The sequence below is a fragment of the Monodelphis domestica genome, chromosome 3 (genome assembly GCF_027887165.1).
Source record: "Monodelphis domestica isolate mMonDom1 chromosome 3, mMonDom1.pri, whole genome shotgun sequence".
In the NCBI taxonomy this organism is placed as follows: Eukaryota; Metazoa; Chordata; class Mammalia; order Didelphimorphia; family Didelphidae; genus Monodelphis; species Monodelphis domestica.
In genome coordinates this window covers 177,490,193-177,634,371 of record NC_077229.1, presented here as the reverse complement: position 1 = coordinate 177,634,371, position 144,179 = coordinate 177,490,193, and the positions used below count along the sequence as shown (strand labels likewise).

The following is a 144,179-nucleotide window of genomic DNA, read 5'->3' as shown; positions in this document are numbered from 1 at the left end:
GGATCAGTTCACAACTCCACCAGCAATGAATTAATGTCCCCACTTTGCCACATCCCCTCCAGCATTCATTACTCTCCTTTGCTATCATGTTAGCCAATCTGCTAGATGTGAGGTGATACCTCAGAGTTGTTTTGATTTGCATCTCTCTGATTATAAGAGATGTAGAGCACGTTTTCATGTGCTTGTTAATAGTTTTGATTTCTTTGGCTGAGAACTGTCTTTTCATGTCCCTTGCCCATTTATCAATTGGAGAATGGCTTGATTTTTTGTACAATTGATTTAGCTCTTTGTAAATTTGAGTAATTAAACCTTTGTCAGAGGTTTTTATGAAGATTGCTTCCCAATTTGTTGTTTTCCTTCTGATTTTAGTTATATTGGTTTTGTTTGTTCAAAAGCTTTTTAATTTGATGTAGTCGAAATTATTTATTTTACATTTTGTGACTCTTTCTATGTCTTGCTTGGTTTTAAAGTCTTTCCCTTCCCAAAGGTCTGACATGTTTACTATTCTGTGTTTACCTAATTTACTTATAGTTTCCTTCTTTATGTTCATGTCAATCACCCATTTTGAATTTATCTTGGTGTTGGGTGTGAGGTGTTGATCTATTCCTAATCTCTCCCACACTGTCTTCCAGTTTTCCCAGCAGTTTTTATTGAATAGTGGATTTTTGACCCAAAAGCTGGGATCTTTGGGTTTATCATATATTGTCTTGCTGAGGTCTCTTGTCCCAAGTCTATTCCACTGATCCTCCTTTCTGTCTCTTAGCCAGTACCAAATTGTTTTGATGACTGCTGCTTTGTAATATAGTTTGAGATCTGGTACTGCAAGGCCCCCTTCCTTTGCATTTTTTTTCATTATTTCCCTGGATATCCTTGATCCTTTGTTATTCCAAATGAACTTTGTTATGGTTTTTTCTAAATCAGTAATTTTTTGGAAGTTCTATGGGTATGGCACTAAATAGCTTCATTTCTTCTTAAGGAAAAAATCAATTTTTTGACCTTTGAGTATTTGCCTCCTGTTGTACTCATTCCTTCTTTAGGGTTTTTGGGTTCTGATAGTAAAGACAGTGCCATCAAAGAGTTGGTTCCCAGCAAGACCAGAGATGGTGTGCATGTCAGAAATAGCAAGAGCAAAGCCCTTGAGGCCTTGGAAGCCCTGGGGAGCAGTAGTGGGCAGCCACCAGCAGCCAGTGACTAAATGTAAAAATATCTTAGTGTTCAGGCCAGAACAGCCCAGGCCCAGAGGCCTGAGACACCAAAAGGGGCCCTGAAACCAGGAACCCTGACCCTCAGAATCCAGGGGGCCTAATCCTGGGAAGTGGAGGTCAGCACAAGAGCCCAGGTAACACAGTCTGAGAAAAAAATAGGACAACTACCCCAAAGAAAAGCCCAACTGGTTCTGAACCTGGCACAAAACTCTAATTTAGGAACTCAAGGTGGAGAGATGAGAAAAATCAAAGGAAATACAGTTTAGCATCAAAAAATTATAGTAAATCTTTCTGACATTTTTGTTATTCCAGGATAGAAGAAGTCACAATAGTTTCCCATTGGGTTTTTTGATCATCTTTTGGTCTAGTATGAATGTGAAGGTTTTGCTAGAGTAATTATGTGGGAGTTGCCCAGGGGGCCTATGAACTTGTTTTGGGGAAAATGATGTATTTATTTTCATTTATTTGTCATATGTTTATTTTTAACTTCTAACTGAAATTTGGCATTTCCTTCAATTAATAATTTTTAAAAACCTACTAGTCTGAAAAAAGGTCAATAGACTTTACCAGATTTCCATAGGGGTCCATGACACCAAAAAAGGTTAAGAATCTCTTCCATCTCTGCTCTGACAACCCACAATGCTAATGAACTCTGAAAAATACTAATGAGGCAAAATGTCCAGAACATTGAAGGTCATGGTTCTGTTTCAGTCTTTTGTTATTATTTTTTTTAGATAGTTACTTTCTTTTAAAAACAAACAAACCCTTACCTTTTGTCTTAGAATTGATATCAAATATTAGTTTCAAGGAAGAAGAGTGGCAAGGGCTAGGCAATTGGAGTTAAGTGACTTGCCCAGAATCTCACAGCTTGGAAGTACCTGAGGTCAGAATTGAACTTGGGTCCTACCTCCTGACTCCAGGCCTACTCTCTATTTTAGCTACTCTCTTGTCATACCTTATCTAGAAGGCTGAATCCAGTGCTGGGTGCTAAATTTTGGGAAGAACATTGACAAACTAGAGAATCCCCAGCCAGCTGAGTGTGAACAGAACAAGGAAGGCCTCGACAACATGCCACATGAGGATCAGATGATGGAGAAACTTCTGGAGAAGTTCAGCATGGAGAAGGGATTTTGAAAAATAATATTTTATCTTTTCTTAATTAAATGTAAAATCAATGTTTTCATATTCATTCATTTTTTTTAATTTGAGTTCCAAATTTTCTCCCTTCTTCCCACTCACCCTCCCTTCACTCCTACTCATCCTTCTCTTTTCCCTTAGATAGTAAGCAAATTAAAAAAAAAAAAGAAAGTGAAATATATAGTATGTTTTTGGTTTGCAATCAGGAACCCAGGAACAGTTGGGGAAACTGGGGAAACTCATCATGATTCTTTGGGATTGGCTTTGATCACTATATTGCCGAGAATAACTAGGTAATTCACAATTATTCATCAAAAAATATTGCTGTCACTGTGTACAATGTTCTTCTGGTTCTGCTCACTTCATTTTGCATCAGTTCATGTAAGCCTTTCTACATTTCCCCAAAATTATCTTCCTTGTCATTTCTTTTAGCACAATAATATTCCATCACTATAATATACCACAACTTGTTCAGTCATTCACCAATTGATTTCTAATTCTTTGCTACCCCAAAAAGAGCTGCTATAAATATATATATATATATATATATATATATATATATATATATATATATATATAAATACAAATAGGTTCTTTTCCTTTAAAAAGTTTCTTTTTAAATTTCTTTGCGATACAAATCTAGTAAAGATATTGCTGGATCAAAGGGTATATACAGTTTTAGAGTCCTTTGAGCATAGTTCCAAATTGTTCTCCAGAAGAACTATGTTTTTTGAGGGAAGAAATGCTATACTGCTGGCAGGCATTCCACCTTTGAGTTTGTAAGCATAGAAAATAATATGACTTTCTGGGCCAGCCAGATCTATGTGGATACAATAAATGCAAGTTTCCTTAACTTGACTTCTATCCCTGTGCTTAATCTGTGTTTACTTGTGGAGTGAAAAGTGCTGCTTATTTTGTTATCCGAAGTTTTTTCTAGATAGAAGTAAGTGCAAAAGGTTTTGTTTGGTAGTAGCTATGAACTTTATCTTACCTCCATCATTTTTGTGGGTTTTAACAGCCACAATCAGTAACATGAAATCTGAATGATAATCAGACTTATTCTTACTACACACCATTTCCTGGATTCCTAGATTTGATGCCTCTTTGGGACATTTAAAGCCCTTCCTAACTTTGTCCTTTCCTACCTTTCCAGTCTTCGTATACTTTATATCCCTCTAAACACTCTTTGATCCAGCTAAGCTGGCTTACTTGTTCCTCACAAAGAAAGCTTCATCTCCCAACTCTATGCAATTATAATCATTATTATTCATTACAATACATGCATATTGTGCTTTTCATAACCCTTTAAGTTTTGTCTCATTTGCACTGTTTTTTCTTTTGCCTGGAATGCTCTTCCTTCTCACCTTGTTTTGGCCAGATGACTGGTCATCCACCATTACCACATGTCGTCAAATTATTAAAAGGATAGATTTGATTAGTCTTCATTTAAAGACATTTGGAAGCTTATCTATAGAAAATAAAATAAAATTTAATTGGAAAAAAGGAAAAACTTATCCACAGTCCTGGAGTAAGAACTAGATGTTCAGAACCCAACTCTCACAATTCGTTTAGGGGTCTCTTTACTCTAGGTCAGTGATGGAGAACCTTTTAGATACCAAGTGCCAGGCCCTATCTCCAGACCAAATGCCCATCCTTTCCCCCCAGAGACCAAATGTTGTTCCTCTCCCCCCTTACCCCAAGCAGGGGAGGGAGAAAGATCTCCCATTGGGCTGCTGGGCAAGAGGAATGTCCTCAGTGCATGTGGAGAGAGGGAGTGGAGTGGCCCTAGTGCTCTGCTCCCCTCCAGCTCTGCTGCCTATGAGCCACCCACCTCACCCTCTGTGCTCTCCCATTGACTGCTGGGCAGAGGGCCAGGGGAGGTGAAAAAATGTCCTCAGGCATGGTGTGGTGGTGGGGCAGCTCCACCCAAGTTCCTCTGGCTTTCTAGTAATGAACTCTGGGGTAGGTAGGGGCGGGAGGGTAGCTGTGTGCCCACAGAGAGCATTCTACGTGCCATGGGTTCGCCATCACTGATCTAGGTCAACCTTATTGAATTTCCTTGTGACCACAGGGTCTCTGCTCTCCTCCAACCAATAAAGGATAAAGAGGGAAGATGGAGAGAAGTAATAGAGACTAGAAGAAGATTATATGATTACTTCAGTGGAATTATGAGTCCCAACCCCCAAACTCAGGATACCGTTTCCCAATTCTACAGTCCGATGCCTAGAAAAGAGTTTAAACCTCACTTATCCCAGTTATTTGTACTCAGGTGGCCAGTGATGAATGGACTTAGCCTTAGTCCCTTGAGTCAATACAATCTCAAGTATAGTTTTAATACCTTTTAAGGTAAAACTAGCCTCACTCATGTGTTGGTAGTGGCTTAGGTTCCTCTCACCACAACTAATGAGAGTGACCCAAAATTCCCATGTACATGCTCAGTTTTCAGTGTCAATTTTGGCCAAGCATTATGATTAATCAGTCAGTCAGTAAGCATTTATTAAGCACCCACTATGGGCTGGCCATAGTGCTAAGGGCTGGGAATACAAATTATTAAACACTTTCTATGTGCTAAGCCTAGAGATACAAATACAAAATTAATGGTCCCTGCCTTCAAGGAACTAATAAACAAATAGGGAGGATTCAATAAAACATAGGGATTGGTGGTCAAAGACAGGCAACTACAAAGACCTATTGTAGAAGGGGGAATTTGAGCCTCCCTGTTTTGCTTTTTTCCCCTCATATCTGGACACCTACTCACCAGTCACCTTGGGTGGATCTTCAGCCTTCATTTGCTGATTCCACATTAAATAGGCCTTTTACTCTGCCATTTACTAATTAGCTAATTATGCTAGGCACTAGGGGTTGAACAAAGATTCCCTGACTAGTCCTTTATGTTTAAACTGAGGGGACCAATCACACTTCTTAGCCTAGGAGATTGAGTCTGTGGAATGGACATCACAACTGATCCATCCTTTAGCCAAAGAATTCTCTCGTAGTTAGACATATTGAGAGGTTTAGCCCAGTAGAGGATCATATTAACCCAAACATGTTCAATTTGATGGGAGTTTGAAAGCACTGAAGAGGGGATTTGTTCTCTCCTGTGGCTAATTAAGTTAAATTTAGGGAAAACAAGGCATTATCTCTCTGGTGTATTTTATTTCCAATCTGCTTTTTTTAAGGTTTTTGTACTGATTTCTTGTTCTTTTGACATTTGGTAATAAAAAATACATTGATCTCTAAGTAGGCATACATTGCATTTACCTAAAAAACATATAAGTTTCGTTCTTCTTCATTAACTCCTTTAAAAACAAAAGACGAGGCAGGGTAGTGTTATTATGGAAGGAGGACTTGATCTGGAGTCTGATCTTGATTCATTGAAGCCCTCATTTTGACCAGTTTGGTGGGGTGGGGGTACAGTAGATAGAGTGTTGAGTTTGGAATCAAGAAGACTTGAATTCAAATTCAGCCACTTAATAGCCATACTATCCTGGCCAAGTTACTTAACCCTTTTTGCCTCAAAAAAAAAAAATCAAGCTATATTGTCCAGTGTTGTCTGATGTGGGGTAAACTCCTCTAAAGGACTTTATGGCAGGAAGGGACCTTTAAAAAATATGAAATGACTTGGCCAAAGTCACCTAGATTGTACAAGAGCCTTTCTCACTAGTTAGAGGTAAGATTAGAACTCCTACAATATCATGTCATCACAGGTCATTGAGTTTTGATGTTAGGATGAATGAGATACTCTAAAGTCATTAGACAGTAAACAAAAAGAGGTTACTTTGCTCCAACACAGCAGGGATATGCAATAAGGTTATAGTGGCCCTTAGATTCTTTGTATGTAGATACCCTCATCTCCAGTATATTTAGGAGGGCACAGAATAGAACTTGTTGTCCTTCAAAAGTTAATTTAAATTAGAGGGGCCCCAACTTCCCATAGATGTCACCCTTAGGTGACTAGGAAGTTGCATCAAGAGAGAGGGGCCATTTAAATCCCAAGTACAGCTTTGTTGCTTTTAGGAAAAACAAATTCTTATTTTAGGAAAACAAGAGATCTCTGGTCTTATCCTATTACCCCATCAAATGGCAAGCCATTCAGTTCATGTAGCAATTCACACTGTAACCAAGTTTAAAAAAAAAAAAGGCAAAGCAAGGGATTTCAAGAGATTAAAACATTTCCTTGGACTTAAACCAGTCCATAACATTACAGGATAATGTAACAGTGGAATGAACTGTATTCCTTGAAGTCTGAAATCATCCCATCACAGGCCCAGTTCCAGGTGTCTGTGACCACAGTTGTTTAATCTGTGACCATTCTTAAGAATGAAAGGAATTTAAAACCTTGCTCAAGGTTTTTAAACATGCTGAGAAAAACTTTAATCTGTGCTTCTCTGGGAAAACCCATGAGAGGTCAAAGAGAACATGTTGCCAAATGAGTTACGGCTCAGTTAATTCAGGACCTTAAACTTTTCTTGATACCTTACAAAATGAATAATCACTGTTTGGCTGTCTGAACCCATTTTATTGTGCAACACACCTTGGACCTCTGAACCCAGGTGGAGGAAATTGAATAAACTGACATAAAATTTTTTAATCTGAATTGCTTTCAGTCTGGTGAACATCTCACAAATGTCCTGATTTTCCTGGATCATGGTAGACAATTAATAGAACCCTGTATATCCATCTCAAGCTTATTTTCCATCCCCTAGAATCTATGGCCTAGATGATCTCAAGGACTTTCTTCAAGACCAAAGCCAGGCACTCTCCTGGCTTTCAAAGTTTCCCCTTAACACCTTGGGCCTCATTTTTGTCATTTACAAAATGGAAGGGCTAGATTAGACAGGCTCTGTGATTCTAAATCAAAATTTAAAAATAACACTAATAGTGATCAAACACTCTGTGAGTGTTTATAATATAACTCTTTGAGATATGCATGTATGAGGGACAAAAACATTCTCAAACTCTGAAGTGATAAAAAGCATCCCTTTTGAATGGGGAAAGTTTTCAGGAAAACCCGAATTTGGCCTACACATTGGCCTCTAGGGCACTTCCTTTGCCATCAGGGAAGCAACCCAAGGTTCAAAGTACTCTGAAGCTTCATATACTCCAAACTTATCACCCCCCCAAAATGTGTTTATGTTTACTTGTTATCCAGTTATAACAATGACTTATTATTAACAATTGGTTCAAAACAAAGATATTTAATGAACTAATATAATAAGAAAAGTTGCTTCTCTCCCAATAAACCACTCATCCCAATAAACCAGGTACACATTCTTCAAAAAAAGTATACAATAAAAGGCAGCTGGGTGGTTCAGGAAATTGAGAGCCAGGCCAAGAGACTGGAGGTCCTCAGTTCAAATCTGGCCTCAGAGAGTTCTCAGCTGTGTGACCCTGGACAAGTCACATAACCCCCATTGTCTGGTCCTTACCGTTCTTTTGCCTTGGAACCAATACACAGTATTGATTCTAAGATGGGAGGTAAGGGTTTAGTATATAGATAGATAGATGTAGATAGATAGGTAGATGATAGATATCTAGACAGATAAATGGATAGATAGATAGATAAGTAGGTAGGTAGATCAATGGATGGATGGATAGATGGATAGTGTGAATCTTAAAAATTACTCAGACTATACGTTAGAAGATTTGGTTTAGCTATTCCCTTATTGTAACAATGGAGATACTTGGTCTAACAAGAATCAGGAATGTATTGGGAACTTTAAAATTACTCCACCCTACTCAGACAGTGCCTTAGGGGAAGATAGTTGTAAGCTCCTGATTGAACAATGAAAGTTCCTAACTCATCCCTTATAGTAAAGCTAGAACCTTAAGATAGGTCTGTTTTTAGATCTAATACAAAAAGGTGTTAAGTACCTGTAAAGTTTAAATTAATCATAAAAAGGTCAAGTAACTTACAAAAGGAAAGCTTAACAAAGAGATGTGAAGTTCTCAGAAGATATAATCTAACCAGAGAAGGTGAGAACCAAAGAAGGTTAAGAACTAAGAATGGGCAGTCCTGGAAAAAAGCGTCTACTGTGATTGGTAGACGTGAAAATTTAGGGGAAATGACATAAGAGAAAATTTCTTTAAAAGGAAGGGGTAAAAAGTCAGGAGGCAATTGAGTTCGGAGTGGAGTTAGATTCTGAACTCAATTCAGAAAACTGAGTTCTGAGTTCAGTGGAGGACTAGAACCCAGCTTGGAGATGGTCTGGTGGTGAGTAATAAGACTGACTCCTCTTTCCCTTAGCATGGAGGCCACTTTGGCCAAGGCCTTTAACTATTGCTTGGCTCTTCCTGAGGCAGAGCAATTTAAATTAATTCTCTCTCTCTCTCTCTCTCTCTCTCTCTCTCTCTCTCTCACTCTCTCTCTCTCTCTCTCTCTCCCCTTCCCTTAAATTCTTCTCTTTTTATTAATTAAAATCTCCATAAATCCCCAGCTGACTTGGGTATTTTCATATTTGGGAATTTCCCATGTCAACCACTTATTTAGATTTTAAGTCAAAACACTAAAATTATCCTTACAGTTTTGGCATTTCCAATAGATAGATAGATAGATAGATAGATAGAGAGAGAGAGAGATAGAGAGATAGAGAGATAGAGAGATAGAGAGATAGATGGATGGATAGAGAGATAGAGAGATGGATGGATAGAGAGATAGAGAGATGGATGGATAGATAGACAGACAGACAGATATATGGATACATACCAACAGTGAGACAAAAGAGACAAAGTGGAAAATTACTTGGGGGGGAGGGGTTACACATGTCTCCTGTATGCACAGAGAGATTTGGATGACCAGAGTACATGCAAGGAAGGGCAACTTCCTTTTACCTCAAGTGTTGCCAAGCTACCAAAGTCTTTTGGTGCTGTTATCACACTGCTCATGTGACCTGCTCTGCAAGGATTTTTAAATGCTATGTTTTTTGGGGGGTTTTGGCAGGTGTGTGAGCATGGAATATGGTTTCAGAATGTCTGCTATGGTGTACTGCAATGTTGGTGAAGGTTGTTGAGTCCATGTGCCCAAACTGCAACTTTAAGATGCCTGTGAGTCGCTCCCCTCCTCCCTCAACCCCAGAGAGCATAGGGAGGAAGTATTTGCACTGGACAACTAGAAAGAGGGGCAGAACCTGAAAAAAAATGTCCTCAGGTGCTGGGAAGAGGGGGAACAGAGCAGCTCCTCCATGCCACCCTGGCAGAAGTACCAATACTTCACCTATGCTGGTGTAGTGGCCAAAAGGCTTCTCCCCAAGGTGCATTGACACTTCCTTGAGCTACTACACCCAATTAAGATGAAAACTCAGGCAGTGTCCCTAGGCTCAAATTGTCTGATTTTTTCAACTTAATTTGCTAGAAAAATCTACATTCTTGTAAACTACTATCTGATTTAAAGTTAGAAGGTTCTACTATCTGCTTAATTCTCTTAGGGCAAGTTTGTGTTCCCAGGCATATTTAATGGGTCTCTGCCAAAGAATCTGCACAGAGCTGTGAGGATTTGAGCCATTAGTTTGTCTTTTTTTCTCTTTTCTGGATTCCCCAGATCCTAGTCTTGCCATGCAAATGAACTTAAGTAAACACAAAAGACAAAGAGGACAAGGTCATTGTCTTCCTTCTGTCATCCTTGCCCTCATCATATATGTATGAGGACTGTATCACATCTTCCAAACTTTGAGGGACACTATACATATATTGCAAAACATCCCCAAACATCCTAAAATAAGTTTAAAAAAGAACTGAGAGGTAGATGCAATTGCTATTGGCCAATATGAACTGGAATATATATGTTGCCTTTTCCAATCTCCTTCAGCTCTAGATCTTTCCCTTCTGAGGTTACTTTCTAATTCCTTTTGTGGATTTCAAAACTATTCCACCCTAATTAGACCATTCTTTAGAAGATCTGATTTAGCTATTTCCTGATCAATAACAATAGAGATATTTGGAATAACAGAATCAGGTCTTGGAAACTACATTTATTCTCCCTTCTTAGTTTAACAAGATTAGGAAGGGCCTCATCAAACTCAAGATTTAATTATTTGAGAAAATGGCCTTCAACAGACATGTGCAAAAAAAGGACAGACCTCTGGGTGGTCCTAAGTCAAGCTTGAGTCACCATTGGCACATGTGAGATGCAGGAAGTGAGGTAGAAAAAAGCCTCTGGAGTTCTCGTGACTTCCTGTGGAGATGGCTAGAGTTCAGTTCGATCCTGGAGCTTGAGCTTGGAGGAGCCCTGCAGACAGCTTTCCTTCAGACTGGTCATGTGAGTGATAAGGACTGACCCTTTTCCCTGCCTTGGCTCTCCAAGGCCTTAACACCCGCTTTGGCTCAGCCTGAGCCAGAGTGGTTCTGAGTTAAACTCCTTTCCTTCTCTCCCCCTCTCTCTCTCCCTCTAATATTTTCTTCCTCCTGTTGTAATTAAATCACCAATAAAATCTGGCAGCTGACTTGGGTATTTTATTATTTGGGATTTCCCTTGGCGACCATTTAAATTTAGATTTTTTTCAGTCTCAACCATAATATTCACCCTTTACACTTTGAAAGGGGGTAGCTGGGTGGCTCATTGGATAGAGAGCTAAACCTGGAGGTCCTGGATTCAAATATAACTTCAAATACAACTGTAAAGATTAAAGTTTTGGGAAACTGATGCAGGTAGAAATTAGTTTCTCTCTGCAAGGAGTATTATTTTTATGAAATTTGTTAAAGGTCAAGGGTTAAAGAAAATACAAGCAAGAGAAACACATGCTAGATGGGCCATGAGGCCCACCCAAATTTCACTCACATCATGAGATGCGGCAAGCGTCTGTTTGCCAGCGAAGACAGGAAGAGAAGAGCTCCTGCCTTTGGTGGAGACCCTCTAAAAATGATTTTGCTCTCAACAGGTGAGAACCCAGTGAGATTACAAAGCACTCTGGGGAAGTGGAGCAAGGACTTCTAGGGATTGAAGTCCTGGATTCAAGTCTAATTTTACACTTCCTAGCTATATGATCCTGGACAAGTCATTTAACCCCATTGTCTAGCCCCCTGGAACCAATATTGATTCAAAGACTGAAGGTAAGGGTTATAAAAAAGAATTCCGTAGTATGTATTTTATATGTACTCATTAATTTACATAAGCAGGTGGCAAAAGTAGACAGAGTACTAGGCTTGAGGTCAGGAAAACTCATCTTCCTGAGATCAAATACAGCCTCTTTAAATATTACCCTTTTATACTGTCAACTAGAAAAAACACAGAACTATTAAATAGTCAAAATCACTCTTTAATCAAGGGAAAAGGGGTTAGGGCTACTAATACGACAACAGAGCTGCTTTCCAAGACTGCACAGAGTCAAGACACCCTGGTCACCAGCCCCTGGGAGTGCCACTGACTCAGGATGGAATAAAAGAACTTAGGGAACCTATATACCACTCTAGGTGACCTGGGGGGTTTAGGATTAGAGGGACAGTTGATTGACTTTACAATGGTAAGAAAGGAAAATGAAGAGTTCCAGACAGGAATAATAGTGAGGGGCTGATGCCCCACAATGGACACAAAAGGGAAAGACTCAGCCTAGGGCTGGGTCACCTTGGTCATGGACCTTAGCCTAGGGGGAAGAAACCATTGGGACAAAAGGGATGTTTAATATTGGATGGGATTAGCTGTTCCCACCCAGACTACCAGGAAGTTCGCTGTCTGATGAAGAGGGACCTTCCCTCAGGGGGAAACTCTCCTGTGACAAGGTCAAAACCTAGGGTTTCTATACTCAAACTAAATAAACTGGGGATCTCTAGATTTCCATGTTGACAATACATCAAAATTTTTTTTATCATTCATTTTTTAAAATTTTGAGTTCTAAATTCTCTCCTTCCTTTCTGCCTTTCCTTCACCCTTGAGAAGGCAAGCAATATGATTTTGATTGATTATATGCGAGAAACCATGTAAACCATGTTTCCATATTAGTCACATTATAAGCTTTTAATAAATATTTGATGATTGATTGGCAATATCCTTTTCCTCCCAAATTTAATGAAGAGCCATATGGCATACAGAATAGTAATAAAGACCATTAGCACTATTTGTACAACTATCTTGGGATAAATTTTTGTTGGAAGGAGCAGTGCTTTGTACACTACCATACTACCTTTCCAAGGCAAGGGTATTGATAGAACTGAACACCAAAGCTTTAAAAAAGTAAACCATTTTGCCTTGCAAATAATTGGATGGGTACATCATGGGCAAGTAAGTGTTTGGAGACTCTACCCAGGGCATTGCCATTAGCTTCAGAAATAGATCTAAAGTTTTGGGAGTATTTGGCCATTGCCTGTGGAATTTTACCAGTTCTAAACCAACCCAGGTTTTGGAAACTTATGCTATTTAAAGAAAGTTAAATTGTCTGTGTTCAGAGCTGATTCCTTTTTTTGTTAATGAGAAAGCTCTGGGTAGAGATGTAATTTCAGCAGAGAGATCAAGAGAACAGAGAAGGAAATGCTTGGAGGATGAAGGAAATGAACACATCCTTGTCAACTACAACATAACAAAAAAATCTGTTAGCTTAATTTTAAAGTAACATAAAAAGCCAATTTGTTGGGATGAGTTGTTTAAAAAAAAATAAACAGCAGCAAAACATAAAATTCACAGAATGATGAAACTCTGCTTTGAGTAGATACAATGACACAGAAACTTGGAATTGTCCCAGCTTAGGAAGTGTGCTCCTTTTCTACAGATAACAGTAATAATAATAACTAGCATTGAAAGTTTATAAAACACATCATATATATTATCTCTTATGATCCTCATAACAACCCTACTAGTGGAATTGTTTCTCGGTCTGAGAGGGGGAAGGGAAAAGGGGAGGGAAAGAAATGAATCATGTAAACATGGGAAAATATTTTAAAAAAATATTTTAAAAAATTACACCCTGCAAGGTGGGTGCTATTATGATCTTCATTTTACAGATGAGGACACTAAGGCTGAAAGAAGGTCTTGCCCAGGGTCACACAGAAAGTGTCTGAGGTGGTATTTGAACTTAAATTCAGTGTACCCTCTGTGCTCTCCAGAGAAATAGTTGATAGAGTGAAAAATAGCCACTAGAAAAAAAATGCATTCAGTCTAAAAAATTTGGTTAGAAACACTACACTTAAGGCATACAGAGTACTCCATCTCTTACCCCTAACAATTTTAATGCTAACACTGCTTTCTTTGGTTGTATTTTGAAACTAAAAGAGGTTTTTGTAATGCTGAACAATTTAACCAGAAAATATAATGCTTTGGAACTTGAAAAGTATTAGTCTTCTCCAACATAACTGCAATGGATTTCCTAATTTTCTTTGCATATGAGGGGCAACTAAGTGGCCCAGTGGAAAGAGAGCCAGATGGGAGTTGAGAGGCCTCGGACTCAAATCTGACCTCAGACATTTCCTACCTATGTGACCCTATGCAAGTCACTTAATCCCTATTGCCTAGGTCTTGTCCTTCTGATCTAAATTGTTACTAGGACAGAAAGCAAGGGTTTAAAAACACTCTTTGCATATGGAAGCTTTCTATTTCATTTGTGGGAAGGAGGGGTATCAAATGGGAGGGGGAGAAATAAAGGGAATGAAGGGAATGATAAAGGATATTCCCTCAAGCAAAAATTTGAGAACCTTGGCAGCCATATAGTCCAGTCCAAGTCATATTCAAAACAAAACTCCACTATACCATACCGATAAAGTGGTCTCCTAATCTCAACTCAGAGATCTCCAAGGAAGGAAAATCCTCTACCTCCCAAGTCATCTCCTGCCACTTCAGGATAGCTCTAGTTGTCAAAAGGTTTTTCTTGATATCCAGTCTAAATCTGCCTACCCATAGGCTTAAAAAAACATTTTTTTTAAACTCTTACTTTCTGTCTTGTTATCAATCCTAAGACAGAAGAATAGCAAGGGTTAGACAATTGGGGTTAAATGACTTGAACAGGGTCACCTAGCTAGGAACCATTTGCTTTTGATTCTACCCTCTGCAGCAAGTAGAATAAATCTAATCCCTCTTTCATTTGATAGCTTCCCAAGTACTTGAAAAAAATCAGTCCTTTCCATTCTCTCCCCTCCGTCCCCAGTCTGGTGTTTTCCAGAGTATTTCCAGGTCCTTTAGCCATGGTGGAAAGTCTATGGCATGCATGCTGGAGCATCCAGAGGGGGCTGCTCCTTTCTCCCTTTCCATAGGAGCCCAAGGACTTTTTTTGCATGTTCCACCTGACTTTAAATCTATGCTTATCTACCATGTCTATTTCAAGTGATTATTAATAAACTTTATGGAAAATAAGAACTTAAAGATATTAATTTAAATCTAACATGCCTAAACTGAGCACTTCCTCCATCTGCTCTCTGGGGTAATGTGTGGGGCTCACCGAAGGTGAAGTTTGGGCATGTGATCTTTAAAAGATTCGCCAATGCTGATCCAGACCATCTTGGTTGTCTTCTTCTGTTCTCCAGATCAATAATGTCTTTCTTAAACTGTTACGTCCAGAGCTGAACACAATAGTGAAAATATGGTATGACTAGGTCAGAAAGAGGCTTTCAACTCCTTTTCTGTGGAAATTGGGTCTCTCTTTGTACAATCTAAAACTCATGAGCATTTTTGACTGCCACATCATCCTGCTGAATCTTATCAATATTGTGTCCCTTTGAAGACACTAGGTGACTCAGTGGATTGAGTGCCATACTTAGAGATGGGAGGTCTTGGGTTCAAATCTGGCCTCCTCAGACACTTCATAGTTGTATGACCTTGGGCAAATCACTTAAGCCCCATTACCTATCCCTTACTGCTCTTCTGCCCTGGAACCAATACATAGTATTGATTGTCAGATAGAAGGTAAGAGTTTTTCATTTTCAAAATAAATATTGTAGTCCATTAAATGCCTCAGATCTTTATTTTTTAAAATAAATTTTTATTGATACCTTTTTTTTAATCACTAAATTTTTCTCCATATCCCTCTCTCCAAGAGCCAACTTATGCAACAAATAATATTTTTAAAGGGAAAAGAGTCTTAAAAAAAAAAACCCAGCAAAACCAATCAATACATCAAAAAAGACAGAAAATAGGGGCAGTTAGGTGACTCAGTGGATTGAGATCCAGGCCTAGAGATGAGAGGTCATGGGTTCAAATCTGACTTCAGATACTTCCTAGCTTTGTGACCCTGGACAAGTCACTTAACCCCCATTGCCTAGCTGTTACCACTCTTCTGCCTTGGAGCCAATACATAGTATTAAATCTAAGATGGAAGGAAAGGATTTAAAAAAAACCCAACAAAACAAAAAACAAAAACAGAAAGTAGATGTGTTGAGCCACACCCTTGTATCTCCCATCTATGCAAAGGAGTACTCCAAATCTTTTAAAAATGTTTTCCTTTTCTGTCCAATAGCCAATGTGATGGGTATGGGGTGGTACCTTAGAGTTGTTTTAATCTGCAGTTCTTGAATAGCCATTTAGAACTTTTTTTTGGCCTAACTATTGAGAACTTTAATTACTTTGTCTGAGAACTGCCTGTTCATATCATTTGACTATTAATCAATTGAGGAATGACTTGTATTCTTATATGGTTGACTCATTTGTCCATGAACCTGCGAAATGAGACCTTTTTTAGAGGGAGTTGTAAAGAATTTTTCTATCATTATAATTACTATGTATTACTTTTCATCCTTTTTCCACTATTTAGTTTCTGACCACCACATTGCCCACTTTTCTATCTGACCCACCCTTCCTTCTTTTATTCCCTTTCTTTCCTGTTTTACCATTGGTATAATAGCTTCCTATACCCAATTGGTGGTGTATATTGTTCCCTCACTGAGCCAATTCCAATGAGAGTAAGGTTCACATGCTCCTCTCCCCAATTCCCCCATCTTCCCCTCCGCTGTAAAAGCTCTTTAATGCCTCTTTTATGTACAATAATTTACTGCATTCTGTGTTTCCCTTCCCCCTTGTCTCAATGGATTCCTTTTTGCTCATGCCTTAATTTTATCTTATTTTTAGATATTATCCCATATTATTCAACTCATCCTTGCCCTCTGTCTCTATATACTCCTTCTAACCACTCTAATCATGAAAAAGTTCTTAGGAGTTAAAAGGATCATCTTCCCATGTAGGTTTGTATACAGTTTAACTTTATTGAATGTAATTTGTTTTATCTTTCCTGTTTACCTTTTTATGCTTCTCTTGAGTCTTCTTATTGAGAATCAAATTTTCTATTCAACTCTAATCTTTTTCATCAGGAATGTTGGAAAGTCCTATTTCACTGAAGGATTATGCTCAGTTTTGCTGAGTAAGTGATTCTTGATTGAAGTTCTAGCTTTTTTGTTCTCTGGAATCTCTTATTCTAGTCTCTCTGATCCTTTAATGTAGAAGCTGCTAAATCTTCTGTTTTCCTGACTATGGTTCCATAATATTTAAATTGTTTCTTTTTGGTTGCTTGTAATATTTCCTCCTTAACCTAGAAGTTCTGGAATTTGGTTATAATATTCCTGGGAGTTACCTTTTTGGGATCTCTTTTAGGACATGATCAGTGGACTCTTTCAATTTCTATTTTACCATCTGGTTCTAGAATATTGGCGAAGTTTTCCTCCATGGTTTTTTGAAAGATGACGATTAAGCTCTTTTTTTTTTTTAATCATAGCTTTCAGGTAGTCCATTAATTTTTAGATTACCTCTCCTGGATTTATTTTCCCGGTCAGTTGTTTTTCCAATGAGATACTTCACATTTTCTTCTATTTTTTCATTCCTTTGACTTTGATTATTTCTTGATGTCTCATGGAGTCATTAGTTTCCAATTATCTAATTCTAATTTTTAAGGCATGATTTTTTTGAGTGAGGTTTTATACCATATCCATTTGGTCAGTTCTACTTTTTAAGATGTTCTCTTCAGTGAATTTGTATGCCTGTTTTACTAATTGGTTTATTCTGTTTTTTTTAAGGTATTTTTATCAAGCCATTGACTCTTTTTTCATGATTTTTCTATATCACTCATTTCTTCTACCTCTCTTATTTGATTTAAAAAATTCTTTTTGAGTTCCTCTAATAATTCTTTCTGAGCTTGAAGCCAACTCATATTTTTTTTTTGAGGGTTTAGATGCAGCAGTATTAATTTTGCTGTCTTCTGAGTTTTTGTTTTGATCTTCCCTGTCACCAAAATAACTTTTTATGCTGTTTCTTTTTTTGTTGTTTGCTCATTTTCCAGCCAAAAAAGAAAATTTTATTTTAAATTAAAAAAAAAAAAAACAGTTAAAATAGGGCTTTGTAACTGTGGTGAAGGGAGCACTCTTCCAAGCTTCAGGTCCTTTGTGCAGTTGCATTCAGAACTCGCTCTGGAGATCCATCTGCTTTCAATTCTTCCAAAGTGGTATGATATGAGGAGAGGTGTGTTTAGTACTCTCCTAGCCTGTTCTCTGGTCTGTGAGTAACCACAAGTACTCTTTTCTGCCTTAGAATTGTGACCAGACCCCCTGTTCCCCTGTGACCACAAGTTCTGGTGCATGCTGGTGCCCTTTCTCACCCAACCTAAGACTGTCACCTGGATCTGACAAAGAGACCTTTGCCATCTTCTAAGCAGTTGTCTGAACCCACATTTCCATCTGTAGCTGAGAGCTCCAGAGGCCTTTGCTACTGATTCAGCTACCCCCAATGCCATTTGCTACAGTGGGACCTGCCTTGGCATGCTGATTTGCACTCCATTTCCATTCTGGTGCAATAGACCTTCCATGTTGGACTTCTAAGTTGGTTGGGCTGAAAATTTTTTTCACTCTGTCTTTTTTGTGGGCTGTGCTGTTTCAGAATTCATTTTGGGGTATCATATCAGATTTTTGGAGGGTAATTTGGTAGAGATCAGGTGGGTTTGTATATCTTCTCTACCATCTTATCTCTGTCCCTCTTTTTTTTTTAAACCCTACCTTTCGTCTTAGAGTTGATACTAAGTATTGGTTCCAAAACAAAAGAGTGGTAAGGGCTAGGCAACTGGTCTTAAGTGACTTGTTCAAGGTTACACAGTAAGGAATGTCTGAGGGTACATTTGAATTCAAGATCTCTCATCTCCATAGTTCTCTCTATTTCCTAAGCCACTTAGCTGTTCCTACCAGATTTTTTCCAAATAAATTGCTGCACAAGATGGCCTCTCTCATCATGTACTTATGATGTTGGTTTTTTGAATCCAAGTGTAAGACTTTACATTAATTCCTATTCAATTTAATTGTTTTAAGTTTCAGTTCAATGTTCTAGGTTACCATGATCATTTTGGCTCTTGATTCTCTTATGCAATATGTTCATTATCTGTCTCATATCTGTTTCTTCTACAAATTTGATAGTGTTACAATTAAAATTTAGTTTCTAGTAATAAAAGTATTATATTTTTATGAGGTTTATTAAAGATTAAGAAATAAAGAAAATACAAAATAAGAAAGCACATGGCTAGGAGGGCCGAAAGACCCATTCAGTTTCACTCACTACATCTTGGGAGACGCGTGTCCCTAGAAGTGGAAGCCGAGAGAGAGATCCAAACTAGGTGGAGAGTCAGTCTAATTACAATTTCTGTTCTAGGCCCAGGTGGGAATTCAGGTGAGGTTACAAAGCATTCTGGAAAATGGCCAAGGACTTCTGGGGTTCAAATCTCCATTTTTACAATAGTATAAACTATTTCATCAAGTAGTTTGCCAAAATTCAGATAAATAATATGAATAATATTCCCTGAATAATTAGTTTAGTAAATCTATTTTTTGAAAAAAGGGGAAATGGTGGTTCAGTGAAGACACTGGATCTAGAGTAAGGTTCAAAAGTGCCTCAAAGGGGAAGCTAGCTAGCACAGTGGATAGAGTGCCAGGTCTGGACATGGGTTCAGATTTGGCTTCAGACACTTCCTAGCTGTGAAACCTTGGGCAAGTCATTTAATCCCATTGACTAGCCCTTACCATTCTTCTGCCTTGGAATCAATACATAATATTGAGTCTAAGATGGAAGTTAAAGGACTTGTTTTATTGTTGTTATTGTTGTTTTTAAGTGTAATAGGGCCTTTGGAGTATGCCTACTGTAAACCTCAAAATTCCTTAGACTTATAAATGTTGGAAATTTCACCATTGGGATATTTCATACTTGGAAAATTTCTTACTGATAGTCTATTGGAATGGGAACCCCATTGGCATGGGAGGTTCCTTCTCTTCCCTTCTTAAGATTACTTTAGGACAGAAACCTTTTGCTGAACAATGGAAAGGACTTTGACCTATGCTTAAGCATAGAACAGGAATTTCTTTGAGTCATGATTGATTTTAGAATTGATACAATGGAGATACTTGGAATCAATCTCCACCCTATTCAGTCCTAACAGGATTGAGTAAGGGCTGCAGCCTAGATCAAAATTTAATTATTCCAATCTCTACCCTACTCAGGTTAACAGGATTTAGAAAGGGCTGTAGCAAAGGAGCAAAGATTTAATCATTTGAAAATATGACCTTCAACAGACATGTGCAAAGCCTCTGGGCGGTCCTGGGTTAAGCTAGAGCCTCCATTGGCACAGGAAAATTGATGGACAGTGATTGGTAGATGTGAGAACTGAGGGGAGGCAACTTGGATGGTTTCCTTAAAGATCAGGGGGGTCTGAAGACTCGTGGTGGTGGTGGTTGAGGAGTTGATCGGAGTGGTGGCAGTGTACTCTGAGAAGCTTGCTCTGAAGGAAGCTGAAGGTGGGGGCCTCTGAGACTGTTTCTCCATTTGGTCACGTGAGTAATAGGGACTGATCTCTTTTCTTTGCCCCAGCTATCTAAGGGCTTGGGCCTTTTGGCCCAGCCTAAACAGAAGGGGTATTTAAGCCCTATTCCCTTCTCTCCCTTTTTCTCTTTCTCTATCTCTAATTCCTTTCTTCCTCCTATTGTAATTAAACTCCATAAAAGATTGACTGCTGGCTTGAGTTTTCATTTAGGAATTACATAGCTGAATTCCTTGGTGACCTTAAATTAATATATATCAGTCTTTTAAAGTGATTCCCTTGTAACACTACTAAACGGAAACATTTTGTGTCCCCTACTAGGTATGTAGAAGTGTCCTCCTTTGATCAACTGCCTGATCAAAACAGGCTGCATCTTTAAACTGGTGACATTGTGAGGCAGTCCCTCTCTCTGCTCACCCTTTCTGCTTACTTACTGCCCTCTTATATGGAGGGTAAAAATCTCTGTTCACCCACAGCTGTAGTTTCATGAGAAGGGATGCACTTTCTTCTATTCTCCCTCTCCTTGACTCCTGCTCCAAGAAATGAGTCTGGAGGTGTTTATTTCTGTTCTGTGTCATTTATCCTTCTCAGTTCAAGGTACACTAAGTGATTCCCACCAGAACCTGGAATTTCAGTCATTGGGCCAGGATTCCAGGTGGGATGTTGCAACCAACCAGCCTAGTAGGAGAGTCTTGAAAAGTCTGGACATCTGGGACTCAAGCCCAATGTGGGTTTTGGACTTAGTTCTTGGTCTTTGGAAATATTGTTGAGGTGTATAGGAACTTTGCTAAGCTCTGATCATTTCTCTCCTTTTGTAAAAAATGGAGATTTGAACCCCGGACTTCAATCCCCAGAAGTCCTTGCTCTAGTTCCCAAAATGCCTTCTAATCTTACTGAGATTTCCACCTGGGTGAGATCAAAATTTCTATTTAACTGGCTGTAAAAGCCTACTGAGCTCTCGTCCTACTCCCGATTCCAAGCAGACGCATCTCTCATGATGTAAGTGAAATTGAATGGGCCTTTCAGCTCTCCTAGGCAAGTGCTTTCTTACTTGTATTTTCTTTAATTCTTAATCTTTAATAAACCTCATAAAATATAATACTTCTAAAAGAGAAACTAATTTTTAAATGCCATAGTTTGGCATAACCATTTCAGGAAAACAAAATACCCTCAATCTTCTGTAACTTAGTTCAGCCTTTAATAGCTAGTGCCTAGTTTGTTTGTTTTTTAAGCCACGTTTCTCCAAGATGCTTTTTTAGAAAACCATCTTAATCAGCTCTGGCCTGCAGCCATCCGCTTTGGATTTTCTTGAGCCTTTCCCACCGGCTGGCTCAGCTCAGCTCCTGTTCCCAGCATCCGGACCTGTTTGACTCAGATCTCGCTCACCTGGTGACCCGCTCGCCCACCCCAGAAAACGCTAGCCTTAGAGCAGACCGCTTCTGCGCCCCAGCAATTGCTGCCCCGCCCTCCCGGCCACTGCCTGACTGTTTCTGCGCCCAAGACCCAGACAGCTCATCACCGAGGCTGCTGGTAGCAGACCCAATTTCTTCAGGATCAAAAACCAGCTGGTAAAAAACTGGGGTAATTTTCCCTTAGGCTAAGATTAGCCTCAATGTGGACTAGGGGCAGGGGAATCATAGGAAGGGAGAAAGAAAGGGAAAGAAGGAAGAGACTTTTCCAAACAGGAACTTATAAGCAATGGGCTATTTAAAAGGATATCTTTTGACTATTCTGGTAATTTCATTTATTTCACCTGCATGCCAGGGAAAAAATTCAGCTTCCTGCAACTCTTTAGCTGACTTTGAAATTCCTAAAATCCACTCTTACTATGGGGAGGAAACTCAGCAGCTCAATGAATTGAGAGCCAGGCCTAGAGACGGGAGGTCCTGGGTTGGAATCTGGCCTCAGACAGTTGCTGGTGGTGTGGCCCTGAGCGGGTCACTTAAACACCATTACCTAGCCCATACCAATCTTCTGCCTTCTGACAATAGGCATCTAAATGGATAAAAACCCAAGGAACTTTAAAGAGACTAGAGGTTATATTTTTAGGCTTTTCAGACTCCAATGTTTTATAAAAATCTCTGTATTCTATTGCATTTTACTGATTGCTTTGTTTAAATTTTAACTTTGTGATTTTAAGTTCATATATTACTACATACCATGCTATTCTGTTACACTGAACCATTTTAATGTACTGAGTTTTAACTACTGTTATATTCTGTTGCTTTCCCCCTATAACCATACTGAACAAACATTGAGTAAGCCCATATTAAAAAAGCAAAACAAAACAGCTTTTCTATTTTGACTTTGTAAATTGTCACATGGAGGATAGATGGACTCCATCAGAAACATTGCTATAACAAACTTTGGAAAAATTAATGTGCTAAATATCTCAATTGATTTTAAGGGTTCTTTAGACATGATTTTTAGAATTTTTTTCTTAATCTCTGGTCATTTTTGCCTGCCCCTACCACGAGGTAAGGCCCATTTTAACAGCTGAAGTGAAATACGTTTTATAACCTCCAACCTTCCTGCATTTCTAAAAATGTGAATGGAAGTTGGGCAGTTAATCTCAGGGCATTTGTACCCCTAAAAAGCCTCCAAAAAAGGAGCATCTCTCATTTATACTCTTCAGCTCATTTTACTTCCACCAGAATGATATCTATATTTCTTGATGATGTTCTAAACCCAAAAAGAGTTTTACTTTGTTTAAAAATGTATTTGCCAAGGTTGAAAGATTTCCTACGTTTGTAAAAATTGTGACAAATATCCATCAATTCATAGGCTTTTAAAAACACCATACAGCAACTTATGTGAAATATGATAGTGTGTTTGTTTGTTATTGTAATTAATTGGGCTATTGAGAATTTTGGGGATATTGATAACTACACATTTGTACTACTGCTCAATTCATTTGCTTTCACTCACAGTGGATCATGGCCAGGTATGAAGAGGAAATGGATCTCATTTTTGGTGAAAAAGCCTTGCATTCTATATTTTCTTAGCTGACATAGCGTGTCAATGATTATAAGCTACAGTTTTATTTTTAAAACTCTTTTATTACATTTTTCTTGCATGTGCAATATACTATTTCAGTTTTTTTCTCTCCTTTTTATATTTGAAGCACATGTCACCAGCATTAAGACTTTGATAGTCTATATTTTCATCCAGTAATTTTTTTTATTTGGATTTTTCTGATGTCCTTTTAATTTATCTCGGCAATTGATTCATATACCTCATAACTCAGCCATGCATCCCTAAGTGAGCCTGTATTTTTCAATCACCCTTTTAACGGGGAAATGTAAAAATATTATTTTAAATTGCAAAGTTTAAATTCCTTTAAAGAAAATTTTTAGGTAAAGAAAGACTCTACTGCTCTGAATCCAGAAACTGAACTGTTTGTAGAAGACACCATGAAGATGCCTCCAGACCACAAGCTGCACAAGAAGATCAAAATGAACTTTGGCTGTGGTTGATTGAACATTTATTTATTTGTATCTATACTTTCATGCCAAAGGGGACTGCCCCCTAACTGGCTTTTTGTCAATGTGTCCAGCAATTATTGGTTTTGTTTTTTTTCCCTCTTATCCTCAAATTATTGTAATCTTTAGGTTGATTATGTTTTCATGATCCTTTTGGGGGAAAAAAATTTTTTTTTTCAACGAAGATCGTACAGAGAAATGTAAAAATGGAGATTTGAACCCTGGACTTCAATCCCCAGAAGTCCTTGCTCTAGTTCCCGAGATGCCTTCTAATCTCACTGAGATTTCCACTTGGGCGAGATCAAAATTTCTATTTAACTGGCTGTAAAAGCCTACTGAGCTCTTGTCCTACTTCCGCTTCCAAGCAGACGTGTCTCTCATGATGTAAGTGAAATTGAATGGGCCTTTCAGCCCTCCTAGGCACATTCTTTCTTACTTGTATTTTCTTTCATTCTTAATCTTTAATAAACTTCATAAAATATAATACTTCTAGCAGAAAAACTAATTTTTAACTACCACACTTTTCTGGAAGATAGAGGTGGTTGGGGCAGGGAGGAATGGGAGCAGGAACCATTTGGAAAGAATCTATATGCCCCAAACATCCATAAGGATGCCAGGGCATCCTGGGGAAGGGTGAAGTCCAACTTACCTAGTCTTTCAGTCAGTGAAGGCCACAGAAATCAGTGTTACACAAGAAACTGAATTTTTAAGATTTTCCCTTTGAAAATTATTCCATAAAAGGGTATTAGGTAAATGGAAAGAATGACAATTTTTTAAAACCTTAAAACTGAATTCTATTTAATTATAATTACCAAGATTGAACCTGGAGAAGAGAAAAATTGAGTATATCCATTCCCTTCCTTCTTCATCATCACAGCACCAGCTGCTACCAAGTGGGAAGTAATTCACCAGAGTGGTAGCACCCTGGAGGCCACTAGTTTTGCTTCCAACCCAACCCTCACAGCTATCATTTGGAAAAGCAACACCTGTGGAGAAGGGAATGGCCATCTCAATCAATAACCAAGCAACTGCCACCAATGGGGCAGGCAAGTCAGCCCAGCTACAGCAGTAAGTCACCCTCAGGGAGAAATGGGAGGAGACATTTCCAGGCAAGTCAAATCACCATCATCACCTTGACCCAAAAAGAGATAACTAGACTCTGAACCCAAGAACCTGGGGAATAGCTGTGATTGAAGTCCAATCCCTATAGCCACTGGGGAAGCATGCTCTATAGAGATGTGCCCTGACAATCTGTGAATTCTGCAGCCACACAAACAAAGTTCTTGTCACCAGTCTTTGTCACTATCAGATAGTTCAATAATAGAAATATATTGTTTTATTAACAGAAATGACATTAAAGAAGAGGCATTATCACCTTTCCACCTGACCTGGATCTGAAATCACTCTCTGTTATCTCTCCCTTTAGAATGTGAACTTGTAGAGATCAAGGATTGTCTTATTTTGGGGGTAATTATATCCCCAACATTTAGCATCATGTAAGTGATCAATAAATGCTTTATTGTTCATTTTTTTTAGAAATGAGAGTCTCTGGATGTGGAACATCCCTTATACTATCAAATTTGTTGGATAGGGGGCAGCTGGGTAGCTCAGCCAGGCCTAGAGATGGGAGGTCCTAGGTTCAAATCTGGCCTCAGACACTTCCTAGCTGTGTGACCCTGGACAAGTCACTTGACCCCTATTGCCTAGCCCTTACCACTCTTCTGTCCTGGAGTCAATACATAGTACATAGTATTCACTCCAAGACATAGATAATACATAGTCAATACTATGTATTGACTCCAAGACAGAAGGTAAGGGTTTTTTTAAAAAAAGTGTTGGATAGTTTTGTTGGACTTTTATTTTCTTTTTCTTTTTTGTTCTTTGTCACAAGGAAATGCTCATTGGGTTGGAGAGGAGAAAATGATGTACTTGGGAACGAAAGTGATATAAAAGCAAAAGATATAAATATGCCATTTAAAATGGACAAGTAAAGATGATACTTTTTGGATATAAGAAAAGAAGTTATAAACTCAAATGTATTAGACAGTTGAAGTAAAATGATTGACTTAGTTAACAAAAAGTGGAGTAAAGAATGATTAGGATTCTTTTGCATGAATTGAGATGCTAATGAATTGCTGGTGGAGTTGTGAATTAATCTAGCCACTCTGGAAGGCAATTTGGAATTATAAGCAAAGGGTTTTAAAAGAATGCATACCCTTTGATCCAGCCATAGCACTGCTGGGTTTGTACCCCAAAGAGATAATAAGGGAAAAGACATGTACAAAAATATTCATAGCCTTGTTCTTTGTGGTAGCAAAAAATTGGAAAATGAGAGGGTGTCCATCAATTGGGGAATGGCTGAACAAATTATGGTGTCTGATGGTGATGGAGTACTATTGTACTGTAAGGATTGATGATCTAGAGATCATGAACTGGGAGAACCTCAATGAACTGATGCAAAGTGAAATGAGCAGAACCATAAGAACATTGTATACAGAAAGTAAAACATGGAAAAATCCAATGTAAAAGACCTTGTTACTAGTAGCAATGTGATAGGCCAGTACATTCCTGAAGGACCTTGGGTAAAAGAATGCTGTCCACATTGAAAGAAAGAACTATGGGAGTAGAAGTGCAAAAGCAAAACTTATGACATCACTTATCACATGTATATATGGGTATGTGATTTGGGGTATAGGCTTTTAAAAAATCGCTCTATAGCAAAAATGAATAATATGGAAATAGGTATCAAGTGACAGCATTTGTACAACCCAGTGGAATTATTTGTTGGCTCTGAGAGTGGGGAGAGAAGAGGGGATGGAAAGAAAATGAATCATGTAAACATGGAAAAATATTCTAAAATATATATATATATATATATATATATATTTAAAAAGGATTCTTCTGCATGAATAGGGTATTCTTAGTTTACATACTCCTTTAAAATTAATTGCGAAACAGATTAGTTTTAAAAAGAAACCAGGGAGGTTGAGTGAATCAGATATGGTAGGGCTGGGACTTTATAAATTAAAGATAACCCTCCTGAGTTCACTTCTGGCATCAACTGAGTATATAACTGGGGCCTGGGTGGTTTAACTGTTAGAGGAGGTCCAGCTGGTAAAGAGATAAAGTTTGAGTGTAGTGGGGGCCAGCCCAAGGCTTTCTGTAGCCCAAGGCTCTCTGCTATCTGACTCTGCAGCCAGTCTTCCCTCCCTTCTCATGTCTACTGTCTCTCAGACCCAGTTTTAGCTCTTTTTTGGCCATCTTTCTTGGTTTGAAGAGACCACGTATATATGTGACACAATTTAGAGGGCTTTTTCTATTGTTTCCAAGGATACTGTTTAGATTATACTACTAATGTTGCTTTTACTTTTCCAGTTTCAGAATCAATTGCTGAATCCCTTAGTTCAGTAGCCAGCCAAACTTCTAGGCATGTGTTGACTGGTTGGCTCCTTGAGGGTAGGGATTATGTTACATTCTTCTGTCCTCATAGCACCTAACACAATTATTGGCCCATAGGTAATCAAATAGAGGCAGTGAGAGGTAGTGGAGAGAGAACTGGCCCGAGTCAAGAAGACTTAGGATCAAGTCTCACCTTTGGCACATACTAAGTAATTCTGGAAAAGTTTCAGTCTCTCAGGGTTCCTACTCAACTTTTAAAGACCATAACTTGTTGAACAGTTGTTCATCTGCACTGCTAGAGAGACTTATCCCTGTAGAAGTTATCCAAACCAATCACCATACATAGGTCACTAGAAAAAAAAAAGGTACTTAATAAATACAAATGGAATAAAGCCAGTTTGAAATGAATTTGAACTCACCTGGAGTCTGATGTAAGGAGGAAAATAAACAAAAAGCCCAAGCAAAATCACCACATAAAAGAAAGGAGGGCTTGGTTTCTAAAAACATTAAAGTGAGAAAACCTATATAGTTTTAACCTTGACTTTTTGCTTCTGTTTCAGTTCCCATGTTTGTCCTCCTCCTCCCCACCTCCTTTTGTGTGGCGCCTCCCCCTCCTCATTTGATTGTAAATTCCTTGAGGACAAGAACAATCTTTCTTTTTATTAATTATACCCTGAGAAATTTAGCACAGTGCCTGACACATAATAGAAACTTAATAAGTATTTATTGGATCAATTGGATTGGATTTAGAATTTAACATTTTGATATCCATCTGTCACCCCAAGAGAAACAGTGTTAAAGAGATGGTGTATTGATCCATGTTGTTTAGACACTCGAAATGGCTGTCATCCTACTACTGCCTCATTTCTCAGATGGGTTTTTTAAAAAATTTAAATTAAGAATATTTTTCCATGGTTACATGATTCGTGTTCTTTCCCTCCCCTTCTACCTTCCCCCTCCTGGAGCCAATGAGCAATTCCACTGGGTTTTACATGTATCATTGTTTAAAACCTATTTGCATATTATTAATATTTGTAATAGAGTGATCATTTAGAGTCTACATCCCCAATCATATCCCTATCGAACCATGGGATCAATCATGTTTTTCTTCTGCATTTCTGCTCCCACAGTTCTTTATCTGGATGTGGATAGTGTTCTTTCTCGTTAAGTTCCTCTGGATTGTCCTGGATCACTGCATTGCTGCTAGTAGAGAAGTCCCTTACATTCTATTGGGCCACAGTGTATCTGTCTCTGTGTACAATGTTCTCCTGTGTATAATTGAAAATCTGTTACCCTAAAAAAGAACCACATTTCCCAGGAACCCTCTGACTTCCTGTCATTAAGTATTTCCTGTAGACAAGGGATATTAGGCAGTGACATTGAAGGTTCCATCTCTCTTTGGCCTCCTGTCAGCATGGTGACGGTGGTGAATGGGGATTTTTGAAATGGGCTAATCAGCCATGGGCACGTGGTCTTTATTTTGTATCTTCTTTATTTCTAATGGTCATTAATAAATCTCCTAAAAAATAATTTTTTATTATTTGAGATTTGATTTTAATTTTTACACCTGTTTCTGCTCCTTTCACTCTGCATCAGTTCCTGGAGGTCTTTCCAGTCCTCAGATTGGGTTTGTTTATTTTTTTAAATTTTATTTAATTAGTCAATTTATAACATTTTTCCTTGGTTACAAGAATCATATTCTTTTCCTCCTCTCCCCCTACCCCTTCCCATAGCTGACATGCAATTCCACTGGGTTTTACATGTATCCTTGATCAAAACCTATTTCCATGTTGTTGATGTTTTCTCTAGGGTGATTGTTTAGAATCTACATCCCCAATCATATCCCCATTAACCCGTGTGATCAAGCAGTTGTTGTTTTTTCTGTGTTTCTACTCCCACAGATTTTCCTCTGAAGGTCGATGGTGTTCTTTCTCAGAAATCCCTCTGAATTGTTCTCAATCACTGCATTGCTACTAATGGAGAAGTCCATTACATTAGATTATACCTCAGTGTTTCCGTCTCTGTATATAATGTTCTCCTGGTTCTGTTCCTTTACCTCTGCATCGCTTCCTGGAGGTTATCCCAGTTCACATGGAATTCCTCCAGTTCATCATTCCTTGAAGCACAATAGTATTCCATCACCTACAGATACCACAATTTGTTCAGCCCCAATCACATGGCATCCCCTCCTTTTCTAATTTTTTTGTCATCACAAAGAATGCGGCTATGAATATCTCAGATTGGTTTTTAAGGTATAAATGCTCCTTCACTCTGGGAAGTAGTATTAAAGAATATATTTCTTTTTATTTTTTTGTTGGTTCCAAACCTTCCACCAATATTTCTGCAAAAGTACCTCATAGTCAGATCTATCTATATACTTTTCTAGAGATGTTTCCTTACTCAATTGCCATAGTGACTTAATGAACTGACTTTTAAAGAGCAGGCTGGGGCATGATATATAATGTTCATCATCTTTGTTTCCTTTTTATTTAGGGAACTTATTTATGAGCTGGCTTAATTTTTCTTAGTTATCTAATACCGATTATTAGATCCTGGGCTTTTAGAAACTATTCCCTTACACTTTTTTTTTCTTTAAACCCTTCCTTCCATCTTAAAATAAATACTATTATATTGGTTCCAAGTCAGAAGAGTGATGAGGGCTAAGTAATGGAGGTTAAATGATTTGCTCAGGGTCACACAACTAGGAAGTGTCTGAGGTCACATCTGAACTCAGGACCTCCCACCTCTAGGTCTGGCTCTCAATCCACTGAGCTTCCTAGCCACCCTCTTTTATACACTTTTATTTATTTATTTTATTTTTAAAAGAGTTTAAAATTTATTTATTTTTAAAATATTTTCCCATGATTTCCCATGATTCATATTCTTTCCCTCCCCTCTATCATCCGATCTCCCAGAGCTGACAAGCAATTCCTCTGAATTATACATATATTATCACTCACGACCTATTTCCATATTATTGATTTTTGTAATAATCTTTTAAAACCTAAACCCCAAATTATATACCGGTACATATAAGTGATTAATCATATGTTTTCTCCTGTGTTTCTACTCCCATAGTTCTTTCTCTGGATATGAATAGTGTTATTTCTCATAAGTCCCTCAGGATTGTCCTGGATCATTGCATTGCTAGTAGTAACAAAGTCTATTACATCTGATGGTCCCACAATGTTTCAGTGACTGTGTACAATGTTCTCCTGGTTCTGCTCATTTCATAAATAAATCAGTTCATGCAGGTCCAATTTTTATAGAAATCAAGCAGTTCATCATTCCATATAGCACAATAGTATGCTATCACCATCTTATGCCACAATTTGTTCATCCATTCCCGAACTAAGGGGCATCCCCTTATTTTCCAATTTTTTGCCACCACAAAAATGCAACTATCAATATTTTTGTACAAACCGATCCTTTCCCATTATTTAAAATCTCTTTAGGATACAAACCCAGTAGTGGAATTGCTGGATCAAAGGGAAGGCAGTCTTTTACAGTCCTGGTTCCCGAGACTGATTCCCTACCTGGCATTTGGAGAGATTGGTTCTAGAGATTCCTTTCCTGGCTTGAAGAAGACTTTCCCTGGATCCTGCATTGGCTTGCTGGGTGAATAGCTGAGATTCCAGCTTTGGCTTTGGAGGAGGCTACATTGGTGGAACCCTGGCTAAAGATACCACTAGGACTTGGGACTGAGGATTACCTGGAAATCCACATAGAGAGAGAATCTTGGGGAAGCCCTGCTGGGGCTGAGCCTGACTTCTCAGAAGAAAGGCTGGTAGGCTTATTAGAATCTGTCTCTTTATCTACATTTTTCCACTTTTATTATTTCTACCTTTTTGTAAATAAAGCTGCTAAAAGTCATTTTGACTTAAGCTGTTATATTTTTAAATTGGTGACCACAATATTACTTTATAACTATCATAGTTAGCATAAAACCTAAATTTAAGCTCTTAAAACCCTTTGGGCATAATTCCAAATTCCCTTTCAGAATGGTTGTATCAATTCACAACTCTGCCAGCAATGCATTAGTGATCCAGTTTTACCTATCATAAATATACTTTTAAAAACAAACTTAACCTCTTTTTCTGTCTCTCCTTCTGACTTTCCTTTTCAGTTAATGGTCTCACACTTTTCATGTCATTCAAACTAGAAATTTTATTGTCACTTTTGTTTGCACCCTTTCTCTCTTCCAACTTAAAAGTCATCAGATCCCATAAACTCTCCCTTCACTCTAATTAAAGCACTTATTACCTACTAATATTAATGATTTGATTGGTGGTTAGATCTCTAGCCCCTTCCCCCTTTAACCTGTTCAAAATTCTCACTGGATCAGATATAGAGCACAGGACTAGAAGTAGGCTAAAACATTATGGGTACCTTTATCTACTGCCTTGCTCTCCTTTCTCTTTCCAGTTTCCTTTTATGTGTTGTCTTCCTCCACTAGAATATAAACTCCTTGAGGGCAGGGACTGCAGTTTTTTCTGCTTGTATTTGTATCTGAGTGCCTGGCAGGGAATCACCAGCCACCTGGTCATCCAGGCTCACAACCACATTGTCATCCTCACCCACACAAATCCATGGCCAAATCTTTTCTGCTTTCATAACCTTTCTCATTGACACCTCTTCTCTAGTTACACTGCCACCATACCAGCACAGGTGAGTCATCACCTTTAGCCTGGGCTATTTAAATAACTTTCTAACCAGTTTCCCTGCCTCAAGCTTCACCCTCATCCCATATGCCCTCTACTTAGCTGCCAAAGTGATTTTTCTAATGCCTAGATCTAACCTCTCCCTGTTCATTGTGTGCCAGGAACATCTTATTACCTCCAGAATTACATAGTCAGTCTTTTGTTTGGCAGTCAAAGCTTTTCATAGTCTGGCCTCTTCCTACCTTTCCATTCTCCTCAAGCTTTACTCCCCCTCCGTTTATTCCAGATACAAGGTCAAACCTGGGGTCTTCACCTTCAAACCAAGTAAACTGAGGATCACCAAATCTTTCTAGGCTATGAGTTTGGGGTTTCTAGATTCCATGTTGACATAGAGTAACCTTAGAATCCAGGAATGAATGAATGAGTGAATGAAAAACATGTATTATGCCATTACTAGGTGCTGTGCACAGAACTAGTCTGGTAGGGGGGATACTAAGACCAAAGAGATGCAATCCTTGCCCTCACGGCACTTACACATTCCAGGGGAGTCATGGTAGCCAAGGAAGATTGTTTTGGTTTAGGAAGTGAAAAAAGTAATGGAGGAATGGGGTGGAAGAGACCTGGAGTTATTTCTGAGTGGGGATGGCTAATTCCATCAGATGCCTCTTTTTTTTTTTTGCTTAAGAAGCTTCTCCCATTATATCAACATTCCTGGATTGAGGATCAAACTGGAACCTTGGGCTTATGAGACTGCTGGGCTACCTACTGTGCTATATAATAACTCAAGGTCTGTTAGTCTGAGAGGCAGTGAAGTAGGACTTTCCCTCAGGGAGGAACTCTCATGTGACAAGGTCAAACCTGGGGTCTTCAACTTCAAACCAAGTAAACTGGGGATCACCAAATCTTTCTAGGCTACAAGTTTGGGGTCTCTGGATTCCATGTTGACACTCTATAGAATGATACTCTTTCCCCACCCTTTGCACACATAAAGTCTGTCCTTTGATTTGCTGCTGTGTTTTGAAGATTCTCAGAACCTGCTCTAATCTGCCACAGTGGATATGTGCCTGGACAAAACATCCATAAACCAACACAGTGCTGAGAATCGGTCCCCAGATGTGTCCAGCAACCCTGAGCTCTCACTGACTCATCCCCTGTCAGTTTCCACGCAGGTCCATCCCCCCTTAATTACTTACTATCTCTCTGGGACTGAAAGTCTAATCACATGGAGCTTATCACTAACTTTCTTTCTGCACTGGGTTCTCTGCTCTCTAGGCTCCCCACCCCACCAGGGGCTAGTTTTCCTATCAAAGTCCAACCCACCAATGACTAGCCAGGGGAAAATGTACTGACTGTTTCTTTACCGCCTCAGGAGGTAATCAACAACTACAAACAGAGGAGAGTTCTTTGATTTAGGCACACAGCCATTACTTTATCAAAGTCTATTGAGATAAGTATTTTTCCACTTTCAGTGGCTACCTTATATACTAATACTGGAGACAGTGGATCAAAGAGGATGAACAGTTCCATTGTTGACTTGTGTTTTGCTTTTTTAAAAGAGCTGTTCCAATTGACAACGTGGAATCTAATAGAACCCCAAGTTTGTGGTGGCCTGAGGTCTGAAGAACTCATGCTTGAACCTGGTTACAGGAGAATTTCTCCAGTGTGGAAATCCCAACTTCACAAGTTTCAGTCTAACAATGAATTTTAAAGTACTTTAGGTGGAGTTAGCAGACTTCATCAGGTGTTAAGTGCCCTTTTTTTTGTCCTGGTAGTTTCCCCCTTTGTGTCAAAGTCCTTTCTCCAGTAGCCCAGCTACTCCAGTTGGCTGGATCTTTCCCTTTTCTGTCCATTGTACAGCATCAGCCTCTCCCTAATAATCCTGTCTAGGACTCCTCAGTCTTTGTATCCATTGTAAAGCCAATCATCCTCAGTTCCTGAAGAGGCACATAAGTTCCCCAAATTCTTTGGAGCTGTCATTTAGGGCCCTGGCACTCTCAGGGGTCAGTAGCCAGAGTAGCCAGAATCTTGGGGCTCTGTGTGGATTTTGAGCACCTGACTCTATGTGGAGGCCTAAGAAAATTGTACCTCACTCCTCTCCTGATTAAAGATGTGGTTTTTCTGACTATTTAATAGTTCTGTGTTTTTTTCCAGTTTAACATAATTTACAACTCCTGCTAACAATGTGACAGTATACCTTTTTCTCAACATAACCCTAACAACATTGAATTTTAACATTTAAAAACATTTAAAAAATAATCTTAGGGCAGCTGGGTAGCTTAGAGGATTGAGAGCCAGGCCTAGAGATGGGAGGTCCTAGGTTCAAATCTGGTCTCAGACACTTCCCAGCCTAGCCCTTATCACTCTTCTGCCTTGGAACCAATACACAGTATTGACTCCAAGACTGAAGGTAAGGGTTTAATAATAATAATAATAATAATCTGAACATTTAAAAAATGATCAACAATTTAGTAGATGTGAGGTTATAGCTTGTAGTTGTTTCCATTTCAAGTACTCCTCTTTAGAGCAAGACCTCAGATAAAGGCCACTGTTTGAGGTTGGATCTTGTGGTTCAAGGCCCCACAAATGGGGATCTCTGATATTGCTAGTGGCTCTAACATGTTGTTCTTTTTTTTCTTTGTTGATTCGTCAGAAGGCCCCTGATTTCATCTGGGTGAGTACTTAACTCATTCATGCCTTCTCTCATCCTATGTGATTTCTTATTTCTCAAACTGCTATATGTATTTCTTGTAGCATACCAGGCATGTTAGCATCTGGAAAGTATAGTTGATGTATTGATATTGTATCCTGTATATGCATTTACCAAACACATGATCAGACCTCTTAATGCTCATTGTATGGAAAGGGACAGTCCAAAGGACTAGTATAGGACAGTCAAATTCATGGGCTGGGCCTTGACAGGCTGCCTTGGCTCAGAGTACATTCATTTGCAAAGCCCGGGTTGGATTAATCTCCTCCTCTTTGATCTTGTCATTGTCAATTCAACCAATGTTAAGACCTATGCCATGTTACCTATTCGCTGATCTCCTCCCAATCTACATTCCTAAAACCTCCAATAAATACTGGGGAACAAGAGCGAATTCCCTTTCTTCCCTCCTCTTCTCTCTCTTTTTACTTCTCTGGATCCTCAGAGCTCTCTGTCCTATCTTTTCCTGCTTTCCTCGCGATGCTGTCTCCCCCATACTTCCTATTTACACTCAGTCTCCCTTGACCATAGGAAGTATTAAGGAGTTGGTGCTCCCCACCTATTCTCTTATTCCTCATTTCCTCGGAGTTCACATCACTCCCCATATCTTCTAACTTGTTGTCTTTGAGTCTTTATTATTCTCCCATTTCCTTAGTCTCCATTCTGCATCTCAGGTTACCCACAGATAAATAATATAGGACTCCCATGGAGGGTCGCTATATTTCTTTACAAAAATATTCCATTGATAAGCCCTCACTTCACTTCTGACAGGACTGTCAGTGGAGTACAGATTCTGATAGCTCCTACCAGGCTAAAAAAGCGTCAAGTATGATTCTAAGGGCCTTGTTTGTCATCCAAGGCCTAGTGCAGAGAGGCTCCTTAGTGGAAGGTTGCCCACTAGGAAGTGAATTATTTGGCAACCCATGAAACTGAGAGGAAGCAAAATTGTCCTCAGTCTTATGGTCTCTGTTTAACCTCATAGTCAGAGCTATGTACTTTCAGAAAGGATACTAAGAATCTGGTCCTTGGATGGATTACAAAGATTAACTTCATTGCCATATGTGCTTTTTTTAATGAGGAAATAGATATGTCCTAGGCACTAAAAGGTAACCTAAGGAACAAAGATGCAAATGACTTGCTCAGGGTTATGCAACCAGGAAATGTTAGAGGTAGAGTGAGAGCCCAGGTTGTTCAGTGGATAGAGTTCATCAACATGGAATCTAGAAAACCCTAAACTTGTAGTCTAGAAAGATTTAAACCTGCGGCTTTTACCTTGTTACATGAAAGTTCCCCCCTGAGGGAAAGTCCTACTTCTCAGGTCTCAGGCTAACAATAGACCTTCCCGTCCTCTTCCCGTAGCCAACACGCAATTCCACTGGGTTTTACATGTTAAGGACCACATTCCTAAAGACAAAGAGATACAAAAATCTATACACTAAATGGAACCAGATTCAAGACCTGGCTCAGGGATTCTTCCTAATACGCAGGAATTAATTTGGGGCCTTTATAATCCAGGATCCTGATATAAAAATAATACAGCATATGATGTAGTAGTAGTCTCTCTGTAACCGAGGATGACGATTGTCTTTGTGCGTTTTCATCTATGATAAATGAGTGTGCACAAAGACACTTGTGCGTGACGGAGATTTAAGTGGAAAAGTCGGTGCACAGAGACAGTCCCACTCTCTCGGCGTTGGAAGCCTGGGTCCAGTGTCACGAAAAGTCGTTACACCTGGAGACTTCCTCAGCTGCATTGGATGGCCGTGTTGTCCTTTGTGCTCCAACACGCCCTAAGCACTCCACAGTGCTTTGCTGCATCGCCCTCTCAGCCGTTGAACCAGTTCAGAGACACAGTGAAGGAAACATCAAAGGCAGTCCTAGGCCCCAAACAACGCAACCACCAGGACTGGTTCGAGGAGAACAACACTGCTATTGAAGACCTATTGAGCAAAAAGAACAAAGCCTTTATGGAGTGGCAAAATAACCCAAACTCTGCTCCTAAAAAGGACAGATTCAAGTCTCTCCAAACCATGGCACAGTGTGAGATCAGGAAGATGCAAGACCAATGGTGGGAAAAAAAGGCAGAAGAAATCCAGCGCTTTGCTGATACAAAAAACTATAAACAATTTTTCAATGCCCTCAAGACTGTCTATGGGCCATTAAAACCCACCACCACTCCCTTGCTATCCTCTGACGGTGACACTCTCATAAAAGATAAAAAAGGCATCAGCAACAGTTGGAAAGAACACTTCAGTCAGCTTCTCAACCGACCCTCTTCAGTCGACCAAAGCGCCCTTGACCAGATCCCCCAAAACCGCTCCATTGAACAACTTGATGTCCCTCCTTCAATAGAGGAAGTCCAAAAAGCCATTCAACAAATGAGTGTAGACAAGGCACCCGGTAAAGACAGGATCCCAACTGAGGTGTACAAGGCCTTAAATGGAAAGGCACTCCAGGCATTCCACATAGTGCTGACTAGCATATGGGAAGAGGAAGACATGCCCCCAGAACTCAGAGATGCCTCCATCGTAGCCCTATACAAAAACAAAGGAGCATGAGCAGCCTGTGACAACTACAGAGGCATCTCACTACTCTCTACTGCTGGAAAGATCCTCGCCCGTGTTATACTCAACAGACTCCTGTCATCTGTTTCAGAGCAGAACCTGCTTGAATCACAATGTGGCTTCCAACCAGATCGCAGCACTATCAACATGGTCTTCACGGTGAGGCAAATGCAGGAAAAATGCCTTGAGCAGAACCTGAGTCTCTACATTGTCTTCATAGACCTGACAAAGGCGTTCGACACAGTGAACAGGGACGCATTGTGGGTGATCTTCAGCAAGCTTGGTTGCCCAGCAAAATTCGTCAAACTGATCTAGCTCTTTCATGTCAACATGACAGGGGAAGTCCTATCTGGTGGAGAGACTTCTGATCCCTTCAACATCTCCAAAGGCGTGAAACAAGGCTGTGTCCTCGCCCCAGTACTATTCAACCTATACTTCACCCAAATATTACGACATGCTGTGATGGATCTAGACCTGGGTGTCTACATCAAATACCGACTGGATGGCTCACTATTCGACCTTCGCCGCCTGACTGCAAAAACAAAGACAACAGAGAGACTCATCCTGGAAGCTCTCTTCTCAGATAACTGTGCTCTCATGGCCCACCAAGAAAATCATCTCCAAACCATTGTGGACAGGTTCTCCACCACAACAAAACTGTTTGGCCTGACTATCAGCCTCAGCAAAACAGAGGTGCTGTTCCAACCTGCACCAGGGAAGCCAACTAACCAGCCGTGTATTACAATCAATGGCACGCAGCTTTATAACGTCAACACTTTCAAGTACCTGGGCAGCACCATCGCCAACGATGGGTCCCTAGACCACGAGATTAATGCCAGGATCCAAAAGGCCAGCCAGGAACTCAGGTGGCTTCACTCCAAAGTCCTCCAACACAGCGGTGTAAGCACTGCGACGAAGCTCAAAGTGTACAACGCAGTGGTCCTCAGCTCACTCCTGTATGGTTGTGAGACATGGGCACTGTACCGGAAGCACATGAAACAGCTGGAGCAATTCCACCAATGCTCCCTCCGGTCAATCATGAGGATCCGATGGCAGGACCGAATCACCAACCAGGAAGTCCTCGACAGAGCCAACTCCACCAGCATCGAAGTCATGGTCCTCAAAACCCAGCTACGATGGTCTGGACACGTCATCCGCATGGACCCACAGCGAATACCAAGACAGGTATTCTATGGTGAACTGCAGCTGGACTCAGGAAACAAGGCCGACCAAAGGAAAGAATCAAGGATCAGCTAACGTCAAACTTGAAGTGGGCTGGCATTGCACCAAAGCAACTAGAACTCGCTGCCTCTGTCAGAAGCAGCTGGCAAACCCACATTCACCATGCTGCCACCACCTTTGAAGATGAGCGACGTCGACGTCTTGCCGCTGTGCCTGAACGCCGACACCAGGCCACACCCGCACCTCCCATAACAACTGGTGTCCCATGCCCCATGTGCCACAAACTTTGAGCCTCAGCCTTTGGACTCCAAAGCCACACGAGGGTACATCAATAAATGATAATACACAAAGACAATTGTCATTCTCGATCACTGAGAGACTACCACTAAATCTACTACTCAGATTTCAATTTTAAGACTCAGGTCTAGGGGGCAGCTGGGTGGCTCAGTGGATAGAGAGTCAGCCCTAGAGATGGGAGGTCCTAGGTTCAAATCTGGCCTCAGACACTTCCCAGCTGTGTGATCCTGGGCAAGTCACTTGACCCCCATTGCCTAAAAAAAAAAAAAGACTCAGGTCTAGGCCATATTGGCTTGAGGCCCTTCATACTTATTCCTTTCTTTCTCTCTCTTTCTTTGATTACTCATTGTATTGTTAATTAAAATCTCTATAAAACCCAGTTGACTTGGTATTTGAATAATTGGGAATATTTCCCTGGTGACTACCTTATATTTGATTTGAAAACCAAGACACTGTAGTGAAACATATTTCTGTGGTCAAATTTACTCACCCTCTCTTATATCTATCACAATTTATATCTTCCACTATTTTAATCACTACAGTTTAAGACCTCAACCATTTTAAATCTCACAATGGAAAAATTGTATACTACACAGACTGCACAGGCAGCTCACTGAAGTGGTCAATCCAAATAAATTAGCATAGTAGACAAATACTGTAAATGTACAATGAGAACTGAGTAGGAGGAGCAAATCAGTTTAATTCATATTTGCAAAACTGTATAGTACTTTCAAAGATAAGAATCAGCTAACAGCTGAAAATGTCCAGCTCTTAAACATCAGTATTTTCCCATTAATAACACATTTCTATGAAGCATGGAATACCAGGATCTCAGAAGAATTCAAATTGCAGGTACTTGAAAAGATATGGAAGGGTTGATGTGGGTATGAGGAGATTTCAGCATATTACCAACAGTGACTTATGCACAAGCTGTGGTGTAAACAATTTTTAAATTTATTTAAATTTTTATATATTTATTGTATATATTTATTTGTATATAATACATTGTGTAAATATATATAAATATATATAAATTACATTATGTTTATAAATATCTCATAAAATATCTTCTATCTCATAAAAGATGAATTCAGACAGACAGACAGTTTAAGCACTGTACTGGTACCCTTAAAATAATAAAAGACACCAAAGAAAGCCTTCAAAATATTGGGTATACCGTCCATGGAAGTTTTCTAGAAAGGCTTGGGCAAGAATAGTCTAGGATTTGAAGACCTGGAGGGTTGTGACCTGTACCAGTGGACGGTATCCCCACACTGATGAAATCACAGACCCATCCAAGTTCTGAAGAAACAATATACCACAATGTTCCTTTAGTGTTTACAAAATGTTCTTGACTTTGTCCTATGTTCTTTTTGATTACTTTTATTGGGTACAAGTGTTGGCCTGGCTTTTTCATTACCTATCCATGGAAAGATTACAAGAAGGCTATATAAGTGCCTGCTGAGCTAAAGAATAAAACCTCAAAACAGTTATTCCCCAGGGTTTTAGAAAGTTGGAAAAAGAAGGGTGCAGGTGAGGTGCATGAAATTTTATAGTTCAAGTCCCCATCACCCTTTGTTTCAAGTCAGGGGTCACAAAAAAAAAAAAAGAATGCTTGTTGTTTATTTTTATGTGGCCCTGAGTAATTAGTCTGAGACTAGAGCACAATTCATTTCTATTTGCTGAACAGAACTTTGCCTGGGGTTCAGTGGAGCTTCTAGTCCTTTGTGAACTCCACAAACAGGTTCAGAGAACATATTCATTTGAAACATCAAAGCATTTTCTGACTTCAGAGAGCCTTCTATCTAGATATAAAAATCATCTATTTTCCACTTGGTCAGTTTGATCTCTGTCATATGATTACACTATCTTTCCCTCCAAAAGATGATGCTTCTTGCTTGCTTCAGGGTCCATGTAGAGTCAATAATACCTTCTTCACAGACCTGTAAGCAGGACAGGCAGAAAAATACCCCATCCAAGTGCCTACTCCCCTCATCCATTACATAGGTTCCAAGGCTGAGATCTCTTCCTGCAAGGTTGTCACCAAGCCTTTTCTCAATTTTACACACACATATATGGAGAGAGAGAGAGAGAGAGAGAGAGAGAGAGAGAGAGAGAGAGAGAGAGAGAGAGAGAGAGAGAGAGAGAGGGAGGGAGAGGAGAGAGACAGAGAAAAGGAGAGAGAGAAAGGGAGAGAGGAGAGGAGAGAGAGAGAGAGACAGAGAGAGACAGAGAGAGAGAGAGAGAGACAGAGAGAGACAGAGAGAGACAGAGAGAGGAGAGAGACAGAGAAAAGGAGAGAGAGAAAGGGAGAGAGGAGAGGAGAGAGGGAGGGGGGAAAGAGAGAGAGAGAGAGAGAGAGAGAGAGAGAGAGAGAAAGACAGAGAGAGAGAGAGAGAGGAGAGAGACAGAGAAAAGGAGAGAGAGAAAGGGAGAGAGGAGAGGAGAGAGAGAGGGGGGAGAGAGAGAGAGAGAGGGAGAGAGAAGGAGAGAGAAGGAGAGACAGAGACAGAGACAGAGAGAGACAGAGAGAGATAGATACAGAGACAGAGACAGACAGAGACAGAGAGATTGATTACATTTTTTTTTCAATTTAATGTAAAACAATTTTTGACAATAGTTTTCTGACATTTTACAATTCATATTCTCTCCCTTTCCACTCCAATCCCAAGGTGGTAAATAGTCTGATATAGGTTTTACCAGTGCTTTCATGAAGAATGTATTTCCATATTCTCCAAGTCACGCCTGCAGACACCTATACCATATACAATAAAACGCTCATGGGGGAGATGATGGTGTGCACTGATCTGCAGTCATATTCCACCAGTTCCTTCTTTGAATATAGCTGGCATTTTTTCATCATGAGTCCCTTGAAAGATTTTCAATTATACACCCTTGGAGTTACGTTAGAATCTTGATTTGCTGATAATAGTTCAGTCCCTCACAGCTGATCGTCCTACACTATTTCTGTTACTGTATACACTGCTCTCCTGGTTCTCTCTCAGTTTATTATTAAGCACCTACCGCATGCCTATGAGTGTGGGGAGGCTATGTATGAATTGGAAGTTTTATTCCATGAAAGCATGAAAATTCACGCTTTCTGAGGTACAATCTCCATTTCAATCCCTGGATCCATTCAACTACTCTATACTTTGTGTTGTGTAACAAGGGAATCACTTTAAAAGACTGATATATATTAATTTAAGGTCGCCAAGGAATCAGCTATGTAATTCCTAAATGAAAAACTCAAGTCAGCCGTCAGCCTTTTTTGGAGTTTATTTACAATAGGAGTAAGAAAGGAATTAGAGATAGCGAGAGAGAAAAAGGGAGAGAAGGGAATAGGGCTTAAATACCCCTTCTGTTTAGGCTGGGCCAAAAGGCCCAAGCCCTTAGATAGCTGAGGCAAAGAAAAGAGATCAGTCCCTATTACTCACGTGACCAAAATGGAGAAACAGTCTCAGAGGCCCCCACCTTCAGCTTCCTTCAGAGCAAGCTTCCTCAGAGCCCAGCAACCACACTGACCAAAACTCCTCAACATCCCCTGGAGTCTCCAGACCCCCTATCTTTAAGGAAACCATCCAAGTTCCTCCCCTCAGTTCTCCCATCTACCAATCACTCTTCATCAATTTCCCTGTGCCAATGGAGGCTCTAGCTTAACCCAGGACCGCCCAAAGGTTTCTGGCTTTTGCACATGTCTGTTGAAGGTCATATTTTCAAATGATTAAATCTTTACTCCTTTGCTACAGCCCTTTCTAAATCCTGTTAACTTGAGTATGGTAGAGATTGGAATAATTAAATTTTGATCTAGGCTGCAGCCCTTACTCAATCCTATTAGGACTGAATAGGGTGGAGATTTATTCCAAGTATCTCCATTGTATCAATTCTAAAATCAATCAAGACTCCAAGAAATTCCTGTTCTATGCTTAAGCATAGGTCAAAGTCCTTTCCATTGTTCAGCAAAGGGTTTCTGTCCTAAAGTAATCTTAAGAAGGGAAGAGAAAGAACCTCCCATGCCAATGGGGTTCCCATTCCAATAGACTATCAGTAAGAAATTTTCCAAGTATGAAATATCCCAATGGTGAAATTTCCAACATTTATAAGTCTAAGGAATTTTGAGGTTTACAATCCCCCCTGATGATCATTGGGAGACTAGTCTCCCCATTGATCATTTAACATAATCATTTTGTAGTTCTAAATTCACTTCTAACTAAAGATATACACAATATTCAATTTTCTAGGAGAAATTAGAATAGTGAGAGAGGAAATAGAAAAGAAAAGAAAGCAAAACCAATGTTTGCTAGGCGCATTGACAGAAAGCCAAATTAGGGGCAGTCCCTTTTGGCATAAATGTGTACAGTTATAATAAATTTTCAATCAAAAGTTCAGTCCAATCAACCACATCCAAAGTTCATTCTTGATCTTCTTCATGAAGTGTAGGTTTTCGGCATCTTTCTGCAACAGTTCATTCTCTGGATATAAAAGTTTCAAGCTTCTTTCTTGAAGATCTTTTCTCGAACAAAATCAAAATCTTTGAAATTTTTTATAACAGTAAAATCTTAAACAAAAGTCTTGGATTTTTATAAAAATACAATCTCAAACAAAAAAAATTCAAAAATTCTTAGATTTTAAATTAAAAAACAGTTGTAATAGGTACTCTGCCCTCAAGGAAATTATGGTCTAAGTCAGAAGAAGGATGTGCCTATGAATATATTGAATAAATAACTCCAGTAGAATGTAAATTCCTTGAGGGCAGAGATTGTTTCATTTTTTAACTTTGTTTCCTCAGCACCTAGCACAGGACTTTGTAAATAATAGGAACTTAGCCAATTCTTACTGAATTGAATTAACTAGAGAAAAATTTCAAGGTAATGTTTGACTTAATTTCTAGTAGTGGTGATGGGTTCTGTTGAACTAGTCACACACTCTCACCCAATTCCCCTTGCGACTGGTGACACACTTTACCCAATGTGAGATAAGAGACGTGGCTAGGTCTGGGAGTACAATATGTGTCACTGGAACAATTTCTGGTATGTTATTTCTTTTTGAGTAAAACTTAGGAACCTTTATCAGGAGACCTTGGACTGTTAGGATTATGCTCTAATGGACACTGACCTCTGATTAGCTAAAAGTCACTTGCATGGACAAATAAAATGCATTTGTCACTAGGTTTATTTCCTGGAAATAATCAAAATATTGTTGACTTTTCCCAGATGATATACCCTCTCTCAACACTGGAAGAGGCATGAGAGCTTTAAGAACAATTGACTATAGAGGATTAGAAGAAAAAAAAAAGTTTCCCTTGAAAAAAATATCTGCTCCTAATTTTTTTTTAACCCTTACCTTCCGTCTTAGAATCAATACTAGGTATTGGTTTTAAAGCAGAAGAGTGGTGAGAGCTAGGCAATAGGGGTTAAGTGACTTGACCAGAGTCACACAGCTAGGAAGTCTGAGGCCAGATTTGAACCCAGGACCTCCCATCTCTGCGTCTGACTCTCAATCCATTGAGCCACCCAGCTGCCCCCATGTGCTCCTAATTTAATAGACAGGCCTTGAAGCAGGGTTCCCTAAACTACACATGTGCCCCTGAGGCTATTTATTTGACCTCCACCACACTTCCAGAAGGGGTGCCTCTTTCATTGGTGGTCAGTGAGAGGAGCACTGTATGTGGCAGGGTCACAAAGCACAGTATTGCTCACATACAGTGCCAATTCCGGTGACATAATCCTTTGTGTGGTGCCTTGTTCTGAGAGTAACTGAATGAGAACAAGGCGCCACACAAAGGATTATGGGGCTGCACAATGGAAGATGTCAGCATGGTGATCTGCGATCTGGGGGAGGGGATTCTATACCATGTATACTGCTGCCCGGCATAGTGGTGGCAGTGATGGGCCTGTGCAAGGTGTGACAGGCCCATCCCAGCCAGCACTGCAGCCTCCGCTATCCCAGACAGCAGTATGCAAATTTTTTCATAGTTTTATATCCAGTCCTCCGATGGTCTGAGGGATAGTGATCTGGCCCCCTATGTAAAAAGTTAGGGGACCCCTGCCTTAGATTTACCTCAGCTTACAACTCACCAAGGACTTGCCGTTCTGTTTTTGAGTTCTCCCTATTCTCGGAGCCTCCTCCCTTTAGAAATCTTCAAGAAGTAGCATTAGATCACTGGTATAAATTGGAGCAGCTGATCCAGGCAAGATAGAGGATGGAAAAGCAAATGGAATATAAAATAAGGGCAGGAATGCCTCTCTGAAAATTCCAAGTGAGGGGCAGCTGGGTGGTTCAGTGGATTTTGAGTCAGGCCTAGAGATGGGAGGTCCTGGGTTCAAATCTGGCCTCAGACACTTCCTAGCTATGTGACTCTGGGCAAATCACTTAACCCCCATCACCTAGCCCTTACTGCTCTTCTGCCTTGGAGCCAATACATAGTATTACACAGTATTGGTTCCAAGACAGAAGGTAAGGGTTTAAAAAAAAAATTCTAAGTGGTAGGTGCTGAGACCAATGGAAGATATGGTATGCTGTCCAGGTTCTGGGGGTAGAGAGGAATTGAGCAGCCACACATTTGGTTAGATGCCCTAAATGTACAAACTGAAGGCAATATGATACAGTAGAAAGACCGAAGTAGGAGTCAAGAGTCTGAATGCTGGCTTTAGGACTTTTTAGCTGTGTGATTCTAGGCAGGTACTAGTGATCAGATAAGTAATATTTCATTTAACAAAAGTGTGTTTTTATTATTGTATTATATCATTTGTTACTCCTGGAATTTTTCCAAGAATCCATATCCAGATGTGGGAAATAGTAAGGAAAACCACAAATAAAGCTGCCTAAACCTTATTTATCAAATAAATTTCCAACTTCTATAATCACAGAAATTATTATAATCCTGTTCTCAAACAATTTTTTGACAAAAATTGTTGTTTTTTCCTTATTCTTTCCCTTTGGATTCATTTTTCCTGCAATCATTGACCTCAGTTCTTCTGTATCAAAATGGCAAAGTAGCAGAATCTGGATAAGGAGGAATGTATAAGGACCCCTTAAATCCTTTGCCTGGTTAGTTTAGTAAATACTGAACTAAGTTCTCTAGAAGTCAAATATACTATAAGATTTAAAATTAGGTTTGACTAAATATAAGAGTTAAAAAAATATAAGATTGTGGTCGCTGTTTATAAAACTAACTCTTAAGTCATGAGTCTGTTATCCACTCTTTAACAATTTAGTTTAGTAGAGATATAGTAAAAAAGAGAAATGTAGGAAGGAAAGTAGAAAATATTGTCTAGTTAGATACCCTATAATTGCTGTCTGAAGAAGTCTAGCTCAACACCTGACAAGGGCTCCCTCAAGTCCCAATCTCCACATGGAGGTCCTGGTGGCATCTTCAGCCAGGAGTTCACCAACACAAGCCTCTACCTTCAGCTCGAGTCATTTACCCAGCAAGCTTCCAGCGCAGAATCCTGCAGAATCCTCCTCCAGGAGAGACTCCTCACTAAACAGCCAAGGAATGAATCAATCTTCTTTTATAGTCCTTTTTCTAGGTGACTTCATTGCCTAGCACTTTGGGGTGAGGGGGTGGAGGGCAGTGTTTGTGGGATCCACCTCTCATCCTCTTAGGGTGTAAACTCTTATCAAAGAATTTACAAGTTTCTGACTGAGATAAAAGGGTAGAGCTCTCTAAGTATTTGATTGAGTTAAGATAAAGAAATTTCATTTGACAAACCCTAATCAGGTTGTAAAGGTAAAGAAGATGAGTGAAGCTACCAAAGAGGCCAATTTAGATAGGACATAAGGAAATTCTTCCTAATATTTAGAGCTATCTGAACCTGACAGTGGGCTGGCCCAGGAAATAGTGGGTTTCTCTTCAGTGGAGGTCTTCATACAAAAGCTGAATGACCCCTTACTAAATATGGTATAGAGGGCATTCTTATCCAGGAATGGGTTGGGCTACATGGACACAGATGTCCAGTCTAATTTGGAGATTCTCAGATTGGTAGCAATAGCAAGAATATCAGTCTTCATCATGTCTGATTAGTGGCTACTCTAAAAGATCTTTCTCACACTCACTTTAAAAACTAAATTCCTCTTCTTTTTTTTTTTTAAACCCTTACCTTCCATCTTGGAGTCAATACTGTGTATTGGCTCCAAGGTAGAAGAGTGGTAAGGGCTAGGCAATGGGGGTCAAGTGACTTGCCCAGGGTCACACAGCTAGGAAGTGGCTGAGGCCAGATTTGAACCTAGGACCTCCCATCTCTAGGCCTGGCTCTCAATCCACTGAGCTACCCAGCTGCCCCCTAAATTCCTCTTCTTTGTCATGAAATTTGTCAGGTCCAGAAAACAGAAGCTAAAAAGCAAGATAGGTAATCATACAGAGATAAAATTAATGTCCTACTATGTATGCCCAAAAAGGTATTATAAAAAGAAATAAAACCAAGTCCAACAAACTCAGTGTTCAGTGGTATGATGTTCTGATAACCAAATATTCTAGTTAAGAGGAATTTATCTTGCACATGTAATGAAAAGCATTGCTCTGGAGTTTCTAAACTCCACTGCTCTTGATGAGCAAACATCTGAGTTCCACCTCAAAACAAAAGGTTGTTTATAGTCTGCTGGAGCAGACTGAAGAAAAACCCAAGTTCATATTAATTCTGCCCTTAACATTTTAGCTATGAAACATATGAATGTTTCACGGGAAGGCACCAAATTGGAGAGAGATCTAAGTCTTATGCCAGGAAAAATCACTATCTTTTGTGCCATTCTCAGAGCCAGAGCCTGTGGGTAAGTCTACAAGTATTTACTAAGCAGCCAGTCATGTGCTAAATCCTAAGGATACAAAGGAAGGCAAAAAACAAGAAGTTCCCAGGCCAGTGGAGAAGACAACATGCAAACAGCTTTGTACAAAGATACAAGATACAGCATAGTCTGAAGATAATTAACAGAGGAAAAGCTCAAGGAAATACAGATGACTGGGTCAACCACAGAAGTTTATGAGAAGTAAAACCAATTAAGTAAAACTATTTATAGCAGAAGCAGAAAAAAGGAACACACTTACAAGTGAGTGCCCCAGTCAGAAGGAGTGGGGAATAGGAATAGATCAGTCACAATTAGCAGAGTGGGATCTATGTACCTCTTTGGCCTTCTCTCCTCATCCTAAATCCTTTGTCCATGGCTTGGGGAGAGAAAACTCTTCCTAAGGCTGCTATAAGGATAGTGTATAAATGGAATTATCCTTCTTTGTTTATTTTAACTTAATCAATCAAGAACTTGGAGTGCCCCTCCTTTCACACTTAGTCATTAAGAACCTTTTGCTAGAAAAGGAAGTTCATACCCTCAAAGACTGGAAGTAGTCCTACTAACACTGATTAAGGAACTATGATTGGTTCCTGAGATATGACATGGGAGAACTGTTGGGTGGAGAAAAGTGCTTATAAGGTGAGACCCAACAGGAAGTCAGGCATTCCAATTTCAGATTCCCATTTCAGATTCAGATTCAGATTCTGATTTTGGATTCCTGATTCAGACTTTGGATTCTGGTAGACATTTGGATTCTGTTTTGGATTCTGCTTTGGTGGCTCTTGCTGAAAAGACTATCATGGGACCTGAGGGAGCCTTTGTTGGAGTTGAGTTGGATTTCCCCAGATCAACAATTATAGGGTATTTAGCTAGGCAATATTTTCTACTTCCTTCCTAAATTCCCTCTCTTTACTATCTCTACTTTGCTGTAATAAAGCTACTACAGCTACTAAAAAACTTGTGACCTAAGAGTTAATTTTTATAAATGGCGACCACAACAACTTTTTATAATTCTAATATTTGTCAAACCCATTTTAATTCTTACAACAGGAAGGTGGTACAATGGGTAGAGTGCTCCAAATTTGACATCAGACACTTAGTAACTGTGTGACATTGTACAAGCCACTTTACCCTGTTTGCCTCAGTTTCCTCATCTGTAAAATAAGCTGGAGAAGGAAATGGCAAGCCACTCTTGTATCTCTGTCAAGTAACCTCAAATGGAGGGGGGGGGGCAGCTGGATTGAGAGCCAGCCCTAGAGATAGGTGGTTCTAGGTTAAAATCTGACCTCAGTTACTTAGCAAGTCACTTAACCCCCATTGCCTAGCCCTTACTACTCTTCTGCCTTGAAACCAATAAATAATATTGATTCTAAGAGCGAAGGTAAGGGTTCTGGGGGGGAGGGGGAAGAAAGAAAAGAAAAAAAAAGAAAACCCTGAATGGGGTCCCAAAGAGTCAGCTCTTATTGAAAAGACTGAACAACAACAAAGCTAGTAATCAAATTTCCACAACAACTATTATCCCAGGGAGCAGTGCCAGTGCAGAGACATATCTGCACACCCCCTTCTGTGCCCCCGCCCCCGATTTTTTCATTAATTAATTTAGAAAATTTTTCCATGGTTACATGATTCATGTTCTTTCCCATCCCTATCCCCTCCTAGAGCCAACCAGCAATTCCACTGGGTTTTACATGTGTCCTTGATCAAAACCTTTTTGCATATTATTGATATTTGCAATAGAGTGATCATTTAGAGTCTACATCCCAATCATATCCCCATTGAACCATGTGATCAAGCAGATCCTTTTTTTTCCCTGTATTTCTACTCCCACAGTTCTTTCTCTGGATGTGGATAGTGTTCATTCTCCTAAGTCCCTTAGAATTGACCTGGATCACTGCATTGCTGCTAGTAGATAAATCCATTACATTCAGTCTCTGTGTACAATATTCTCCTGTTTGTATCAATTCACAACTCCGCCAGCAATGTATTAGTGTCCCAATTTGCCACATCCCCTCCAACATTTATTATTTTCCTTTACTGTAATATTGGCCAGTCTGTTAGGTGTGAGTTAGTACCTCAGAATTGTTTTGATTTGCATTTCTCCAATTTTGAGAGATTTAGAACACTTTTTCATGTGCTTATTGATAGTTTTGATTTTTTTATCTGAAAACTACTATTCATGTCCCCTTGCCATTTATCAATTGGGGAATGGCTTGATTTTTTGTACAATTGACTTAGCTCCTTATAAATTTGAGAAATTAGACCTTTGTCTGAGGTTTTTGTTATAAAGATTCCCCCCCCCCCCATTTGTTGATTCCCTTCTAATTTGGTTTCATTGGTTTTGTTTGTACAAAACCTTTTTAATTTAATGTAATAAAAATTATTCATTTTACTTTTTGTAACATTCTCTGTCTCTTGCTTGGTCTTAAAATCTTTCCTTTCCCATAGATCTGACAGGTGTACTATTCTAAGTTAACCTAATTTACTTATAATTTCCTTCTTTAGATTCAAGTCATTCACCCATTCTGAGTTTATCTTGGTGTAGGGTGTGAGATGTTGATCTAATCCTAATCTCTACCACACTGTCTTCCAATTTTCCCAGCAGTTCTTATCAAGTAGTGGATTTTTGTCCCAAGACCTGGGATCTTTAGGTTTATCGTATACTATCTGGCTGAGGTCACTTGCCCCCAGTCTATTCCACTGATCCTCCTTTCTGTCTCTTAGCCAGTACCAGATTGTTTTGATGACCGCTGCTTTGTAATATAGTTTGAGATCTGGTACTGCTAGGCCCCCCTCCACATTTTTTTCATTAGTTGCCCCCTTCTGCTTTTGGCTATTCAGCCCTTCTTGTTGAGCAGCATGAGCCCAAACTACCCACCCAAGAACAATTAGCTGGGGGTGGGGTGTAGAGGGGGGAAGTGTTTAAACTACTTTCCCTTTGAGATCTCAGCACAGCCCTTCCTGCTGGCAGGGTGCATCAAGGAGTTGTTATATTCCACCCCCGTGTTTGTATTTTGGCCATCCCTTGCATAATCAGCTGTAGCATGCTTGGCAACATTCTACATCCATAGTGCCAGCCCTACCCTCTACTGAGAACAAAGGAGTGTGTTTCTTCATATGTTCTTTGGGGACCAGAATTGGCTATTGAAAGTAGCCTGAGTCCAACCACCTGCTAGTGTATCATAGAGCTAAAGCTAGGAGGTACCTTAGAGATCCTGTAGTTTCGGAGGTGTCTAAAACCCCAAACAAATTAAAATGTAATTGGGAAATATTCACCAAAAGAAATAAAAATCTAATAACACATAGATACGGTTAATTTGTGGTTTTCTAATTTACTATATGTAGCCTAAAGGGATCCTCCTATATGACTTGGTGGTCTGGTTTCTCTTTGACACCCCAGATGAGAGCACTCAGTTAAGTGGCTTGCCTTGGGGACAGGGGGAGGCACAGCTAGCATGCCTAGAACTTCTCCGATCCAAGGCACACTCTCTGTCCACCACATCCAGCTGCCTCTTCAGAGTGCTTTGGGACTATAGAGCTCTTTACAATTTACAAAGAACTTTGTAAAATATTATGTCAATTAAGTGGTTGGAAAGAACACTTTGAAGAGTTGTTTTATAGCACAACCCACAAGACTATTAAATGAGAGGAAAAGCATGTCTGCCCTTTACTCCACGAAGAGGTATTGATTTCTAGAAGTCCCAGAAGATTTTCTTCAAGCATTGCTTCACTACAGTTCTAGGGAATGGATCCCTGAGCAGCTTTATCAAGGTTCCAGCACATTACATTTGTATTACTAGAAGGCCCAGCCATTTTGTTTGGGTTGCTGGGGAGGGCAGGGGTAGCTAGGCATCCCACTGGTTAGAATGCCAGGCCTGGAAAGGGAGGTTCTAGGTTCAAATCTGATCTCAGACACTTCCTAGCTGTGTGACTCTGGGCAAGTCACTTAACCCAAAACACCTAGCCCTTATTGCTCTTCTGCCTTAGAATTTATTTTTGTCCTTAGAATTTATATGGTGCAATGCTATACATTCAGTGGGCCGCTAAAAATTATTAATTGATGGTCACTTAGAGAATGAGAAAAATGTGCTGCCAAAAGGCAGGTGACTTCCAGGGAGTCTTGGGCATATTAAAGAAGTTTTATTACTTGCTTAGCTATTATTATGTCTATTAAATATATAATGATTTTTAACTGTAGGGCAAATTCTAAGCAAGTAGATTAAAGTGGTGTCTTGTTGAAAGGCATGGTTAGGGCTTCAGATAATTCCTTTTCATTTAAAAATACCTCATATGGGGGCAGCTGGGTGACTCAGTGGATTGAGAGTCAGACCTAGAGATAGGAGGTCCTAGGTTCAAATCTGGTCTCAGACACTTCCTAGTTGTGTGACCCTGGGCAAGTCACTTAACCCTCATTGCCTGGCCCATACTACTCTTCTGCCTTGGGACCAATATACAATTTTGATTCTAAAATGGAAGGTAAGGGTTTAAAAAAATAATAAAAATACCTCATATAGTTGTTGTGAAGTCCAAATGGGATCACAGAATCCTCAAATTTTCAGAGTTGGCTGGGACCTCAAAAGCCAGACAAGTCAGGCATCCGCCACCACCTTGATCACTATTTCCCCTCAGATATTGATAGAGATATCCCAGGATCATGAGCCTGGGAGTCTTAGCAATAGCAATGCTTCCAGCCTGGTGTCCTCAGCCTTCCTGGTGGAAAGCAATCCCTGTGGAGGTGTAGCCCAGCAACTACTTCTGCAAGGGCTACATCTTTAGCTCTTTTTGAAGACCCAGAAAAGAAAAAAATTCTTGCCTCCAAAGTCTTTGGTACTATCAAATAGTTCTACATCAGAAACATCTATCATTTTATCAATGGAAATGACATCAAGCAAGTGGCATCCCCATCTATCTGCTTTGCTACTGTACCCAAAGAGCATGGGATTTTTCCATGGTGTGAAGTTGAAACTTTCCATATATATATATATATATTTCTTGCTCCATTAGAGTGTGAACTCTTAGAGATTTGGAACCAATTCTGCTTTTCTTTTCATATCTCCAGAGCTTAGAACAGTGGTTTGCACAGAATAAGTGCTTAGTAAATGCTTCATTCATTCATTCATTCATTCACTCATTTACATAGTGTATCCAACACTTGAACAAGAAGCTTCTCTAGAACAAACCTCATGAGTGATCTCAGTTTTTTACTTGAAAATTTCTTCTTAGGGGAACCTGTAACCTTTGACCCCTCGAGGCATCTATTTCACTCTAGTGGCTAGGAAAATTTTCCATACATTAATCAATCAACCAATCAATAAGCATTTATTATGCTCCTACTGTGTGGCAGGCATTTTGCTAAGTGCTGAAGATACAAAAAGAGGCAAAAGACAATCTTGGCCAAACAGTCTCATGGGGGAGACAACATACAAACAACTATATTCAAAGCAAGCTAAATATGTAAATAAATAAAATATAAATATAAATAATATTAAAGATTTAAAAGAAGAAAGGTACTAGAATTAAAAGGGGTTGGGAAAGTTTTCCCATAAAAGAAGAGATTTTAGTTGGGACTAAAGTTGAACCAGGGAAGTCATTAGGCAAAGTTGAAGAGAAAGAACATTCCAAGTACGAAGGAATAGCTGGAGAAAAATGCCTGGAGTTGAGAAATTGAGTGTCTTATGTCAAGGAAGAACATGTAAATCTATATAAATGCCAGCTATTGCTATTCTAGCTATGAGAAATTATTCCATATCTGAAGGAACTTACAGTCTTATTGAGGGGAAACAAGATAATACAAAACAGTTTATGATTAAGTTCCCAATGAATGACACAGACAATGAGGGCAAGTCAGAGAAGAGAGAATAATTTACTTGTAATTAGTAGTTATTATTCAGCTGTATCATACTCTTCATGATCCTGTGGATAATAATGTCTATGGAGTTTTCTTCGCAAAGATACTAGAGTGGTTAGCCATTTCCTTTTCCAGTGGCTTAAAGCAAATAAGGTCAAGTTACTTGCCCAGGGTCACATAGTAAATAAGTATCTGAGGTCAAATTTGAACTCAGGACTTCCTGACTTCAGACCTAGCATACTATCCACTGACCCACCTAGCTGCTTCCAGAGATGAGTAGAGAAGACAGTAAATAGACCGGGTAGGACAGAGTTTAGAGTATGTAGTGTGACAGAATGAGATAAGACTACAAAGAGAGAGTGAAACTGATGGCAAAGGGTCTAGAATGGTGAGGAAATAAGGAGACCATCAAAGGTTTGGAAGTTCAGAAGTTCAGAAGGGCTTTGTAGGTTCAGATAAGAATAAGAATAGCTTACCTGGACAGGAAGAATTCACATTGGGAGCTACAGTTTCATAGGCAGAAGTCTGAGGTCCCTAACTAATCTGAGACTCCATATTATGGATAATCAATGATTTTTTTTCTGTCTATTAAAGGGACATTACTGCGGCAATGGCACTAAGGAAGAGAGCTCTGATTCAGGCTTCTACTTTCTTTATTCAGGTTTGATGTTGGAATGAAATGAGACACTTATAATATGTTATTCAACAGCTAACAGAAGAAGGTTTACATACCCTCAAATGAAAAAAGGTATTAAACGGATACTATAGTACTTAGCTTGGTTAGACACTGCCTTCCTCATATAGAAATACATTTGGTCAGAAGGATAGGGTATGGAGAATCCTGTGGTCTTGGGACACTGGCCAAGATGAGGGACTGCAGTTCCATATGGGTGAGCCTTTTATGTCCTAAGGTGACCAGGAAGCCATGAAAATACGGCAAAGGTTACCAGGATGTTTGATCCAAGGAGGAGCAGCTTGAGCTTAGTCCTGTGGGCCAGCTAAGTTCCAAGGACAGTTTTACAACAATTTAGGGGGAAAGTTTTTTAAAAGAATAGATTAAAAAATTTTTTAAAGAATAGATTAAAGAATAGATTGGACTAGAGTCCAATTTGCACGTGGGAAGGGCTTAAAATAATTCTTCCACTATAAAGGATTAGATAATCTTTTGTAATATTTTGACCACAGCCAACTCTCCTACTGATAAAAGATGTTCTCAAACATAATAGAATCTTCTTCTAGTTGGACCTAGGGCTAATTTCTTGGGTTGGAAAATGGGGGAGGTAAAGAGAGAGAGAAGTATGGGAGAAAGGAGTTGGGGATTAGGAATATGTAACCATCCTAGAGGGCAATATAGCAAGTGGTGCAAGGAGAGACACTGTTTATCTATTAAGGACCTACTCTATCATTCTAAATACTCTATCTACACCTAAGGATAGCCCTCAATGAATTATCAAGCATTTTTTTGTTACCATTTTTTTTACACTATATAACATAACAAAATATAATACAATGATTTGTTATATGTAACACATTATAATATATTTATCCAAGAGAAATAAATTCTTACATTAGCTATGCCCCAAAATCTATCTCATTCTTTTCCCCTTTCCCTCATACTCCTTTCTCCTTCTCAAGAAGGCAGGTAATATGACAGAGGTTGTACTTATATTATCACATAATACATATTGTCCTGTTTGTCATGTTGTAAAACAAGAGACATATTACTTATACCAGAGAGAAATTTATGGAGGCAATAAAGTGAAGAATGGTATGTTTCAATCTGTATCTAGACTCAGTTTCTTCTATGGTGGTGGATATCCTTTATTGTCATGACTCCTTTGGAGTCATCCTGGATCCTTGCCTTGATGATAATTTTATATAATGATATATAGTTATATATATATTAATAATATACAATATTACATTATTAATATATAACTATTATAATATATATAACTATATATAACTAATATTACATATTATATATTATTTATATATATATATATATAATGATGATAAAGTTAAGTCATTTCTGGTTGATCATCATAATGACTGCTGTTAGTGTGTATAATATACTCCTGGTTCTGTTTGTTTCACTTTGTATCACTTCATATGTCTTTCTAGGTTTTTTTGTGATCAACTTGTTTATCATTTCTTATGGCACGATAGTATTTCATTGCAGTCAAATACCACTGCTTGTCCAGCCATTCCTCAATTGATGGACATTCCTTCAGTTTCCAGTTCTTTGCCACTATAAAAAGAGCTGATTTCAGTGTTTTAGAACATATTATTTCTTTTCCTTTTTCCTTGATCACCTTAGGAAATAACCCCCCAAAGCCTAGTTAACATGCATTTTTAAAGCTTTTATTATATAAAAAGAACTGATAGATGTTGAAGATTACAAACATCTTAATCCCAGGGACTTTACCCTTTATTACAAGAAACAACACAGACAAATAAAAATAGGGAGACACAAAAGTAATTTCTGGGAGGGAGCCTGTGTAGTTGATGAGATCAAATAGAGAAGAAGAAAGGGAATATTACTAGACACAAAAAATAAACTCTTCCATAAGAGAAAGAGAAAGTAGGCTAGTTGGGATGGAACATGGAGAGTGTGAAGAATATAATGGATAATAAGGAAGACTGGCACACATTGCAAAGTTTTAAATACCAGAGAACTGTGTTGTTTTTCCTAGAGGCAATAGGGAACTGTATTTTTCTTTGTTTGTTTGTTTGTTTAGCAGAGGAGTGACTTAGTCAAAAGTATACCTTAAGAATATTAGTTTGATGGGGCAGCTGGGTAGCTCAGTGGATTGAGAACCAGGCCTAGAGACGGGAGGTCCTAGGTTCAAATTTGACCTCAGCCACTTCCTAGTTGTGTGACCCTGGGCAAGTCACTTGATCCCCATTGCCTAGCCTTTACCACTCTTCTACCTTGGAGCCAATACACAGTATTGATTCCAAGATGGAAGGTAAGGGGTTTACAATTAAAAATATATATATATCAGCTTGGCAACTAAATAAGTTATGGTAAGAGTTTCCACTGGATTTTTTCAAGCTTGGCTTGGGTACTGTAAATGTCTTCTCAGGTATGATATAGCAGGGAATTTCTTTTTTGGGTAAGGGGGGGATACTAAATGACTCTTCCAACTCTAAAATTTTGTAATTCTGTGAAATCATATGAATGAAATCAAGTGAATGAAAAGGACAACTGGGCCACTAACATGTTAGAATAAATTAGTTTATCAGATTCCTTAGCAGGACCTTGATGAAAAGGTCATATCATTTTTTCCAAAACTTTACCTTCCAACTCAGAATCAGTACTATGTATTGGTTCTAAGGCAGAAGATTGGTAGGGGCTAGGCAATGGGGGTTAAGTGACTTACCCAGGGTCTCACAGCTAGGAAGTGTCTGAGGCTAAATTTGAACCTAGGACCTCCTGCCTGGCTCTTTATCCACTGAGTCACCTGGCTGCCACCTTCCCTCCCCCCGACCCCCCAATCATTTTTGATGTGAGTACAAGGTATTTCAATGTAGGTGGTACTTGTGTATCACCATTAAGTTAACATAGAGGAAGATGACAGGGGTAACAGAATTTGTAATACTAGAAAGTGAGACTTCACTTCTCTAAGAGAGTGAAACTACATTGCCCCAGAAGTGCTAGGGGACAGGAATCCATCCACACCATCCACAGCAGGGTCGGCTGCTCCTTTCTCCATCACTGTCTAAGGGTAGGGGCTACCTGATTGCTTATTAGGTGACCCCAGTTGCTAAGAGTAGAGATTCTCTCAGCCAATGAGTAGGTTGCTGGAGACTGTCCCTGAGGAAGATTCAGCTCTGGCAAGGTTAGAGAAAAGAGTGGAGACAATGGATCAGCTTGCATGCCCCGAAGGCCAGTTCTTTGGTTGTTGTCCTTCAAACTTAAAAAGAACCAAAATGACTTCACGCTGTTGGAGACCTCGTATATGTGTTGGATTGTGGCTGATCAGACCAGTATGAGCTCAGAAAGCTTTACCACAGGTCGGGCACAGATAACTACATGAACATTTAGGATGGAGATGGCCCTAAATTTGCACATCTCACATTTCTTTTGAGCTACTTACTGCAATTCTGCTTTGCTCAGCCCAGTGCCTTTTTAGGTGTGGGCTTGACATGCAGGATGGTCCTGAGCCAGGTCTCGCATGTCTCACCATTGATACTAAAGTTCTTCAGAGAGAACTTGAGAGTGTCCTCATACAGCTTCTTCTGACCTCCCATATGAGTTCTTGCCTCTCATTGTTAGTCTTTTAGGCATAATGTTTGGCATTTGAACACCATAGCCCCAGCCCATTGGAATTGCTGTCTCTGCAGTGGAGCCTGAATGCTTGTTTTAACTTGGGAAATAATTTTGAAGAGAAATTTGTCTTAAAATCAGAGGGTTTATTGAGGAAAAGAAAAGTTTAGTCAGTATGCTGGGCTAAGTCCTTCCCTGCAGGAGAAACTGTAGCTAAGGGGGCTGTGAGCAAGACTTTTAAAGGCTAAAACTACTGGTTGGAAGAAGGTGAGGGACTCATGATCAGCTCAGGAACTGGAACAAAAAAGGTAGGAAGTCCTAGCAGGAAAAGGGAATCAACCGACAACTTTGCATATCAGCACCAACTTTATGTGCATATTAGCATAAAGCTAAGGAAGAGTGTCTGGAACTCTGGGTTCCTTCATTAGAATATCTGGTTGAGAATTCTCTGTTCAATTAATTTCCTCAGGGCTGTTGGGATTTCTTCTGGAATGAATATGTGGCCTTCTGAGGCAGGAATTCCTGACAATCACACTACATTATTGCAATTTTAAATGTTACAGTTATGCCATATTTGCTTGGGCTAGTGAACTAAAGGGAAAGACATTTTTTTTAAACTGCTCTTTCCCAGCTTTTTCCTTTTGGAGTCTGTGACCCGGAGTTCGGATGGAGACATTCAGAACCCTTTCAACCCTTTTGGTTATTCCTTTTTGGTAATCAGCATTTTAAATGCTTACTACATATTTATCACTTACACTGTGTGTGATAGTGAGAAACAAAAAAGAAATTCAGTCCCCGCCCTCAGGGAGTTTACATTATAATGGGGGAAAACAATACATTAAAGTGAGGGGAAGGGAAAGGTAAACTACTTGGGTGAGGGCGCGGTAGCAAAATCCTTAGAATCAGAAGCCCCCCTGGGAGAGGAATGAAGGATGGGTGTACTGTGCCCAAAATGGAGGCCCCCAAAACAACTAACCAATGGGAGCAGGGGCTCTCATGGTAGAAGGATGTTGCAGGGTGAGGTCTCAAGGCAAGTAGAGGGAGCTGTAAGATAGGAGATGACGACTGCGTGCAGAGGCTCCTTCATTTTCACTTTGTCAATATACTATATTGAACAGCTGAGTCTATGGAGCAAGTTGTGACTAGAGAGTTTTAGAAATGTATAGTTGAGGCTTATGTGTAAATTTGATATTTAATATTTTGAGTGACATTCCATTTCATTCATTAGAATGAAAAGTTCCTGAGGGTAGGAAGTTTCCCTTTTGCCTTAGTATCTCCAACAGTCTGCACAATTCTTAGGATGTATTGAGACAACAGAGACTCCATAGAAGAAAAAGGACCAACCAGAGTAGAATGTGGGAAAGGGACAGAACCAGGAGAAATTAGCAGAGGAGATTCCAAAAGAAAAAAGAGGGGGGTGGGACCGGAGAGGAGAAAGGAGAAAGGAGGCGGGAGCTCTGGGGTGGGGCTGCGCAGGCGCGATGGGGGCGCGCGAAAGGTAAAAGGTCAGACGCGCGCAAGTGTCATGGCGGCCCCCACTCTGGCGCTGGCCTGGGCCCCCATCCTCCGTGGCGGCCACAATTGCTGCCTTCGGGGTCACGCACCCCTTGGTCTGAGCGCCCCCAGGAAGGGGTTCCCGGCGGTCCTGGGACGAAGAGCGACCGCGTCCAGCCGGACAGAAGTCCCTGGCAATGACCGGTACTGTGTGGAGTTGCTCCGGTGAGCCCTGCCGCACCCCACAACCTCCTCCGGCCCCGCCACCCCCTCGGGCCCAGCTGCCTTCCGGGGCTTGCGGAGGGGGAGGGGAGTGAGAGAGAAAGAATGGCTCATGTGGCCAGGGAGGAGGGAGGGGTCCCTAAGGTGACCCCTCTCCCCACGCCCGGTGACCTTGGTTCCTGCTTCATCTCAATTCAACAGACACTTATTATTTGCTAAATAAGTTCTTATTGCTACCTTTTTTTTCCACGTCACCATGGTTCCCTGCGGTCCTTCCTTCTCCCTCCTTCCTATCTTGCCATCGCATATATTCAGTTCAGTCGTTTTTCAGGTATGCTCAACTGTGACCCTCTTTGGGGTTTTCTTGGTAAAGACCTTAGAGTGGTTTTTAAGTAACTTAATGCCCAGGGTCACACAGCTACTAAGTGTCTGATGTCAAATTTGAATTCAGGCCATCCTGACTCCAGACCTCCTGTTCCATGCACTGCATGCACCATCAGTATAATGGTCTTTTTTTTTTTTAAAGACTAGAGGGGAAAAAAAACTTAAAATGAACATAACTAATCAGTACATGGAAAAGACAGCTGAAAATACACATGGGGTCATACTCGACAAAAGAAGAGAGATTAAGGTGGGAGTGAGTTTTCATTTTTTATATTTAAGCCTATTTGTGCTTCTTGATAATTTTGCAACATTTACTCCTTCTGTTCTACATTGTCGTAATCACAAAGTGAGTTTTTGTCTGGATTTATTTTGCCCTGCATCAGTCTTGTAGATCTTTACAAACTTCTCTCAAATACTCACAGTTGTCATTACTGTCATAGTAATACTCTTTTACTGCATTTTTTTCTAGCTATTCCCCAATTGATGGGCATTTAATTTTAACAAGCATTTATTAAGTACCCACTGTCTGCGTGCCCGACTCCTTGCTAGATACTGGGAACTGGCAGACAAAAAACAAACCAAAAAAAAGCTCTGCATGGAGTTTGCAGTATTAAATACCCTTCTTAGCAGAAAGGGGACCTGGAAAGAGGGACCAATGCATAAAAACAGGCAAAATAAATTCAGTGGGGATGGGGATCAGGGCAAAGTTTCTTGTAGGAAGTAACTTGAACTAAGCTTTGGAGGAAGGGATTGGGTAGCTAAGTGATATAAATAGATAAAGTAATGGGCCTAGAGTCTGAAAGTCTTGAATTCAGATTTGAGCTCAGAAACTAGCCTTGTGACCTTGAGAAAGTCACCTAACTCTGCCTCAGTTTCCTCACCTGTAAAATGAACTGGAGAAGTAATAGTAAACCCCTCCATATCTTTGTCAAGAATACACCAAATACACTGTCACAAAGAATTGGACGTGACCAAATAATTCCAAGGGTCTGTTCAGGAGGAGGAGGCAATGGGGGGAGGGGGTGTCAGGGCAGAAGCACAGAACTTTGGGAAAGGAACCATTCCAAGATTTGGAGGCAGTAATAATCAAAATAGTTAATTACTAGCATTCATGCCCAATATAATATGTCAAAGTCTGTGATAAATGCTTTACAAATATCTGATTTGATCTTCAAAACAATCCTTTAAGATAGGTCTAAGGGGGCAGCTGGGCAGTTCAATGGATTGAGAACCAGGCCTAGAGACTGGAGGCCCTAGGTTCAAATTTGACCTCTGCCACTTCTTAGTTGTGTGACCCTGGGCAAGTCACTTGACCCCTATTGCCTAGCCCTTACCACCCTTCTGCCTTGGAGCCAATACACAGTATTGATTCCAAGACAGAAGGTAAGGGTTTTTGTTTTTTTTTTTAAGACAGGTATAAGACTTAGGTTTAAATTTGGCCTCAGATACTTCCTAGCTGTGTGACCCTGGAATCACTTGCCATTTTTCAGTCAGCATCCTTCATGTCTCTGCAACCTTTGACACAGTTGATCATCATTTCCTCCTGGATACACCCAGATTTTCCCAACATTACTTTCTCTTGGTTTTCCTCTTGCCTGTGTTACTGTTTTTCAGTCTTGTTTGCTGGATTCTTATCCAGTTATACCCATTGACTGTGGGTATCCCTGTAGTTTCTGTCTTTGTATCTTCTTTTCTTTTCCCTATTTTGCTTGATGATTTCATCAGCTGCATTAGGTTTTTCCCTTTTTTTAAATTGTCATGCAAAACACAATTCCATATTGGTCATTGTTATGAATGCAAACTCATATGTAACAAAGAAACCCCAAATAAAACCATAAATACAGTGATACCTTGATACATGAGCACCTTAAATCACGAGCAATCACAGTTGGGATTTTTTGCTTTAAGTCAGGAGTGGATATTTGAAACATGAACTTCTGTCACCCTCCACTAGATAGCCTGCTGAATGTTCGGTTTCACAAGTTACATGAGGCTGTCTTGTTTAGTTCAATGTTTATCTGGCTGTGGGAGCATCTATATTGAATGGCTTTTGCTTTCTATTAGGGTTTTCTTTCTTTGCAAATTTCTTAACTTTTAACCATTGGTCCTGATGACAACAGAAGAATTGAAGGAGTTACAGCAGCAGCGGTATACAGAGGTTTTGCAGGAAATTAGTGGGGAGAAGCCCAAGGTGGATGAGTTAATCAGTACAATTGAAATTAAGGAAATGTTGAGGATTTGGGGAAAAAACACACCCAGAAAAAGTTGCAACAAGTCGTGTGACACTTGTTTCACATATTATCGTTTGTAGAGAGTAAGTTATGTTAAATGATAGTGCTCAAAATAAAAACCTCCACCAGCATCTTCACCTGACCTTGAAAGTAAATAATATTTCATAAGCAAGTTTATTTCTTTACATTCTTCTTTATTATCTATAAATATATTTATTTGTTATTTATAAAGTATATTTTTTGTATTTAAAAGCATATAAAACAAAGAATTTGTGTGATTATTTGAGGCTGGAATGGATTAACTGCATTTCCTTTTAAATGGGGAAATTCGATTTAACACAGGAGCAAATTGAGTTACAAGCTTGACTATGGAATGAATTAAACTCATGTGTCAAGATAGTACATTAATGTGAAAGATGACTTCAACAATTCTTTCTTTTGAGGTGGATAGTATTCCCAGTCATAAATCTTTCAGGATTATCTCAGTTCATTGCATTGCTGAGAGTAGCCAAGTTTTCACAGATAATAGTGGTCCAATAATGCTGTTTTTGTGTACAATGTTCTCCCAGTTCTGCTCATTTCACTCTGTGTCAGTTCATGTAGACCTTTTCAGCTTTTTTGATCATTTCTTATAGCACAATAGTATTCCATTATGAACATGTATCACAATTTGTTCAGCCATTCCTCAGTTGATGAACATCCCTCAATTTCCAATTCTTTGCCACCACAAAAAGAGCAGCTGTAAATTTTTTTGTACAAGTAGGTCCTTCCCGTCTTGGAGTCAGTACTGTGTATTGGCTCCAAGGCAGAAGAGTGGTAAGGGCTAGGCAATGGGGGTCAACTTTCTCTTTTTTAATTATCTCTTTGGGATATAAACTCAGTAGCAGTATTCCTGGATCAAAGGGTATGCATAGTTCTGTAGCCCTTTGGGTGTAGTTCCAAATTACCCCCCAGAATGGTTGGATCAGTTCACAATTCCATCAACAATGCATTAGTGTCCCAATTTGACTGTATTAGGTTTAATTGTCATTTCTATGCAAATGATTCCCAGATCAATATAGCCAGTTCTATTTCTCTCCTGATTGATAATTAGAGTTACTAGAATATTTAGATATCTTAAATTATATGTCATGTTGGCATCTCACACATAATATGTCTGGAAAAATTCATCATTCCCCCAAAACATTGTTATTGAGTTGTTCAGTTATATATACCATTTTTCTTGAGCCCATGGACCATAGCACACCAGATCCTTTTATTCTCTATGCTGAATGCTGTCCAAGTTCATCTTCATTGTTTCCATTACACTATCCATTTCAACAACATCTTCACTTCTGCCATCAGAGTGGAATTATCTACATATATGATAATGTTGATATTTCTCCCAGTGACCTTGATTCTAGCTTTTGATTCCCCCAAATCTGCCCCCTTCCAAAACTTATTATTGGGAATTCTCTCTTCCTAGTCACCCGGACTCATAACCTCCCTTTCACCTCAAGTAGCTAATCTGTGGCCAAATTTTGTTGTTTCCGTCTTCTTGTTTGCCTTTTATATTCCCTTTTCTCTATTTTCATAGCTATTGTCCTGACACAAGTCTTTATCCCATTATACCCAGACTGTCCCTGTCTCAGATCTCACCCACTCTAATCCATCCTCCACCCAGCAGTCATAGTAATCTTCCTAAACTACAGTTCTGACCAGATCACCTACCTTAATCAATAAACTCCATTGGCTCCCTCTTGCATACAGGATCAAATATAAACTCTCCTCTTTAGTATTTAAAGTCTCTCACAACCTAGCTCCTTCTTACCTTTCCGTTGTTCTCACACTTCAGCGTCCACCAACTGCCATCTAGCTACACTGGCCTACCTGCTGCTTCTATAAGATACATCACCTATCTGGGTTTTTACACTGGCAATCCTGAGTGCCTGGAATGCTTTCCATCTTTAACTGCTCCCAGCTTCTCAGGTTCTTTAAATGCTCAGTTCAAATCTTAACCTTTTCTAGGGGACCTTCCCTGGCTCTCTCCAGTTTCTAGTGCTTTCCCTCTGAGATTATTTTCCATTTATGTTGTATATATCTGTTATAGTTATTTAAATTTTGTTTCTCTCATTAGAATATTGAAGACAAAGACTTATTATTTTGCATTTCTATGTATCCCCAGTACCAGCACAGTTCCTGGAACACAGTAAACACATAATAAATACTTATTGACTTACTGTAAGACACTACCTTTTAAAATATTTTCTAGTTTTATTTTTATTTTTTTACCAATTATATGTAATAACAAATTTCCACAAAATATTCAGAAGTTATATGATTGAATTTATTTCATTCCCTCTCATTTCCATCTGGTGGCATCAAGAAAGGCTTCATGGTATATGTGGTTTTTCATTTGGGTCTTGAAGGAATGATTTCTGAAATAAAGATTTTCAGTTCAGGTGACTGGGAATATGAATGTGTGTCATCAGTAACCATCTAAATTCATTGCCTCCATTTTTTCACCTTCCACTAATCTCAAAGCCTCTTATAATCTGATATTCAAATCAATCACTTGACTTACCAGCAGTCTCTTAATTGCTAAATCCAATGGTCTTTTCTTCTTCCTCAACTATTTTGACCTTTATGCAACATTTCAGTCCCCTTGGACTTTGAAACATTGCTCTTGTTCTTCTAGTCTGGTTATTTCTTAGGCTCTTTTGTTGGGTCATTATCCATATTCTGCTTGCTATGCATATTTATACCCCAGAACTCATCCTAGACTTTCCATATATGCCTATGGGTATATGTTTGTTTCTTCCAATAGAATATAGCCTTCTAATCAGTGTCTCTACTTCATCCTTTTCCAGTTAATCTTCTACATAGCTTTCAAATGGATATTATTAAAACATAGATCTGACCAAATCATCCCTCTACTAAGTAAACTTTTTTGATAATTCATTTCAGTTCAACAAGCATTTATTAAATGCCTCCTACACAAGGCCTTTTTTATTTATATTCCTTACCCCCAATTTTAGTTACTTTGTATATATATATATATATATTTTTTAAAACCTTTACCTTCCATCTTGGAGCCAGTATTGGCTCCAAGGCAGAAGAGTGGTAAGGGCTAGGCAATGGGTGTTCAGTGACTTGCCCAGGGTTACACAGCTGGGAAGTGTTTGAGGTCATATTTGAACCTGGGACTTTGTTTCTAGGCCTGGCTCGTAATCCACTGAGCCACCTAGCTGCTGTAAAAATGGAGATTTGAACCCCAGACTTCAATCCCCAGAAGTCCTTGGTATTTCCCAGAATTCCCTATAATCTCACCTGAGTCTCTACCTGGGCGAGATCAGAATTGGTATTTAACTTGCAGTAGCGCCTAGCTCATGCTCTCACTATGCTCTCTCTCTGCCATTGCAATGATTTAGTAAGTAAGTTTTGAATGGGCTAATCAGGCCTGGGCACATGTTTTTTTAATTTTGTATCCTTGATTCTAATAATCGTTAATATGTCTCATAAATATAATATTTTTATTAGAGTTATAATTTAATTTTTATACTGCCCCCTGTATATATATTTTATACTGACTTAACTCCCCTCATCCCATGTAAGTTCCTTGATGGTGGGGCATAATTTCATTTTTTTCTTTATATTTTTTACTTTTTTCTCAATTACATGAAAAAACAGTTTTAAACATTCATTTTTAAAAAACTTTTATATTCCATCTTTGAATCAATACTATGTATTGGTTCCAAGGCAGAAGAGGGGTAAGGGCTACGCAATGGGGGTCAAATGATTTGCCCAGGGTCACACAGCTAGGAAGTGGGTGAAGCTAGATTTGAACCTAGGACTTTTGTCTCTAGGCCTGGCTCTTAATCCACTGGGCCATCCAGCTGCCCCCTAAACACTCATTTTTTTAAAATTTTATTTAATTAGATGATTCAGAATATTTTTCCACAGTTAAAAGATTCATGTTCTTTCCCTCCTCTCCCCCCCACCTCCTTCCAGTATCTGATGCACAATTCCACTGGGTTTAACATGTGTCATTGATCAAGACCCATTTCCATATTATTAATATTTGCACTAGGGTGATCTTTTAGAGTCTACTTTCCCAGTCATAGCCCCAGCGGCCCATGTGATCAAGTAGTTGTTTTTCTTAAGTGTTTCTTTTCCCACAGTTCTTTCTCTGGATGTGAATAGTGTTCTTTCTCATATGTCCCTTTGAATAGTTCTGGATCATTGCATTGTTACTAGTAGAGAAGTCCATTACATTTGATTTTAGCACAGTGTATCAGTCTCTGTGTACAATGTTCTCCTGGTTCTGTTCCTTTAATTGTATCAATTCCTGGAAGTTGTTCCAGTTCACATGGAATTCCTCCAGTTTATTATTCCTTTGAACACAATAGTATTCCATCTCTATCATATACCACAATTTGTTCAGCCATTCCCCAATCGAAGGGCATCTCCTCATTTTCTAATTTTTTGCCACCACAAACAGCGTGACTATGAATATTCTTGTACAAGTCTTTTTCCTTATTATCTCTTTGGGGTACAAACCCAGCAGTGCTATGGCTGGATCAAAGGGCAGACAGTCTTTTAGCACCCTTTGGGAATAGTTCCAAATTACCTTCCAGAATGGTTGGATCAATTCACAACTTCACCAACAATGCATTAATGTCCCAATTTTGCCACATCTCCAACATTCATTACTTTCCATAGCTGTCATGTTAGCCAATCTGCTAGGTGTGAGATGATACCTCAAGAGTTCTGTTCTAAACATTAATTTTTTTGAGTTCCAAATTCTTTCCTTCCCTTCCTCTTTGAGAAGATTATACATTTGCCATCATGTAAATTATATTTCCATATTATCCATGTCACAAAAGAAAACATATACCAAAAAAGAAAAAACAACCTAATGAAAATTAAAGAAAGTAAAAACAAAGTATGCTTTGATCTGCATTCAGACTCCATCAGTTTTTCTCTGGAGGTGGATAGTATTTTTCATCATTAGTCCTTCAGAATTGTCTTGGATTATTGTATGCTGAGAGTTGCTAAACCATTCTCATTATATAATATCTCTGATACTGTGTACAATGTTCCCCTGTTTTGGCTCACTTTATACTTTGCATCAGTTCATGTAAGTCTGAATTTTTCTGAAAGTATGTTGCTCATCTTTTCTGATGGCACAATAGTATTCCATCATAATCATATTCCACAATTTGTTTAGCCATTTTGCAATTGATAGGTGTCTCCTCAGTTTCTAATTCTTTGCTAATACAAAAAGAGCTGTTTTACATATATATATATATATACATATATATATACATATATATATATATATAATTTTTTTTTGTACACAGAGGTTCTTTTCCCTTTTTTTGGATCTCTTTGGGATTCAGACATAGTAGTGGTATTGCTGGACCAGAGGATATACATTGTTTTATAGATTTTTGTGCATAATTCCAAATTGCTCTCCAGAATAGATTGGTTCACAACTCCCCTAATGGTGCATTAGTGTTTCAATTTTTTCATATCTCCTCTAAAATTTATCATTTTCATTTTTTGTCATATTAACCAATCTGAGAGGTATGGGGTGGTACTTTAAAGCTGTTCTAATTTGCATTTTTCTTATCATTAGTGATTTGGAGCATTTTTTTTTCATATGACTATAGATAACTTTAATTTCTTCTGAAAACTTATTATTCATATCCTTTGACTAATTACCAATTGGGAAATGACTTGTATTATTATAAAATTGACCCTAAGGGCTAGGCTGTTGGAATTAAGTGACTTGCCTGGGATCTGAGGTCACATTTGAACTCAGGATTTCCCATCTTCAGACTTGATGTAGGCTCCCTTCATTGAGCTAGCTGCTTTCCAGTTCTCTTTATATTCGAGAAATGAGCCTTTATCAGAGACATTTTGTGTAAAAAATTACCCCCTCAGCTTTCTGCTTTCCTTGAAACTTTGACTGCATTGATTTCATTTGTGCAATCCCTTTTTAATTTAATATAATCAGAATTATCTATTTTATATCTCATAAAGCTCTATCTTGTTTGTTTATAAATTCTTTCCTTATTCATAGATCTGATACGTAAACTATTCCATGCTTCCTAGTTTGCTTATGGTATCACCCCTTATGTCTAAATTATGTGCTCATTTTGACCTTATCTTGGTATATATTACAAGATATTGGCCTATTCCAAGTTTCTGCCAAGCTGTTTTCTAATTTTCCTTGCAGTTTTTGTCAGATAGTGAGTTTTTGTTTCAAAAACTTGGATCTTTGGGTTTATCAAATACTAGATTATTATGGTCATTTAGTACTGTGTATTGTATATCTCGTCTATTCCACTGATCCACCCTCTATTTCTTAGCCAATTCCAGATTATTTTGATGATCACTGCTTTATAATACAGTTAGAAATTTGGTATTGCTAGGCTACCTTCCTTCGTATTTTTTTCATTAATTCCCTTCATATTCTTGACCTTTTGTTCTTCAGTTGAATTTTGTAATTATTTTTTTCTAGATCTATAAAATAATTTTTAAAAAATCCCTGCCTTCCAATATATTGTATATTAGTTCCAAGGCAGAAGAGGGATATAGGCTAGGCAATATTGCTGTTATTGTGCACAATGTTTTGGTTCTGCTTATTTCACTCTACATCAGTTCATGTAGGTCTTTCCAGCTCTTTCTGCAATCATTCTGTTCATCATTCTTTACAGCACAGGACTATTCCATCACCATCATACACCACAATTTGTTCAGTCATTTCCCAGTTGAGAGATATTCCTTTAGTTTCCAATTCTTTGCCACCACAAAAAGAGCAGCTATAAATAATTTTGTACAAATAGGTGCTTTCCCATTTAAAAAAATTAATTTGGAATATAGAATAATAGAGGTATTACTGATTCAAAAGGTTTGTACTGTTTTATAGACTTGTGCATAGTTCCAAATTGCCCTCCAGAATAGTTGGATCAGTTCATAACTCCACCAGCAATACATTAGTGTGTCCCCATTTTGCCACATCCCCACCAACATTTATCATTTTGGAATTTGTCTTTTAAAAAAAATAATATTTGCATTTATTATATATATTTCCCCATATCATATGTAAAAACAAATTTTTTAACATTAAAAAAAGTTTTGAGTTTCAAATTCTCCTCTTCATAAAAGTTGTAGAGATCATTTTCTTGAAAGGTGAGGTCCAAAGTTGGAATTCAAGTAATTGAGAAGTGAATAGGAGGAGAAGAAATGAAGGGGAAAAGCATAGATAAGAATCTCTAAGTTTGGCTGTGATGAGAAAGAGTTGTGGATACTAGTCTGAGGATGTGGTGAGTTCAAATGAAGTTTTTAAAAGGGTAGAGAAGGTAGAGTATGCCTATTAACTCTAGGTAGACCTGAGCTGAGCATACTGTTTTCATTATGCAGATATAACTACCATAACTATATTTTCTATTCTTTCCTCAGGGATCCAGAGAGAGTTTTATGCCACATTTTATGGAAAGATGAGATAGAGAGGAGAACTTGCCATCTTTTACAGTCTACTGAATAGATGGTTCTTCCTGGTTCAGTGACCAGGCCTCTGATAAAGCCACTTCCCCACACTGCTCTCATAAGACTTCTGTGTCATCCCGATCTTTTAGCACTGAGCCTGTGTGACCCTCAAAGTAGTTAGGACCCCAGTTTAAGTTTAAGAATGTTTTATAGGGGTATACTTTATCCTCATTACATAAGGTTGGGGGGAGATCTGGGCATCTTTTGAGCTTTTGAGATGGACTGAAAACTGTAAGGCTCCTAGTGAAAGAATGGGCCAGCAAATCATGACAACATTGGCTCTAGGAGAGGAGGAGCAGAGTCAACTTTAATATGGCCTGGAGAAATTGGGATTTGCTAGAAATCTATTCTGTTGAGTTTTAAATGGTCAAGAGATGACTTAATGGAAGCTTGGAGCAGGCACTTGTTTTTTTCTACTACTCATCAGGTTTGCTGGGATGAGACTGAGAAGAAAAAGGGACTGAAGTTCTTAGTAACTTGAGTGATTAAAAGTGGGAGTATCAGAAGGGTTTTACTAGATTTGAGAGACTTCTTGATCCTCACTCAAATACTACATATCTTTGTAAGGGTTCAGCCACTTAAGATGTGTCAAAGATAAGTGATACAATAATATACTAATGACATGAATTCATGCACCATTTTCTTTTGAGATACTTCAAGTGCTTCACATGGATTCTTAATCTTCTGGAGGGAAAGAATAAATAACAGTTCCCATTTGGTAAATAAAACAAGAACTGTGTGATCAGACGTAATTGACTGAGGGCATGACTTCTTTCCTGGGACCTGGCATATATATATCCATCAGGTCATGCCACCTCTCAAGTGCTTTAAATATTTTTTAAATTCAGCAGGATTAGGCTTTGGAGATCAGGAAAATTTTTCTATAACATAAGAAAATGTGGATCTCTTGAATCAGTTCAATTTAAAAGCTCTTTGGGAGAATTTTTTTTTTAATTTTTGTATTTGTATCTGTAGTATCTAGTACACTATCTGGCATGTGATTAATGCATGTTTGTTGATTGATTGAATGAACAAGTATTAAATGACTGTACAGAGTATTATGCACAAAGGACAAAAAGATGAAAAACAACCCTTGCTCTCAAGGAACTTTTTTTCCTCCACATACTCATACATACACACAAATAATTTTTTATTTCCCAAATAAAAGAATAGTAAGGGTATTTGGTATTTGGCATTTGGTAAGGGTATAATGGAATTTATTCTCTTAAACCAAGAAATTAGGTTATTTAAACTATAAACAAAGCTCTGTCATCAAATATTAAATCACTCTTTGCTTGTTACATTGTGCTAAGTGAGTTAAATGAGTCAAGGGAAATAGGAAACTTCAGGGGAAAGGAATAGTCTCCCATCTATAACTTGTAGTTGGTGGTGCTCAGCAGACTCAATTCAAATGAATATAGTTTTATCTTACTGTAAATTGTTTTCTTGTTGCATATTGGATATATCTTAAATATTAACAGTCCAAGGATGATAAAATGATAAAAAGAAGTCCTTTCCTGTTTGATACCCTTTCTAGCCTCCTGTTGATTGTATCACATTAAAGAAGATAATAAAAGAAAGAAAAGGAATGAAGCCATACAAGTGTGACTGGTATTCCTATAGTTATTTGGTATGGGAAATGATTGGTACCCCAGGGAAACAACAACTTGCTTATACTAAAAAAGCAGAAAAAAGGTCTCCAGAAATAGAAGTTCATTTCTGTTTGTACAAATGAAATGAGGATTCTCAGCAAAAACTCCTACATGTACTTTTTATTAGTAACTTGAAGCTTAAAAATATCTTTTGAATTCATTAGCCAGGGAAAATTTTTTATTAGTGTCCTATGAACTTCTGTCTGAAATGACTTATTTGGAGTAAAAATGAGTCCAAAGAATGAAGTTTTACGTGTACACCTTCCTCTGTGGCCTATCTTAGCGAAGATGAGAATAAAAAAACCATAAAATTTTCCTTTAGGGCTATCTCAGCCCAATCCTGAGTTCCTGATAAGAGGAAGTTTTCAAATGCTAGGGTTGTATAGTATTTTGTGGGGGCAGCTGGGTGGTTCAGTGGATTGAGAGCTAGGCCAAGAAGAGATGGGAGGTCCTACGTTCAAATCTAGCCTCAGATACTTCCCAGCTGTGTGACCCTGGGAAAGTCACAACTCCCATTGCCTAGCTCTTACCACTCTTCTGCCTTGGAACCAACACACAGTATTGATTCTAAGACAGAAGGTAAGGGTTAAAAAAAAAGTTGTTTTTTTTAAAAAAATCTATCAGATAAAACCCTTTATTTTAGAAAACTTACCCTAGAAATATTTTTGGAACTGATAGCAAGTTAGATTCCCCAAGAGAAAAGCAGCTGGGCAGATTCTTATCTCTATAACATTTTGACATGTTTTGCTTGGCTGTTTTTGTTTTTAGTTTCTGCACGCTCCCTAGTGGCCAAAAATCACATTGCTGTTTTATATCACTTGTTTGTGATAAGATGGTAAAAATACTGCCAATGAAAACTTTTTTGTTTAAATAGTAAGTCCTAAAAAGAAAGAGACTTCAGAATTGGACAAAGATTATTTTCCCCAAAGCCAGTGGAATACTGTCATGTTTTTTTCTGAAATTAGAAAAAGAAATAACTAAGTATGTAAATTGCTTTCAGTGATAAAATATAATAGTATACTGTAGCATATTGTTTTTGACTTTATTTTTATATTTAATTATTTGCCTATTAAAGCAAAATCAGTTTTTTAAATTGTAGATTATATTAAGATAATAAATATTTAGAGTATTTTATTATTTTTAAACTAGCCTGACCATTTTTCAGGGCTATTATTTTTTATATTATAAAGTATCTGGCTATAAAAAATAGCAACAACAAAGAAACACTTGTAATATTCTCTTAACAATTTTTTCTTAATGTTTTCAAAAGTTTTCCTCATTCCTTGGAAAGTATCCTGTAGTATAGTTTCTTTGTATTTGTCTTTGAGATAAAGTAAAATAAGAACTTTCAGTACAGTAATTAAAAAATATATATTGTGAGATCCCTAATTTGTCTGATGTAATATGGGAAAATTTTTTTTCACACTTATCTTTACCTTCATGTCTACTCAAAATAGAAAGTTGTTAGCTGCTTATAAATGAACATGCCAAATGTATGTTTATGCAGAATTTAGAAATCAACTCATAACTTCTTGTTTGTTTTTTTGTTTATAGGAAAAGAGACTATGAAGGATATTTATGTTGCCTGTTACTGCCTACTGAAGCCCGAAGCTCTGCTTTTGCTTTGAGAGCCTTCAATGCGGAATTGGCTCAGGCTGGTATTAAAATAATTTAAATAGTCAACTAAAACTGTTGGTGTTTGATTGTGGTTAAAATCTGTATAGCAAAGAAAACGAATTATATATTAAATAATAGTTACTATTTCTAATATATCTTAGAAGGTTTGTTTCTCTGGATAAATATTTTAAAATAAATATTTAAAACAGAAGTAAAGTGAATCCTAACAACCCATCTCAAATTCTAATTGGTAAACTTCCAGTTTACATGTTGATTTGAGACTTTTAGTTACATTTTCAAAGATTAAATGGTGAAAAAAAAAAGAAAAATCATAGTTAATATAGTCTACTTATCTGTTTCCTTGTGTAGTATAAAATGAGTGTGTAATTGTTTAGTTTTATCAAACAATTGAGAAACTAATCCCTATTATTTATATAGCACTTTTGATTTTCCAAAGCACTTTCAAATGTGTTATCTTAGTTAAGGTTGTATCTCTGTGTCTAAAGGGAACATTGGAGGCCATTCTCTAGATTAGAGGTGTCAAGCAGGTCAGTAGCCCAGAGTACATTCCAGGTTAAAATGTAATTGTGAAATACTTAAAGATTTTTTTAAAAAACCGGGATTACCTTTTAAAAATTATGTCTGTATAAAGCCTATGGAGATCCTTATGTCTAGTTTAGTGGCCCTCATTTCTATTTGAGTTTGATACTACTAATCCAGATAAGATGATTGAGGCCATAAAATATTACTGTTTCTGTATTTTTCCGTGCCATTCTTCCTATTTAGTATGCTGTCCTTTTTCTCCTTTGCCCATTCAAATTATGCCTCTTCTTCAAAACTTGGGTCAGTTCCTACCCTTTTCTACTAAAGCTCTGTTTTAAAGTAATATTTTTTTGTTTTTATTGTCAGTTCCAAATTCTCTTCCTCCTTTAGCTTCCTCCCTCATCCATTGGAAAGGCACAATACCCATTATATATATAAAGTCATGCAAAATATATTTCCGTTTTGGCCACGTTGCAAAAAAAAAAAGGCAAGAAAAATATACTTCAGTATGTGCTTGGAGATTGTTGATTTTTCCTCTGGAGGTAGTATTTTTCATCAGGAGCCCTTTGGAATTGTCATATACCAATCTTATTAATTAAAGTAGATAAGTCTTTTCACAGTTGATTCTTCTTACAATATTGCTGTTACTATATACAGTGTTTTCCTATTTCTTTTGTAGCAAGGGAGAGAATGATTGACAGGTCTTGAGACACAGAATCTTGCCTGAGCTGGTTGAATCAGAGTTCCAAGGAACAGTTTTGCCAACTACCACTCTGGAGCTGAAAGGTGAAGGAAGAAGGTGTATAGCTGAGACATTCTAGAAATCCATCCATCAAGCAACTGGCCTTTGAGGATCTGCTGACTGGTGAGAGGTAATCTCCAGTCTTCTGGTGGACAGCTTCTGGAGAACTGACCTCTACTTTGCTGAGACCATGAGAACACCATACCTGGGATTCCTGTAATATGATCAATCATTGACTCTGTGAAAATTTTGGGTTTGCTGTGGGATTTAGCCTTGATAGTCCAGTGACTCACACTTGTATGGATTGGATTTCCAGTATTTCTCAGCTATACACCTTCCTCCTTTACCTTTCAGCTCTAGAGTGGCAGTTGGCAAAACTGTTCCTTGGAACTCTGATTCAACCAGCTCAGGCAAGATTCTATGTTTCAAGACCTGTCAATCATTCTCTCCCTTGCTACATTGCTCACTTTGTATGAGCTCATACAAATCTTCCCAGGTTTTTCTGAAACCATCCCCTTTGTCATTTCTTACAGCACATTTTAAAGCTTTTTGTGATCATATTAGCTAACATTAATTTTTCTTTTTTGAACACTTATAATACTTATTATCAGTGTCAGCTGGCTTAGCAATTAGTTATGTTTTGTTTCTTATTATTTTATATCTAATTCTTGTGTAAACTCTGAGGATAGTCAAAACATTCATTGTATCTTAAAGATATTAGGGGCCCAATAAATTTTTTGAATAAATTATTAATTTCATATTTATAGGTCCTAGATTCTTTGCTAGATTATACTATCTTTAAAGAATAGTCGAATTTAGAGCACTGGTCATCTAGTCTTTTACAAATGAAAAAATTGATGTCTAGACAGGCTTTGCTCAAGGTCACATTGGTAGTAGGTAGTGTAAGATGGGATTTTAAGATGGTAGTTATGTTGAATTTCAGTCTTTGATAACCTTTCCCTGACACAGAGAAAGAAAGATGGCTTCTCTCTCTTTCAATCTTGAACATGCAATCTGACTTCCATTTAAAACAGTAACAGGTTTATTATAAAGTATTGATTTGAATAAGCTAAGGTATGTGGGCTAGAGATTCCCTATCACTAGTAATTTCTACCTTTTCCTACACCACTGACCCTGTAAAGGATTGCTTTGATCCTCAACAGAGTTGAGGCTACTCTCACTCCCTCTCTGTCTCTATTCCCAGTTCTATCTGGCTATCTAAGCTAAGCCCATACAAATTATAATCTTTTTTTTTTTTGATGGTATGCATAAGGGTTTTATTTATTTATTTTTTTTGACTTTTCTTTTTTTTTATATTTTATTTGATCATTTCCAAGCATTATTCATTAAAGACATAGATCATTTTCTCTCCCCCCCCACCCACCCATAGCCGATGTGTAAATCCACTGGGCATTACATGTTTTCTTGATTTGAACCCATTGCTATGTTGATAATATTTGCATTAGAGTGTTCATTTAGAGTCTCTCCTCTGTCATGTCCCCTCAACCGCTATATTCAGGCAGTTGCTTTTCCTCGGTGTTTCTACTCCCACAGTTTATCCTCTGCTCATGAATGGTGTTTTTTTTTTTCTCCTAGATCCCTGCAAATTGTTCAGGGACATTACACCGCCACTAATGGAGAAGTCCATTACGTTTGATTGTACCACAGTGTATTAGTCTCTGTGTACAATGTTCTCCTGGTTCTGCTCCTCTCGCTCTGCATCACTTCCTGGAGGTCTTTCTAGTTCACATGGAACTCCTCCACTTTATTATTCCTTTTAGCACAATAGTATTCCATCACCAACATATACCACAATTTGCTCAGCCATTCCCCAATTGATGGGCATCCCCTCGTTTTCCAGTTTTTGGCCACCACAAAGAGCGCAGCTGTGAATAACAAATCATAATCTTTAATGAAAGCCAGAAATCATTGTTGAGTGAGGAACTGGTGCCAGGTGTGACTGATCACATAGGTATTGGCAGAGCCTACCAAGGTAACTCAGAAGTTCAGGTCACTGTCACTGGTGATTTTCTCTTGAGTCTTCACTAGATGTTATTTCAGAATACTCCCACAGGATTTCAAGAACTTCCTTTTACTTCCTGGTTTCCTACATTCCACCAAACTTATGTGTCTCCACTCTGGTCCATTACCCTCTTCCCAAAATCCTTCCTATCAGTAGCAGAGACAGGACTCATCCTCTGACTGTAGGTCGAGTCTTCTTTTTCACTCTTTAAGGCTGTTCTGTGCCTCATAGACATGGCGTCATTCATTTAATTGGTGTTACATGTCTATAACTACAAGTTTTTCAGAGTTACCAGAGACTTTAGAAAGCTTTGGTGACTTACTCATGGTCAGTCAATCAGTCAACATTTATTAAGTGTCTGCTGTATTCTAGGTATTATGCTAAGTGCTGGGGATACAAAAAAAAAAAGCAAAAGATAATCCCTTCCTTGAAGGAGTAGAAGTACACAACATGCAAAAAAATATATACAGAGCACAGGAAGTAATTAACAGAGGGAAGGTACTACTAGAATGAAGAGAGCATTGGGGAAGGTTTTTAGTAAAAGAAAAGATTTTAGTTGGGACTTTAATGAAGCTAGGAAATTTATGTAGGCAGAGTTGAGGAGGGAGAGCATTCCACGAAAGGGGGACAGCCAGAGAAAATGCCATAGCTGTGAGATGGAGTGTCTTGTTTATGGAATGGCCAGGAGAGCAGTGTCCCTAGATCAAAGAATATACATCAGAGAGTAAAATATAAGAAGACTGGAAAGGTAAGAGAGAACTAGAACTGGAAAGAAGAGAGAAGGTTGTTAAGGGAATACCAAAAGTCACGTCACATAGTGTCCAAGGTAGTGGGATATGAACCTAGCTCTACCAGATTCCAGGTCTCTCACTCTCTCCTTTAGGCCAAATGGCCTCAATTTACTTTGTGATATGCATGCATTTTTGTAATTCCTGTGATGTTTAACAGTACTGAGTCTGAGGTTATATTAGATGCTCAAATACTTAATACATTTAATTTTTCCTGAGCTTAGAGAATTGAATTATCTAGATAATTTTAGTTCTTCAATTTACTTTTCATATAAAATGCTGAGATAGTAAATCAATTGAAGTTTGATTTTGAAATTGCTTAGTAATCTATTTCCTAACCTCATTTGAAATAAAAGTGAAATATGACAGCTTTAATTTTTTTTTTAACCCTTACCTTCTATCTTGTAGCCAATACTACATATTGGCTCCAAGGCAGAAGAATGGTAAGGGCTGGGCAATGGGGATTAAGTGGCTTGCCCAGGGTCACACAGCTGGGAAGTGTCTGAGGCCAGATTTGAAGCTATGACCTCCCCTCTCTAAGCCTGGCTCTTAACCCACTGAGCCACTCAGCTGCCCACTTTAATTTCATATAAAGATATTAATTCAGGTTAAGTGTAAAGGAAAGATAAATAAGAGAGCTAATGAGTCCATTGATGAAAACAGTCACTTTATCATTATTTACTTACTCTTGCAAATGATATGTAATGCCACTGAATTATTATAATTACAAAAATTATTAATAAACACTTATTAGATGTACTAACACATATAATATTTACTGTGTGCTAGGCACTGTGCTAAATACTTTACAATTATTATCTCATTTGATTCTCATAATAATTCTAAGAAGTAGGCCCTCAATCCATACACTGTACCACCTAGCTGTTAATTTATGCCTAATCATTAATCTTAGCAAAGATAATGCTACCAGTAGTTGATAGAGATAGTTTAGAAATAAATGGTTTGTAGTGGCTGTTCCAGGGCCTCCCTGGGATCTGCTAGCTTTCTTAGTACTTATCAGTCACATGACTTGGGATTTCTTTCCTTTTTTTTTTTGTCTAGATCTGTGATTTTAGCAGTGTCAGGAACTTCTGGTCAGTAAGTTTCCTCTGTTAATGCAGATCAGCAACTGTTCTGTGCTTCATAGTCTGGAAGAGTTGCCTGACGCCTTGAGAGGTCCAGTGACTTGTGCAGCGTCAAACAATCAATCTGTGTCTTAGGTACAATTTGAACCTGCTTTGAAATGTGGTGAGGCCTTTGTGCACTATATGCACCACATTTCCTTTCACCTTGGAAATAGGACTAAGAAATTGTTAGAGTAAGAAAGAACAAATAAATTTAGCTAAAGACCAATTTTTATTGTGTCCTGTAGGTTTTGTAGCTATTCTCCAGATCATGTTGTGAAAATTTTTTGTACTAATAATCATATATATGGGTAGTCAGGGTTATTTTTTAACATACCACTAACTAGTATCCTTGCAATTTTGACCAGAATTATTAATTTCATGTGAATTTTATCCTCAGCATCCCTGACATTGAGAGTATTGACTGATGTAAAGAAATAGTGAAAAATTGGAGGATATAGGGAGAGCAACCTGGACATATTTCCTCCCCACAACCCCAATTATAAAATATAGACATCAGTGACTTTTTTCTGATAGAAAATAAAGTAATCTGAAGCTAAGGCTTTAGATTACTAATAGTGATTAAAATGTAACTAATACAAATTTGAGGCGAAATAGGAAACAGATGTGAAGAATCAATCCTAATTTTGACCTGAATCATTATCTGATTACCTCCATAGCTGCATACATAAATATATGTATAAGTAGTGCATTTATTCACATTTTAAACTCTTTTTATAGGTTAAAGACTCAATCTCTCAGAAAACAATTGGTCAGATGCGAATGCAGTTTTGGAGGAAAGCTGTGGAAGATATGTATTCTGACAATCCGCCCCATCAGCCAGTGGCCATTGAATTATGGAAGGTGAAGAAAAGTTCTTGTTTCTTTTAATGTTACTTGGAAGAAAATATTAGATACTTATATATGTTATTTGATAGTCCTTTATTATAAATGAAATTCTTAGGCAGTTGTTAGTTTGAGATCTGTTAACTGTGGCAAAGGGCTTAAAATCATCTACCATATAACAGTCTGAAAGTAGCTTGAACGTAAATCTGTTGCTTTTTATATATTTCTTACTAAAAGGAATGTCAACACAGAGCAGGGTTTTTCTTTTCTTTTGTTTTTCTATTACAGATCACTTATAAATTCCAAATGCTTCCTCTGTTAATCCATCATGGTACTGAGGAGATATCGGGGTTCTTGGAGTCTTAGCTAATCTGGCAGGCTTTACTATGCCAGAAAGACTTAAATATGGGGCCTAGTGACAATCTGTCTGTGGCTTAAAGACCAGGCTGGCTAAATTCAGAGAGGGTCATCACCAGGTTGGCTATAGAGTAGCATAACAACTATTGAAGACATGTTTAGTAGATGAGATAAGCTATTAAATATTGTGATCTAAGTTGGTGGAAAGTGACCATCAGAGTGGAAAGGATTGAGTTCATGTCCTATGACATCATTTGAAGGAATTGGGACATGTTTAACCTGTAAGGTTTGGGATAGTTATCTTTAACTACTTGAAAAGACTGCCATATAGAAGAGAGATTATGATTGTTCTGCTTGTCTCCAGAAGTTGGAAAGGGTCAAATAGAGGATTGATATTATTTTTTTAAAAAATCGAACAGAGTTATCCAGAAGTCGAATTAGCTTCCTCGGGAGACATTAGGGTCCTGCTCCCATTAAAGGTCTTCAAATAAAGGCTGGATGACTACTTGCTTAGTATTTTGTAATAGGGATCCATTTAAAATTATGAATTGAACTAGATTCTCAATTTCTGTGATTCTGGTTGTAGAGTTTAAAATAGGGGAAACATTTTTTACTCTTCATTTATTATTACCTTTTATAAGCTTTTTAATCACTATGAGAATTCATCAGTGAGACATTGACTTTCATGATAGCCTCTTAGACCACAGTGTTTCACAGTAAATATAGATATGGTTTGGAAAGAAAAGCTATAGCACATTTAGAAGAGGGTAACTTGAAAAAGTATTATCAAAATAGTTTTTGGTTAGAAAATACTTAAAAAACATAAATCCTTTGTATATGTAAACTGAAATGATACATAATTCATGCTTTTCCTTTGGTTCTTTAGGATATGCTATTTTCATTTTTAAGGAAATAATTTTTTCTTCAAAGAGACCATCTGTATGTTTTAGGAGTGAAGTACTTAATAACAGGATAGCCTTAAAATACCAGCTACAGAGAAGCCAGGGTGCATCAGGTAAATGAAAAGCTTTTTTAGGGGGGAATTTTAATAGTAGTAGAACCACTTAAATTACTAAATAGCTCAGGGAAGTAGTCCAGTTAGTGGGAAAAATTAGGAGAATTCTTTAGTTGGAAATGATTTGAAATATCTTCCATGAATATTTTCTTCTTCCCTGTTGTCTTGTCTATCACCTCTGTTTTTTTAATACAGTGTACCATTGTAAATATTTATCCCTTAACCAATGTTTTTGTTGTTTTTTATTCATATTTTCATAAGTTTTTATTTGTCAGTATTTTAAAAAATAATTCTCTTTTTTAGGCAGTCAAGAGGCATAATCTAACTAAAAGATGGCTTGTGAAAATAATTGATGAAAGAGTAAGTTGAAAATTCCACAGTTGTAATTCTTAATTGTAAAGGTAATGCTTCTGTTAAAGAAATCTCATGGAGAAAAAATAAACTATCAAAATCTATGGAATTGAGTTTTTGAGAAGAGTTCGGTCTATATGAACTTTAAGAGAAGTATCATCCTCAACATTCTCATCATTTTAATACACATGATTATATTCCAGCCTCCATGAGTGAATTCTCTTCCAGTAATACAGGAGTAGCACAGATGCAACAGTTTTATAGTCATAATTGGTGGAGTCCCATCCCTACTGAGTCAGTGGAATTAGGTCCCCACTCGGATATCAAATTGCTTTGTAGTTTAGACAAAAACATCTAAATTTTCTGATTCATTATTGTTTGGGTTTTTTCATCAATTTCCTAGTGCTATAAAAATTAAAATACATTGAATTTACCTAAAAAAAATTCTTTCACAAATATGTAGCACAAGTAAGAGGTTTCAATATGGCAGATTTATTTACTTTAACATACAGGACATATGACATACAAGATAAATGTATCTATAGTAGCTCAACATATCTGTCTAGTCTTACTTCACATTATTCTCCTTTCTACACTGGGTCCCAACTAGCCTGGATTACTTGCTTTTTTCTGAAGTTGGCATTTCTCATTTTTATAACATTCCATCTTCTGTCTTTCATCCCTGGAATGCCATTCTTCATCATCTCTGTCTCTTTGTAGCTTTAGTTTTCTCTAAGGCTTAGGTCATGCGCCAGCTCCTATGGGAAGCCTTTCCTTACAAAACTAGTTGTTTATTCTTGCCTTCCATGTTCAGATCATGCTTACTTCTTTACAGATTTTATCTCTTAGATGAATGGTTTTTTTGAGTACAGGGTCTTTTTCATTAATGACTTTATAGTCCTACTACTTAATATAAGTATTTGCATGAAATCATTTTTTTAATGAGTATGTATTGAATTGAAATTTGGCTCTTCAATTAAGTTTTTTTTTTCTCCATTGATAGATCCATTCTTCCAGGTTTAAAAGAAAGATTAAAAAGATTTTGTCTGATCTGTAGGTTTCGTGTTTGATGCTTGTTCCTAACAAATCAATACAATTTGAAGGATAAAGAAGGGTTAATAATTTTTGCTAAAGGTGTTATTATTACTCAGTATGCCTAAACATTGCAGATCTGGACACTTAAAGAATGAAAACAAATCTGATTAGAAATGATAAAAATTTGCTTACAGATATGTGCCCTACAAATGAATCTTACTTTATATGACATCCCCATATCTTGAACTTTTCCCTCCTTCCCAAGATTTTCAGGCTGTTGACAAAGCAATTGTTTGTTATTGAACTTTATACCAGATTAATAAAAGGCTATCAGGAAATGATTCCTAAATGTGTGACTTTTAATATATTTATCTTTATTTAATAGCTATATATCTGAAAAATTGAATGTAAATGTAAATTTTGATATATCATAATTTTAAAATAGTATTTAATTATTTAAAATGCTCTGGGAATGAAATTTAAAGGCAATCTTCAGTTTAAATGAAGGCACAGTTTCTTGAGGTCAGGGGCTATCTTTGTTTTTTGCCATTGTTTTTCCAGTGGCCAGTATGTAGTTGTTGCTTAGTAAATTTTTGTTGAATTAAAAGTTTGTTGAATCTCAGTTTTGGAGTTCTAAGTTTTTGTGAATCCAGTTTTCTTAAAGTTAATGTAGCTAATTTGGGAAATAACTTTTATGTTGAAAAAAGATAATTTTGGTTGATAAATTGTGGAAGCAAGAATATAATTCTTGGAATAATTGTAATTTTCTTTTCACTCATTTTAATGTTCTAATAATTACATATGATACCTTTATTATATATCTTTCTGCTGAGAAGCGTAGGGCATATATTACATCTCTCTTTTTTATTTCTTGAATTTCCATATGAAATTGGTAATTAGTCAGATATTTTTTTAATAATAAATAGGAAAAACTGAAGTAAAGTACAATTAAATAATCACTCAGGGTCACAGTTAAAAGTAGTGATAGTTTCAAAGTAGATCTGTTTGACTGATTATTAAATGTCTACAGAGGGAATGTAGTCTTTTCTTAAAAAAACAGCCCAAGAAGATACAATCCTTAGTCAGCCATGAACTTACAGTTTTTTCCCCCAAGTAGTAATGAATTGTGCAGAATCTCCCATTTGTTTTTGCCTAGTTTTTCCTTGTGTGTTTTGTATTTTGTGAAATGATTGATAGAATTTAGAAGTTTTTTCTGTGTTAAGATAGCTGATGTTCTCTGGGATTAGGTCTGCAAACTTGGTTTCATTAGTGCCATATACTAATCAAATAACTTAAAAATGTTTTAAAGCTGTGAACAGGGGCAGCTGGGTAACTTAGTGATTGAGAGCCAGGCCTAGAGACAGGAGGTCCTAGGTTCAAATCTGGCCTCAGACACTTCCCAGTTGTTTGACCCTGGGCAAGTCACTTAACATCCATTGCCTAACCCTTACCACTCTTCTGCCTTGGAACCAATACACAGTATTAATTCCAAGACAGAAGGTAAAGTTTAAAAAAAAAAAGGTTGTGAACAAATCCCTTATAATTCCATATAAATTAGAACCAAAAAAGATTCTTTATTAAACTGCAGCTCCGTTATTTAAAGCTTCTTTTTTATTTAAGCACATAATAAAATCACTATGTAATGTTCAAAGCTGTGTTGTTTCTCTTCTTTACATTAAAAAGTTTTAAATGCTGTCCCCTTTCCTCCCCCTCTCTTTTTCTTTCTTCCCCTCCCTTTACCCCCCTTTTCCTCTCACTTTTCCTCTCTTCTCCTCTCTCCTCCCACCCATCTATCCCTATATAAAACAAAACAAAATAAAAACCATTGTAATTAGTCATAAGAATAGTCAAAACAAAACAAATTTCTACATAGTTCATGTCCAAAAAATATGTTTCGTTCTGTACCTTGAGTCTGTCACTTTTTGAAAAGGAGATTAGATTAGCATTTTTATCATCCCTCCTCTAGAATTCTGGTTCTTCATTGCATTGATTGGAGTTTTTAGATATTTCAGGTTTTCTTTATACTGTTGTGATAGTATATATTGTTCTCCTGCCTATCCAAGAACTTGACTGATACAGATTAACAAGGCCCATTTTTCTCTTATTTATATTAGTTGAACTAATTTTATTTTCTATATAGTTGCAGCTACTATAAGCTGCCAGTAGCTATAGTTTTCTGTTTTCTAAATGTGGTGTTTTTTAAAAGTGATACTTTTTTTAAACTCTTATCTTCTGTTTTAGAGTTGATACTAAATATTAGTTCCAAGGCAGAAGAGCAATAGGACATAAGCAATTGGACCTAAGTGACTTGCCCATGGTCACGCAGTTAGGAGGTGTCTGAGGCCAGGTTTGAAGGCCTCCTGTCTCTAGTCCTTGCTCTCTATCCACTGAGACATGCGGCTGTCTTAACATGATAATGTTTTAAGTATAACCATTTAATTTTTTTGTACCATCTTTAGAACTCTTGTCTTTCCTCTTCAAATATTTATGGTTTTCCATTTCTCTTCCTTCTCCCTTCAAAAAAGCTCCCTAAAATGTGTACTTTCCTTCATCTTTTGATTTTTAGAAAGATATAGAAATGAAGTCTGTAGTATAATGAGGATTTGTACATTAAAGTAATTGTGCATGTATCATTTTGGGACATATGTAATATTGACTTGAAGGAACCTTAAAACATTTTTTTATTCCCAAGTTGTATACTAAATATAATTTTTATTCCTTGCTATTCACAACTCAGAATTTGATGGTTTAGCAAATTTTGTTTATATTTGTGATTTGACTCTAGGAAAAAAATTTGGATGACAAAGCATATCGAAACATCCAAGAACTAGAAGCATATGCTGAAAACACGCAAAGTTCTCTTCTTTATTTGACCCTAGAAGTATTGGGTATGTGTACTTTCTACTTGATATTTCTTTCTAGTCCAACCTGCTTTATGCTAATTGAAAATTTATCTTAGTAGGGTTAGTACTAAAGTATATGCTTTAGTATTATCTATTGAGAAAAACATTTGCTGAACAGATTACTAATCTTCCATAGTTTAAGGACAATAAATTTAAAAGCACTTTTACAAGTACTTTAGCATCAACATTTCTATGCTTGTAGTTAGCAATCTGTTCATTATAAATGATTAGTAAGTTATTAAAAATTTTTTTTTAATTTAGAATATTTTTCCATTGTTACAAGATTCATATTCTTTCCCCCGCCTCTTCACTCTCCCCTCATGGACCTGACAAGGAATTCCACTGGGTTATACATGTATCTTTGTTAAAAACCTATTTCCATATTATTCATATTTGTAATTGTGATCTTCTAAAGCCAAAACTCCAATCATATACCCATCAAACCATGTAATTAATCATATGTTTTTCTTCTGTGTTTCTGCTCCCACAGTTCTTTTTCTGGATGTGCATAGCGTTCTTTCTCTTAAGTCTCTCTTGATTGTCCTGGATCATTGCATTGCTGCTAGTAGAGAAATCCATTACATTCAATTGTGCCATAATGTACTAGTCTATGTGTATAAGGTTCTTTTGGTTCTGCTCCTTTCACTCAGCATCAATTCCTGGAGGTCGTTCCAGTTCACTTGGAATTCTTCCAGTTCGTTATTCCTTTGAGCACAATATATTCCATCACCATCAGATATCACAGTTTGTTCAGGCATTCCCCAATTGAGGGACACCCCCCCCCATTTCCATTTTTTTGCCACTAAAAAAAGTGTAGCTATGAATACTTTTATACAAGTATTTTTGCTTATTATCTCTTTGGGGTACAAATCCAGCAGTAGTATGGCTGAATCAAAGGGCAGGCAGTCATTTATAGTCCTTTGGGCATAATTCCAAATTGCCTTCCAGAATGGTTGGACCAATTCACAACTCTACCAGCAGTGCATTAGCGCCCCAATTTTGCCACATCCCCTCCAATATTTATTATTTTACTTTGCTGCCATATTGACCAATCTGCTAGGTGTGAGGTGGTACCTCAAAGTAGTAAGTAATTTTTTTTGAGGGGGAGGAAATGCCTCTGATTTTTCTGTCATTCATTACTAATTTACAGTCATAGTTTCCTTGAACACTGAGAAGTTAAATCTATACCTATCAGAGAAAGGACTTGAATCCATGTCATCCTGAGTCTATTTACTGAAATATGTTATATGTCGACTTAATACTAAAGTTTTTTTATGATTTTTCAAAGGCCCATAATTTGGTTAACCCTTCTTTGTGCCTTGTTAATAATATTTTTATATGTACTGATGAGTAACAGAAGAGTATTTCTTAAAATATTTCTATTTTATTTTTATTTTTTGCTAATTTAGGTAGGATTTTACTTCCTGTATTTTATGTTCTAGATGAACTAATTCTTAGTATAATTCCCAAGTTCTTTTAGCCAAGGATAATGTATTATGGCTATTTTTTAAAGAGAATTATGTCATTATGGCACTCTAACTAGGTAATAAAAATTCTTATTCTATTTTCTCTTAAAAACACATGCAGAGACAATTATTATAATGATGAAAAAGAATAAACAATTGTTCATTTGCAAAGCATATTCCTTAGAATAAATGAGATGGGGACAGCTGGGTGGCTCAGTGGACTGAGAGCCAGGCCCAGAGACAGAAAGTCCTTGATTCAAATCTGGCCTCAGACATTTCTTAACTGTGTAACCCTGGGCAAGTCACTTAACCCCCATTGCTTAGCCCTTACTACTCTTCTGCCTTGGAACCAATACACAGTATTGATTTTAAGTTGAAAGGTAAGGGTTTTAAAAGATGAGATCATGTGAAATTAAACTAAAAAGAGACTAGAAAGATTGGTATAAAATTTTTTCTTAATAAATTATTAAATCCTAGATATGTCTTGGTGCAATATAATTTGAGAAAACTTCTGATTGTTATTTCAATTTTGAAACCCATTTTGTGGTAAAATGGTTGTTTTCTCTAACTCTTATATGCTTAAAAAAACAAACAAACTTTCCTTCCATTTAGAATCAGTACTATGTTTTGAGTATAAGGCAGAAGAGTGGAAAGGGCTGGACGGTGGGGGTGTAACTTGCTCAGGGTCACATAGGTAGGAAGTGTCTGAGGCCAGATTTAAATCCAGAACCTCCAATCTCCAGGACTGACTCTCTACCCAGTAAGCTACCTACCCACCCCTGTGTTATTATGTTTTGAGTCTATTCAGTTTTTTTTTCCTCAGACACAAAATACATATATCACCTGTAAACTTATGACATGTAAATAAAGCTAATCAACTTTGTTCCCAATTTAAAAAAAAATAGGTGTAAGGAACGTCCATGCAGACCATGCTGCAAGTCATATTGGGAAAGCACAAGGCATCATTACCTGCTTGAGAGCAACTCCCTATCATAGTAGTAGACGAAAAGTATTTCTCCCCATGGATATTTGCATGCTGGTAAGAAAATCCAAAAGGGAAGTTAACAATAAATTGCACACTGAAAAATTAATGTTTTCTCTTCTGAGCACAATAGGAATTCCAAATATGAATGTATCCTTAGTTTTCTTTAGTTCTGTGTTCAACATAGACAAACTGTTTGTCCTGAAAACAAACAAGCAAAAAGAGTGATATTTTCCACATCTCACAAAATAATTTTATTCTATTAGGTATTTGTTGTTGGTGACAGAGGTGGCATAAGGAAGGACAGTTCAAAGGTCTTATTTCCGTGTGTCTTGTCTCCTCTCCCTTGGTAGTGGGTCACCTTTTCCTGAAGGTTGCTCACAAGCTAAGAAGGAAAAATATGTTTAAATTTAACAAGAGCATTTTACTTTGTAAGAAATTTTTTAAGCTTCAAGTATTTGGGAAGAAATTGCTGAGGTCTTTGTTTTAAGCCTTTGTTGTTAGTTTAGTTATCTTGTTTAGTGATTTCACTCTGAACCAGTGAAAATCATTAATGAATGATGAATAATTATCACTTGTCCTAGGGGCTTATTTTATGCTAGTAAATTAAGTTTAAGTGTATTAAGAACACTTTAATTTGAGTTTTCTCTTCTAGCATGGTGTTTCACAAGAAGATTTTTTACGCAAGAATCAAGATAAAAATGTGAGGGATGTAATTTATGACATTGCCAGCCAGGGACATCTTCATTTAATACATGTAAGTTTGTTTTTTAAAAATTAATGAATGTAGTGCATTTTAATCCCTAAAGATACTCTTTTCTAGAATGTCATTTTGTTGTGTCTTGCTAGGAATTCTTTAGATTCATCTCATATTGAATGACCCTTCCTGTAAGCTTCCTTTGGAAACTTCATTCTTTCCAAGATCCTAGTTCTTTCCCCTTACTCTCAAGAGATGGCTTCACAGAGCTAGCATTAATTCTCTCTATTTTCCCCTTTTCCTTAAAGTATCTGCTTGTTCATCCTTTTATTTATTCTATTTCAGGGAAGAGTTATCTTTATTGTATTCTCTTGAAGGCTCATTATACTTGTGCTCTCAATTCCATCCCTTCTGAGTACTTCACAACCTTGCTCTATTAGTAGTATTCCTAAATAACAAGTTCACTAAATATTACCTTCTCCACTGACTTGTTTTTTCTACTCTGATATAAGCAGAAATTTTTTCCTTGTCTTGAAAATAAACAAACTTTTGTTTGATTCTATAGCTTCCCCTTAAGCAACTCTTCTGTTTTTCCAGAGAAGATTTTTAGACATTGGGTATATTCTCCTGAGATCACTCTTCGTCATTTTATGTCTCCTCATGTTTCTTAGAATTCCTCAGGGCTGTCATTTTCTATGATATTTAATTACATTCATATGCCATAATTTGTTCTCTAATCAGTGGACCCCCACTTTGTTTTAGTTTTTTTGCTACCTCAGAAAAATATCACTATATATATTTTTCTGCATTTGGTAATTTTCTGTTCTTGACCCCTTTGGTGTATATACCCAGCAGTAGGATCATTTGGTGAAATGGTTTGAATAGTGACTTTTTTTAGCAAGATTCCAAAATGTTTTCCAGAACAGTTGGGCAATATCACAGGGCTACTATCAGTGTATTAGTGTGCCCTTCATATAGCTATCTAGCTAGACATTTCTCGAACTAGATCTCAAGCTAGATACCTATATCTACTTATCTCTTTATATGGTATGAGATATTCTGAGAGGACTAGCATCTCTGGTGTGAGAGCGAGGGCTTGCCAAGCCCTTTTCAGGACGCTCATCCACCTTTGCTGTCCACCTGGCACCCAGCTCTCACCTGTGTCTCCAAGAAGCTGTAGCATGCACAGAGGTCACACCCAGTAAAACTGACTTGGCAGACCAAATTGAGGGAAACTGACAGGCTTCAAAACCATTGGTGATTAAGGAGGATGTCTGTGTACCCCAAGCATGTGTATATGAAGTCTTTCCCCAGTAGAATGTGTAGATGAGAACAGTTTGTTCCAATAGCCATGAAGGCAGAGCTTAGTTAGGCAATGTGGAATGCCTAGATCTTGGTTTGACATTAAAGATACTAAAGTCATTCGCTTGGATGACTCTGGAAAAGCCTCACTCTTGATGCTGACAACTTTGTGAAACTCTGTTTCATTTAAATCCAATTGAAGTTGAAAGACAAGACATGCCACAGATCCTCTTCAGAAATAAAGGATGCACAACAACAGCTACTCTCATACTGACTACTTCTTTTATTATCTTTGCCAATTTGCTGAATGTGAAGTATGAAACCTTAGTGGTTTTAATTTGCATTTCTTTTCTTACTGATTTGGAGTGTTGTTTTTTTTAAAAACATGATGGAGAATAGTTTGCATTTCTTTTGCCACAAAGTAATGTTTGTACCCAAGTCTGATTATTTTTTTTTTTAAATTTTTTAAAATATATTTTATTTGATCATTTCCAAGCATTATTCGTTAAAGACATAGATCATTTTCTTTTCCTCCCCCCCACCCCCCATAGCCGACGCGTAAGTCCACTGGGCATTAGATGTTTTCTTGATTTGAACCCGTTGCTTTGTTGATAGTATTTGCATTAGAGTGTTCATTTAAAGTCTATCCTCTGTCATGTCCCCTCAACCTCTGTATTCAGGCAGTTGCTTTTTCTCGGTGTTTCCACTCCCATAGTTTATCCTTTGCTTATGAATGGTGTTTTTTTTTCTCCTGGATCCCTGAAAGTTGTTCAGGGACATTACACCGCCCCTAATGGAGAAGTCCATTACGTTCGATTATACCACAGTGTATTAGTCTCTGTGTACAATGTTCTCCTGGTTCTGCTCCTCTCGCTCTGCATCACTTCCTGGAGGTTGTTCCAGTCTCCATGGAACTTCTCCACTTTATTATTCCTTTGAGCACAATAGTATTCCATCACCAACATATACCACAGTTTGTTCAGCCATTCCCCAATTGATGGGCATCCCCTCGTTTTCCAGTTTTGGGCCACCACAAAGAGTGCAGCTATGAATATTTTTGTACAAGTCTTTGTGTCCATTATCTCTTTGGGGTACAGACCCAGCAGTGCTATGGCTGGGTCAAAGGGTAGATATTCTTTTGTCGCCCTTTGGGCATAGTTCCAAATTGCCCTCCAGAATGGTCCAAGTCTGATTATGCTACCACTCTGCTCAAAAAACTTCAGTGACATTCTCTTGTCACAAAGATAAAAACACACATCCCGTTACCTGACAAAGTTCTCCATAATCGATTTCAAATCAGTGTTATTTTTTTCTTTTGAACTTAATGAACAAAAACAAATATTCCAGTATGCAAAGAACAAAAAATGAGATTATATGTGAAACTTTGAACAACTGATATACATTTAAAAAATAGATATGTTAAGTTTAAAGTTATAACAAAATTCCCTAATTTGTGTCCCTTTTCTGAACTTTTTCGTTTTCTTTTGTGAAAGTTTTTTTTTTTGGCTATGCACACACACCTGTATGCTCCACAAAAAAAACTTTCAGAAGACATACTTTGTTCCCTTGTTAAGCAAAATCAATATATTGACCAGGCTAGAAGTGGTATGTCTCATTTTACACATCTGGCTTATCATTTCTCTACCAAGAGGCCAAAGATCTGCTTCATCTTAAATCTTTTGAAATTTCCAGTTAACTTTCCAGCTTAATTTTATACCCAAATAGGTGACAGCACTTGAGATTTGCAAGATACTTTGCATGTGTTATCTCACTTCCTCATTTATAAACTTAGGAAGCAGTGGTTCAGTGAGATAAATTGATTTGTTTGGGGTCATACAGCTAGTCTGAGGTAAGATTTGAACACAGATCTTCTGAATCCAAGTTGAGCAGTCTTTCTGTTATGCCTCATGGTCTTTCGCCTTTATGTATCCTGACCAGACTTCACAATGAGCTGTCACTCCGCTTTGCCACTCTTACTCTGCCTACATGTCTTTGCTGATGCCATCTGCCACTTGTGTGGAATGGAAACTTCTTATGTTAAAATACTTTACTTACTTCTGTGAATTGGGGAAAAGGAGGGAAAAGGTAGGGAAAAAAGGAAGGAAGGTAGCTGGGGGCCACCCCCCTCTCCCTCCCCATGGTAGGGAAATTGACCGCTTTTTCCTTTTTCTTTTTTTTTCCAAGTCAAGAAGCATTTATTACATATATATAAAGAAAGACAAAAATAAAAGCTCCTATCCTCAAGGAGATAGAAGCATGAAATGATGTTGCATGAGATACAGGACATTAATCAACAAAACCTTTGACCTGACCATTGATTTCTGCTTGTATTAAACACTTTAAATCATTCTTTCTTTTTAACTATAACTAGGCTAGGGAATTAAATTAATTCAAGCCAGACTCCAGGGATAGTTAGATAGGCTTATTTGGACTAGGAAAAGAAAGGTTTGGGAAAGCTAGAGAAAGTTTGCTCTCCAGCAGCTATGCAGGGACCAAAGCTCTTGGGGGCAAAAGGTGTCAAAACTCACGCTTCTCTCTTCTTTTATACTTTCTCAGACACTTCCCACAAAAGAAGTGGGATGTGTCTGAGGAAGTTGAGATAGAGATTCCTAGGAGATGTAGTCTCCCAGGGTTTAGAGCCATTCCAAAATTCACACTCCCAAAGGCCCAACTCAGACACTACTTTCTTTATGAAGCCTTGATTTTCCTCATGTAGAAGTGATTATTTCATTAAATGTCTCATGACATTCTTATTTGTATTCATTTTTCATATGTTTTATAATTAAGATATATGACACTGAAGTTGTGAGGGGCTTTTGTAGTGATCTCAGCCTTTTATCTAAAAGATGAAGAAACTGAGGCCTACCCAGAGAGAAGTTACATGCCCCAAAGAGACAAATAATAAGAAATGCAAAGTTAATCTGTAAAACAAAAAGGAGTTCCTTAAAATCTTAACCTCTTGTTTCTGGATTTTTGTAGCTATGGTAATTCATAACTCTAAAGTATTCATTGATCTACTTAAACCAAAACATTTAGCTTCATCCCTCCCTTCCTCCCTTCCTCCCTTCCTCCCTTCCTCCCTTCCTCCCTTCCTTCCTTCCTTCCTTCCTTCCTTCCTTCCTTCCTTCCTTCCTTCCTTCCTTCCTCCCTTCCTTCCTTCCTCCCTCCCTCCCTCCCTCCCTCCCTCCCTCCCTCCCTCCCTTCCTTCCTTCCTCCCTTCCTTCCTTCCTTCCTTCCTCCCTCCCTTCCTTCCTCCCTCCCTCCCTCCCTCCCTCCCTCCCTCCCTCCCTTCCTCCCTTCCTCCCTTCCTCCCTTCCTCCCTTCCTCCCTTCCTCCCTCCCTCCCTCCCTCCCTCCCTCCCTCCCTTCTTTCCTTCCTTCCTTCCTTCCTTCCTTCCTTCCTTCCTTCCTTCCTTCCTTCCTTCCTTCCTTCCTTCCTTCCTTCCTTCCTTCCTTCCTTCCTTCCTTCCTTCCTTCCTTCCTTCCTTCCTTCCTTCCTTCCTTCCTTCCTTCCTTCCTCCCTCCCTTCCTTCCTCCCTTCCTCCCTTCCTCCCTTCCTCCCTTCCTTCCTTCCTTCCTTCCTTCCTTCCTTCCTTCCTTCCTTCCTTCCTTCCTTCCTTCCTTCCTTCCTTCCTTCCTTCCTTCCTTCCTTCCTTCCTTCCTTCCTTCCTTCCTTCCTTCCTTCCTTCCTTCCTTCCTTCCTTCCTTCCCTCCCTCCCTCCCTCCCTCCCTCCCTCCCTCCCTCCCTCCCTCCCTCCCTCCCTCCCTCCCTCCCTCCCTCCCTCCCTTCCTTCCTTCCTTCCTTCCTTCCTTCCTTCCTCCCTCCCTCCCTCCCTCCCTCCCTCTGTCTCTCCCTCCCTCCCTCCCTCCCTCCTTCCCTCCCTCCCTCCTTCTCTCCCTCCCATCCTCCCTCCCTCCCTTCCTTTTTCCCACAGTATTTAGCTAAGAACTGGATGGAAGTTACAAAGTATGTCAGGATAAAAAGACACTTCTTAACAACTGTGGTTGTCCAAAAGTGGAGTGAGTAACCTTTGAATGGCAGTGGCTTTCCCAACTCCAGGGCTTTAGAAACAAAGGCTGTGTTACCACTTAATTTTGGTCAGAGATGTTCTAGAGGGGATTCTGGATTATTTACACTTTGAACTAGAGGACTTATTTACTACTCTCCTATATTTGAAATTCTATAATTTTGTGACTTTTTCTGGTAGATTTGGGTTTTTTTATTCACTTTAAGAGTTAATATTTATTTTGAAGAGAATTTCTGTATCAAGTCTATTTCCTCTGCCTATACTTTTCAGGCCAGATCCTTCCAGAAGAGTGTTCCTGTGAAAGCATTTCCTGCTTTTCTTCAGACAGTAAGTAGAATAACAGATAGAGTTATAGTACTCAAATGACTAGGCATATATGATTTTCTGTTTTTAAATTGCTACAAAATTATGTCTGTAATCTTGGTTTAATTATTTTTGTTTATAATTTTAGTTTGTTTTTCTAATTTTTAAGAATTATGAGCCTTCCCTAACATAAAGAAACAAACAATTTGCTAATAAATGTTTTAAAATATCATCAGTTCCTTTCCCTGTTTCCCAGCACTTGGTTCCAGGTTTTCTGAGGAAATTTTAACATAATGCACAATAATAGCATTCTAGTCATTTCACAGATTACTATATTTTGAGGTGAGCTATATATAAATTATGTACTGTGTATATATATGTATATATATACATATAATATACAATATATATAGAAATCATTAGTGAAATATAAGATCTGTATAGAAATCTATAATTTAGATGTTGAATTATAATATTCTGTTCAATTGTGCTTGTTTGAATGGTTATGCAACTGCATATTGATTGAAGAAAGAAGTGGTAAATGCTTATGAATCTTAAATACAGAAAGTCCTTGTCATCCTAAAGAAAAATCTATTTATCAGTGACATAGATGGAAACTACACTTGTTTAAAACTTTTAAGCAACACAAAGATGAAGGAGATAACTTTTATGCTGGAGAATAGAATCAAGATTCATAAATATCTGGATTGATAGATTGGAAAAATAGGATGAAACTTATACAGGTGTTCTTAACTTGGGCTCAGCAGACTCCTAAGGAATCTGGTTAGATTTAAGGGGGTTCGTGAATTTATTTATTATTATTATTTTAAAAATTAAAATTAATATACAAGAACTTCAAATATTATATTTTATAAGATTTATTAATAATCACTAGAAGTAAAAATAAAACCATGTGCCCAGGGCTAATTTAACTGCTCAAATAGCCTGCTCCACCAATGTTCCGACCCAGGAAGGAAAGAGAGCGAAGCCCAACCCATTTATCTCCTGTCTATGTTAGCAGTAATGACAGGAAGTCAGTGGGCTCCTGGGAAATGTAGTTCAAAGACCCAAGATTTCCAATTACACATTATTATTACTATTAAGTTTTAAAAATATTTTTCAATGTTTACAATATTTCATTTTCTTTCCTTCCCCTTTACTTTCCCCGCTCCCGGATCCAATAAACACTTCCACTGGGCTATACAAATGATATCACTTATACTCATTTACATATTATTCATTTTTGCAATAGAGCTATCTTTTAAAACCAAAACCCCAAATCATATATACATATAAACAAATGTTAAGTCATTTGTTTTTCTTCTGTGTTTCTATTCCCTCAGTTCTTTGGATGTGGATAGCATTCTTTCTCATGAGTCCCTTGGGATTGTCTGTATTAACAAAGGCCATTACATTGTATTATTCCACAATGTTTCACTTTCTGTGTATAATGTTCCCTTGGTTCTACTCATTTCACTCTGCATCAGTTACTAGAGGTTCTTCCAGTTCATTTAGAAATCCTCCAGATCATCATTCCTTACGGCACACTAGTATTCCATCATCATCAGATACCACAATTTGTTTAGCCATTCCTCATTCAAGGGACTACCTATCATCAGGGTCTCTGGAATGTAGTTCCTGCAATAGGTGAGGGATCTTCTCAAGACAGGCTATTATATTTTTGGAATATTTAACAGTTGGGAACTTTTTCCTTATATCAAGCCCTAAATCTATCCTTTCCTTCTCTGGGGTGACCCTTGAGTCAGAGGATATGGGTTCAAATTCCATCTCTGACATTTAGTATCTGTGTGAACTTGTGTAGATCATGTAGCTTCACTTAATTTCCTCAGATTTAAGAGAAGGAGGTTTGGATTATATAACTTCTAAGGTCTCTGCGAGGGCATTTTTATATAGTCCTATGAATTTCTGCTCATTGCTCCTGGTTCTTCCTTCTGAAACCAATCTAGGAGTCTAATACCACTTCCATATAACAACCCCTTCAAATATTTGGAAACACTATGTGTTGTAACCTCCACCCAACATCCTAAAATTTTCTCTTTGTCAGTTGCCAGTTTGTCAACAGATCTCCATGTGGCCTATTTTCTAGTACAATGAGTGGTCTCATTTGCCTGGAAGTGTAGGTTATTTTTTGAGAGGAGTTGAGAGGTGAAGTTGAAAAGGTAAATTGAGATCAAATTATCGAGGGTCTCAGAGGGGTGAGGATCTATTATGAAGTTAATGGGGGGTTCTTGAACAGACAAGTGACATGCTTTAGGAAATTTTTAACTGGCAGAAGTGTAGAGGACATATTGTAGGGGGAGTGAGATAGGAAAGGAGACCTTTGAGGAGGTAGAGTGGCAGTCTGGGCCAGTAGGTAATTGAGTCCATAAATAGGACAAGGAATGTACAGAGAAAGACTAATTAGAGATGGAAGAATTAGAATTAAACAATAGTAGTAACTCATTGTAGTATATAGAAAAGAGTGGTTAGTTTTAAAGTCAGATGATTTGGATACCTAGCTGTACCACTTACTACTTGTGTGAACTTAGGCAGGTTACTTAATCTCTTTGGCCTCTTTCCTTAATTGTAAAGTGAAGTAGGGTGGACTTAGCACTGAGGCTCCCTTCTTTTGCATGGCCTCTTAAAGTTTATACAACAGGATAATTTCTCATAACAAGGTTGGGTGATTATCCTCATTTTACAAATAAGGAAATTGAGGTTGATAGGAGACAAGTGACTTGTCATAGCTAACAAATATCAGTGCTCAGAAGTGAACCCAGATCTCCTGAACTCAATCCTGTGTTCATTCTGCTTTAGATATTTGGATGAGAGAGAGGGGAATCAATCATTGAAGGAACTAGAAATGTTTAACCTGGAAAAGAAAAGACTTGAGAATGGGAAAGATATATGACTGCTATCTTTAGATATTGAGAAGCCTTTATCTGCAAAAAAAGGATATTTGACTTAGTCTCTGATCTTTGTGTCTACATTGTATAGAACTATGAATACTGGAAATAGTTTACAGAGAAGCAGATTATGGCTTATAAGGTTACGAGGCTCTTATCACAGTGGTGTTCTTGCATTGGGTGGAAAATTGGGTGATCTTCCTAGTTCCTTTCCAAATCTTAAGATTTTATAAGACTAAAATTAAGTACATGTACTTCCATAATTGTAAAATCAAATGTCATTTCAGTGAATTTTAATGACACTAAAATTCTACAAGATGATGATTTATTCTGCAAATGACTTGGACTTCTTTTGTAATAACTGATATTTACATAGCATAATAAAGGTGGCAAAGCATTTTACACATCTCATTTTATCCTCTGATCTGCATCCTTCTGATACATTCCTATATTAAAGATGAGGAAGCTGAGACTCAGAGAAATAAAGTAGATGACTTTATTCAGAGTCATAGTGCTAGGAGGTGACTGAGGTGCTCTGGTCTTTCTGACTAAAATCCATCTCTATTCACTCTGCCATGCTGCCTCTCTTTAATAGATTTGGAATGTTGGAATTATGCTCTCAATTATGGTTTGAAGTAGAAATAAAAAAAATTTAGGATAGAAAGGTAGTTTTTCAATTTTAGGTAATTCACCTAAAAGCAAGACTATATTTTTTCTTTAAATTTGTCATTAACTGCATAGAATAAGTACTACAATTTTTAAACAAAACTATTAGCTTTATTAATTTTGAAAATAAGCAATATTTGTCAAGTGCTAGTTTGTGAGGGGAGTTGGAGTGGAGAGGGACAGTTTATGTACTGAAGGTAGATTGAGATGGATTAAAATTAAATAGAAATATCCATTGTATTCAGTGTCTTAAAACTAAAATATAGCTATAGAATTGTAGTCATCCACTTTCTTAGCAGAGGTTTAAAAAAAATGTAGCACTTGATGACCTGATTCTAATGTAATTCCCTTAAAAAATTCTTTTGAAGAATTCTGATACAGCAATTAAGATAAACACTTGTCTATAAATAGAACAGAAAAAGAGCATTTTACATAAATTGTAAATCTCTGTTATGGATAGCTTGCTTTTCTTAAGTATGTAGTAAATTCAGCATGTAACTTAAAGCAGGGCTGTCTATCTCTGATTCCTTCTGACCTTTCCCTATCTTTTCTTAGGTGCATTTTTAAAAAATGCTCAAGTAATTTCTTTTCTTTTTTTTTTTAAAACCCTTACCTTCTGTCTTGGAGTCAATACTGTGTATTGGCTCCAAGGCAGAAGAGTGGTAAGGGCTAGGCAGTCAGGGTTAAGTGACCTGCTCAGTGAAATATAGCTAGGAAATGCCTGAGGCTAGATTTTAACTCGAGACCTCCCATCTCCAGGACTGACTTTCTGTCCTTTGAGTCCCTATCCCTTATTGCAATCTTTTTTTTTTAGCCTTTCTGTCTTTGTACCAATTTTAAGACAGAAGAGTGACAAGGGCTGAGCAATCAAAGTTAAGTGTCTTGCCCAGGGTCATACAACTATGAAGTATCTGAGTTTAGATTTGAACCCAGGTCCTTTTCTTAACTCCCAGCCTGGTGCTCTATCCACTGTGCTACTTGCCCAAGAAAAGAGAGAACTCGGTATGAATAGTCTTTTTTTTTTTTTTTTGTGGGGGAAGGTGGGGTGTGAAGTATGGGGCAAAGGCCTTGACTGAGAAGATAAGCATGTGAGTGGAAATGTGCCCTGAGAAGGCCCAATGAGACCCAGCTCACAGCAGGCAGGGGAATCACATGTAGGTATGGGACCAATGTCAGGAGACCCTAAAGGAAGTTTTTGGGATGCAACTGAGCTGGAGAATGTCTCGGGGCAGGGTCTTTCTAGGGTGGGAGATAAATAGTGACTATTCTCTCCCATTTTAGGGGCTACAGAATGCCTGGGGAGTTGTCAGAGATGCTAGAAAACCCCAGTGTGCCCCCTGAATGTCAGAGAGGCCAGAGCTAACAGCAATCCTGGCCCAGGGCTAGGCAGGAAGGAGCCAGCAGTGGGTATAGTGGCCTCCTCTATGTCTGTGTAATTAAGCCTTTTAGCAGCAATATGGGCTGGAAACCAGGGAGAGGGATAAGGACTGGACTTGTGATTTTAATAGGTACTCCTAGAGGAGGAAACTCCCACTGCTGATGCAGGTTAGCACTTTGTCCACATTTTCTAGTTTTAGAGAATTGTTTAGGACCCTGACAGAGTCTCAGTCAGGATGTGACACTGATGGGGGACTTAAGTCCAAACCTTTCTGGCTCAGAGACCAATTCAGTTTGTACTACATCAGCCTGCCTTTCATATAACAAAATGAATTAATTTAAGTCATCTATGTTTTTGCTGAGAGAACAAAATATGTTGGGCAAAGAATTGGCTCAAGAACCAAGAATATTTGAGTTGCAGTCCTTCTGGTATATTCTGGCAGTGTGACCCTAGACAGATCACTTCATTGTTCTGATGCGCTAAACAATTCTCAAAGAAGTTTCAGAGAAGGTGCTGACCTGCATCAGTAAAAGGAGCAGTTCCGTATTCTAAAGAAATCACAGATCTATTTTCTATCCCATCTCACTTTATGACAGAGAAAACTTGAGCCATCTTTCATCATAATCTGTTCTGCCAAATTTTTTTCATTGACCTAACATCTCACATTTTTTTTTCCATGACTGGCATTTTTCCTTTATTGTTTTGCATACACTAGCATAATTTATTTATAACAATGGCAGAGAGCTATTATATAATTACAGTGGTATTCACATTTTAGCTGAATGTTTCATTAAAGGGAATTCCAAAATTGTAAACAAAAAAGGATTTTTGTTAAAATCAAGTTTGTTCTAACTATAGTATCTCAAAATATCGATTACCTAATCATTGTAGGTGCTTTTCCTATCAGCAAAAGTTTACAACCCCCTTATATCTTAGATATATCTTAAAACCCTTAGATAGTTTCATGAATTGCTGTGACCAAAAGAATTATGGCCAGCCTGTTGGTGATGAATAGTTTTTATTTACTTGTATAAATTACCTGTGAAGTAGAATATAATCTCCTGAGTACAAGGAATTGTTGTTTTTGTCTTTGTATCCTCAGTGCCTTGCACATAGTAGACATTTAATAAATACTTAACAGATAAAAGAAAAATATGTTATTTTTACATGTTAAAAGTTTTTTATCATAATACTTCATAGAAAAAGGTCATAATGTTTTTTGAACAATGAAATCATTTTTATCATCATTGTAATGGCTTGTACTTATATAACTTTTTGGGGGGAGTTGCAAAGTTTTACCTATATTCACTTTTTTGATGTGCATAACCTTGTGAGTTAGGTGCTGTTATTCCCATTTTAGAAATAAGGAAAGGATGAGAAAGCTTAAGTGTCTTTCCCAGGGCCATCTAACTATTAAGTATATGAGGCAAGCTTTGAATTTAGATCATCCTGATGCTATATGTTCAGTATTCTATCCATATCACCTATCTGCCAATTATAATAATCACAATTTTTCTCAAATGGCTAATATTTTAATGTTTTACTGACTAAACCCTTTTTCATTTTTAGGTTGCATTAGAGGACTATTTGGAAAAAATTCAAAAAGTGGATTTTGATGTATTCCACCCACGATTACAGCAGAAGAATCCTTTATTAGCACTGCATCTCTATATTCGATCTTGGAAAAAAACATATTAAAATCAATTTTTAGTAATGAGATACTCATTGTTTCCTTGATAATTAAGAAATATTTAAATAACATTTTCAAATCCATTTGCACTTATTATTCATCATTTTGAAAAATAATTTAATATAAATCACAATGGGAAACAACTGGAAAAACACCAAGGTGTTTAAGCCTTTCTAATGTGATTCTATATTAGTTGCCTAGATACTTTCTTCTAGAACAGTATCACTTATGGTATGAATTTCCAAAAAAAAGTTCACACTTCTGATGAAAGAATACCTTCTGTTATTGAGTATTAATCAGAGCACCCCCTCACAGTCTGAAAGACTCAGTGAGGTTGCAATAGTCATGCAGCTAATATAGCTATAAACTGAGATTGCCTAATTTGGTCCTGTGAGGATGGCTTAAAGGAATTGAAATATATTTAGTCATCTTGAAATATTTGAAGGCTGTTATGTGGAAGAGAGATTAGACCTTTTTTGCTTGACCACAGGGTTCAGAACTAGAAGCAATGGGCAGAAGTTAGAGAGAAGTATATTTCAGTTTGAAATAAGTTTTTCCAGTCAATTGGAGCTATTGCAGAGTAAAGGAGCTTCTTTGAGTGGCACAATGGGCTTTGCCCTCATTGGAAGTTTTTAAGCATCAGTTGGACAAACTTTTGCTGAGAGCATTGTAAAGGGGAACCCCACACAGGTATGAATCCAATGAACATAAATGGCCTATGAAATCCTTTCTGACTCAGACTCTGTGATCTGACCAGAAAAGGAAGTGGGGCTAATATGTAAAAGGAGTGTGAGATAACAGATAATTCAAGTACTTCATTGCATTAAGTACTCCTGAGAGGCCAAAAGAACCAGAGGAAGATGCTTTTAACCTTAACTGGGTTCTCTGAAGCAGTGTTCTCAAACTCAGATAGAAGTGGGGCCCATTAATCCATATATAAGGATCACCGTGGGCTACATATTGACTTATTTTTAAAATGTATTATCAATATTTCACTTTTATTTCATTAATATCTCAATATTTCCCAATCCTAATCTGTTTTGGGTGTTCCATTGAGCTGTTTTTGACACCTTTGTTCTAGAGGATTTGCAGAAGGGGCATAGATAAGAATTACACAGGATAGGAAGTATAAGAGAGGAAAACAGACTCATCATGCTGGAAGACCATCTTGAGTGGGGGGAGGGCAGGAAGTAGAGAGAATTCCAGAGAAGGAGCAGAGGAACTAGGAAGATCTAAACAGTTGAATTCACTTCTCTTTGCGAAGCCTACCAGGGAGGTTGATCTGAGTGAACCTTTGAGCCTGGAGCATCTTCCTGTGAAGCCTGATCCCAATATCCAGAGGAAGACAAACCAGAGTGAATAGGACTTTGCCAGAAAACCATTCACCACAAGAAGATTTCCTCTCAATCCCTCTAGACAGCCTTGAATTGGATATCATATCTAGGATAACTAGGAATTAGGACAGCTCTCACAATTGACCCTGCAGGATTTGGGGAGAAAGAGTTGTTAAGAGAAAGAAGGGGAGAAGGAAATTGTTATTTAGGGACTTCCCATTCCCCACCTTCCTGTGGCCTTATCCCACAACTCACTTGCCCTATCTTTCATATGATCCTTTAGAATAAATAATTGTTTACCAGATCAAGTGCCTGCTTCATAGTATCCAAGAAGGAAGATTTGGAGTTTGGGGGAAGGAAAATTACACTTCTCTCCTCAGAGAGAGACAGAAGCTGTCTGTCTTGTATTTTATTTCAACCAAGTCTATAAGGTAACAGTAACCTGTAATTCTGAAGGCAACCAGAGTAGGGTTTGCTAGGGAAAAAGAGAGGGAAACCAATCTATTCTCTTTCTTCACCTCTTGGCTCCATTCCATCTATACCCCACTCTGGTCTTGAATTCAGTGGTAGAAGACTCCATTTTTCTCCCTCCGTTACAGAAGGTTAGGAGAAATGAGGCTGTCTTAGTGAAGGGAATGTTCACATAATTATTAAAACAACTTCATCTAAGTATCTTCACAAAACAGGTCAGTCTTGGAATGAGTAACTCTGGAACTCTTAATTCATAACCAGATATCCCTACTCCAAGACAAACATTCTTCTTTGAAATTTAGAAAAATCATTTTTGATAAATTACAAAAGACATAAGTACAGGGGCAGTTAGGTGGCTCAATGAACAAAGAACCAGGCCCAGAGAAAGGAGGTCTTGGGTTCAAATGTGACTTAAGATACTGCCTAACTCAGTGACCTTGGACAAGTCACTTAACCTCCATTGCCTAGTCCTTACCACTCTTCTGCCTTGGAACGAATACATAGTATTGACTCTGAGAAGGAAGGTAACAGTTTTTTAAAAAAAAGTATTATCTTGAGGTTGTGAAATCAATGGTTGTTAGAGATCCCATTTAGTGTTTGTTCATTTGAGTCTGAGACAAAAGCACCTCTACATACATTTCAACTAAAAATCTCATCTTTGCTGCTAGAAGACCTGTGTGGAAGTAATACTCGGATCTTTTCTCTGAAGCCTCAAAGCATTTGTCACATTCTCAATGGCCTTTTCAAAAATCTTGTGAGATAAGTTAGAAGTAGATATATTCATTTTTAATAGGTGAGGAAACAGATTGTATCTTGTTTTTTTGAAGGCAAACTTGATCTTCTGAACTCATAATTTTCATGACATTGTATACTAGGAAAACAGAAAATAGTTTAGGAATAATGGTTTAAAATGGTTTAAAAGTTACAAAATCATCCTTACTATAAAAGCAATAAATGCTCTTTTCTTGATCACTGTATCATTGAAAGGGTCAATCTGTAATATTCTGAGAAAAATAAGTCAGTGCTTCCACAATGTGACAAGTGGGGAAGACATTGGAACATTTGAACTAACATTTGCCTGATGCATCATTCTGGTGCCAATAGATATAGCATTGATCACTAGAATAAAGTAAAAATGGATACTTGATCTGGAAATAAAGGGTGACACTATAAACAAATTAGGGGTACATGGAAAAGTTTCCCTGTCAGACTTTTTATGGATAAAGGAAGAATTTGTAACCAAAAGACTAAGAGTATTACAAAAGATAAAATGGGTAACTTTGTTTCCATTAAATTAAAAAGATTTTGAACAAAAAACCAATACAACCAAGATTTGAAGGGAAACAACAAATTTAGGGGAAAAAAATTTAGTGTTTCTAGCAAAGGTCTCATTTCTCAAATATATGAGTATAATGCATTCCTGAATTGAAAAAATGGTCAAAGGATATGAATAGAAAGTTCTTTGATGAAGAAATTGAAACTACAGACATGTGACAAGATGCTCCAAATCACTATTGATTAGAGAAATGCAAATTAAAACACCTCACACCTATCAGATTGGCTAAAATGATAAAAGGGCAAATGTTGGAGGGGATATAGGAAAATTGGGACACTGATACACTGTTGGTGGAACTGAACTGATACAACCATTCTGGAGAGCAATCTGGATCCATGCTCAAAGGACTATAAAACTGTGCATACCCTCTGACCCAGCAATGCCACTAATGGATCAGTTTCCCAAAGAAGTCAGAGAAAGGGAAAAGGACCTACCTGTTCAAAAATGTTTCTAGCAGCTTTCTCTGTAGTGGCAAAGAATTGGAAACTGAAGGGTTGTCCATCACTTGGGGAATAGAGGAACAAGTTGTGGTATTTGAATGTAATGGAATTCTATTGTGCCATAAATGATGAACAAGATGAGTTCAGAAAAACCTGGATAGATTTATATAAACGGACACAAAGTGAAGTGAGCAGAATCAGAACAATATATACAGTAACAATTATTAATATAATGATCAACTATGAAGGACGAAATTATCAGCAAAAAAGTTCCCAAGATATCTACAAGGGACCCAGGATGAAAAATGCTATCTATAGCCAAAGAAGAAACTGTGAGTCTGATTGCAGATCAAAGTATGCTATCTTCCACTTTATTTTCTTCCTGAATGTTTTGTGTGATAAATGTTTTCTGTCACTGCATGAGCAATACGGAAAAATATACTGCATGAACCACAGGTATAACAAATCAAACCATTTACCACCTCTGGGAGGTTGGGGAAAGGGAGAAAGGGAGAAAATCTAATCCTAAAATGTAGAAAGAAATGGTCAAAATTGTTTCTACATATAATTGAAAAAATAAATTAAAAACTAAAAAAAGTTATTTTAAAGTCACCGTAGATAGCATTTTTCATCATGAGCCCCTTGGGATTATCTTGGAACCTTTGCTTTGATGATAATGGCTTAATATTCATAGTTGATCACTGTATTTTATTTCTGATACTGTATACAGTGTTCTGGTTCTACTCAGTTTACTTTGCACCAGTTCAATGGATGAACATACTCTTCAGCTTTGTTGCTACAAAGAGCTCCTAAGAATATGGTACTGCTAGGTCGAAGGGTATTCGTAGTTTCATGATCCTTTGGGCATGGTTCCAGATTGCTTTCCAAAATTGTATCAGTTCAAAGTTCTACCAACAGTGTAGTGTCTCAGTGGCAAGGGAAAGAAAAAGAAGAGAGACAGACAGAAAGAAAGGAAGGAAGAAAGAAGGGAAGGAGAGAGAAGAAATCTTTTGATTAGGCATGCCTCCCTCCAACCCTCTCCCACTGTGAAAGAAATTGGGGAGGGAATGTAAAAAATTAGTTCTCCTCATTAGCTATTCACCAATTGGAGATGTCTAGAGAACGGCTGAATAATGAGCTTCTGAAATTGTATTTAATGACTCAATATGCTGAATGTTTTTGTTTTTGATCACTGAGATAGATCACTAATTAATTAATTTTATTGGTTATTGCAGGACTGATCAAAAAATTGATTTTCTTATCTGGTACCCAATCTCTCAGAATTTTTAATCATCACAATATCAAGAATAGTTTATTTAAACTGTGAATGAAGCATCCATAATTATAATTCAGGGGAACATGGTTCATGTGGGATATATCCATTCATTTGAGATTGGCATCATGAAGAACAATCAAGCTTTGCTACAAAATATTCATTTGTGCTACTATCAGAGAATAGTGCACTGGATTTACTAATGCTTTATTCCCTTTCTCTTCTGGAAGGTAGGAACAGTAATGCTACCTTGTATCTTCTCTTATTGTTTCCAGTTCTGGGCAACATAGGCTCTTACTGAGTTGACATTGCCCACAAAAGGCACAAGATAAGCATCAGATAGCATTTTTTTTAAACCCTTACCTTCCATCTTGGAATCAATACTGTGTATTGGTTCCAAGGCAGAAGAGTGGTAAGGGCTAGGCAACGGGGGTTAAGTGACTTGCGCAGGGTCACACAGCTAGGAAGTGTCTGAGGCCATATTTGAACCCAGGACCTCCCGTCTCTAGGTCTCTAGGCCTGACTCTCAATCCACTGAGCTACCCAGCTGCTCCCCCACCCCCCAATTTTATTCTTTAATGCTTATTTTTATCTTTATTTTGTTGGTCTTTTTGTGTAAGAGGAGGCAAGTAAACTTTTGATTGGCTGCTAGATATAATTGGTTTTGATGTGTTCTGTTTTGTATATGTTGGGAGAAAAAGGAAGGCAGGGAAAAGATGTAGGGTAATAATAATAATAAATCACAATTTATAGAGCCCTTTAAGGTTTGCTCTATGATTTATATATCTCATTTTATCTTCCCAATAACCCTGGGAAGCAGGTGCTATTATTATCCTCATTTTATAGATGAGGTACCTGAGGCTGAGAGAAGTTAAGTGACTTGCCTGGAGACATGGTACGAGACTAGTAAGTGTCTAAGTCAGAATTTGAACTCAGGTCTTCCTGATTCCAATGTTCTACCCACTTGTCACCTAGAAATTTGAGGAGCCTATCACATTGGTTGCTGTAGTGGTTGTCATTAAGCTGTGGTTTTATAATGTTTGAAGTTCAAAGACTGATTTGGGGAAAAGCTTGTTTTTAAAAGAAACATAAAGGTTAAACAAAATCACTTTCCATATTAATACAAGAATGAAATTATCTATTTTAAATTAAGCCTTTCTATCCAGATGGACCACACATAATTCCTCCCCCCCCCCCCCATCTCCAAAGTAACACATTGCTTAGTCAGGATTGAGGCAGAAATAAAGGTACATTATTCTTATCTTTGACTATTTAAAAAAAGGGTTTGATTTATTTTTTCTACAAAATATTTTCCTTTGAGTCATGTCCTCGTTAAATAGTTCTTTTTGTGGGACTATGTGTTTCCCCTTTCTGTTTTGATCAAAATTAATCTCCCCAGCTGTTTAGTTATATAATGATATCTTGTGTATCTAAGCACAGTTCTGCATAATACACATTTCAGAAAGCATGATCATGAGCTTTTCAGCCCACAGGACTATCTTAATGTTGCTACAAGAATACTTTGAAAATGCAACATTAAATATGATTTGAAAGGCTCTTTTCATTATACTTTGTATTTCATTTCTTGTCTTACTGGTTTCCCCATGTGGATTTTTAAAAAATACTGACTTGCAATTTTTTTCTCACTAAACCTCAACCATTTGAATAACGATAATAGCCGGTATTCATATAGTACCCATGGCCAGTTTCTAAGTGTATCTGTTGAAGTCCTGACTTGGGATAGGGTGTGATATTGCGATGTCAGAATGGCATACTTGTTTTCTAGAATATTCTCTGTCAAAAGCATGGTACAGAGGAAAGGGAGCTGACTTCATTTTTTAATTTTAATTTTTAAAATTGATTAATTTGTTACATTAAAATACCTAGTCAACTCCATCCTTCTTTCCCTTCCTCCCATTAGAGAAGACATCATTTGACAAAAAGATATATGCATATATAAAACCATGTCTTACATTGTATTTCTATTTATCAGTTCATTTTCTGGAGGTGGACATAAACAAGTCATTCTTCAAACAATATTTCTGTTGCTATATATAACATTCTCTTGGTTCTTCTCATTTCACTTATTTCATGTAAGCTTTTCTGTATTTTTACAGAATTAGCTTGCTCATTTTTTTCCCCTTACAAAATATACTCTTTATTTAACATCTTGAATTCATCATCTTTTGATCAGGAAACAATACAGATCTATTAAATTCTGTGGAATAGCAATTAGTCATTTTAATGATCAGTTATGATACCTAAAGCCCAAACCTCTTTGACAATCCTTCTGAACCAATATTTATATCATACTTCAAAGAAAACAAAAATCTAAAAACAAGGAAAAAATCATGTGCTTCTCCTACTGAAAACAACTCGAAAGGTAAGCACAGTGTGTCTATTTTCATGGAATAAGGGTGAGTCAGGCTGGCTGAACACCCTTCCCTACCCAGTGCTAAGACCTGCAATAAGACCAAGCTGTCTGTGTGAGTCCTGGGCAGAGACTGCAGCCACAAGGGTTCACCTCTGACCCACCACATGTGGTCTAGGGATCTGACAAGGACTGGCAGGGAGGGACTGGGGGGGGGGTGTAAAGGGACCTGCCTGGACACCCTCAGCATGCTGGCTACAGTGAAAAATTTGTCCAGGGCAGGTCAGCTCAGCAGGCTAGCTCAACTGTTTGAATTTAGTATACCAGTAGAGGATTGAGAAAAGAGAAGATTCAGCCTCAGGGCATAACAGCTCAAACACTCTATTGTAGTAAATCTATAGAAGGGCAAGTTTATAGTCCATAATGTGAAAAAAAAGGAAATAAGGAAAAAGGGAAAAAAAGCTACAATTTAAAGCTTCTATGGGTGTAAGGACCAAAGAACAGAACCAGTGAATGACAAGATCCAGGAAACATTAAGCAAAGCCTCAAAACAACAACAACAACAAAAAAAAATAGGGAATTTGGATGCAGGTTATGGAGGAGCTAAAAAGGAATTTAAAAATCAAGTAAGACAGGTTGAAGAAAAAAAATTTTTAGTTTCTCTTCCTTTTTTTGGCACAAAAATATTCATCTTTTTTCTCTCTCTTTTTCTTCCTTCCCTCCCTGTCTCTCTTCCTCTTTTCCTTTCCCCCCTCTCCCTCTCTGATTCCCTCTTTTCCTTCCCTACTTCCCCTCTCTCTACCTTTCTTCTTCCCTCCCTCCCCTGTCTCTTTCCCTCTCTCCTCTCTCTTTCCCTTTCCTTTATTCTTATTTTTTTAAACCCTTACCTTCCATTTTAGAATGGAAGGAAGAAGAGTGGTAAGGGCTAGGCAATGGGGGTTAAGTGACTTACCCAGGATCACATAGCTGGGAAGTGTCTGAGTCCAGATTTGAACCCAGGACCTCCAGTCTCTGGGCCTGGTTCTCAATCCACTGAGCCACCCAGCTGTCCCCTTTCCCTTTCTTTTAAAAAATTTTTTGAGTTTCAAATTCTCTCTCTCCCTCTTTCTCCTCTGCCTTCCCTGATATGATTAAACAATCTGATATAGATTTTATATGTTCAATCATAAAATATTTTTTCCATATTAGTCATTTTGTTATAAGGGTTAAAAATTAAGGTTGGACTAAATATGAGAATGTGGTTGCCAAAATTAATGTATCTCAAGTCAAATGACTTTTTACCAACTTTATAAAATAGAGAGAAAGGGTAAAGTAGATAAATGAGAAAGAGGGTAGAGAAGATATCTATCCAATTACACTAGATACTCTTGCCTGGTTCGTATCAAGCAGGGCTCATTAACCCTCCACCAGAGGATGTTCAGCTGGAGGGCATTTTAGCCAGAGAACCCAGTGGTGAATAACCACAGGCCTCCTCTGGCAATTAATCTCTCCATAAGCCAGGAAAGCAGTCAGCTTTTTCACTCACCAAGTGGTAGTCCTATGGGGAAAATCTAAGAGCCGTCTTACCAAATGCAGTTCAAGTGCCAGAGTCCCAGCTCCTCCAAGATCCAGATTCAGGATGAAAAAAGCCCCATCACAGGAAGTTTTTGCCACTTTTAAAGACCCTTCTTTGCATCACTTCCTGTGCCTTCCCCAACTTTACGGGGACTAATAGTGGTTTATAACTTTGGTTAGGACTGCCCAGGGGTCAGTCAGTCGTCTCTGAGTTGTCACCCACTTTAGCACATGGGTTGCAGATCTCTCCCACTTATGTGTTAAGTAGGGTGTATACGCTTCTGCTGATTAAATTTAAAATTAGGCGAGGGGAGAGTTAATCCCATCTTCACGTTGTGAAAGAGATATAGAACAAAAACCACGAAGACAGAAAGTGAAATGTATGTTTTGGTCTGCATTCAGAATCCATCAATTCTTTCTCTAGAATTGGATAATATTTTTCAACATGAGTCTTTAGGATTGTATTGGATCAGGGCAGCTAGGTAGCACAGATGATAGAGCACCAAGCCTGGATTTGGGAACACCTGAGTTCATATCTGGCCTCAGTCACTTCCTTAGCTGTGTGACCCTGGGCAAGTCACTTAACCTCAGTTGCCTAGCCCTTGCTGCAGTTCTGTCTTAGACTTGATACCAAGCAGGAGGTAAGGGTTTAAAGAAAGGTGCGGGGATTATATTGCTAAGAATAGCTAGATCATTCACAGTTGTTCATCATACAGTATTGCTGTTACTGTGTACAATGTTCTTCTGGTTCTGCTCACTTCACTTTGTATCAGTTTAAGTCCCAAAAAGATATTTCTAAAGTTCATACGACCATTCAACTCCCCTGTTCAATAAGTTTGGGTGACTTCCATTAACTGTGGGATCAAATATAAACTCCTCTGTTAGGTATTTAAAGCCCTTTATAACCTACCTCTAACCTATTTTTTAGGGCTATATATTACTTTCATGAACCCTTCAGCTGACCCAAACTGACCTCATGTATGTCATTGCAGCTGTTGTTTCCAAAGCTTTGCACAGGCAGGCAGTCCCCATAACTTTAATGTATGTGATCTTCCCTCCATTTATTGACCTTGGCTCCCATGGAGCCACATGGACAAGGTGCTTTGGGATGATGCTGTATTCCTTTGTCCTTGTAGCCACAGCAGGGGAAGGGAGATGATTCAAAGAGGACTGGCCACTGAACCAGGAAAAACTGCCCACTTTGTAGACTTTAAAAGGAAAAAAACAACTCGCCAGTGTTATTTCCTTCCTTCTTTTCTTTCTTTTTTAATTAAAAAACAACCCTTATCTTCCGTCTTAAAATCAATACTTGCCCAGGGTCACACAACTAGGATGTGTATGAGGCCAGATTTGAACCTAGGACCTCCCATCTCTAGACTTGGCTCTCAATCCACTGAGCTACCTAGCTTCCCCCTTTTCTTCCTTTTATGAGAAAATGTGGCATAGAACTCTCCTTTGGACTTGGGGGAGAGAGGGACAGATAGGCTATGCTTTCCTTTTCCCACCCCTTACCCATGGTTGCTGCTCCACATGGAAGTTATGGCTCAACTGAATTTTGCTGGGGTGTTTTGGATATGAGGGTAGAGTCAGAGAATTTTAGAAGGTGTCTGGGCCCTTACTTTAAATGACAGGCTCTTGCACGACTGAACACAGTATCTGTAAGCTGGACCTGGGGCCCCTTAGTGGAAGAAGATGATGGCCTGAGCCCTTCTGGGTTTAGAAGATCTATTGTGGAATTTATTTATGTACATGCCTTCCCCATGGAATGCAAACCCTTGAAGGACAGATTGTTTCATTTTTATCTCTATCCCCAGCACTTGCACAGTGGATTGCATGTAGCAGGTTCTTAATTAAAATCTGTTGATTGTGTTCATAAAATTCTTCCCTTATTTCTCTAAATTTTTCATTTTTATAATTTGTTTTGATATAATGATGTTTCATTACATTCACATCCCACTATTTTTTCTGCCATTCTTTTGTTCTCAATTTTTGACACCTTGAATTGCTGCTATGAATGTTTTAATATACTGAGTTTCATCACTTTCTTTTCTTCCATTCTCTCTTTTTCCCTTTCTGTTCTCTTTTATTTCTTTCCTCTTTCTTTTTCCTTCCCTTCTTTCTTAGTATATCTGTAAATCTTTGGCACATCTCCCTCTAGGGGAAAATGTAGATAGGACCCACTTTTAAATTTAATCTGCATTATTAATGCTTTCTTTAAGTCTAGATAACAAAACAAATCAAAAAATGTTTTTCTTTTCCTTGCTTCCTTCCTTCCATGTCCAATACTGATATCTCTGGACAAACAAGGTCATTTTAGAAAAGGATACCTTATCTACATTTTCTATTACACCCCCATGAGAGAAGAGGATATTCCATCCTGCTCCATATCTGTTTGCATAAATTCATTTATAGCTTGCAAGCAGCACAGATGGCACATAGGCATAATTTTCAGAATTCCATTGCTTGCTTTTCTGTCTCTGTCTCTTTTTAGGAGGGAGGGAGGGAAAGAGAAAGCCCAGAATGTTATGGTGGTATTTCAGCAGTCTGCTCACAAGACTAGGTCAAATCACAGAATCACTAAATTGGAATAATAAAAACTTGGAGTTGGAACAGAATATTGAAGTTATCTATTCTAATCTGTATCTGAATAAGAATCCTCTATAACTTCCCTAACAAATTGAAGTCTCTTAGTGAGGGGAGGCTTTTAGAGGCAAACAGTAAGTAGAGTGCTATAGATCAGTGCTTGATTTTTTTGTTTTGTTAATTGTCTAGATTTAAGAAAGGTCTAATAATTCTGATTAAACTTTAAAATGTGTCCTACTTACATTTTTTTTTCCCAGAGAGCGTTGTTAAAGATTTACCGGTATACTTCTGCAGATAGACTAGTCCACATAAGAAGAGTTCTAAATGGGAAGTTTTTCTTTACATCAAAATGAATTTTCTTCATTATGACTTCCATCTGTCACTACTGGTTCTGCCCTCTGGTACCAAGCAGAATATTTCTAATCCTTCTTCCATCTGAGAATCCTTAAAATACTTGAAAATAGTTATTTGGTCCTTCCCCCTCCTCTCCCATTCCCAGGAACTTATCTTCTTCCTGATTCTTCTAGGCAAAATCTCAATAGTTTTCTTGACTGACTCCCAAATGACATAGACTTCAGCCCTTCCATTATGTGGGTTGCCCTCCTCTGGACTTGCTTAAAATGGTTGTTTGAATTTGGAATTATTCAAGGAAAGGCACTAAATTTTTTATGCTCTTTGTTCCAGAGATCCCACTTTGGATGTATACCCCAGAATAATGACAAAAAGAGAAGGCCAATCTATATCATAGTAGCATTGTGCATGATATCGGAAAGCTAGAATATATGTACCTAACTATGAAAGGGTCTGACTGAGGCAACTGTGGCATATGAATGTAAGAATATCACTCAATTCAAAGATTGTTACATATAACATCCTAGATTCACAGAATCAAAGATTTTGAGCTGGAAGCGTCTTCAGACATCAACTCTCTTCCTCATTTTACATGATGAGGAGTTCACACAGATCACATAGTAGGGCAGGAGCATTTACATAGTATCTACTGTGGGCCAGACACTGTGCTATGTGTTTTACAAATATTATCTCAGTAGGATATTGAACATTTGGAAAAACAGTGGGAGATTTTTAGAATGATAATGAGTGAGTAAAGGAGAACTAGTAGAATAATAGACATAATGACTATGACAATGCAAATAATGACAACACCAAAAAAGCAACAAACTGAGCAATGTTGGTATCATATTATCAGACACAGATCTGTCCTACGAGTATGTCTAGGGGTTCCTAGACATACTTAAAAAAAGAAAAAACCCTTACCTTCCATCACACAATCCATACTTTGTATTGATTCCAAGGCAGAGGAGTGGTAAGGGCTAGGCAATGGGGGTTAAGTGACTTGCCCAGGGTCATACAACTGGGAAATATCAGACCAAATTTAAACTCAGGACCCCTGATCTCTGGGCCTGACTCTCAGTCCACTGAGACACATAGCTGCCCCTAGGAAATACTTATATCTTCAATGAAAATAGCCCTTTGTGGACTTTAAAAGACTGTCTGCCCTTTGATCCAGCCATAGCACTGCTGGGTTTGTACCCCAAAGAGATAATAAGAAAAAAGATTTGTACAAGAATATTTTTAGCTGCACTCTTTGTGGTGGCAAAAAAAATTGGAAAACAAGGGGATGCCCTTCAATTGGGGAATGGCTGAACAAATTGTGGTATATGTGGGTGGTGGAATATTATTGTGCTCAAAGGAATAATGAACTAGAGGAATTCCATGTGAACTGGAACGACCTCCAGCAATTGATGCAGTGAAAGGAGAAGAACCAGGAGAACATTGTACACAGAGATGGATACACTGTGGTACAATTGAATGTTACAGACTTTTCTAATAGCAGCAGTCCAATGACTCAGGAAAATCCAGAGGAATTTATGAGAAAGAACACTATCCACATTCAGAGCAAGAACTGTGGGAGTAGAAACACAGAAGAAAACAGCTGCTTGATTACATGGGTCAAAGAGATATGATTGGGGATGTAGACTCTAAACCATCATCCTAGTGCAATTATTAATAATATGAAAAAAGGTCTTGATCAATGACACATATAAAACCCAGTGGAATTGCTCACTGGCTATGGGAGGGGGGTGAAAGGAGGGGAGGGAAAGAACATGAATCATGTAACCATGGAAAAATATTCTTAATTAATTAATTAAATATTTTTTTTAAAAAATAGCCCTTTGTAAGAGCTCATTGATGTTAACTGGTTAAATGGAACTGAGATACAAACCAAAGGTATCTAATAGTGTAGGGGAGAGACCACATCCATAATGGGAGCATATGTTGATGGTATAAGAGAAGAGACATCCCAACCTCTTCAGGGATCCCCCTACAATCCTGAGGGGGCAATGCAGAACACATCATGCTTCACTATACCCCTTGCCCTATGGCTACATATATCCTAACCTATTCTATTTCTTACTCTCCTATTTCTCTTTCTATCCACCCTTTCCCTTTCTTTCCCTTCCTCTATCCTTCCTCAAAGTAGATATTTAGTGTTTATGCCTGCTGCTTCATGCTTTATTTAACAAATATATCTGACTAATCAAGGGCTCAAGACATTTCTATGTCTAATATTGGTAGAAATGTTACATCTATATATATGTGTGTGTATATATAAATTTCATATACCTTTGTAACTTTTTCAGCATATAACATGATACTTTGTATATAGTAAATACTTAATACGATTAATACCTGCAAGAAGAAAATAAATATAGTATAGTTCAACTTTAACTATTTGGATTAATTAGGGCTGGGTACTTTTTGGGAAGAGCAGCTAGATGGATAGAGTGCCATGTCTTATGTAGCATCCCAAGCATATTCACATCTATGAATCATGAATGACTGTGCAGCTACTGTGTCTCCAAGCACAAGGTTTTACCAATAAGGTTTGTGAATGTAACCTTGAAATGGCCATGCGGCCCTTGCCTAGGGCAGACTCATTAACAGGATCGGAGCCTCCTTTGCCTGGGAAGTCGAGAAAGCGTGGTTTGTAATCTACACGCCCAAAAAGATGTCACTCTCATCTCACCATCCAATCTGTATTGCCCATGCTTTGTAACGTGGTTACTACATGTTTGAGAATACTTCCCTAAACAGACAAAGGCAATAAATACAGAGGTGGTGATCATGAATATTCCTCTTGGATCTTCAATCTTCCCTAGCAATCTCTCTGTCTCTCTCCCTCTCTAAACCTTCTCCTTCCCAGAAGCTGTAACCATCTCGGCTTGTATTCCTTATCTTAATCTCCTCATCCACCTTGTGTATTTTCCTATCAAGGAGAATATCATAGGTTTGCCTGCCTATTCAAACACTGACTTGTCTGAGTCTCTCATTCTCCACCCTGGTTCTCGGTTCCTATCTCTCCTCAGGTCCCATCACAAAGGTGAGCCCCTTCCCTTGTGGGACCCTGCTGGTCAGGAAAATCCTTAAGGAACACCCCACAGCTGGGTACTTTTTGGGAAGGGCAGCTAGATGGATAGAGTGCCATGTCTACATTTAGGAAGGTTCATCCTGGCCTCAGGCACTTTCCAGCTATGTCATTTAACTCTGTTTGACTTCGTTTCTTCATCTGCAAAATGAGCTGGAGAAAGAAACGGCAAACTTCTTCAGTATTTTTTTCCAAGAAAACTCCAAATGAGATCATGAAGAGTTGAACACGACTGAAAACAACCGAACAACAATACAAGGAGAGTAGAGGTAAGAAGTGATATAGGGCCTAAACTAGAGTGATGGTCATGTGATTGAGGAGAAGAAGAAAAGAAATAGTTTACTGATCAGATTGGATGATACATTCAGAGTTGCATAACTGTGGTCCCCCACCTTAGTTTCCTTTCTTCAGAATCAAACTTAGTCTTTATAATTACAAAGTATTCAGTTGCATTTTTTTCTTCCATTTTCAATGTAATCATTGTACATAGTTTTCCCAGTCCTGCTTATTTCATTTTGTATCATTTCATAGAAATCTTCCCATACCTTTATTCTACATAATCATATTCTATCACATTCACATACCCATTTGTTTTTCCATTTCCCAAAAATTGGGCATCGACTTTGTTTCTAGTTCTTTGCTACTTCAAAAAGTGTTATATATGAGACTTTTCTATCATTGACTTTCTTGGAGTATGTACCTAGCAATGGGATTTCTGGGTCAAAGAGTAGACGCTTAAGTTACTTTCTTAGGTTAATTCTAAAATGCTGTTCAGACTGGCAGGACAAATTCAAAGTTCCACCAACAGCAGATCAGTGTGCTACGTTTCCACAACTGCTCCAACATTAACTGCTCCCATCTTTTGTGACTTTTGCCAATTTGCTGGACATGAGGTGAACTGTCAAAGTTGTTTTGATTTGTATTCTCTTAGTTTTTTGGAGCTATCTTGTTATTAGTTTGCAATTCTTTTTAGCTATATATCAGAGAATAGTTATTCTGCCAGTTTCCTAAAAATGAAAAGTTTCGTGTAGGCAATGACTTAAGAGTTAATATGGTCCACATCTTTAAAATGTGAAAAAAAGTATTTAAAAATACCAGATGGAACTCAGATTTGTGCCACTTTTATTTTAAGGTGAGAGGAAACTTTGAGTTAAGAAAATGCTTTAGAAAAGGCTAAGAAATACTGAGAATGATCTGAGGGAAACCCTACTATATGTAGAAGCTACTTAACTAGTACTTTGGGAAAAAAATTAAATATATGTAAAGGATGATACATGTATAACCCAATGGAATTATTTGTCAGCTCCAGCAGGGGGAAGAGGGAAGAGGGGAGGGAAAGAACATGAATCATGTAACCATGGAAAATTATTCTAAATTAATTAATTAATTAATTAAAAAAATTAAAATATATATATGTAAGGGGTAGCTAAGTGGCTCAGTGGATAGAGAACTAGGCCTGGAGACAGAGGTCCTGGGTTTGAATCTGGTCTCAGATACCTCTTAGCTCTATGACCCTGGGCAAGTCACTTAACCCCCATGTGTAAGCCTTATCACTTTTCTGCCTTAGAACTGATACTCAGTATCTGTTCTAAGACAGAAGGCAAGAGGTTTTTGTTTGTTTGTTTGTTTGTTTGTTTGTTTTAAAATAAGGATATATAAACTTTGCTCAAGAGAATGTAATAAATTATTATTGCTGAACTGACAGATGGAGGTAGGCAGTCCAGTTAACAGGCAGTGAGGTAATCCATTTTAAATCAGTCTCAATGTAAAGCTTTGACACTTTAATCATAGATGGGGGTGTGCTGTACTTCTTAGTGGAAATGAACCAAGAGCTTTGCCAGTACCCAGAGAGTATAGTGAGTATCTTGCTTAGTAAAGTAACCTTGAAGGGGAAGGAAATACATTTATAGAAATTAAACCCAAAAAGTGGTCACATTTTTTTTAAAGGGAAAAGAAAGCTTTAGTAGAAATGGGAGGTGGCTTGGTAAGGTAGGAGAAACACTAGCTTTGAAGTCAGAGAATTCAGGCTCTAATCCTGCTTCTAATTGTTACCCCTGGATTGATATTGGGCATTCCCTTCACCTGTAGTTGCCTCCATCTGTAATCTGTAAAATGAGAGAGAGAGAATCTGGGTGAGGCATGAGTAAGTACTTTTGCATTCTAGATCTAGGATTCCATGAATAGAAATGTCAAATGAAGAGTTGTCATTCTTTCTGAAACCACAATTCTGAGGTTAAGCTACATGGCTTCCAAGCCTGGAATCCGAGATCATTTCCTTCCAGAGAATACCACTTTAGGGAGTCAGTATTCCATATGATGGGCTCTGTAGAAGCTGCTTAAAATGGGCAGTCAAACCCTGTTCACCCCTTAGGGGACTCCTCTGCGCAGAGGCTCCATTGGTTGATAAAGGTACAAACTTGAGTTTCATTAGTCCCAGCTGAAATCTGAACTGAGCCAATGGCCTCGCTGTGGCTGACTAATTGGCAGATGTCACTGTGGAAACATGGGTTGTCTCCCCTTCTTGAGGTGGCCTGTGGCATCTTGGCTTCCGCTCCTCCGACCTCTTCCCTGTGGGCTATGGGACTTCCCTGTTTTTGCCACATAGAAACCCGAGCAGTGAGCAAGAAAAAGACCACTTTGACATGGGCTGGTGAGGAGGAGCTGAGAAAGGAGATAAATGAAAAACAGGAACTAGATGATCTAATACATTTGGGTTCTTCAATAAGCATGTTTTCCCAGTATTTTTAAGAAAGAGAAGTCATTGTGACTCGAATTTAAACAGCCTCTTACATAATCTAATGCACACAAACATTTTTTCGTAGGGCGGGATGACTATTGGGGATCTTTGTCCTTATTAATATATTTCCCACAATGCCCCTGCCTTCTGTCCTGACATTTGGGCACATCCCTTCCAAAGCCTTTCTCAAATGAGAACATTTTCTGCAGATCAGCAAGGTAGAGAAGAATTTCTTTATCAGAAGCATCTTTCTATTTAAAAAAACAGAACCACAGCCTGCATTTTGTCTGGAAGCCATGCGGTCTGGGATAAAGGCAAGCCACAAATAATTATAAGTGATCTATTTTGGTTGCTGCAGAGATCTGATAAAATACCGTATGGAAAAAAATACGTGTAATACATGTTATTGACCTTAGGAACTGACTTCTTGAAAAACTGAATTAAGATGACTTTATTAGGTTGCTAGCACTTACCTGCACTGCCTGCCCTGGGCGCTGGGGGATCCCTTGAGTTTGGGAGCTCTAAACTGCAGGAAAGTCCAAGTTGATCAAGTCTGGCACCAGTACAAAGAGCCCCCATGAGCAGGGGGACCATCAGGCTGCCTCATGAAGGGTGAACCTGCCACTCATTGGAAAAGGTTAGAAAAGTAGATTCAACTAAAGTTTCCATGTTGATCAACAGTGGCATTGACCAGCAAGTGATCAGTATACTTCTAGCCTGGGTGAGAGAGGAAGGCCCAGGCTCAAAAAAAAAAAAAGATCATGTGACTGGTCAACTTAGAACATCACATATAGATTTTGTGCCAGAAGGGACATTAGAAGCCATCTAGAACAACCTCTTCATTTTACAGATGAGTCCACTGAAACCGAGAAAGTTTAAGTCATTTGTCCAAGGTTACACAGGTAGTAGAGGTAGAACTGAGACTCAAACCCAGGTCCAGTTTCCCCTGCATCATGCCGCCTTCTTGACTTGAAAGTTCTACTGTTGAAAATGTTTTGGAGTTAACAGGTACAGAGAGTTGAGCAACACGGAAACATTCAAAGCCACCCACCCTGCTGCTCCTCTGATCTGATAACCCCAGATGCATTTTCATCTTCTTAGCGTCTGTAGCCCCACACCTCTTATATTTGGACTCCTTAAACTGCCTCCATGTAAATTCAGTACTGCCGATTAGCAGTTGGAACTTCAATCATTATACATAATCATTTACTAAGAACTTACTTTCAAAGAGGGCTGACACTGGTGTTGGGAGAGTAATTCAAGGACTCTTTAAGAGCTAATAGTATGTCACGTCCAAGGCTTCTTTTGTAGAAAACTCATCATTTTTCAGTGAAGACATTTGGGAAGATCTCTTGCAGTCTAATCTAAATACTCTACTATTCTAATTCTATTCTATTCTATTCTAAATATTATAATTGAAATAAAATAATTATCATTTTATCAATATTCTTGGTTCAATAAATTCCCAGCTAATTCAAATACCTTGCCTGGTGCTATGTACTTGATACACCCAACGTAAATACTTGTGACCAATTCTTATATCTATTACATGATTTGTGATTAGTGATGTTTTATGTTTGTTTTTTAAACCCTTACCCTCCACCTTAGAATCAATACTCTGGGTAAGGGCTAGGTAATGGGGGTTAAGTGACTTGCCCAGGGTCACACAGTTAGGAAAAATGTCTGAGGTCAGATTTGAACCCACAATCTCCCATCTCTGGACCTGACTCTCAACCCACTGAGCTACCCAGCTGCCCCTTGGTTAGTGGTGTTTTAAATAGCATGCTGTCATAGAATACAGAATGTGGAATTAGGAGAACTGGGTCTGAATTTGAGCTTCCAGACTTACTAGCTGTGCAACCCTGGGTAAGGCATATAACTTGTTGTAAATTTCAAATAGGAATAATAATACGTCACAGACTTGGTATAAGGAGACGAAGGAAGGGAACAAGTAATTTATTATCTACTATGTGACAGCCCCTGTGCTAAGAGCTTTACAATGTACACAATAACTCTGTGAGGGAGGTACTATTATTGTATTTAACCATTTTAGGCAATAGAATAAGCACTTACTTGCTTGTTAGGAAGTATCTGAGGCTGGATATGAACTTGAGTCTTTCTAACGCTTTTGAATTTGTATCCCCAGTGTTTAGTACAGTGCAGGGTACATAGTGCTTCATAAATGCTTTTGTTCACTCATTTGTGTAAGTTGTCCAATACACTACTGCCAACAGTTCCCAAAGTGTAGTCTTGGGACTCCTGGGGGCCCCAAGACTCATTTGGGGGTTCTGCAAGGTCAAAATCATTTTTTCACAACAATAACAAGACATTATTCGCCTATAAAAGCAGTCTTTCCTATTCCAACTACACATCTGTGTGAGGTTGGATTTTGTCCATATATACGTCAACCAAAACAACATATAGCAGATTCAATGCAGAGGCAAATAGGAGAGTCCAGCTGTTTTCTATTAAGCCAGACATTAGAAGTTTGCAGAAATCCAGGAAACACTGCCATTCTTCTTGTGATATGTTTTTTGGTTTGGAAAATATGTCATTTTGATATATTTTTCATTAAAGTATTCTATTTATATTAAAATATCATTAAAATAAAATTATATAAAACAGAGCATATTAAAATATAATCTTTATGAAAGAAAAAAATTGTTTTAAAATATAATAATCATGCAAAATATAATTGTTATTTTCAATTAATAAATATTTTAATAAATGATCAGCTTTAATTTCTAATATGGTAAAATATCAATAGATACAATCTATATGAACAAAAGCCTTTTGGAGTCTTCAATAATTTTTCAAGAGTATTCAAGGGGTCCTGAGACCAAGAAGTTTGAGAACTGTTGTTTAAATTTGTCTACTCAGAGTTCAGGGGAGGAGGCCCTAAAGTAGATTTCATACCCTAAAGGAAGTATGGAATGCCCTGAGTGTATGTCTGTGGACATGATGAAGCCTGGAGATAGACTGAGCCCTGAAGGAGGGAGCATTCCTCTTCAGGGACTGTAGGCCACTTGGCTGATATCTGGTTCCTCTCCAGATATATAGTCACACATACACATGCTTATTTCAGGCACAGATTTGATATTAGATAGAATTTTCTTATAGGAAGAAAAGCTGATGAGGATTTTCCCTTAGTTTTGGAATGATCGCTCTCAGTGCTTTAAAATGAGGCAGCCTGATAGGCTTTCTTCTTCCCATTTAATTCCCACATTTGGTTGGGAAATGCTTGAAGTGGTATGTGGTAACCCAGCATTTATGCTAAAGAAGAAAAAGCCCATGCTCAAGACCAATGTGTCCCAAAGGGACTAGAAGATATTTTTACATTTGGCTAGTGTTGGGCAGAGGATGCTGTGGTCCTCCAATCCTGTGTCCAAATTGGGCAATGATGTGGCAGCTCTCCCAAGATGGCTTTCCCTTTTGTATAGGAAGAGCCTCTGTCTCTGACATGTGTTAGAAATGCTCCCTCATTTTGAGTTTTTGGGGAAAGATGTTCAGTAGAGAGCAAGGTACATCCAGATCTATGCTTTGAGATCTTTAAACATAGTAATTAGTTGAGAAGAATGAGAAAATAGGATTGGAATTGTTCCCATTATCCTCTGGAATTGCTGGAGGGAATATGGAGGATCTTATCTATTACCCCAGATGTTATGGACTGCTTGGCCCAGATGGATAATTATCTGTTAATCTGTAATTGGGGAAATTAAGGAATTTGGGGCAAAAATAAAAAAGAGGGATAAACAATAAAAACTATGTAGGTTTGTGGCACAGTAACCAAATAAAATGAACATGAATCATCTTGAGGAATTCAGCCTCCTGAAATGGCTGGCTAGTGACAGTAGGAGAGCCAGATAGTCTTGGATTGTTCTCTGAGTAAGGCTCAAAGATGCTTATAACTTTTTCTCTTGGGATTTAAAAAAATATATTTTTGTTGATATCTTTTCTTTTTCTCCATCGCCAAAATTTTTCTCATTATCCTTCCTCCTTCCATTCTCAGAGAAACATTGCATATAACAAATAATATTTTTAAAGGAAATTGGCAAAAATTATCAAGAAATAGAAAAAAAATCTGAAAATATATGTAACATTCCAGACCTTTCATCTCTACAAAAGTGGAGGGTGAGAGTATTTTACCATATATTTCCTTTTGAAGCTATGCTTGTTTTCTATAGTTATGTAATATTAACTTCCTAAACTTTTACTTTGTGTTTTAGAAACAATACCAAGTGTCAGTTTCAAGGCAGTTGGAGCAATAAGAGATAGATAAATGGGGTTAAGTGACTTGCTTAGAGTCCCACAACTAGGAAGTGTCTGAGCCCAAATTTGAACCCAGAATCTCCCGTCTCTAGGCCTGGCTCTCTCTATCCACTGAGCCATTTAGCTGCCTTCTTTTGATTATTTTGTGGTGATTTTTTTTCCTTTTACAGTGGTACTTTGAGTTTAATTTGTTCTAGGGACAATCTCATAACATTTTGCTTGTGTGTCAAATCGAATTTCCCCATTTAAATGAATGGAAATGTAATTAATCCATTTGGGCCAAACAAACACATGAATTTTTTGTTTTATATGCTTTTAAATATGAAAATGTACTTTATAAATAACAAATATATTTATAGATAATAATAAAGAATGTAAAGAAATAAACTTTCTTATGAAATGTTATTTACTTTCAAGGTCAGACAAAGATGCTGGTGGAGGTTTTTATTTTGTGCCCTCTTGCTTAACATAACTTACTCTTCACATACTTATTGCTACATTGAAATTCAAAATTGACCTTATACATTAATTATGATATGTAATTTTATCGCTAAACTTAATGCTATTTTTTTACTTTATTCATCACCATTTTCTTCATTGAATTTTGTCTGTTTTGCCACACTACTCAATTTCACTTAGAGGTTGTTTCAACAAAAACCTTTTCATGGAAGTTTGTTTCTTTCACTCTTTCAGAACATTTTGATAACGTATGAAACAAGCATCATCACAGAGCTCCAATAGACAACCTATTGCAACTTTTTCTGGGTGTGTCTTTTCAATAAACTGTTTAATTTTTTTCCCAAATCCTCAACATTTCCTTAATCTCACTCCTACTGATTACCTTATCCACCTTTGGCTCCTCCTACAGGCAGAAGAAGCTCATGATTCAAATATCTGCTCGTGACTGAGAGCAAAAAAACCCCATTGTGGTTGCTCATGTCTCAAATTGCTCGTGATTTAAGGTGCTCATGTATCAGGGTACCACTGTATATTGTTGCAGTCATCCTGTTTTCTTGACTGACTCTTCACCAGTTCATGTAAATCTTTCTATGCCTCACTTTATTCATCATATTTGCCATCTTTGACAACACAGGAATATTCTGTTACATTTAGATACCACAACTTATTTAGCCATTCCCCAATCAATGGACATCCTCTTGGTACTTTGCCATCATGGAAAGTGCTGCTGTAAATATTTTGCTGTATTTGACATTTTCTTCTTATCAATGGCCTCCTTGGGGTATGAGCCTCATAGTAGGATCTCCTCATCAAAGAGTATATTCCCTGGGGATTTTATATAGAAATACTAACATGGACCCTATAGGAAGGTAGGGATGAACTTCTAGGACCCAAAGAGCCTACTGGGAGGAAAAGATCTCAGCTATGAACACAGCTCTCTATAAATGCGTTATCAGCTCTATAGCAAGCAATATCAAACCACCTTCATTTCCCAGTGAGGAAAGAATGGCACTTGCATTACAAAATTTATCAAGTTCTGAGAAGCAAAAATGTCCTTATATGTACAATAGGGAACAGCCCTGAAACCAGAGTGGACACTCAGAAATGAATCATGACAATTATGTGTAAGTGGCCCCAGAACTCTGTGTGTGTGTGTGTGTGTGTGGCAAAATGCCTTCAGACTTATCATGAAAAGGGACATAAAACAAGGGACAGACATCTGCTTAGATGAAGATGACCTCTAAAGCCAGGAGCCGGGAGCAGAGAGAAAAACTGTGTAACTGTGTTCAGCAGACAAGCTTTGTAATTCTGGCATTCTTGGATCTCCATCCGTCAGGGGCCAGGTTCCCCAGTAGAAGGAGGGAAGGGAAGAGGGAAAAGAAAGGAATATGCTTTTATAAAGGGCCTTTTAGGTGCCAGACACCCAGTACCTCATTTGATCCTCACAGCCCTGGGAATTAGGGGCTATCATTTTACATTTTACAGGTGAGGAAACTGAGGTGGATAGTGGTTAAATGTGACTTAATGTGGCCCAGGGTCATAAAGCGAGAAAGTATTTTGAGGTTGGATTTGAACTCAGGTCTTCCTGATTCCAGGCTCAGCACTATACCTCACTGCTTCCCATGAGGAAGCACCCTAGAGATGAGACTCCTTTCAGTGTCTCCCACACCTCTTCCGGACTACACTTCGGGTTTGAAGTATATGCCAGCAGAGATGACACACCTCTGAGAGGGTGGATTAGAGAAGGCAGTCTTTCATTTATGGGTTTGATTAGATGACAAATGAAGTGTCTTCCTGCTCTCAGATGCTGTGATTATGTGACTGCAAGATGCATCATGCTCATGGGGATCATGAGCCTCAGCTAGTCAGCAAACATTTATTAAGCTCCTACTATGTGCTAAGCAGGGGCGGGTGGGAGAGTTACAGAAGGAGGAAAGAGATAGTCTCTACCCCCAAAGAGCTTGCAATTAAATGTCTGCATGATGGCATCACTAGAGGCAGTGCCAAAAGGGTTCTTTGCTGCTACCCGTGTGCCCTGACCATAAATATTCCCAGTATGTGCCCCTCCGTGCACGTGCCCTGACCCCCTCTGTTCTCTGCTCCCGGGCTTCTCTCCATATGTCTATTCTTTCCTCTGTTGCTCTGGGTGTTTATAAGAGAGTGTGCGCCACTTCCTTCCTGTGATACTTCATTAAATGTCTTTGTTTGAATTAATTATGTCCTCTGACTGCTTAGAAAGTAAACACACCAAACACCCATGGGAGCTATGGTTCTGAGCACGGGGCTTCGCCTATAATGGGCATTAATATAAGTTTGTGGACTGATTTAAGCAGAGTCAGATCTTCAGGTTACTTTGAATATGAATATGTATATGTATATATACAAGTATGTATATATATGTATGTGTGTTATAAAAATAATAAATGGCAAGTTAAAAAATAAAACATTTAGATGGAAAAACTGTTCAGCGTGTGTATGTTTGTTAAGTCTCATGAGCTTGTAGCACTTTTGCTAATTTTATTTATTCTCCTTTGCAACTACGAACATTTCCTACTTGATAAAATGTGTAAATCTTCAGCTAGATCTTCCTTTAATTGAACATATTCACTCTGTCTTTCTCTTTACATTCTTCTTTCTCTTCGTAACCGTGGTTGTGTTTCCTGTGATTAGGCCCACATGATGCTCTACAGACAGCTTGGGCTCTCTTTGATACAAATATGGTTTTTATCAGTTTACCAAATGCCAATTTTTGGTTTATTTCATGATCATGGAAATAAATCTTTGCACTGCAAGAATTTTCTTTCAAATGGGGAAATACCATGAAATGTCTTTTATAATGAAAGCTTAAGCTCATTATGAACATTTCATAAAACTTGAAACCAAAGCCCAAAAGGATGCTGGTTTTTCCATTTACCATATGAATCACTCTTTTTAGTATTTAATGAGTCAGTTATTATTTGTTTTCCAAACATTAAAAAAGACAAGGCTAATACGACATAACTAAATATACTAGGAGGAAGAACAGCTCACATTTATATAGGTCTTTAGAGATTAGAAAGAAATTTTTTTACAACATGAAGAAGAGAAATAACAAGCATGTCAAAAAGGGTCACTGCCACAAGTAGCCCATCTGATGTACCAACTGCATCTGCCACACATCCAAGGACAAGGCAATCAAGAAGTTTGTCACCCACAATAACAGGGAAGCAGATGCTGTCAGGGACACCTGTGAGGCCGCTGTCTTCAGCTCCCGTGTATTACCCAAGCTGCATGTGAAATCACAATTACTATGTGAGCAAGATGCTAAGTAAGGACCTAAGCCATTGGTGCTGGGGAGTTGGGGAAAGTGAGCTCCAGAGCCTAGGTGTATTATAGCCAGCTCACTGTATCCCTACACAAAGTTGAACCTGAGTCAGAAAGACATGAATTCAAATCCTTCCTCTGACATTTACAAGCTGTGTGACTTTAGCCAAGTCACTTCCCTTCCCTCAGCCCAGTTTCCTCATCTGTAACCCCAAGGGACTCATGATCAAAAATGCTATCCACAGCTGTAGAAAGAACTGTTGGAATCTGGATGCAGATTAAAGTAACCATTTTTCCTTCATGACTTTTTTCTTGGATATGTGATCATCTTTTTCAGCATGAAGAATATGGAAATATATATTGCATGACAACACTAATATAGCCCATCTCCAATTATTTACTATCTCAGAGAGTGGGGAGGGAAGAAAAGGAGAAAGATAATCTGGATCACAAAATGTCAGAAAACAATTGTTAAAATTGTTTCTGCATGTAATTGAAAAAATTTAAAAATAATAATAACAGCACCCACCTCCCAGTGATGTTGTGAGGATCAAATGAGACAGTATACGTAGAACATTTTGAAACCTTAAAGCTCTATATAAATGCTAGGTATTAACATTATTGTTATTAAAAATATATCTCACGTCTGAGACATTATAAATGTAGGTAAAAGGGTGAGTAGCCCATAAATAGTCAGTATAATACCCTTCTCCTTCCAGTAAGTTGGAGTGCTCATTAGGTCCTAAAATTTCCAAAGGGCTTCTTGTTGTAATTGTTTAGTCATTTCAGTCATGTCTGTCTCTTCTTATCCCGTGTAGGGTTTTCTTGGCAAAGGTACTGGAGTGGCTTGCCATTTCCTTTTCCAGTTCATTTTACAGATGAGAAAACTGAGGCAAACAGGGTTATATTTTGTAGCTTTAGTTCCTTGATACCTCTCCTTCCAGCACTGCAAGCCACCTGTACAATTGTTTTCTTTCTCCAAGATGTGCATTATCTGGAAAATTTCCCTTCTCTAGCTCTCAAACTTGGGGTTATTTTGGAGGTAATCCTCAATGTTGGCACTCAAGAAAATTTTCTTTTCCCTAGCAAGTCCCAAACTTTGTCCTAATGGAGACACAACCCTCAGAAGCTTTCCCCATTGGACCATATAGCTCTCTTCTCCACAGCTACTATAAGGCTAAAAAGTCTTTAATGGTACTTGAAGACGAATTGTTAAGATATTTCCCAGAGGAGATGATTTTAAATGTGTGAAAATGATCATAGACAATATACTTCCAGAGAATGACGTTTCTTTAATATTTCATCTTGAAAATCGTGAAAAGTCATGGCATGAGGAACATGGAAATGTGTTCTATGTCAGCACTGGTATAACCTATACTCGATTATTTACTGCTTAGGGGGAAAGTGGAGGGGAGAAGGGAAAGAGGGACACAGAGAAAAATGCCAGTTAATAGTTATTAAAAATTGTTTCTACCTGAAATTGAAAAAAAGGAGTTAAATAAAATCACGAAAAGTGTACGTACACTAAAAAGTTAGCTGTTTTAAATATAAGTAAATCAATATAAAATAATATGGGTTTAAGAGCACTCCAGCTAGGTGTTCTGCTCCCTTTGGTGTCAAAAAATGTCAGCGGAATAAATATCGTGTGAAAAGATGTTCTTCTCTTTCCATCATCAACTATTAAAGCCCTCATGGGCTCTGATTATGAGCTTTGGTACAATCATTCTTGAGCACACAGGAAGGGCTCATAAAGGGTGGAAGAAACAGCTTTTGCAGAACCAAAGACAGCATTGCAGCTGCCTGAGCCCTTTCCTGTGTGTAATACCTTCAAACCTCCAGCAGCTTGCGGTATCAGCCCCTTCCAGAGACTCTCCTGGGGGACCCAGATAACACAGAACAGAAATGCGCAGAGCAAGCCACCCTGATAATCAGACTCCCCGGAAGTTCCCTGCTTTGCCACACAATCTTCCTGCTCAGTTGTCCTGCCTGGTTGTGGTCACGTTCAAGCACATGCATGATCAGAAAAGGAGATGGGCTAGACTAGAAGATGGGAGAGAGAGATTACAGATGGACAACAAAGGACATCCAAGGAATATTAAAAGAACCGGAGAGGGAACACAGGCTGTCGGGATCAGAGATTTAGAGCTAGAAGGGATCTTTTATGCTATCTACTCCAAACCACTGATTTTATAGATATGGAGCCAGGCCCAGACAGTTTAGGCAGTGAAGATCTAAAGTCACATGGGCATGGGCAAAAGCTGATTTAAACCCAGGTCCTCTGATTCCAAATCAGTTCCCTAGAGCACATTTATGGAAACAAATGAACTAGAGGCAGCCAGGTGGTTCAATGGATAGAGAGCCAGGTCCGGAAATGGGAGATCCTGAGTTCAAATGTGGCTTCAGATGCTTCCTAGCTCTGTGACCCTGGGCAAGTCCCTTAACCCTGTTTGCCTCAGTTTCCTCATCTGTCAAATGAGCTGGACAAGGAAATGACAAAACACTCTAGCATCTTTGCCAAGGAAACCTCAAAACTCACAGAGTTGGATATAACTGAAAAATGACCAAACAACCACAAAAATTGGACTAGAGACTCCAATGAAAGTAGGAAAATTTAACCACAGAGAGAAATATAGCACTGAGACTTGAAGGGTTGGGACTGGGGCCTGGAATTTGGCTTTATTCAAAAGGAACAGAATAGATTAAAGTGAGGAAGCAAGAGTAAAACACTATGAAATATTTTATAAAGAATGATTTTGTGATGAAATCCAGGATCTGAAGGGCAGAAGCACTGGTGAGGATAAGTGAAAGGAGATAGAGAAATAATATTAATGTGGGTTATGGTGGTGGTGGTGGTGGTATACTGTCTACCACCAGGACAGGAAGAATTAGATGAAAAGTTTGGAAAACAAATTCAAAGTCTGGCCCAAAAGTCTGATATTTAAAAAAATGTCAAAAGAAAGTGTGATATTGTAATGATAGGGAATGTCAACAAAATGGACATTGCCTGGTTGAAACTCGCTGCCCAAAGCGGTGATACATTTATGACTTTCATTCCTTTCCAGGTTGTGCTTTGGACCTCCTCTACTACTTGAGGCTCTTTAACCTGGAAATTCACTCCAGCCCTGGAATTCACATATTGGAAGTTCTCTCCCCCTTCTTGGGTGGCTCTCCCAGAACCTCCAGTTAAGGCCAGCCATGTTTCTTTCTTCTCCAAGCTGTATTCTGAACTTTGTCTATGATGTCTGTGCTCCAGGTACCTTTGTCCCTCTCTATTCCCTTCAGCTTCCTTTAATGTATTGTTTTCCTTCATCAGAATGTAAGCTTGCAGGAGCTAGGTCACCAAGGGGATAGGGAGCCAGGCCTGGAGATAGAAGGTCCTGGGTTCAAATCTAGCCTCAGACACTTCCCAGCTGTGTGAGCCTGGGCAAGTCACTTAACCCCCCATTGCCTAGCCCTTGCCACTCTTCTGCCTTGGAACCAATACACAGTATTGATTCCAAGATGGAAGGTAAGGGTTTAAAAAACAAATAGATAAATAAATAAATTCTGGAATGCCCAGATTGCTGTGGCTCACACTCCTTTATCAGATCCTGGGCCCCACACCCAGGGTCTAGAACAGAAAAGGATGAACAAAAAGGCCAAAGATGTAGGCTTGTTTCTAAGGACAATGTAGATTCAGTGGAGGAGAGAGGAGACCCTAAGGCTCACCCTCCCTTATTTCATGATCTCAGTGGCTGTGAGTGGAGTCACCTTTGCTCCTTCAGACCCAGATGTAGCAGAAGATACACTACACAGCTAGTGGGAAGTCAAAAAGAACGTCCACATATGCTCCAGTCCTCTGCTTTCCTGAAAGCAGCTTCCTAGAGCCTTGCAGGGGCTAACACCACCCGAAGTAGTCTGGCCTGGAATCTCATTATACAAAGCAGGAAGTTCAGGCCCAGGTCCAAAAAGCAAGGAAAGATGCTTTCAAGGGCAGTGACTGACTCAGAAATAGTGGTTGGCCCAGCCAGAGGGGGGGATTCAAACTCTCCAAAATAAAAGACCCTTGAAATAGAGTTTCAGGAGCCACTTGAATTAAAATATTCATTTCATGGCACTTAACTGGAAAAAAAATGATTTTGTCTTCCTAATTGCTCGCAGGTTCCTTTGGCTTTGACACTACCAGGTAGCTGAATAGCTCATCTGAGCAATCTGGATTTCAGTACTTATAGTCACTTTAATAACTGACCAAACTGGGCTCTCAGGATTATTCCTCTTTTGCTACTGGTTTGGATATCATTTAAACCTGTTCTAGGAGAGGATTATCATTCAGCTCCAACTGTGACCTTAATATTTGGTCCTGAGTGGGTCATTACATATAAGGGCAAAAAAGGAGTTTAGACAATGCTAAAAAAAATGAGGAAGGGAGATGTTACTTTCAGATGACAGAAGCTAAGAAGGAGGCTTCATGGAAGTGGCACATGAGCTGACCCTTGAAAGGAAAGGATTTCAAAAAGATGAAAATACTCAAGGAGGCACGTTTAAGCATGGTTAGAAGCCTTCATGAATATAAGGAGACCAGATGAAATCAAAGGCCAGCTAGTAGTCCAAAATAAATAAAAAGGCAGTAGATATTCTAGTAAGGATCTGAAGACGTAACCATTGCCACATTATTGGCCAGAGTTGGCTTTCTTGCCTTTTTTTCCTCCTGCAAGGTCAAAGAATTAGGATTTCAGAGCAATAAGGGACCCTAGAAGTCATCTAGTGCCACCCTCTCATTTTTTAGATTAGAAACTAAGGTCCAGGAAATTAAGTCACCTGCCTCAGGTCAGGAAGTGATGGTCTTATCTCTAAATCATCATGATTTTGTCTAGCCCTGTGTATATAGGCATATTCCACAAACTTTTTAATGAACCTAATTTTGAATGACTCATTTGCTTATTAAATTAGATATTGGCAGATCTGCCACAATATATATATATATATATATATATATATACAAGCTATTCTATTTATTATTATAACCATTAGTCATCTTGCCTACTTTCTCTCTCTCTCTCTCTCTCTCTCTCTATATATATATATATATATATATATATATATATTTACCAACATGCCACAATTTCTTTCTTCTACTGTTTGAATGTGATAATTCTATTTTCTTCTTTCCTACTTTTTTTTTTCAGGAACAAAAGCACAAAAGGTTTTTTTCAGTTTTTCATACTTCAGTAGTTAATGGGTCTGTGATCTAATAGATCTGAGTACTTTCCCCACTGGTGCAGTTCAAAAAGCTCCTGTGCTGATAGATTTAAAAGCATGGCGATTTAGAGCCAGAAGGAAACTGAGAGGTGATCTCATGGAGGCCTCTTACATTTCAGAAGAAGAAGAAACAGACTGCGAGCTGTGGACTGATTTGCCTTCTCATCCTTTGGGAACCATGCCCAACCATGTTTTTTCCACAGAGGATCCATTCATCATGTTGGAAGTCTTCTTCTAGGTGGTTTACTCTTACTGGGTACCAGTGAAATCCATGGGCTCTCTATCTATGTCCCACACTCTCTCCACTTGACTGGCCTATCTCATTTTTTGTGCAGACATTTCTTCACTGAGATACGTTATGTTGCTTCTTAAATGATGGTCATCTTGGGAAATATGCTGGATGCAGCTAGCTTATGCCCATCATTCATTTCTCTATTGCCTTTTGTTTGACCACAAATTTTATTTTTCAGAACTGAGCAGTCAATATTTTATCTAGTTATGTTAAGTTGCTCCTAAATTCTATTTTTATCCCAAGAGAAATTAACAAATGAATCAATTGAGTATTTCTTTAGTGCCGGACCATATATCCATATGTTAGTGTGCAAAGAATAAACTTAAGATAAGTATAAGGCAGATAAATACAAATAAAATTGAGAGGGAAGGCACTTGCAATTGGTTGAGGCCAGAAAAAGCTTCATGTAGAAGGTAGTACTCAAGTTGAGTCTTAAAGGAGCAGGGGAATCTAGGAGGCAAAAGTGAAGTGAATTTCAAAAAGTGAAATTCAAATATTGGGATGTCCAGGACAAAAGCGTGGAGACAAGTGAAGGAAGATTGTGTGAAAGGAGCATACAAAGAGACCAGTTTGGCTCAACTTTAGATTGCAGGAAAGGAAATAATATATAATATGCCTAGACTGGATTGCATTGGACTTTAAAAAATAGGGCAACTAGGTGGCTCAGTGGATAGAGAGCCAGGTAGGGGGACAGGAGGTCTTGGGTTCAAATCTGACCTCAGACACACATCCTAGCTGTGTGACCCTAGGCTAGTCACTTAATCCCAATTGCCAAGTCCTTATTTCTCTTTGCTTTGGAACTTATACTTAATATCAATTCTAAGACAGAAAGTAAGAATTTTTTAAAAATCAGAGGGATTTATATTTAGTCACAGAAGTAATAGGCAGCCACTAGTTTGTTGAGAGAGAAGAGAGTGACATGATTAGACCTATGCTTTAGGAAAATCACTTTGCTGGCCGTGTGGAGGCGAGATTGGAGACAAAAGGGACTTGAGAGGTCACTGCAATAGTCCAGGTGAGAGGTGATGAGAAACTAAACTAGAGTCAGTTAGTGGAGAGAAAGAGATGGTCGCACATATTGAGAAGATGGAAATGATAAATCTACCCTCCACCTTACCCTATGCCAGTCATTTTAATTATGAAACCAAAACCTGGGGGAGGAGGAGGAAGTATGTGATTCAGTTAAGTTTTACTATACATGATGTGATCTTATAACTTTTTATTATTACTTGCCCCATATTTGTACACGCTGAATTTGTTTTATCATTTCAGTCATGTCCAACTCTGTGACTTGAAAAAGCAATATTAATTTGGAAGGGTTAAGGATGGAAAACACCTGGGGATTAACATATAAATATTTTGCTTTTATTCAACAGAAATTAGAGCAGGGGTCCCCAAACTTTTTACACAGGGGGCCAGTTCACTGTCCCTCAGACCGTTGGAGTGCCGGACTATAAAAACCTAACCCTAACCTGGCAGCAGTATACACAGTGCGGAATCCCCTCCCCCAGATCGCTGCTCACCATGCTGATGTCTTCCATTGTTCAGCCCCATAATCCTTTGCATGGTGCCTCTTCTCATTCAGTTACTCTCAGAACAAGGTCCCACGTGAAGGATTATATCACTGCTCTTTGTGGCACCACCACATACAGTGCTCCTCTCACTGACCTCCAATGAAAGGGGTGCCCCTTCTGGAAGTGCAGTGGGGGCCAGATACATGGCCTCAGGGGGCTGAAGGTGGCCCCCCAGGCTGTAGTTTGGGGACCCCTGGATTAGAGGTTTGGGAAAGCAGGGAGAGGGAGAAGGAGGTCTTACAACTTAATCCATTAGTTTAAAACTCCTAACTGCTAATCCTATCTTATTTTATCCTAAACTCCCAAGGGCCAGTCCAACAGAAAGTTCAGAGATCTTACATATAGAGTCTTTTGGCAAGTAGAGGCTGGAGTCCAGATGAGGAGTCCTAGGTGGTCCAGAGAATGGCTGGAGCTCCCAATATTGTCCCTTAGTCCACCTAAAGGCATTGAAAAGCTCCCATCCACTCCTGCTTCAGAGGGCTGCTTGTAAGATGATCCAGAGGTGTCCATGAGAGCTCAGATATGCTTCCCTTTCAGCTGCAGACTCCCAAGTGAAGTAAACTGTCTCCCCAATGGTTTGGAACGTTTCCCCTGCCAGCTCTGAAGATTCTCTGCCTGTTAATCATTCTTATGCACTAAGCAAATTGCAACAGAGCCCATTTGGGGTTTTCTTGGCAAAGATACTGCTGTAGTTCACCATTTCCTTCTCCAGCTTATTTCATGGATGAGTACACTGAAGCATACAGGGTTAAGTACTTTGCCCAGGGTCAGCCAGCTAGGAGGTGTCTGAGGCACATTTGAACTCAGGAAGATGAGTTTTTCTGATTCCAGGCCCAGGAAGTCATACCAAAGCTCCCAAACTCTACTCTCAACTGCTCTCCATTGCATATTCACTGTAACGGCTCTTCTTCCATAGTTACTGGGCTTTTAGCACTCAGAGCAGCTTCCAGAGGGCTTCAGCAAATGGCATAGACCAGCATGGTAGCAACTTCCTGATCATTTGCCATTGGAAACTGTGGTAACAGCATTTGAAGAGGAAATTATCTTATGAAATGGACACTTTTGATTCTGTTTTCCCCTTTTAGCCCTTGGACATTGCAAGCTTCTGACTATCTGTAAGGGGATGACATGGAGTTCAATGAAAAACTCATCTGAAAAGTAATAGACAATACAGCCCAATAGTATCTTGGAGAAAAAGACCTGGAAAGAACTTTAACTGATTCAAGACATAATTAGGCACGAGTGAAGTACATTACAGGAAGGAAAAAATCCAAAAACATGACAAAAATATAAAAACTTTAAGTTAGGACAAAACAACAGTTTGGGAGCATCTAGAAATCAAATGAGATAATGCCTATAGAGTGTTTATCATAGTGTCTGGCACATAGTAGGTGCCATATAAGTGCTTATTCCCTTCCCTCCCTTTCCCCTATAAAATTTTAGTGTTTGGGAACATAGAAGTTAGTCAATAAGTCAATAGGCATTGGTTAAATGTGGACAAGGTGTCAAGCATTGTGCTAAATGATAGGAATACAAATAACTGTACAAGCAAAAAGAAAACCAGTCTCTGCCCTAGAGAGCTTACATTCTATAGGTGAAGATAGCATTTTAAAAGGGAGCTGAAAGGAAGACCAGGGAGAAAAGATACTCTTCAATAGTTGCAGTCTAGAGCCCTGCTGGCAAACCTAAGGCACTTGTGCTGGAGGGGGCTGCTCCCCTCCCTCTCTGTGTGCCTGAGGACATTTCTCACATGACCTGCCCCTCTCCTCAGCAGTCCAATGGGAGTCCTTCCTCCCTCTCCTATCTGGGGTAAGGTGGGGACTCATATACACATGAGGGATGCAGTTTGGGCACTTGGTTTCTAAAAGGTTTGCCATCACTGGTATAGAGAGTCAGAAGTAGAGCTGAGAGGCTAGCCTGAGCTCTTCCTCAAAATGAAGGTTCTAGGAGAGGAATTCACCATGGAAAGAGGGTAGGGTAGGGTGTAAACCTTAAAATTTCTTAGACTTGTGAATGTTGGAAATTTCACCATTGGAATGTGAACCCCATTGGCAAGGGAGGTTCCTCCTCCTCCCTTCTTAAGATTACTTTAGGACAGAAACCTTTTGCTGAACAATGGAAAGGGCTTTGACCTATGCTTAAGCATAGAACAGGAAGTTCTTTGAGTCATGATTGATTTTAGAATTGATACAATCTCCACCCTACTCAGTCCTAACAGGACTTAGGAAGGGCTGCAGCATAGATCAAAATTTAATTATTTGAGAATATGACCTTCAACAGACATGTGCAAAGCCACAGACCTCTGGGCGGTCCTGGGTTAAGGTAGAGCCACCATTGGCACAGGGAAGACATGGACAGTGATTGGTAGATGTGAGAACTGAGGGGAGGGAACTTGGATGGTTTCCTTAAAGATAGCGGGTTCTGAGGACTAGGGTGGTTGGTTGGAGAGGTTGTGCTCTGAGAAGCTTGCTCTGAAGGAAGCTAGAGGTGGAGTTCCCTGAGACTGTTTCTCCATTTTGGTCATGTGAGTGATAGGGACTGATCTCTTTCTTTGCCTCAGCTATCTAGTCTAAACAGAAGGGGTATTTAAGCCCTATTCCCTTCTCTCTCTCTCTCTCTCTAATACCTTTCTTCCTCCTGTTTGTAATTAAACTCCATAAAAGGTTGACTGCTGACTTGAGTTTTCATTTAGGAATTACATAGCTGAATTCCGCGGCGACCTTAAATTGATATATATATATATATCAGTCTTTTAAAGTGATTTCCTTGTCACAAGGGATAAATGGATCTTTCAGAGTAAGAAAGTAGATGGAACATGGTAGAAAAGTTAGGTGGTAATGTGAATTTCCATAACAAAAGTTTTATTGACACCTTTTGCTTTCACACATCAGAGTCATTTTCTAATATTCCCTCTCCACCATGAAATCTTCCTTAGTAATAGTGTTAAGGTCTGGAATTTCACCCACCACCATGGAAGACCGAGGACAATGTCAACAGACAAAGGGTCCTTTATTATGGACTGGTGCGCACCAGTGGGAACGTCTGCCATCAGAGTTCCGAGTTGCTTCTGACAGGCTGGGCTTTAAATACTTTTCTGTAGGCACGGTTTTCCAGCCACCTTATCTACTACATACCATCCTTGGAATTTTGCCTGCATGTATGGCTCCTATCTGCTTCCTACTATTCTTGGAACTTTGACAATTCTATATTATGGGGGTCTTCCTGCAGCTGGAGTTTGGCATATTTATTGGGGTCTTCCTGGCCTTTATCTGGTACCCACTACAGCTGTGGTTTGGCATGTTTATGATTCTTATGTTATTGGGGTCTTCTTGGCCTTTATCTGGTAGCCACTGCAGCTGGCATATTTATGGTTCTGACAAACTCCCAAGGCCAGCCAGCTTCTTTAAGGCCTTCCTGTATTTTCAAGGCTGGTCAATTTTGCCTCCCTCAATAGTAGATGCAACATTTCTACAACCCAACTCCCCCATCATCCCCTATTAAGAAAAGGGAACTATACTTCTCATGATTCTAATTTGTCTGAATTCAATTATTTCCCCTATTAATTTTGATAATAAAAACCAAAAGCAATAATAAATGTAAAGCAACTATTTAGCGAATGAATACATAAAGTGCCAAAAGGCTACAAACTAAGGGGTACAATGGAGTTAAAAATGGAGAGGCTTCCCAGAAACCAGGAGTTTGAAGCTAAATCTTGGTTGAGGAAGAATAGCAAAAATTAGCTGAGTATTCCAAATTTTACAAAGTAATAACATAAGCAATGGCATGAAAATGTAACTGATTGTTGTAAAAGCTATTTTCCCAGCAGCTATTAAATGTCCTGTGATTTGAAGGTTCCTCAGTTTCTCAACTACAAGCCTCTGACCCCTTTCCAGATGGTTGAGGGAGGGAAAAGGGGAGATAAAGTTAAACTCTAGAGACCAGGTCATTGTCTCTCCTCTTTAGTCTAGCTTTATTCCTGGCTCTTCATATGTAGATTTATCCATTCAAAGAATGTAGGGGCTTTTGGGTTCCCTTTTATTTTCCTAGATCAAATCATTCAAAATCTTAAATTGTAGTCAAAAGCTGGCCCTGGTAGTTTGTTCTTACTCTGGACTTATTTGAAATCTGTCTCAAACTATTTATCTCTGAGGTATTAGGTATCATCTTTCTGTTACCCTTGCTAGCCTAGTAGAATTGGACACAGAGAAAGCTCCCCCAACTCTCAACATCCCTAGGGTCAGAGGCCCATCTTCCTTTCTCCATATAGAGAATGAAAAAGAGTGAGAAAAATAATTATGCAGTGGCACGTACTACTGGTGAGACAAAGTTATCAGGTTGGATTTTTCCAAATCAAAAGGATGCATTTTCTTACCACCAGGGTAAAGGATTAGAGCAAAGGTCTTCCTTTTTCTTAGACTAAAGCTTAAACACTTCTTTAAAATTTTTTTATTTTATTTATTTTATTTTAAAAATTAATTAATTTAGAATATTTTTTCATGGTTACATGATTCATGTTCTTTCCCTCTCTTCCTCCCCACTCCCAAAGCCAACAAACAATGCCACTGGGTTTTATATGTCTCATCGGTCAAGACCTATTTCCTTTTTAATTAATGTTTACAATAGGGTGATCATTTAGAGTCTAAATCCCCAATCATATCCCCATCAAACCATGTGATCAAGCAGTTGTTTTCTTTCTGTGTTTCTATCCCCCAGTTCTTCCGCTGGATGTGGATAGCGTTCTTTCTCATAAGTCCCTCTAGATGGTCCTGGATCATTGCATTGCTGCTAGTAGGAGAAGTCTATTACATTCTTCTGGTTCTGCTCCTTTTACTCTGCATCAATTCCTGGAGGTTATTCCAGTTCACATGGAATTCCTCCAGTTCATTATTCCTTTTAGCACAATAATATTCCGTCACCATCAGATACCACAATTGGTTCAGCCCTGATTAAAGGACATACCTTCATTTTCCAATTTTTCTGCTACCACAGAGAGTGTGGCTATAAATATTTTTGTACAGGTCTTTTTCCTTATTATCTCTGGGGTACAAATCCAGCAGTGGTATAGCTGGATCAAAGGGCAGTAGTCTTTTAAAGCCCTTTGGGTATAATTCCAAATTGCCTTACAGAATGGTTGGATCAATTCACAATACCACCAGCAATGCACCAATGTCCCAATTTTGCCATATCCCCTCCAACATTTATTACTTTCCTTTGTTGTCATATTGGTCATTCTGCTAAGTGTGAGTGAGGTGGTGCCTCAGAGTTGTTTTGATTTTCATTTCTCTGATTTTGAGAGATTTAGAGCACTTTTTCATGTGCTTATTGATAGTTTTGATTTCTTTATCTGAAAATTGACTATTCATTTCCCTTGTCCATTTATCAGTTGGGGAATGGTTTGATTTTTTGTACAATTGATTTGTTTCCTTACAAATTTGAATAATTAGACCTTTGTCAGAGGTCTTAAACACTTCTATTGATCTTTCCTTTAAAAAAATCATTATCACTTTCCTCACAATGAAATATCCTTCTTCCACCAATAGAGCTATTTCTTATGATAAATGTAAGGGGGTATGTGTATTTTTTTTTTGCCCAAGTAGGTTGTATATGTCTCTATGGTCTGACTAAATGTGGCTCAATGGAAGGCAAGAAAGGAAAGATTTGTTATCTCTGGCATCTCCTTTCTCCATCCTTCTCCAAGGGAGACTTGGTTCCTGCTAGGAGAAGCTGGAGATTGGAGCTAGAGGTTAGCCACTCTGCTTTCCTCAGAGTGAAAAGGATGCTGGATCAGAATGATATCTATCTGTAATTTTATATATTGTTAGTTCATGGGAAATATCTTTTAGATTCAAGTTAGAATCCTGATTGCTATTTCTTAATGGGAAATGGATGCCCCAACCTCTGTTTCCAAGGTTTGACCACATCCTACCATATGCTACTTTTACAATGAACACATATAGCAAATAGTAAGGGTCAACCTTGAAAAACACAGAACCACTAAAGTAGTTTAAAAGGACAAGTTGTGATATTTAAATCACTTTTAAAGATTGACATAATATTAATTTATGGTCACCATGGAATTCACTTATGAAATTCCTAAATGAAACACTCATGTCAGAATGGAGTTTTATGGTGGTTTTATTACAATGGGAGTAAGAAAGAAGGAGAGGGAGAGAAGGAAAAAGAGGGAAAGGGAAAAGGTTAACTCAACCTTCTGGCAGAGACAGAGGGAGTTTAGGCCTGAAGGACAAGGTAGAAAAGAGAATCAGTCCTTGACTCGCGTGACCGATCTGAAGGAAAGCTGTCTGTGGGTCTCCTCCCTGCTCAAGTTCCTAGAACCAACTCCCGCCTAGCCCTGTTCACAGGAAGTCAGTGAATTCCAGAGGCTGTTCCCTACCTCCCTTCCTGTGCCTCACAAGTGCCAATGGTGACTCAAGCTTGGTTTAGGACAGCCCAGGTGGGCAGTCATTTATTCCTGATTTGCCATTGCCTAGCACATGCCCGTGTAGCGTGGGTGTGCACAATTTTGGGTGCCAGACCAAGCAAGATGGAGATTTACAATTCACAAAGTCTTTAATCAGGACAAGGGAGACAGAGTTCTTATGGTGACCACATAGAGTCATGTGCATACACAACATCAATACCACTCTGGACTAAACTCTAAGACTCTGAGAATAATGTTTCTGGGAAAAACACCAAGAATGAGAATTTCCATCATTGGAATTTCCAATGAACTGAAGAACTTGGGGTCTTATGTGCATTTTGGGGAATAAAGGAAAGGAAAGGCAACTGATTGGCTTACATGGAGACAAAGGAAGGAAGAGTTCAGCCAGAGCTGAATTATGAGAGAGAGGCCTAGGTACAAGGAGAGAAACTTCTAAGATAGAAGGGTCTTTAATATTAGATTAATATCTACTACTCCTATCTAGACTGAGATCATTGGGTACTTGAAGGTTTATTGTTCAGTCTAGGACAAGCTTACTAATCCCATCTAGGGTGATTCAGGGGTGCCTGAAGGTTTAAAAACAAAGTTGTCATATATAAACTCATTTATCCAGGTTAATAGAAAAACAGGGATATTTATAAGAATTTATATACCAGAAAGTAGCTCTACCATTGGAAGCAAGATAACTAAGCTCAACCAAGAGTCCTCAGTCTTATTCAAGGAGAAATTCTCTAAAGATTCTAATGTAACAAACTGGCTATAGGGTCATGAGAGGGATATCCTGATATCCATCTCTTCTCATGTTAGCTTCTTCCCAGAGACTTTTTCAGTGACCTGAAAAGATGTTGGAAATACCCTTTCCCCAGGATTTCACCAGCCACTGATGTCATAAACTGTCTCTGTTATTGTATGCATTTTTAAGCATGAAGAAGAGAAGCCAGGTCAAGAGGGTGAGAGTTATGGCCTCCTTCATCTTGTCTCCATATGGGAGCCAAGATAGTGGAGTAGAAGCAGGGAAAGCTCAAACCACCATGAGAATATTCTCCAACCAACCTTAAAATAATGCCACGAAATGAATACTGGAGTGAAAGAACCAATAAGGAGACAGAGTGAAGCAACATTCATGCAGAGAACAACTTGAAAGGTAGGCAGAGTGTCTGGTTCACTGGGGTGAGAGAGGAGCACAGCCAGTAGGAGGCTACAACAAGGAGCAAGGTAGAATCTAACAGCAAGTTCCCCCCACCCCTACATCTGTGGTTCTAGGTTCTGAACCTGGGCTCAAGCCAACATCCAGACTCTGAGACCCTGCCCAAGCCAACATCAATGCAACCCAAAACACACCCTGTAAAATTCCAAGCCCCAGGCCCAGTTTGTAGAGAGGACCTGAATCCCAGCTTGAGGCAGTCTGCAAGGCATTCCTGCTCTATGTAAATCCAGAGCTAGGGCCCTGGATCCTCAGTGAAGACAGTCTCAGGGTGCTGATCTGTTGGAGCCCAGACCTAGTTAGCCCTTACCAAAGCTCAAGGTTGTTAGGGGTTTTTAATAAAAGTTTGGACTGGATTATTTAAGAATAGGGTCACCAGGACTTTAATTAATTCCAAAGAGATTTATTTTTATAATTTATTTATAAAATATAGAAAGAGTGAAAGTAAGAAAAATCAAAGAGAGGATAGGGTAAGATATCTAGGCTAAGCACTAAGTATTTTGCTTCTGCCCCTGACTTAACCCAGGCAGGGCTAATTAGTCCTTAGCCAGAGAGGCTTCAGCCTTGAGCGGAGGATCTGGAGATACAGGAAGTCTCTCTCAAGAAGGTTGGTCTCTCCTGAGGCTAGTCACTTCAGAAAATTCAGGAAAGGAGTCAGCCTTTTTCACTTACCACATGTCAGTCCAAAGGAAAGCAGTCTGATATCTTGAGCCCAAGCTCCTCCAAAGTCAGGTTGAAGACTGAAAAGAGAAGAGCCACCTCACAGGAAGTTTCTTGGCATTTTTAAAGACCATTTCTTTTCGTCACTTCCTGTGACTTTCTTCATTTGACATGTACAATTACAGCTAAAGCTTTTGATTAGGACTGCCCAGGGGGTAGCCAGTAGATTCTGATTGGTCACCCACTATTGCCCATGTGGGTCACAGACCTCCCCCACTCAAGTGTGAATGGGGTGTATACACTTTTGGTGGTTAAATCTAAAAATGGGCAGGGGAGAATTAATTTAATCTTCACAAGCAGGGGAGAGTTAATTTCATTTTCACAATCAGGGGAGACTTAATTTAATCTTCACAAGGTGGAACCCCAGGGCAAGGTAGTCTAAGATGTGCCTGACCTGATGAAGCCCAAAGTGAGACCAAAGGCCCCCACCCATATCTGAGACTAGACTTTGAACCCCAGCACAGGTAAGTGTATGAAACCATATTTGTTTGAACTTGGGTCTTTTTGACTTGAGCTCAGTGCTCTATTCCCTGTGCTACCTATAAAGCCTCAATAAAGACTGCCCAACAAAAAAAATCTCCAAAAGTCGATTTGTTTAAAGCCATATTAACTGCTACTGAAGTGTTGAGAGGGGCTGTGGCCATGCTTGCACACTGTAACAGATTGAGACTCCCTGAGATTTCTTCCATTACCTTTCAGGGATTTTTACTTTAAAATATAAGAAATATTATTCCTATATTTCCTAACTACAGATTCATTTTTCTCATCTCTGTGTATCATGGGTTCTCCTCCATGCCAGTAAATTTCCTTTTCAAATTTTGGCATATATGTCCCAAAAGATGACTTGCCTGATTGATAGGATCATAAAATAGAATATTTTCCAGGGCAGCTGTACTGGGCCAAGAGTAGTTTTCTAAGATACCAATTGAACACTCACTCCAGCTTCCTTGTCTAAGGTAATGAATTTGTTATTATTTATTATGCTTCCTTGTTTCATACTTTGATGAATATTAAGAGATAAAGAATTCTGATGCTGATTGGGAAATATAATAAATGAAAATAAAATTTGTTAAATATAATATTAATAAAATATTGTGGTTATAAAAATATATAAATTATATATAAATTTATATAAAATTATATATTATATAAAAATTACTCTCAAGACAGGAGTCTGTTAGTAGCTCTTAATAATGTAATTTTAATAAAAATGGAGATATATGAAAAGAGAAATGAAAGAAGGGGACAGAAATCTCACGTATCTAGAAAAATACCTAAGCCGAAATTCCAAGCCCATTAAGCTGCAAAAGCCAGAGAGAGAAAGAGAGACAGACAGACAGACAGAGACAAAGAGAGACAGACAGACACACACACACACACACACACACACACACACAGAAAGAGAGAGAGACAGAGAGACACACACACACACACAGAGACAGAGAGACACACACACACACACACACAGAGACAGACAGACACACACACACACACACACAGCACTCTGTTCTACACCTTTTATCCTCCATGTGGGATAGGACAAAACTTAGGGAGTGGTTTTCTAATATCACAGAAGTGAAGGGTTAGGATAATGGCACAGGTAGAAACTGGTGAGGAAAAGCTGGAAGATTGAAGTACATTCTTAGAATCTGAAAATATTTTGTTGTTTCTCCTCATTAAACCTAAATATAATCATGGGAGTTATATGTACATGAAAGAATGAACTCAGGAATCCATTGTGGTATATCATAAAGGTTATTCCATTTCTACCATTTTTCTTTTCATTTGAAGAATAAAATAAACTTTATGGTTTTGAAAAATTAAAAAAATGATTTATTAAGTGAGGGGAAAAGCAGTTATATAGCACCTACTATTTGTCATGTGCTAAGTGCTTTAAAAAATTCACCTCAATTGATCCTCAACAATTCTGCAAGGTAGGTATGATTTATGATAAATGATGATGTTGCCCAGAAGGTAAAGACAGATTCTCAAAGTTTTCAGGATTTAAAAAGTGAGTTTTTAAAAAATTATTATTATTATTTTTTTACCAATTACATGTAATAAAATTTCACATAAGTTTTCTGCCGTTATATGATCCAAAATGTCTCCTTCCCTCCCTTCCCTCCACCCTCCCAAAACTGGCAAGCAGTTTGATCTGGGTTATACATGTATCATCATGTAAAACTTATTTCCATGTTGTTCATTTTTGTAAGAGAATAATCATATAAAACCAAAACCCCAAACCCCAAACCCAAATAAACAAGTGAAAAATTATATATTTTGTTCTGCATTCTGACTCCAACATCTCTTTCTCTGGAGTTAGATAGCATTTTTGTCATAAGTCTTTCAGAATTGTCCTGGATCATTGTGTTGCTGAGAGTAGCTAAGTCTATCACAGTTGATCATTCCACAATATTGCTTATGTGTACAATGTTCTCCTGGTTCTGTTTATTTCACTTTGCGTCTGTTCATGAAGGTCTTTTCAGCTCTTTCTGAAATCATCCTGTTCATCATTTCTTACAGCACAATAGTTTCCATCACCATCAAATACCACAATTTGTTCAGCCAATTGATGGACATGCCTTCAGTTTCCAATTCTTTGCCACTACAAAAAAAGCTGCTATAAGTATTTTTATACAAGTAGGTCCTTTTTCCTTGTCTTTCATCTCTTTGGAATCCAGCCTAGTACTTGTATCATTGGATCCGTGTATTCATTGTTTTACAGCCCTTTGGGTATAGTTCCAAATTGTCCCTCAGAATGGTTAGATCAGTTCACACTTCCACCAGCGATGCAATGGTGTCCCAATTTTGCCACATTCCTTCTTCCAACAATTATCGCTTTCCTTTACTGTCATGTTAGCCAAAAAGTAATTTTATGGCATAATATGCCAATAATTTTGGAATTTGAAACTTGTGTCAAACAGATCCTCCTTCCAATGTATCTTTGGATTAAATTCAATCTCAATACTAATTGAAATTCAATATGGACACCATTTGGAAAAAAACCACCATTGTGATGGTTTTAATTTTATATTTATAATTCTTATATAATCTTAATTTTGTTTTCTTTTTCCTCTGCTGGCTATAACAACAACTCCTGAAAGTAGTTCAGAAAAATCTTTTAGTAGAAATCAACATTTAGTGTGTTTTTTGGTTCCAGTAGACTTTATATTTAGAAGTGAAATATAGTTAACACTAATAAGCCTTGTACTTTTGACAAGAAAGATAAACATAAAAAATTTAGTTTTTCTGAGTTTCAAATGTTAAGGAAGTCTCCATTAGGATTTATAGTGCCTTGTTTATAGAACTTAGATAAGACAAAATGCCTGAGCACTGGTTGGAAACAATTAATAGGATTCTGGCATGTCCCACAGATTCACATGGTAAAATTTCATAAAACCAAGGGTCTCATTTCTTCCAGGAGGCTTTAATTAAGTTTTATACAGACAAACTGATAAATTTTTAAAATTACAATTTGATTTAAATTAAATAGCTTTAGGAAATGTGCTAAAATAGTAGTCTGATAAATATTTAATCAAAGCTTTAGGAAAATAAGTTTATATTTTTGTCCCCAAACTACTCAACAATTGACCTCTAAAACTTGAATCCCAAATGTTCAAGGACTACGTTCTAT

General features: G+C 38.2%; 1 protein-coding gene across 5 annotated transcripts; it reads left to right on the top strand.

Moving 5' to 3' along the window:
• Positions 1-58,283: 58,283 nt before the first annotated feature.
• NDUFAF6 (NADH:ubiquinone oxidoreductase complex assembly factor 6) lies at positions 58,284-99,526 on the top strand. Of its 5 annotated transcripts, none has more exons than XM_001379550.4 (9): positions 58,284-58,936; positions 72,291-72,390; positions 78,315-78,437; positions 80,095-80,151; positions 83,963-84,065; positions 86,452-86,585; positions 87,184-87,285; positions 92,825-92,881; positions 99,377-99,526. In XM_001379550.4, the coding sequence occupies exons 1-9, from the start codon at positions 58,743-58,745 to the stop codon at positions 99,503-99,505; spliced, it is 999 nt and encodes a 332-aa protein (XP_001379587.1). In that variant the 5' UTR covers positions 58,284-58,742; the 3' UTR covers positions 99,506-99,526. The 5 variants fall into 5 exon arrangements, with proteins under 5 accessions (XP_001379587.1, XP_056679279.1, XP_056679281.1 ...); XM_056823301.1 differs by having other exon boundaries at positions 58,908-58,936; positions 72,291-72,394; XM_056823303.1 differs by lacking the exon at positions 58,284-58,936 and adding an exon at positions 59,160-59,264.
• Positions 99,527-144,179: the final 44,653 nt, after the last annotated feature.

Coding starts and splice junctions, on each gene's coding strand:
- NDUFAF6 (XM_001379550.4), top strand. CDS start 58,743: ATGGCGGCCCCCACTCTGGCGCTGGCCTGGGCCCCCATCCTCCGTGGC. Junction 72,391..78,314: donor TCAATGCGGAATTGGCTCAG/GCTGGTATTAAA, acceptor CTCTTTTTATAG/GTTAAAGACTCAATCTCTCA. Junction 78,438..80,094: donor TGGCCATTGAATTATGGAAG/GTGAAGAAAAGT, acceptor TCTCTTTTTTAG/GCAGTCAAGAGGCATAATCT.